Genomic DNA, 142,876 nt, shown 5'->3' with positions numbered 1-142,876 from the left:
GATGCTCTCCCTAGTGGGAAAACCATCACTGATGAGAATTGTTAAAAATTAAAAACACCAAAAAACAAAAACAACCATTCAGTCTCTGGAAATGGTACTGAGAGCATACAGCAATTGAAGACAATCTTCTAAATATTGGTAAAACCTGCAAGACTCTGTGTCCTGGCCCGTATCCTTCTCCTACGTCCCAGCTCAGTGTGAGGAAAACTCTACTCTGGGTGGGCACAGCCAAGAGGATGGGGCTCCCTTGTAACCCCAGCTCCCTGTCCAGGGCTACAGTTTCTACCCAGAAAATCAGGCTGTCAGTGTTTGTCATCAACCCCCCTTCCCCGCCCCAAGCAATGTGTTGCACAAGCTCTATTGCAGGCAAATATGACTGAGAGATTTCCTCTTCTAGAAGCCCCTACTCACAGGCTTGCAATTCTACCCCAGGCATGGCAGGCCAAGAATAATGGGCCCCAAACCCTCTCACCCTGGCTTCCTCATAGGGCTGAGTTTCTGCTCAAAGGGAGACAAGCCAAGAAGAGTAGGAGCTACTGCCCCTGTTCAGCACCCCATTCATAAAGCAGGGGTGTCTCTCTAAAAGAAGCAGGTTGTTGTTCCTGTATCCCTTTTCAGAGCAGTGGAATGGAGGTTCTGTTAAAGTGGGAGGCAGCCCATGGAACAGAGAACTCCATAGGTATCACTAAGGGAAATTGCTTTATTTGGAACAGAGTGTAGGGAAATTCAAGCCTAAGGGCACTGTCAAAAACAATGGACATTTAGGTAGTGAGCAAGTAGGAAGAGCTGGTTGCTCCATGATATCTATACACGAAAGGGTAGACCAGTTAGAAGTTTAAAAGAAGAACTATGGAAAGAAATGGCCGTGAAGAGCCATTGTGGGGTCAGAGAAGTGTCAAAGACTGGCCTCAAAGTTTACTCCTGTGAAAATTACCCTGCACTTTAACTGAATCAGACTGTGGAGCAATTTCTGACCCAAGGCATGTAGAAAACAGTCGACCATTCAGCTAGCAATTACTGGGTGTGGAGTGATATCAACAGAGACAGCAGACCAGACAGAAGCTTCACTGGGAGATCAGTGAGAGCAAAAGAGAACCCTGGTTTCACTGTCATCCTGGGTGAGAGAGGAAGAGGTCAAGGGGATTATGAGAATGCCCAAGGCTCTACTGGCTGAGGGCAACATTAAAGTCTGCGGAGGGAAATAGACTTTACTGAAATAGTTCATCCAAGTTGCTAAACAAATAAGCAGATAATCAAACAACAACAAAACCTGGAGGTAGGGGAAGGGGAGAATCAGTATCACGAATAACTACAAAGTTATTTAAAATGTCCAGTTTTTAACAACAATAATAAAAATGAGACTCTACGCAGTCTACAGAAGATACAGTTTTAGATTCAAAGATACAAGTAGATTGAATGTAAAAGGATTAAAAATGGTACACCATACAAGCAATATGGTAACAGAGCCAGAGTGGCTATACAAATAACAGACAAAATAAATGTGAAGATTGAAAAAAATGTTACTAGAGATAAAGAGGGGCATTTTATAAAAATAAAAAGGTCAATTCATCAAGAGGATATAGCAATTATAAACTTAACCTATATCAAGTGGGATTAATCCCAGGAATGCAAGTTGTTTTAACATACAAATGTCATTTAATATAATACATCATATCAATAAAGGACAAAACCACATGACCATCTCAATAGACTAGGCAAAGGCATTTGACAAAATCTAACACTGATTGTAAGAATACTCAACAAACTATGAATAAAAGGGAACTTCCTCAATATGATAAAGGGCATCTATAAAAAATCTGCAGCCAACATCATTCTTAATAATGAAGACCAAATGAATTCCTCATAAGATCAGAAACCAGATAAGAATGTCCAATCTTGTCACTTCTGTTCAACATTCTAGTAGAGGTTCTAGCCAGGGCAATGGACAAATGAAGGATGTCAAAATGGGAAAGGGAAAAGTAAAACTATCTTTATTTACATATGACATGACCTCTTATATAGAAAATCCTAAATAGTTGACTAAAATACTGTTAGATCTAATAAATAAGTTTAGCAAATTTGCAAGATATGACACATACAAAAGTAAATTGTATTTTACAGTAAAATGAACAAAACAAAATAAAATTGAAAAGGCAATGCTATTTACAATAACATCAAAAACTAAAATTATTAAGAATACTCTCAATAAAAGAGATGTAAAACTTGTATTCTGAAAAACAAAGTGTTGGAAGCAGTCAAAGAAGATTTAAATGTAGAAGTCTTCCTCATCTGTGGAAGATACATTCCAAGACCCCCATTGTATGCCTGAAACAGCCGATGGTACCTAACCCTATATATACTGCGTTTTTTTTTTGTTTTTTTAAAAATTATTTATTTATTTATTTATTTGGCTGTGTTGGGTCCTCATTTCTGTGCGAGGGCCCTCTCCAGTTGTGGCAAGCAGGGGCCACTCTTCATCGCGGTGCGCGGGCCTCTCACTATCGCGGCCTCTCTTGTTGCGGAGCACAGGCTCCAGACGCGCAGGCTCAGTAGTTGTGGCTCACGGGCCTAGTTGCTCCGCGGCATGTGGGATCTTCCCAGACCAGGGCTCGAACCCGTGTCCCCTGCATTGGCAGGCAGATTCTCAACCACTGCGCCAGCAGGGAAGCCCTATACTGCGTTTTTATCCTTACATACCTACTCATGATAAAGTTAAATTATAAATTAGGCACAGTAAGAGATTAACAACAATAACTAATAATAAAATAGAACAATTATAACAATATAATGTAATAAAAGTTATGTGAATGTGGTCTCTCTCAAAATATCTTAGTGTACAAATTTAATGCCTTTTCCCATCTTAACTAAGCACTTTTACAGTTTGAGGTGTGACAGCAAAACTAGGACAAATTTCTTTTTCCTTCTTCACAATTTCGCAGATAGAAGATTCATTTTTACTGTAGGTCTTAGCCAGCTCAGTATATGATTTTTTTCCCCCTTTCTTATTAAGCTGAGAACTTTCACCTTTTCACTTAAAGGAAGAACTTTACGGCTTCTCTTTAGCATATCTGAATTGCCAGCATCACTATTCTTGTGCTTTGGAGTCATTGTTAAGTAAAATAAGGGTTACCTGAGCACAGTCACTGTATGCAATACCAGGACGATCAATCCGATAACCTAGACAAGGCTACTTAGTGACCAACAGCAGGATATATATACTGGAAAAAAGGATGATTCACTTCCTGAGCTGGATGGAGCAGGACAACTCAAGATTTCCTCACGCTACTTACAACAGTGCTCAATTTAAAACTTATGAATTGTTTATTTCTGGAATTTTCCATTTAATATTTTTGGACCAAGGTTGACCAAGGGTAACAAAAAACCACAGAAAGGAAAACCACAGATAAGGAGAGAAAGACATCCTTGTTCATGGATCAAAAGACAATATTGTTAAGATGGCAATACTCCCCAAAATGATCTACAGATTCAACACAATCTCTATCAAAATCCTAGGTGTCTTTTTTTCTATTTTAGAAATTGACAAACTGGTCCTGAAATTCGTATGGAATGTGCCTATAAGAGCCAAAAAAATATTGAAACAAGAAAACAAAGTTGGAAGATTCATACTTCCCAATTTCAAAAACTTGCTACAAACAAAACTACAGTCATTAGAATAATGTGGCGCTTTCATCAGAAAGTACATATAGATAAATAGAACAGAATTGAGAAAGCAGAAATAAACCTTCATATTTATGGTCAATTGATTTCTGACAAGTGTTCTAAGAAAATTAATTTGATAGGTAAAAAAAAATGACTTTTTCAACAAATGGCACTGGAAAACTTGAATATGCACATATAAAAGAATAAAGATGTACTCCTTTTTACTACCATACACAAAAAATAATTTAAAATGGATCATGGGCTAAATGTAAGAGCTATACCCTAAAATTCATAGGAAAAAACCAGGAGTAAATTTTGATGATCTTGGATTAGACAGCACTTTCTTATATACACACCAAAACCCATAACCAACAAAAGAAAAAAGTAGATAAATTGGACTTCATCAAAATTTAAAAAAACCAAAAGCCAAAAAACACTGTACTACCAAGGGAGTGAAAAAAGACAACTCACAGAATGGGAAAAAAATACTTTCAAATCACATATTTGATAAGAGACTTGTATTCTGAATCTATTAATAACTCTTACAATTCAATAATAAAAAGATAAATAATCCAATTTAAAAATGGACAAAGGAACTGAAAAGACATCTCTCAAAAAAAGATATACAAATGACCAATAAGCACATGAAAAAAAGCTCAACATCATTAGTCATAAGGGAGATACATACAGAAATACACACAAATCAAAACCACAATGAGATATCGTTCACATTCACTAGAATACTGGGCAAAAAAAGCCAACCAACCAAACAAACAAACAGAAAACAGGTAATAACCAATGTTGTCAGTGCTGGCAAGGATCAAGGATGTGGTGGAAATAAGTGCTATTGGAAATCTAAAATGGTGTCGTTTGGCTGTTTCTCAAATGTTAAACACGGAGTTACCGTATGACCCAACAATTCCACTCATAAATATATACCCAAGAAAAATGAAAACATATATCCAATCAAAAACTTGTACATGAATATTTTTAGCAGCATCATTCACAACAGCCAAATAGTGGAAACAACCCAAATGCCTATCAAATGTTGAATGGATAAGTAAAATGTGGAATATCTCTGCAATGGAATGAAGTGCTGATATACGCTACCATGTGGATGATTTTGAAAAAATTATGGTAAATGAAAGAAGCCAGTCACAAAAGACCATAAGACTCTATTAATATGACATGTCCAAGACAGGCAAATCTGCAGAGACAGAAAGTAGATTAGTTGTTGCCTAGGGCTGAGGTGAGGGAAGTGGAGGAGGGGGATGGAGAGCGACTGTTCATGGTTGTGAAGTTTTCTTTGGGTTGATAAAATATTCTAAACTTGTGATGATGCTTCCACAGCTCTGCAAGTATACTGAAAACTATTTGAATTGTACACCTGAAATGGGTGCATGGTATAGATTGTGAACTATATCTCAATAAATCTCCTTTAAAAAACTAGGAAGTGGGACAGGGAAGGGGGTTCATTTGTTATTACTCAGCAGCCATAACTTCACAAGGAAACGCAGTTGGTGCCTTGGTCACATGGGGCATCTTCCAGAAAACCCTGTGGAATCACCATGCTTCAGAAAGTTCTACAGGAGATGCAGAGAAGAGAAAGGATTTATCCGGAGGATCCTTTCGATCTCCCATCTCTTAATGGTCCACCTTTGTCCCACAGGGCATTAACTCCATATATTCCGGATGTGTTTACGGAGTACCTGTGGAAGCCTGATCGTACACCTTGCAATGGGGGGGCTTCACATTGGCCTGGAAGCAGGAGGAGGAGCCATAGCCTCCTTGGGTCCAGCCAGGCTAAGACCATGGAGGACTTGATCCTGCAGGAGCCATTGATATGACCCACCCCACATATACATACAATACTGCAGCCCAAGGGGTCAGAACTGGAGGATGAGCTGCAGGTCTTGCATGAAGCAACATGATGCTGCTCGTCACTGGTCATGAAAAGTGACCTCAAAGCACATGGAGAAATCCTGGGCATTCTAGCTCCCTAAGACTACCGTCCATCTCTTGGGTGAGAAGCGAGTGTTCCAACAATAGCTACTGGTGCACTGGCTCAAAGGCATGTGCCCCAGAAGAACATTCTGTTGTGAGACCAGGTGAGCAAGCAAGCTTATAGCAGCCAGAGCAGGTGGTCAAGGCCCACGCAGGTGGAGCCCAGCAAATCCCAGGGGCAGGAGGAGGTGATAGCACATAAACCGGGTCTGGTAAAAAAAAAAAAAACAAAAAACGCCTCTCTGATCAATTCATCCCTTAGCATGATCTAAGGGTTTCTAATCCTTGATTACATCTCATGCTCCACTTACCCAAAACTACTTAAATTTCCTGGGAGAAGCCTTACCTCTCTTTTCAAACCTACATAATTGTAAATGTAGCTCCCTTAGACTGGAATAACCCAATTCTATCCCCCATCACTGCCTTAATCTGAATGTTTCTGCTCTTTAGGACCCAGGGCAGAAGCATCTCACTTCCTTCCACTCTGGGAGGGGGTTTCTGTTGGAAGTCCTTCCAGAAGATGGTGAACTCATCAAAGCAGGGTTGCCACGCTTACCTTCGAGTTTGCAGTGCCTGGCACAAAGGGCTGCACTTGATTGATAGATGCTGAAATCCATGTTGAAAGGAAAAATTTTTCACACCAGCCTCAGTTGTTCCACAGTGTGGAAAAATTAAACTCTTCCTTCAAAGTTTCAGAGCAAACTCATTTCCATCCAAGGGTCAAAATTAAGGTAGACTGCTAGCAAGTCTTGCTGGAAAATCTGTATCTTGAGAAAGCTTCTTCGTGAAGCAATGCCATGGGGTGTGGTTAAGGACACAGGTGCTAGAGCCAGATGATCTGGGCTCAAACCCCAGCTCTTCTATTTACTTGGCTGTGTGACCTTGGAAAAGTTACCCAGCCTTTCTGTGCCTTGGTTCCATCATTCGCAATGTAAGGAAAAGAATAAACATAAAAGTGTTCTGTGTATTCAATGACTTAATATTCACAAAGCTTAGAACTGTGCCTGGCACATAAAACGCACTAAGTATGAATGTAAAATAAAGGGGGAGAGGATGGAATGAAGGTGAGGAGGGCTTTCTTCACTGAACAGACATGAAGAATTGTTGTCGTATGTTCTGAGGATAAGAGGAAAGAAAAGGTGTTCTCTCAGGAAGAGAATGTGTTGTTTCAGGAACACGTTTTACGTGGTGCTGGTTTCCCTGATTAGAACCAAGAGGATGCAGACATTTGGGGGGAGTGGTCAGGGCAATTGATAAGAAGGTGCCTTTTAAATTCAATCCTCATAGTTGAATTGAAACAAGTACTTCCTGATGTGTCTACATGGTAATAAGATCCAAATGATAATTATTGGTTAACTTAATTCCTTGGGAAAGATCAATTCATGAGGCATCAGAGCACCACAGAACTGCTGACACTTCCCTGACTATAATTGCACATAGAAAAAGAGATTTGAAATATGAAGGAGGAAAAAGCTCAGCTTTTACTTGCAAAGCAGAGCATTAAAGGAATTATTCTGGAATTTCAGGTGAGCAACAAGGTACTGAATTATCTGAAGCTTTTGGTCTGATTATCCAGATAACTGTATTAGCAGTAGAAACCTTGCTTGCTCTGACCGTCTTTGGTGCCAGGTCCCAAGAACCCTTGGGATCCTTGTCATCTGCTCTTCTAAACCTGTCTACTGAGAGTCCAGTGGTGGGGAGGGAACGACACCCTCTCCCCAGTGGATCCCTTATAATTTAAGGGACCAAATCTGGTCCACCCTCATGAGACTAATTTAAGGGGTGATGCACCCAGCAGGGAATCACCTATCACCCAGGGCTTCAGCTGTGTACAGCTGGAAGCAGAGCTTTGGGAAGTTGATTTTCTTTCCTTTTTACCCTCAGTTTCCCAAAGCAACTTTTGTCTTAGAAAAGTTCCAAAACAAACAAGAGCAAAACTGACTATTCTGTGCCTTCCCATGGTGAAGTAGAAAATCATCTCCCTCCAAGAATAGTTTTAAACAAAATGATCAGCACATCTTTTCTTCCTTCCCATAGTATGCGGTATAATTGACCTTACTGGAAGGTACCTGCACAGCACTTCTGGAACTGAAGTATTTGTTGCTTGCCTCTGAGCTCTTGTTACTTTTTGGGGGCTCGAATTTTATTCTTTTTTTAGGAAGAAAGAAGAAGAAGAAGAAAAAAGCAGTGATAGAGAATTGGTCAGTGCTGTCCAGAAACATGACTTGCTTTCCAAGCCCACAGCTAGCAATTAAGCTGGATGACCTCAGATCAAGGTCTGGCACATCATACCCCTAAATTGAAAGCCTGCATCCTGAGCTGGAGCGAAGTCAAGAGCTTTGACCCTGTTTTCAGGACAGAAAAGCCGAGCTCTGTCTCTGCTTCCCAAAGTCAAACTTCTACTACTCAGCGGGTGCTGCAGAAGGGTGTAATCAACTCTGGGAGACTCTGCATTGCGAGGAGGGGAGGAGAGGCACCATGGTGGTGCAGGTGGAAGGGACTGGGCATGAAGGTGGGCTTTGAAATGGAACGGGTCTTCACTCCAGAGTATGGAGTAGTGTCATGGTCTTACAATTCTAATGTGATTGCTGCCCTAAGGGAATAGGGATTTTGTAGAGGAGAGAAACTTGAAGTTGTGTGATCCTGATTGTGTCCTAAACACCTCCAAGCTTCAGCTGCCTTATTGATGATAATGTTGATGGTGGTGGTAATGATGGTGATGATGGTGGTGATGATAGTGATGATGGTGGTGGTGGTGATGATGGTGATGATGGTGGTGGTGGTGGTGATGGTTGTGATGGTGGTGGTGGTGATGATGGTGGTGGTGATGGTGGTGATGATGATGGTGTGGTAATGATGGTGATGGTGGTGGTGATGATAGTGATGATGGTGGTGGTGGTGATGATGGTGATGGTGGTGGTGGTGGTGGTGATGGTGATGGTGGTGGTGATGGTGATGATGGTGATGGTGGTGGTGGTGGTGGTGATGGTGATGGTGGTGGTGATGGTGATGATGTTGGTGATGGTGGTGATGGTGGTGGTGGTGGTGGTGATGGTGATGATGGTGGTGGAGGTGGTGATGATGGTGGTGGTGGTGGTGATGGTGGTGATGATGGTGGTGATGGTGGTGATGGTGATGGTGGTGATGGTGGTGGTGGTGGTGGTGATGGTGATGATGGTGGTGATGGTGGTGATGATGGTGATGATGGTGGTGGTGGTGATGGTGATGATGATGAGTATCTTGAAGATGGTGTGACGATCAAGTGACATAACATATGACAGAGAGGGAAATGCTTAGTACATATTAGATACCAGATGAATTTTAGATTCATTTTATTTCAAAGAGATTATGAACTCTATATAGGCAGAAGCCTTCTATCCCTTTGTATTCACCATAGTTCCTAAGCAATTTCTTTTCTACAACATCCCCTAAATGAATGAACCGGATGACTGAAATAAGACAGCAGGTGATTAAAAATGAAATACTTCATCTTATTCTACCTACACACATTATCGCCAGTCACAGCTGTTCAGAAGACGAGTCATAACGTTAGTTGAACCCAGACTAATGTGTTGAGCTAGCATCTGTACTTTCCCCCCTCTTTCTTCTCTGTTTCAGGAGCGTCACCTCCCTTCCCAATGCACTGCCACCATCACTGGTACTAAGAATGCCTAGTAGGTCGGTTCTCCCTCTCTTCTTTCTGAAATTACACCTCCTTTCCTTTCTTTCCTCAATTCCCTTAGGGTGACTTTGACATTGGATGTCAAGGAGCACTGATTCTCTCGATGGTGGGTGGCACCATGTGTTGCCACTGGGGAGAGGCTGCCTTTGCTAGTCCAGGAGAATTGCTGGTGGGTATTCAGGCGTTTTGGTTAAGTGGAAGTGACAGATACAGGCTAGTGAGATGTGGTGATATCACGGGCCAGAGGAGGTTTCCAACCTTCTCCTCTGATTGGGCTTCAAGGACACAGATGGATGTGGAAAAAGCATAGCTGTGACTTTTTTCACAATTCATCTTCAAGGAACCCAGTTGCATGCCAGTAAACCACTGACGAATCCCATTTTCGTGACTCAATCCAAGTGAGAGAGCTCCAAGAGAATAACTCATAGCGATGGGACTTGTCTGCTGGCTGGGAAGACTGAAGGTTCCCAGAGCTGAAGATGTGTCATCCCAACAGCATCTGTGGGACTGGGATGTAGAGGATTAAAAAAAATTCTTTTTTTAAAATTAATTTTTATTGGAGTTTAGGAGCTTCCCTGGTGGCGCAGTGGTTAAGAATCCGCCTGCCAATGCAGGGGACACTGGTTCGAGCCCTGGTCTGGGAAGATCCCACATGCTGTGGAGCAATTAAGCCCTCGAGACACAACTATGGAGCCCGTGAGCCACAGCTACTGAAGCCCATGCGCCTAGAGCCTGTGCTCCGCAACAAGAGAAGCCACCGCAATGAGAAGCCCGCTCACTGCAATGAAGAGTAGACATGCTCGCCGCAACTAGAGAAAGCCCGTGCGTAGCAACAAAGACCCAATGCAGCCAAAAATTTAAAAAATTAAATTTAATTTAAAAAATTAAAAAAAATTGTTTTTATTGGAGTATAGTTGCTTTACAATGTTGTATTAGTTTCTACAGTACAGCAAAGTGAATCAGTTATACATATACGTATAACACCTCTTTTTTGGATTTCCTTCCCATGTAGGTCACCACAGAGCACTGAGTAGAGTTCCCTGTGCTATACAGCAGGTTCTCATTAGTTATCTATTTTATACATAGTAGTGTATGTATATCAATCCTAATCTCCCAATTCATCCCACCTCCCCCCAAAAATTCTTGGGAATTCATTTTTCCTTTGGAATTCAAAGATCAGACTGGTGCCTGACCCTCAGCAGGATATCACTGAAAGTAGGAGACCAGCTGGACCAGCTGGAGCGGAGGAGAAACAGTAGGTGCAGTGGTGGGAAAGTGGGCATCTGATTCCCCGTGAGGTGGGTGAGTCACAGTGGAAAAACTGACCATGAGGGGCTTCACTGCATGGAACAGGAGACGAGGGGTATCCAGAGAAGGCATGACCTGTGCCAGGTGCATCAGGAGCAGTGGAGGTGCTGGTGAGGTTTGGGGGTTGGGGGAGGGTGTCCAAAGAACCCACAAGAATGCCTCAGACAGAAGGAGCTAGACGTTTCGCATCACGTAGAAGAAAGGGCATTCCACCAGTAAGAGAGAATTTCAAAGAGCACCATCCGAGTTAAAGAAAAGTCTTCCCTCCTTCTCCTTTACTGTCTCCTCCCTCTAAACACAGTGAAGAAAAAGGCAGAAGCAGACAGGAGAAAACAGAACAGGAGGGAAAAATAGACCACACTCTCTGTCCCATTGCCGGTTGGACCTAAGCTGGGGTAAAAGGAGAAGTTTGAACTGGACTGGAGATTAAAGTTTTGATATTAGATTAAACTAGTCTTAAAAAATTTTTGTTTTAAAATGAACATAGAACAAAATCAGCCTTTTTGGTGTACAACTGTATGAATTTTAACACATATAGATTCACATCATCACCAAGAGAGGCAGGTTACTTTCTTGCACTCTCCTTTTGTGTGTCCCCTTTTCACACCTTCCTCCACCCCTAACCCCTGGAAACCACAGATCTCTTCTCTGCCACGGTTTTGGCTTCCTGCAAATGTCATATAAATGGAAAAATGTAACCTTTTGAAGTTAGATTTTTTTCACTCAGCCTTATGCTTTGAGATTCAGCCAAGCTGTTGTGTGTCTCAGTAGTACATTCTTTTTTATTTCTATGAAGTGTTTAATTTTTGCATGTACAACTATTGATTGATTGATGCACCCTGTGCCAGGTATCACTTGATTACCTCTCAGCCCCAAATTCACCATTCAGTATCTGCTCCATGGAATAGACTGGAGTTTTGAAGCATTTATCCCTTCCGGTGAGTACACCGTAGAGCTCCATCAGTGGAGGGAGTTGGAGGGGCCTTGCAGGAGGGCCTTCCTGGTTCCAGCTGCTGTGTTTTGTGTTATTCTTCCTGTTGCTGCACCATCAGTCAGCAGCATGGGTGTGTGACATCTGTTGGTGCCTGCCCAAGCTGTGCACACAGAGGAAATTACCTCTCAGGCACCTTGCAGTCCTGGCCTCTCAGGGACACTGCACGGTCCAAGCCTCCGGCCCACGTGGCCCTCCGCATCCCCCCCTGCACCCCTGCTGCAGCTTTGGCTCACCTGCACACCAAAACTTTGGTCCCTGAAGCTCCCACAATGCGGACCCGGGTGCTCCAGACCTCATGCCCACAGCCGTGCCCCCATTCATGCCGTGAGTCCGTCCACCAGCCATGGTTTGCTGTGTCCTGGGAGTCTGCTGGCTGCTTTGCAGCAACTGTGGACTAGCTCTGGCCCAGGAACTAAGAGAACTTTGCCGTTCAGTGGGCAATATCTCACCTTCTCTAACAATGTCTGAACCCCAGACCTGGTGGGGACTCCTTCCAAGTTTGTCTCCCTACTCTCCTTCAGCCCCAAGACACTCCGGAGTTCTACTGACATCTCTATACTCACTCTCTCATAGCCAAATAATTGTTTATATTAAAGATTCCCTTTAAAAATTACTGTGCGGTTTCTGTCTCCTGATTGGACCCAAACTGATACACACTAGTCGAAGGTCGTTGAGTTGTTTCCAGATAGTGTCGATTTTGACCAGCGCTGCTATAAACATTCATGTACAGAGTATGTGTATGTATGTGAACAGAATTTTCATTTCTCTGGGACTGATATCTAGGAATGGGATTTCTGGAATATATAGTAAGTGGATGCTTCACTTTGTAAGGAGTTGTTAAGCTGTTTTGTAGAATGGCTGGACCATTTGCTCTCCGTGAGAAGTATATGAGAGCTCCAGGTGTCCACATCATCATCTACATCTGGTATTGTCAGTTTTTTTCTTTTCTTTTTGGGGGGCTATTTTAATTTACATTTTCCTAATAGATATTGATGTTGCACATCTTTTTATGGGCTTATTTGCCATCTATGTATCCTTTTTAGTGAATTGTCTATTCAAATTTTTTGCTCCTTTTTTAAAATTGGGTAGTTTGCTTTTTATTATTGAATTTAGAGAGATTTTTACATATTCTAGATACAAATCCTTCATTGGATATGTGATTTTCAAATATTTTCTACATGTTTAAGGCTTGTTTTTTTCATTATTTTGACAGTATTTTTCTCATAACAAATGTTTTTAATTTTTTGAAATCCAATTTACTAATCTTTTTTCTTACAGGTCATGCTTTTGGTGTCATATCTAAGAACTCTGCCTAATCTCGGGTCATATTTTCTTCTAAAATTTTTATAGGTTTAGTTTTACATCTAAATCTATGGTCCATTTTGAGTTAATGTTTGTATAACGTTTCAAGTTCATCTTATTGCATATGACGGCCAATCCTATTGCATATGATGGCCCATTATTTAACACCCTTTGTTTAAAACTCTGTCCTTTCTTCATTGAATTACCTTTTACACTTTATCAAGACTCAACAGGCCATATCTGTATGGGTGTATTTTTGCACTCTTGATTTTGTTTTATTGATCTGTTACTTAGCCAGTATAGCATTGTCTTGATTGCTGTAACTTTATATTGATTTATAAAGTTGAGTAGTGTAATTCCTCCAACTTTATTTTCTTTTGCAAATTGCTTTGATAATTTTTTAAAAATTTATTTATTTGTTTTTATTTTTGGCTGTGTTGGGTCTTCGTTGCTGCGTGTGGGCTTTCTCTAGTTGTGGCGAGCGGGGGCTAGTCTTTGTTGCAGTGCATGGGCTTCTCACTGCGGTGGCTTCTCTTGTTGTGGAGCACGGGATCTAGGCGCGTGGGCTTCAGTAATTGTGGTATGCGGGCTTCAGTTGTTGTGGCACACGGGCTCAGTAGTTGTGGCTCGCAGGCTCTAGAATGGAGTCTCAGTAGTTGTGGCGCATAGGCTTAGTTGCTCCGCTGCATGTGGGATCTTCCTGGACCAGGGCTCGAACCCGTGTGCCCTGCATTGGCAGGCAGATTCTCAACCACTGCGCCACCAGGGGAGCCCCTGCTTTGATTATTTTAGGTTATTTACTTTCCATTAAAATTTTAGAATCAGTTTGCCTGGATCTACAAAAAATTCTTCTTGGATACTGAAGGAAATTATGTTAAACTTCTAAATCAATTTGGGGAGAATTTATTTGAGAATATGTTGTGGATTTGTCTATTTCTTCATTTAGTTCTGTCAGTTTTTGTTGCATGTATTTTGAAGCTCTGATGTTAGGTGCATACACATTGAAGACTGTTATGTCTTCTTGGCAAATTCATCTTTTTATCATCTTTATCCCTGGTAATTAATTTCCTTTTCTCTGAAGTCTCCTTAAGCTGATGTTAATATAAGCACTCCAACATTCCTTTAATTATTGTTTATAATATGTTTATATCTAACCTTTTACTTTCAACCTGCTTATATCATTATACTTGAAATGTGTTTATTGCAGAGGGATATAGTTTAAATACAATCATTTAAAAAAGTGTGTTCTAATAATCTTGGTCTTTTACTTACTATGTTTATACATTTGACATTTGATATAATTATTAATATATTTAGATTTATGTCTACCATTTTATTGTTTGATTTCTATTTATTTCCTCAGTTATTTGTTCCTCTATTTTCCTTTTCCTTTCTTCTTTTGGGTTATTTAAACACTTTTATCAGTCCATTTAAATTCATCTATTATGTTTTAACAATACTTGTTTTTCATTTGTTTGTTTGTTTTAGTGGTTGCTCAAGGGATTAAAGTATGCTTTCACTTTCTTCTTAGAATCAATACTTTACCATTTCAAGTAGGATGTAGTTACCTAACCACCACACAAGTTCCCCTACTCTGTCCCTTTTATGTTGTAGTTGACTTATATATTACACCTACCTACATCGAAAATTCCATCAGAAAAGGTTATAACATTTTGCTTTCAATGGATTGTATCCCGAATATTTAAAATATTATGTCATGCAACTCTGGATCTTGTTGAAATCCTATGTAGAATGCTATTTTTGTTTAAGCAGGCAACTGACCTAGTTGGATTCAAGCCCAAAATTCTAACCAGCCTTGTGGTTTCAATGTCAGTTCTATTTCACTGTCCTTCAGTTCTATTTAGACTTGTCCCTGGAACTCAGGAAGCAGTCTAGCCTATAGTTCAATTCTCAGAGTTTATGGTATTCTATTTAGGGTCAGACTCATGCATATGCAGCTTGGGGATGAACCTTGGAGTTTGTAATCAACTTTATCGGTTTGCTTTCCTGAGCTCCTCTCTGTCAGCACTCTGCACAGTACTTTCAGGTTCTATAGGTCTCTTGTCCTCCTCTCTGTAGTTCTCTGGCAAGAGTGCTGGTGCTTTAAGTACTCCACCCTGCGGTGCACTTCCCCCCACTGCTTCCACCTCCCCAGCCAAGTGGTAAGAGAGACAAAACAAAAAAAAATCAATAGAGATTTGCCACACCTTGAGACCACAGCTCCTTGTATCAAAATGGACAGTTCTCCCTCCTACAGAGATATAGGCTCTTGAGGACCCCTCTTGTCTCTGCTTTTGTTGATGTCACTGATGCCAACACAGGATTGCACAGGGGCTAGGAAGTAAGAGAACATAGAAAGGAAAACTATACGGGAGTGTTAGGAAACACCTCTCCCAGTCTTCAAGGTAGAACTAGAGGGCTTCTTCTGGAACTAGTGTTAACACTAATGTCCACTTCTGGGTTTTGGACTGTGTTGAGTCTAAACCAAGAGATATCGGAGGAAAATAAAATCGTGGAACTTTGAATTCTTGTCTTCTCCAATCTTCCTGCTTTGATGTACTTTTCAAAATCCTCAAACCGATTTGTATATGCACTTTATTCAGGTTTCATAGCTACAATGAGTGGGAAAGGTAGGGGGCTGTGTGCTTACTCCATCTTACCTGGAGCTGCAATCTGGAAATGATATAGATAGTAAATGTGGGTACTAAAACCCGAAAGAGACCAGGAAAGCTGTGAGATCGCCTGAGACATCATCCAGGGTCAGTAAGGACTACTCTACAATGTGCACTAGAGGTAAGATGACCACCATCCAAAGTAGGACACGTTTTCGGAGTAAGAAATTATACTTGGTCTATGAAAATTATACCTGGACAACCAGTGTAAAACCGGAAGCAGAATAGATGGACACCTTATTTAGAAGGTGTGGTGGGAATCCATTATTCCTTCTCATTGTATTCTACTGAGATCAAATGTTTAATTACCATCAGTCTTCTGTATATAGAAAACTTGTTTTGGTTGTCCACTTTGTTTTGACTGATTTACACGTAAGAAATTGTAAATAAACCCTTATCCTAAATGTTAATTTGTCATCCTTAACGTACCCACTCACCTGGAAGAGTGTATTCTGTAAATGATAGACCCAGATAGTTTCTTTTTTGTGTGTATGCATAAATCTGGGGATCATTTTGAGTTTTGGTTAAGCTAAGAACAACACTCTGGACCTCTGGATATATCAGTTACAGCCATCCTTATTTTAGAATAAAATAAATCTGGACAAACCGGCCAAAAGGGGTTTCTGAGTCTTAGATGTCTGAGAGTCATTGGCAGGAAAACCAGGGATTCTAGTCATCACCAGGACACAATGGCACAATGACAGTGTCAATCCTTCCCTTCTGAGACCCTACAATGAGCTTTCCCGCAAGAAAATTCCTCCAGGAATAATTTATACCCTTTAACTCATCTTTAACTTTATCACTGAAATTCCCAACAAGGATGTTGCTTGGTGCCAAAACCACAGTGGTTTTTGTGATGTGGGTGTCTCCGTGCAAAAAGACCTCAAAAGCCTTTCACATAGGCACCCAGCAGTGGCCAGATGGCAATGACTCTGAGCCCCTCCAAACCTGGATCACATTCATACAAGCATATGGGACACATTAAATGTGAATGAGTCCAGAAATTGCTTTTCTTTATTGCTCAAATAAATCGCGCCCTTCTATCGGGGAAGATGAAGCATGAGTGTTGTACCTTCATATGAGACTAGAACACCATTTTAACCGCACATTGAACTCTCATCAGGAAAACACACTGGTGAGAATGAAAGGAGTCTCATCTACGTGGAACAGCTACTTGGTCCTCTAGCCTAAGGCCCATCACTTAGGAGGAACTCAACGAGACCAGAGAGTCAGGAAGCACATGGGGACCACCAGCCTCGAGAGGTAAAGGCTCAGACTTAAGTGCTGTTCAAGCCCCAATCTTGCTGTCTTTTAACCAGTGTAGACATTTATTTCCCAGACTCTTGCCCTGGCTTCTGACTCCTGTCACTGCCTTTCTACTTTGCACATAACTGCAGGTCTGTTCCTTGTCTCCTCCAAATCATTTTGGCCTAATTGGTTCCTACTTCCTGTGGCCCAGAGTAAGGTTGTGTACTTCATGCCCTGCGCAAAGGCCAAGGCGACAAGGATGAGCTGAAATTAGCCCCACTCTTCTCCCCAAGCCCTGTGTCCTGGCTCAGGGCTACACGGGTCCCGAGGAAGGGGCTCTTCCTTCTAGTTCTCATGAGGACACAGTAGAGAGGAACCGTGGCCCTGTCTGCTCCTTGGCCCCTGGTCTCTGCCTTTCCTACTTGCTTTCTGTGCTCCAGTGAATGGGTGAACATGGAATAAGAATTGTCTCCTTCACAGAGATGGTTTAGGCAAAGTTTAAATCACTTGTTTCTAATAAAATAATATTTGTTTGACTGCAAAGATATATAAAGTGATGTGAACAATACATAGAAGACATGACAGTCCATAGCCACAAAGCCAAGTGGCTGTATCTGCTGATTCCGCTGAGACCACTAGGAAAATCTTAGGGGTCGTGTGGGCTGAATTCACTCTCCCTCTGTCCAGCCCAGGAAATCAGAGGCTCCCACCATAGTTTTCGTGTCATTCCAGTGCCTGCCACGTTTGCTCAGGGCTGGCCGGACGCTTCCCATTTTATATCAGCCTCATCCACGCCGTGTGTTCTATCCATCAGGCTCTCTCTCTACTCACCAGGGACAGGATGGGAGGGGTGTAGGAGGAGGCAGCTCAGGGCCCATTTCACCGTCCTTTAGGCTGGGAGCGCCTCCCAGTGGTTTCTGTTTTACTGAGTCTTTTCTAGAGAAAAAAATCCTTGGGATAATTCTGAGATGATTCCATGTGAATCCTTTAGAGCTTTTCACAGGCATGTGGTAGCGTATTTGGGTCCAGAATCTGGAATTGGGAGGAACTGATTTGAAGCCTCTCCAAGTGACAGTGGGCAAAACCCTGAGAGCTTTTTTCACTAGATGAGGTAGAGACTCCGGCTCTTGGAAGGAAGAGAACTTAATTAAAATCAATTTCAGTGTTTGATCCTCCAAGGCAATGTTCACCGCTGCTTGTAGTTCAAAGACACTGGGTCCGTTGACATAGCTGGGGCTCAAGATAAATATTCCTCTTCTACTTTTCTTAATAATGCTCACAATGTCTTCCGCATACACTGGAAATAAAGGATTTAATTATTTGACATTGTTATTGTTAAACCTGGAGTCACAATAACCCTGAATCTCCCAGATCCACCCAGCGGGTTCCTTGCAATGGGCTCTCTTAGGCAAAGAGGAAAGGAAGCCTGGTTTTCTTTATCACTTCTACTAAATCAACTCAATGGACAGTTGAAGATATGTTCCAGTGTCTAGTGACTGTCAGTTTCACATTCCTCCCTGTGTTCTGTCTCCTCAAATTGCCAATTCCTCTAGGAGCAAAGCTCGTTGGAACAAGGTTGGCTGGGATAAGAGAGGGGCATGGAATGTCCCAGGCTCCTGGGTGGGACATCTCAGGCAGAGGAGGTCAGCGGGACAGGATGAGGTCTGCACATCTGATCGTGCCCAGGACTGGGCCCGGGCCTGGGGATCCTGCTGGACCCAGTCCTGAGTTTGTGGCAGGCACAGTCCCAGAAAGCAGGGGGACCACCTGTTTGGGAGGACAGAGATAACTTCCTGCTGAGGAGCCAGAAAAGAGATCTTCATTCTGGAAGGCTCCCTGGGCTCCAATAATTTTTTTTCCTGAAGATGGATTATTTTCCCCCTGTGGCAATTTTTTAAATTTTTTAAATTTTTAAATTTTAATTTTATATTGGGGTATAGTTGATTTACAATGTTGTGTTAGTTTCAGGTGTATAGCAAAGTGGTTCAGTTAGACATATACATATATCCATTGAAGATGGATTTTTTTGATGATGGAGCATGTCTCTGAAACACACATTTTTCTGTGTTGTTGCCCCAGAAGTTCTAAGCTCATGAAACCTTCCAGAAGATAAATAGCCCAACAGAAAGAATGACAAGACAACGTAGAGAGTGCTTGCATGTAACTCTCCTTCTTGTGCTACGTTTTCTGTTGGCGTGCAGGACTTACCTCCTCCTGGGGCCACGTCTCTTTCAAGCAAACACAAGGTGTATCCGTATTTGTTTTCCAAAACTTCAGGGAATAGACTCAGAGCCAAATTTTCCTCACTCAGAGATGAAGTGGCCTCACTCTCAAAAGAGCTCCATTTCCCATAGGATATGAAAGCATCGAACTCCTTTTTATCTGAGGAAGAAGCACAATAAAGAATGCAAGCCATTGACAGATTTTTTACTCTCGTGGCATGCCTACATACGCTCGAACCATATGGTAAATGGATAAGAATTAAGTTTTGGGATCCTTACTGCACTGATTTATTAAATGAAAAGCAGCATCTGTGTTCATTTCAGAATCACACCGCTGAGGGGTATTGATTGTTCACCCAGAATCAGATTCTAATCGATGAGGCTCTCCTGCACCTTCACTGACGTCAGATCAAACGGCTGGGGCCTTCTCTGATTAAATCACATGTTCTCAGGAGTTCCTCTGAGCTTTTTCTGCATCTGCAGTGTTGCTGTCTCATTAGTTACACATCAAAGTGGAGTCTCCTCCATCAAAGCGTGATAATACCCAGTGAGCAAAGCACTGCAGAGACCCAGTGCATTAGCGAGCTGACAGCACATGTATCTGTGTTTGAATCCCCATATGTAAAATGAGATAATAATAACTCCCTGGCATGCTTCTGTCAGGGTTGCCTGGGATAACGTATAGGAAGGATTTGGTGACTGACTTATAGCAGGCACAAGATAATATTCATTCCTTTCCCTTTTAGATGGAAAACTATATTTTGGAACTTGTTTTAAGGTATTTTTAAGGTCTCATATGCCTCTGTTGACTCAACTATTATAAATGCACACAGACTCTGGGATGTGCTAAAGAACTAACTGGAAGCCATAGAAAATCTCAGAAGTTAACCCACGGGCTCTGGGGCTGGACACAGCTGGCTCGTCTTCCAGCACTTTGCACAATGCCTGACAAATAGTATTATTACAAAGTAGTAAACAGCAGTGCTGTTACTGATGCAGTTTGGCAGTTTGTTCAAATTGGACCTAAGAGGCTTTAGCTGACAGAAGTGTCAGCAACAGAAAAGGAAGAGGGAAACACAGGTGGTCTGGCGTCAAGAGAGGAGGATGCCGAAGAGCGACGAGGTCCTGGAGGTGCATCTAAGATGCTTCTCATTGGCCAGGTGGGGAGGCAGCGGCTCAGGGGGCGTGGCCAGCAGGTATATGCGGTGCAGTTCCTGTGTGACACACCATAGTCACCCTGATTTTTTCCACATCCCTGTGACACTCCAGCAAACTAGGATTTTTCTATAACCTGAAAATGTTTAATTTCTTTTGTAATAATATTAGAGAGTGGGAGAATTAGATGATCCCCACAATTCTGACATCCTATGTCTCTCTAAATTTTGGGATATTCACAGGAAACAGTCTTTTTGCTGAAAAATATTAGATTGGCCACAGAGTATAATGAATCACTGTGCTTGAAAACTGGGTTCTGCCTCCCTGTCAGATTACTAAAACGTTGCCTGTGCAAACGAGAGGGGACACATTTAAAATACTTCACAGTTTGGGATTAACATATACACACTGCTGTATATAAAACAGACAACCAACAAGGGCCTACTGTATAGCACAGGGAGCTATACTCAATATTCTGTAATAACTTATAATGGAAAAGAATCCATATATATATATTTAAAACTGAATCACTTTACTGTACACCTGAAACTAACACAACATTGTAAATCAACTATACTTCAATTAAAAAATAACGTAAAAAACATTCCTCCAAAAAATAAAAATAAGATGCTTCACAGTAGATTGAGTCTTCCGTACAAGCTGTAGAATCTTATGAAAAATAGCATTTTAGTAAAAAAAGTATGAAGTTGTCTAGGGGAACAATTAAGACAGTAATTAGATAATTTGTTCAATTCAAAAAAGCTAAAAATCTATTTAAAAAATAACCTCAAAATCCTCTTGGCGTTAAGGACTTCTAGTGTGTATGCTCAGTCACTGGTCTAAAGAAAAGTGTGATTGATGCATTTCTTTGCTGCCCCTTTTCCCAGTGATCTGCCAGCTCTTCAATGAGTTCCTAGTGTGGGGAAACCACTGGTGTGTGTGTAAAGGGGCATCCCAATCAGGTAAGTATTTAATTGTCCCTGGAATCCAGCAGAAGGGATTCTGCTCTTTCCAAGCAATAGAATCATTCACTAAAACTGCCAACGTTCTAACCTTTGAGCCTTCCGGGACTAGAAAAACACGCCAGCAGCTCTTCTAGTCTAAAGAAGCAAATGTTAATAAACGCTATTAACCTGTCTCATGGGAAAACTGACAGAGACTTCATGGATAGTGCTAGTGCTAGTATTTTACAGAACTTCACTCTTTTAGGGACATTTCCACATCTCCAAGCCCCTCACTTTACAGAAGGAGTTAACTGAGGCAATAGCTAATGGGGGCTCTAAACCAAACTGCCTGGATTCCATCCCAACCTCTAACATCTCCTAGCAGTTCCACTGGGGGCACAGACTTCACGCCTCTGCCTGGCTTGTAGGATTTCAGTGGCGATTACCGCAGCTGATACATAAGCCTGGCGTGCACTCAGTCCTCAAGAGGTAATGAGAGCTGGAGCTGGCATCACTGAGTGCTTGCTATGTGCTACATGCTGTTTAAATGCTAAATACGTCTTAACTCAAAGAGCCCACATTGCATTCATTGTGATTGTGATGACAACCCTACTTTACAGAAGAGAAAACTAAGGCATGGAGATGGTAAGTCATCCGCCATCTTGCTTCAGGTTGGTGAGTGGAGAGTTATTTTCAAGTCCAATGTGCCCTACAATAACATCGTTGGCGAGATTCCTAGTAACTGGGATGAAGAGAATTTGTTTCTCCCCTGGGCTCCCAGCCCTTCCCAGGTGTGAAGCCACCAGACCTGCAGGAGGGTCTCAGAGCCTGAGGGTCATGACTTCCTCCATCATGGGACATCCATTTCTCAAGCCCCTCCCTCTAAGTCAGTTCTGAGGCGAGTTGGGTCATCTTACCCCCGAGGGTCTCATCCTTGTTTTGGTAGGTTCGGTACAGCAGCACTATTTCAATCCAGTACATGTAGAAGAGCGCACCTGCGGTCAGCACACCTGCCAGGGCCATGACGGTGCCGAGGAGGATGTAGAGGAACACCACTGCAGAGACGCGGCCGCCGTGAGCAGGTACAGGGGCTGCGTCCCCTCCAACACCCGCCTCCCCTGTAAGGCCACATTCGGGCCTGCCCAGCACCTTTTCCAGCCCTATTATTTTTTATCAAAATCTACTGGAAGCATTTCTCTTGAATCTGGACCCATCTTAAATCACATCTTGAGGGAATTACCATAAAATGAACTCAAGAAAACCCAGGGTAATGCGTCGTTTCTGATTGGGGTGGCCGGGAAACTGACAAAAACTACTTTCTAAAATTTTTTTCTCCTATAAGCTTCCACAGAACCCATATGTGTCCCTCTTATTGCATACTGTAAATTATTTTCACGTGCTATCGACCCTACTAAAGTCTAAACTCCCTGAAGCCCAGAGCCACATCTGACTTACTTTCTCACCTCCACCGTACCTAACATGTGGCACCTTTGACCCACCTCTGTGGAGCATCCACCAGGAGCACCAAATGTGTCTTATGTGAGCCTCACCAGCACTCAAAACCTGCTTGTTCTCTCATCTCTATTAACTGAATGAATGAATGATATCACCTCCATCTCTGAGCATCTTCTTAAAGAAATTTAAAAGCTATTCCTTACCAGGAATTTCCTCTCTAGCTTTAAAAGGCTATGATCTGTGATAGACACATATCGCCCCTAAACTGAACAAGAATACTCTTTCTCCCCTCTTTTTCTCCTTCACTCTCTGATACCAGACCATCACATTCTCTGGATCTGGAAGCCAGGGGAGGAAAATAGGAAAGGGAGCTAGGTCCTAGTATGATACCTGCCACATAGGGCATGCTCTGTAGGTCTTTGTAGAATGAATGAATGAGTAAGTGAATGAACTAAGGAGTGAATGAATGAATGAATGAATGATAGGCTTTTCCAACACAGCTCCCGTATGCAGAATATTAGTAAGAGGACCAGCTCTGGATCACCAATGTGAAACTTACTAGTTGTGTGGCCTCGGTCAAGGTACTGATTGAATCAGCACGAGCATATTGCTTACTTAGAATGTCGTCTGGCATCTAGAGCATGTTAGTGGCTATCATCACTGTGGCTACTTCCTTAGGAAAGTTCCTCTCCTCCCAGGTGAAAGCAGTTGCATGCATTCTGCAGCCACCTTCAGGCTCACCTCCTTTCTTTTCTTTCAGTTGGATGGACTGGGTAGTGTTCCCAATGGAGTTCTGGGCAAAGCAAATGAACTTCCTGCGAAGATCATTCTGAGTAACTTCTTTCAGGAAGACAACACGCTCGATGACTTCATCCTTTAAGGTGGATTTAACACTAGGAAAGGAGGGGAAATACCACACCCCTTTAGTGACACAGATTGACACCCATTTGCAGTTTTTGGAACACGTATAAATAGATAACCGTTTGGCTTTCAGAAGAGCTGTGGGATCAGATAGTACAAGGCGATGCCGGAAAGACAGAGGATGCTCAGAGGTGGCTCTTTTTTAATTAAATGATTGAATCAGCTAAGCGTCACTCTAAGCATTTACACTAGACTATAATTACTTGCGAGGCTCATCTGATCTTCCTTACTCTAAGATTTCCCCTTGAGCATAGATACAACAATTTAAGAATAATGTTAGAAATGACTAGCTTCTACTGAGGGCTGTGTGTATCAGACGGTCCTCTGGTCCCCTGAGCGCTAAATGTGGAGGAGAGGATCAAATCTCCTCCATGGCTCCCCTCACAGGAGCCCCACCAGGTAATGGTGTGATCATCCTGACTTGAGCAGCTCAGAACAGGCAAGCAGGTGGGTGACAATCCAAGGTCACACCGCTGGGAAGTGGCAGCGTGATTCCTGGGCCTGTGTCATTCTGCCCTGTCCAGGAAGTGTGAATCTCGGCACTGATTCACAGTTTGGATTCTCTAAAGTGGCCCGTCTGCAGTCTGTCTTCACATTAAAGAATATTGTCTCTGTGGATGATGTTTCAGGCTGTTTTGTTTGGAGCCTACAATACCCACTCTTATTCACTGGATGCTTCCTGCCTGCCAGAGACTGTGATAAGCATATCACCTCTACCGTATTTGCTCCTTACAGGGACCTTGCAAAGTGAAGTTTGCTATCCATAGATGATAGATGGCATGGTGGAGGCTCGCAGAGGTTAAGGTGCACGTTGCTAAATGGGTGGAAAACAGAGATTCAAACCCAAGAACATATAAAGTCAGTGCATACTCCCTTTACCATGCTTGACTACCTTCAAGTTTGAGGCAGTATCAGCTTAATATGGGACCCAATGAGTTCCCTTGTCTTAGAAGTTCTTTCTAAATTTGATTACTGTTACCAAAACCCATCCTTTAATTTTTAAATGATGTATACTCTTCAAAGTGATATTACATTAGTCTGTTGAAATGTTTTAAAAACCAGGAGGAAGTGCTTAATACAGAGGCTATTACTTTGGAACAGATGTTGGAAAAATGAGGGACACTAGTTCCAAATGTCTAGAGTTTTACTTTCCATTGAGCCAAACTGTCTTCCCAGTAAATTCTTCCCACTAATCTGGGTTGCAAACTAAGTCTAGTTTCTCATAAAACTTAATGGCTTCAAAGTACTTCAAGGCAGAGATCCCACATTACAACAGTAATCGGACCTACGGGAAAGAACGAGGGTGACTGTAATTGGCAAATGTCTGGGTAAATATAAGACTATTTTTTCTTTCTTTAATTTCTTTAAAAGTTATAGTTTAACATATGCAGACAACAATAAAATGATACCTCAGTTATCAATATCCTGCCATTTTTGTATCATTTAAGCCTTCACTAATTCCCTACACCTACTCCATTGTCATTATATGGTTCTTTTTGGTAATATTTACCTACATTGAAGTGCACAATGTCTAGGTGTATACTTGTTTTTCCCCTCATGCATGGCATGAGGGATCTTAGTTCCCCGACGAGGGATAGAACCTGTGCCCCTGCAGTGGAAGGCAGAGTCTTAACCACTGGGCCACCAGGGAAGTCCCTAGCTGTATACTTTTGACAAATGGTTATTAGGGTATAGAACATTTTCAACTTCCCAGAAAGTTCCCTTGTATCCCTTTCCAGCCAATGCCTAGCCTACCAGAAGGAATAACTCTTCTGATATTTTTCACCTTAGATTAGTTTTTCCTTCTCTAGTTAGTTTGTTCTTTTTATTGCTGAATAATAATCCACTGTATGAATGAATGTAACCGTGTTTTAATTTTTGACTATTGTAAATAAAGCTGCTGTAGATATGCCTAAAAAAAACCAAAAACAAACAAACAAAAAAAGACAGCTATCTCACCTCTGGGTCTCCTTTTCCAGGTTGGATTGCATCATCTATTCCTCATTTCTCATATTTTCTGTCAGATCGCTTATTATTGTGCCATTTTCTCTGCATACGCTCTGGACTGTTAAGGACCCCAGTATTGGGGCTCTGACTCACCCCACTCTGGATGGATGGCACAGAGGGGAATGGAGAGTGGCTGACTGGGGTGCAGAATCCTTTCCCATTTGTTCCATGTGCCAAGGCTATTCAAGCAGCATGGGTTGTTATGCCTGCTTGTTAGTTTGGTGGGCAAAGCAGCCGCATCAAATTGTTACTACAAATTGAACTTTAAAACAACTGATAAAAAAATAAAATAAAAAGATTACTTTAGAAAAAGGTGGGGGGAATTTCGCGGTGGTCCAGTGGTTAAGACTCGGCACTTTCACTGACTAGGACCTGGGTTCAATCCCTGTTCGGGGAAGTAAGATCCCACAAGCCGTGTGGCCAAAAATAAAAAATAAAATAAAAAATAACAATAAAAAAAAAACAACGGAAATATTTCATTCTATGGCCCTCTCTGAAACCGCATTTGGCCCCCAAGTTTAAAATTAACTCACACTTTGCATTTCTATACTTTTATTTGCACCACTAGTTGGCGCTAGTGGCCACGCCAACTCCATGTGTTTCTTCAGCTCTGTGTGTACATTTCACGGGGTTCTAAAGGTGAAAGTTTTTAGTGTGAGTTGCAAAGAATAAGTTCGCTAATTTCTTTCTTACCTTCTCCCCTCGGGTGTTGGGACTTCCCACTCCTGGTCAGAATCTTGGACGTACCATCTTATCACAGGCTTAAAGTTTATTTCAAAGCCAAATCGGGCCGTGCAGTTAAGAGTTAAAGGCTTTCCTGAAAAAAGGGGCCACAGAACACAGGAAGGAAGCCGTGAGAACACTTTGTCCTGTGCAGGAGAAAGACACCATCTGGAAACTCTTCCCTGAGGCAGTCAGGTTCGCAGGTAAAACAGGTGTGCCAGACAAAGCCAAACGTCTACCTGTCTCTCATTGGGAAACAGGTAAAACCAGGGATGTTTGTCTCTACTGGGCAACTCTTAGATCTCAAACCTGTGACTACATTTCTGCAGATGAAGATTGGCATGGTCACAGCACTACGGGTTCTGATGTGGTTTAAGGATAAACACCAGGAAAATGAGCAGTTTCAGGGACCAGCTCTGTCTTCCGACGCTGCTGTTGAAGTAGTACAAGGGTGCCAGTAAAGAAATACTAACTAGTATTTGCATATTAAATGAAAATCCTGGGGTTTTGGTGGCATGTAGTTTAAAGAAGAAAGTATTTAGATATTCAGCTGTATTTTGAACGATGCACTGTGGACGGACATGCATGTTACTACGCTACCCTCTTTCTGCCCATTTTCTCTGTAAGGGGTGTCCAGATGTGCTCTGCCTCAAACTCAATATTTTAACCATGAAATGTTTAGGGACTCCATTTGAAAACTCACCTTTGCACCTTAATAATGCTTTCCCCACAGTAATACTTTAAAATTCATTGGTACCTTGTGTAACTTGGCTATTTTTGAATTAATTAATGTTTTCCCTGCTTCTTTCCTCCTTCCTTTCATTCTTGTGATTTTGCCCGTACTGTTATTTCTATTTCATAATCAGGATACACCGCTACCGCCACCTAGTGGTGATTTGCCATAATATCTATTTTTATATTTCTTTCTATAATGATAAATATCTTATTAGCATTTAAAAGAAACCGCCACCCAGTGGTCTTTTACCATAATATCTACTTTTACCTTTCTTTCAACAACGATAAACATCTTATTAGCACTTAAAAGAACACTTATTTTATTGAAACAACCAGCACTTGGTTTTGAAGAGAACAGTTCTTATTTGGCTGTGTGGGAAGATGTAGATGTAATTGAAGCTGACAAAATCAAAGGGGACCACAGGAAGTCACTTTCCCCCTCTACCCCAAAGAAGACACTACTTTGGAATACAACTTATTTGAGCAAGGGTTGTAGTATTCTCCTACAATTTATCTTAAAGGCTAGACCGAACACTGTATTCGTAAAGGTTAATGCTACCTAAGTTGGTAAACTGGTTAAATTTATAGATTTAATCAATGAACCTAACCAATCTGTGTAACCCACTGTTCCTGGGTGGAGTAAGGAAGAATCTTAAAAAAAAAAAAAAAATCTATTGATCATGCCTAACATACAAGTCACCTAATATATCAATACATCATCCCATATTTCTCATTGCAACCTTGTGAGGTCAGTTTTATTTTGTCTAGTTCCAGATTTATAACCTGAGGCTTCAAAAGATTAAATAACTGTATAAGATCACAAACCTAGTCAGTGGCCGAGTCTAGATTCACCCCCAATTCTGTTTAATTTGAAATACGGATGCTCTTCCTTGTAACACGCTTAGACCTGCTCCCAGAAGCAAAATATCATTCAAGGGTGATGACACCACCCACCTTACCAAGTTCTACTTCCAGGGTGTCCTTGATGGGATCCAGAATATCCGGTTTGAGATTAGTGTTTTTCACTAAAAGATGAAAATAAAAATTATTATTTGCACTGGGAAATCTGAAGGCCTGCTTCCTGAAGATTTGAATGCACGGTCACACTTTGATCTAAATGTTTTGGAACTTCCTTTTCAAATTTCATCCATAATGTACAAGGCTAGAGACTCAAGTTTCTGCGTGAAAATCACGCCTCCAGAAATGACTGTGACATCAGGTTGCAGGTGCTAGCAAAACGTGAGTCCTTGATAAATCCGTACCCGCCCGGGGGGAACCTTCTTCCAGGCCAGCCCCGCGGGCCCATCGCAGACGTGAAACCCCACCCCATCTTCTCCTCCAAGATTGTTTTTTGGTGCATCCAGCTGAGTAATCCAACAGGAAGGAGGACGCACCTGAGAGAATGCACAGGTCAGCCAGATCGAAGCCCACCCCTCCCTCCATCCTCAAATTCATGGTTTGTTTCAAAATAAAGGTGAGCTCAGCCCTTCATGAATCATTTTATCCCTCAACTTCCTGCCACAAACTTTCACATATGCCTCCACTGTCAAACTCCCTCCTGAAGATGTCCCATCTCCTAAGAAAGGAAACTTCATCACCTCTGTTCTGGAATTGTCCTCTCTTAATTCTCAGGGACCTCCTTCCCTCAATTACATCATCTTCCTCCTGTATCTTTGACTCTCTCTCTCTCTCTCCTTCCCATCAGCATTAATCCATGCTCAGTCTCTCCATCTTAAAAAAAGAGAAAAAACCCTTCACCTTACACCCCCGCCCCATTCATTCTCCTTCGTTTGCAGCCAAGTCGTTGAAAGAGTGCTGTGTGCTCCTTTCCTCCCTCCCTTCCCCTCCCCTGCAGTCTGATTTCTGCCCCCATCACTCCACTGAAACCGCTTTGGCCAAAGTCACCAATGACCTCCTTGCACCTAAATCCCCTGGGCACGGCTGAGTTTTTAATCTGCTTTCCCTCTCTGTAGCATTGGATGCTGCTGGGCGTGCTCTCCTCTCCTCTTCGGGGTGCACGTTTCTGTGCTCTGATGTTCGCCTTCCCCCTCTCTGCTCACTCCCCTGAGTGTTACGGGCTCCTCCTCCTCTGTGCCTCTTGTGAGTATCACTTCTCCCCGGGCTCTCCTTGTGGTCTTCATTCCACCTACTCTCCTTGTGGGGCAGCTCACGCTCCAGGCCTCTTCCCTTTGAAAGTTCTTGGCCCTCAAAATGCTCTCTCGCCTACGTCATCAATTTCACTTCCTTTACTGCTCCCTCCCCACCTTTCCACTGATACCCTCTTGCTGATGTAAATCAAGACCTCCCTCTTCCCAAATCCAAGGATCAGTTTCCAGGCTTCACCATATGAGGCCGTGCATCACTCCCTCTTTCTTGGGACACTTTATCGCTGAGCCCTGGGATAGTTATTCTCTGTTCTCACACCACTTCTCCATCTCCCGTGGGGATGCTTCTCCTCCCCCGTGCCTCCCAGTGCTGGATGTTCTAGGCTCTCTCCTCTCTATACTCAATCCCCACGTGACCCCACTCTCCCTCGGCTTTAGATATTGTGCCGGCGGCCACCCTCACATTCACATCTCCCGATGTAGTAGCCTGTATCCCAGACTGGTTTATCCGAATACCCACTTGTCATGGTGACTTGATGAATCAAAGTCCTTTCAAGCCTAACACTGAATTTCTTCCTCAGACCTGCTTCTCTTTCAGTATTTTTTCTGTCTCATTACATGGTGCCACTGTTTACCAACTCATCATGCCAGAAAAGTAATCCGTCATTGATTTCCCTCTTTCATCTTGCACATAAACTCCATCAACATGTTCTGTTGACACACACATAGAGCCATTTCTAATCACCTCGGCTAAGTCTACTCAAAGAGTGACCAGAGACATCTTTTTAGAACATGATTCAAACCTGCTGCTCCCCCCACCCGTGCCTTACACCAGCCCTTATGTATCCCATCCTACCCCTTCCACTTCCATCCCATCCCATCTTATAACACCCCTTCCCATCCAATCCCATCCCACCCTTATGTATCCCATCCTACCCCTTCCACTTCCATCCCATCACATCCCACCCCTTCCCATCCAATCCCATCCCATCCCACCCCTTCCCATCCCATCCCATCACATCTCATCCCATCCCATCCAACCCCATCCCATCCCATCCCATCCCACCCCTTCCCATCACATCCCATCCCATCCCATCCAACTCCATCCCACCCCATCCCACCCCTTCCTATCCCATCCCATCCCATCCCATCCTATTCCACCCCTTCCCATCCAACCCCTTCCCATCCAATCCCATCCCATCCCATCCCACCCCTTCCCATCCAATCCCATCCCATCCCACCCCTTCCCATCCAACCCCATCCCATCACATCCCATCCCATCCCATCCCATCCCATCTTCTCTCAATATGTTATAGAAAGTCCACCTCGTTGCCCAGCATAAAACCTGGCTCTCATACTGGACCCCTCCTTTTCCCTCTTTTCACTCCCAATTCCCAAACCCTTTCATGTGTAACTTCCTAAGTATTTCTGGAGTTTGCTCTCTTCTCTCCATCCCTACTGCCCCTCCTAGTTCAGGCCACCATCAGCGTTGCCTGCTTGACCCACAGCAGCCTCCTAATTCTTCTCTCTGTCTCCCTTGTTGCCCCACCAAACCCATGTTCTACGTAATAAGCAGAGCGATCTATCTCAAATCCAGATCTATTCATGACACTCTCCCACATAGAACCCTCAATGGCTCCCCATTTTTCCTTGGATGAAGTCCAAACTTACTAGAACAGTGTGATGTCTGTTCTGCTTCCAGATACCCTCAACTGACCTTCTCTTTCTCCCTGGAAAGCACCATGCTGTCTCTCATCTCCTGGATGTTAACTATGCCGCTCCCTCTGCCTGGAACGGCATCTTTTCCGCCTTCACTGGGCTAGTTTGTCCTCACCCCTCAGTTCTCACCCAGCCTCGGGGTACCCATGTCTGGGTTTGTGTGTCCCCCACATGCCCTGCTGCTTCCCTTTCTCTCCATTCATCACACTGAACTGTAGTAGCCTGTTTCCTCTCTGTCTGCCCCACGAGACGGTAAGTTCTGGGAGGCCAGAGAAAGCGTCCAGGCACTCATTCTTACAACCTTAGCACCAGGGCCAGTGCCTGACACATATCACATGTTCCACAAATACTGGTGTAAGAATGAATAAATGAAAGAATGAATGAGTAAATGAGGAAGACAAGAATGATGTCAGAGAAGACTTAAAAAGATGTGACAGAGGTTGCAAAGCATCCTCTGGGAGAGAGAAAAGCAGATTCTGCCACTGAAAATTTGATGGGCGAGTTATCATGCCCGAGGGAAAGAGCAACCACGCTTGGAGGGGCAAGTGGTCCAAGTTGGGTATTTGCCTTCTAACCCCTCATCCAAGCAACAACCTAATATAAATTTAAATCGATGAGGTCTAAAGTACTGCAGAGTGCAAGGGCCAGGAAGTAAGCAGGGGAGTTTGACTTGGTCTCAGGATGCTCCATGTGGTTTGTATCTTGCAATGAAAGAAGAGGAAGTAAAATTGATTACTGTATTTACTAAGAGCAAAGTCAACCATTCTGTATGGTTATGTTTTGATATAGGCCATGCTTAAATTGATTACGTCATACAGTTTATCCATGCTTTACCCTTGTAAATCTAATAAGAATGACCCAGGGGAAAGCCTGGGCCAAAAACAGACAAGTCACAGAAGAATAAGCTCAATGGGCCAATAAACAAATGGCAAGATATTCAACTTCATTAGTAGTCAGGGAAACGTAAATTAGTATGAAAAAAAGAGAGTCCACTTGACACCAAAGTCTGAAACCACCAAATATTACTTGGGAATAATGGGAATCTGTTCATTGCTGATGTGGGTATAAATTAGCAAAACAATGTCTATGAACAATACCATGTGTTTATAACACAAAACAATATTCTGTTTTATTAATGGATACATACATATGTAGAAAAAGCATCAAACATAAATGGAAAGGATTATAAGCTAAGAGTGGGCTACATCTGCAAAGAGAGGAAGTGGGAAGGCCTCAAGTTGTATCTGTATTGTTTTGTTTCGACAAAGAAACCGTGAGATGGAAAAACCATTATTAAAGCTGGTGATAGGTACATGAGTGTCACTTATTTCTGGGTGTGAAATATTTAACATTGTTTTTTAATTTATTATCTCTTATGTGTGAAATCTTTAATCTTGTTTATTTCTTTACATGAAGCTTTAATATTGTTTTTTAATTTATCACAAAACAAACCAGAATCAATGCATAGAAAACCCAACTTGTGACAACTTGAATATGACTCAGAACTAGGCCTTCCTTGGAGGATGGAATCTAGGTTAATGGAAAATTGATGTTCACCAACATTCCAGGCTTTACATGACTGTAGGCTATGACTGTCTCCTTCCTCACCACAAAAAAAGGAAAAATATCACTAAGCCAAAGAAGATAACTTAAACTGGGTAATTGGGGTTGAAATCTCAAATATTGAAACCAAAAACCTCACTTACCAATGGTTTTCACTTGAACAACAGCTCTGACTGTCCATAAACTTGAGTTATCTGACTGAGTGTAATCACACACGTATGTGCCTTGGTGATAGTCATAAACTTCATCCACTTCAATTGGGTTGCTCCTTTCTTCAGAGAGTAGTTTTCCATTCTAATCCAAGAGACAAGAAAATTAAATAATTTAACCAGAGAATTACTATTAATATTAAGCTCACCTATAGCGAAACTTCACAAATTTGAACCAAGGAAGGGGAAGGTCAGTCTGATATAAGGACATTGCAGAACATAATACCCCCAAGCTATAAAAGATTCTGCTCAAAACTATATTCGTAAGATTCTTACTTGAAACAAGAAGCATTTTCAAAGACAATTACATGTGGAGATCAAGACAGCCCAGCAAGAGCTGTTTAACCTGGTAAAGCCCAAAGCGTGATTCAGGCCCCTAGACTCTAGAAAACTCATAGTGGTCTAAGTGGTCGATACCTAAATGAATTTTTTAAAAACACGTATATTTATATTTCTGGAAATTGATATAGATTTTCTGTGTATTGGGCTTACATAAAGTTTCTTCTTTAAATAAATTTCACTTGAATAAAAGAAAAAAATGTTAAATTGAAAACATTAAGCAAATAACTAAACAGATGTATCTAAATTTGACAAAGAAGGACTGGGATTCAGGAACAATTATTTAACTCCTAGTGGACTCAAAGTTGAGTGAGAACTAAAATTCAATTATGAACATTTCTCTCTCCTACTTAGAATCTCTCATTGACACTCCTTTGCCTTGAGGGTGAAGTCTAAAATTCTTTACAGCCTGATCTTGCCATTCCTTCCCCAACTCATTTCCTGCTTCTGCCCCTCTACCCACCTGTCATTCCCTACATAACCACGTTCTTTCTCAATCAACGTGTCTCCCACCACCTTTCCCCACTGGGAAGGCTGTTGCTCAGTCTTCAAATCCAACTCAAGGGGTGGCTCTCACGGAGGGAAGTTATCAAGTCTCCCCGAGCACGATCAGTGACTTCTGCCCCATCATCACGATAGCCCTTTTATAGTAATGATGCATTGGGGTGTCTCCTCCTGTGAGTTGTCGAGGGCAGCCTTTGTGCCAAGGCATTTAGCTGGTCCTGGACACACTGGGAGGACTGAACACAGATCCCTTCTCTGAGCGAGCTCTCAGCCTAAGGATGCACTTCTGAGCAGTAAGCCAGAGTATGGCACACTCAGGTGGCTCTGCCTCATAGGAAAAGTAGGCACTCTTCCCCCAGTCTAATCCAAGACTTGAAGGATATGCAGGAATCAGTCAATACCAACAAGGACCTACTGCATAGCACAGGGACCTCTGCTGAATATTATGTGGCAACCTAAATGGGAAAAGAATTTGAAAAAGGAAAAAAAAAAAGAAGAAAGTAATTGACATTTTACGAACACTTGAAGCAAAGCCTGTATGTAGGAAACAAGGCCAAGGTGAAAGGGCTGATGCAAGCAGATGTGTTTGATCTTTGTATCTCCGGGATACAGCAAGCAGGCCAGCAAGAATAAGGTCTTTGTAAATAAGGGGTGAATAAATGCAAGTCAGTTGGAAGAAAGGTTTGGAAGCATAAGAGTCACATGATCAGACATTTTTAGAAAAATGACTGGCAGCTCTTTTTTGACTGTGGAAACTCTTGTAAATTTAAGCAAAGACTATCATAATCACCCTTGTATCTTTAGGGTCTAGGAAGTGGTAGGGGCACAGTAGTATTTATTGAATGATGGGGTATCAGTGTATCATTAATCTTATAATCATTAATCCTCTAACCTCCGTATAGCACCTGGCTTTCCAATTTCCTACTAAGAGTACTAGTGGTATATCTTTCACCACTGCAGTCAAAAGAAAAGAGATAAACAACAAAAGTAACAAAATATCAATAGTAAGAACTCATTACCTATGTAGACTACAAAGTTATTTCTCATGTGTATCTCGTATGAACATTCAAAGGATTCTCTGACTTGGTTTGCACAGATTCTATGTCTTCCATTTTATAGATGGGAAAACCAAGGTTCTGAAGTTTGTGTTTTGTTCTATACCATATAGCTCGTGAGAAGCCTGTGAATCTATCTACGTTTTTCTGATTCTGAGTTTCATGTTCTGATTGAGGAATTTCCCTTCCCCTTTGCCTGATGACTCGTAGAAGCAGAAATTCCCCTCCCCCAAGTCTCTGGTGTGGTTCCTGTGGCCCAAGAAAGAATTTCCAGTAGGTTGGCAGGGAGCTGAGAAGAGGGTCAGAACTGGTCAGAGCTGGGCAGCTGCAGGTAGGAAGTAAAACAAGGCCAAGAGGTGGGACTGACAAGGTTAAACATCTATCAAGAACATTTTAAAAGGAAGCTTCAGGGCACGGGGTAAAATTCAGAGATGAAACTTCTAGAGGACATGGTAATAACATACAAAGAACAGAAATTGGAGTGGAGGTGTGTCATAAATCACATGAGAAATTAACACAGAGGAAGGGATGCAGAGTTGGAACCAGACCGCAGCTGGGCCATAGGGAGGATGCGTAATTACAAAGTGGGCCTGACTTTTTTTAATAAAAAGATAAATATGGCTTAGTGTGTATCACCAAGACTTTATGGGATGGAACTCAAACAAAACATCAAAGAGATAAGGGGCAAGAAATTTGTGTCAAGAATGATGGGGGGTTTCCCTGGTGGCGCAGCAGTTGAGAATCTGCCTGCCAATGCAGGGGACACGGGTTCGAGCCCTGGTCTGGGAACATCCCACATGCCGCGGAGCAACTAGGCCCGTGTGCCACAACTACTGAGCCTGCGCGTCTGGAGCCTGTGCTCCACAACAAGAGAGGCCGCGATAGTGAGAGGCCCGCACACCGTGATGAAGAGTGGCCCCCACTTGCCGCAACTGGAGAAAGCCCTCGCACAGAAATGAAGACCCATCACAGCTATAAATTAAAAAAAAAAAAAAAAAAAGTAAAGAAGAAAAAGAATGGTGGGAAGCTGATCTAATAACATAATCACAAATGATCCTAGTAGGAAAGAGAAGTGCCAGTGAGGCCACACAGGAAATTCTTTGTTTTGCTCGGATGTGAAACAGTCAAGAACAAAATACAGAAGGAGGAGCATCAATAAGTCCCAGAGAGAACTGACACATGTGACAACCTGCGGATTGTAGCATTGTACACACCGTAGGAAGTTGCCCAGGATTCTGAAATTTCACAGCGAGAACAATCGAATGGGCCAATGTATGGACCTTGGAAACAGCTTCCAAAAAATCGAATCTAAATGACCTTTACCTCTTCCCTACCAGGAACTGCATCAACCTTTGGTCTGGCAAGTCTCACCATACTCACCAGCTCTCCATGTCCCTGGGCTCGCAGGATGCCACCAGGTGCCAGGGACAAGGAAAACAAGGCCAAAGGAAATGAGAAGTGGCAGGTCTATGTGCGAAAATTCCATGGAACTCAGGGTTCAGAGATGACCCAGCAGTCACGTCAGCATTGTGGCGTGTGAATGAGGTTGACTTAAACCACCAGTGGAAAAGTCATTCAGGCACAGTCTTACTGCCAGGACGTCACAGCCATGTCACAGGCACCCATGTCTCGGTGCCCCAGGCCCTTGCAGAAGAGCCTCTCCCACTGCCCTGTGTTATAATTCTGCCTGGTGTCAAAGATTTGTTTAGCTAAAGAACCAAAAATGCCCTCCCATTAATGTAATATCATCTAAGACGAAGTCTGCTTATGCCAAAGCTATTTTTCATTATATTTTTATTTTAATTAATTAATTAATTAATTAATTAATTTATTTATTTTTGGCTGCGCTGCGGGATCTTAGTTCCCTGACCAGGGATGGAACCCATGCCCCCTGCAGTGGAAGCGCAGAGTCTTAACCACTGGACCACCAGGGAATTCCCATTATATTTTTATGAATTAGGAAAATATTATTAGAATGAAGAACAGATAATTCCCTTTATTCTGACTTCTTCATCGTTCAATATTTCAGTTAAGAATCTCCAAGTCTATTTCTGTTTGAATTAAAAAAAAAAAAATCCCACAAGAATTCAGAGGCAAAGACTATACAAATCAATTTTCACTGCAAAGTAAAGGAGCTGTTACAGTGGAGGATTACTGGACTGAATGTCAATATTATGACATAGTATGAGTGTGTTTCGTGTTTGGTAATTGCAATCATTGTTGCTTTTGTTGTGGTCATCCATGTACAATGCTTGGTGTCAGTCTATTTATCTCTTGTAAAAATAAAATACAGTGTGTGTGTGTGAAAAAAAAAAAAAAAGAATCTCCAAGTCTAAATTTTTTGAGGTGTCTATTAAAAATATTTTGGAACCCCCCAGAGACTACAGCACATGGATTTATTTCGCTTGGTTGTTCTATACAACCGGCAGGTTCATCCCTGGTCAGCAGTTTCACGTGCATTCAGTACCACCGTGTTTTCATCCTCTCAGCCAGTGTTAGTGTTGTCGGTTTTGAGATAATCTTAAGTGTGAGCCACCCTCCACTTGAGTACCTGTGGTTTAGCATGAAGAAAAGGAACACTGGGTATTATTTCCTGCCTAATGTCATCACTTTTAGTGATATGCTACTTCCATGGGGTCTGTGACTTTCCAGGATACTGTCTGTGTGTGTGTGCATGTGTGTGTGTAAGCACATGTACACACACATGCAATTCATGCATTTCATGCAATTCATGAAACATAACCTAAATAACGACCTGTCCAAATCTCCGTCAGAAGATAACAATTTTAACAACAGCCATCGTTTGCCTACTTTTAAGACAGATGCCTAGTCACCATTAAACACATCCTGACATTTGCAGTCAAGGCCCCAGAGAAGAGAAATAAAGCTTCCTTTTGTGAATGTCATACAACATTAGGGTTTAGTTCATAAGGGCAGTATATGCAGAAATCTGGCAACTACCGTGTGGCTTGTGCTTACCAGAAACTGAAAATAGCTTTCATTTCAGGGATACAATCATTGAAAATTCAAATGCATTTTCATTTTAAGTAACAGGGCAAGCCTGGTTTGGGAACAGCCTACCTTGACGTAGTAAGACATCTGTCATCCCAGATTACAAATACTTTTTGAACCATGGGAAGTTTTGTTCTTAAGAGTGAACTGAAAATAATGAACAGAACCATCGGCTATTCTTACCAACCTCATTTTAGAGGTTATGAAATTAACGTGTTTCTTTTTTTTTTAATTGAAGTATGTTGACTTACTATGTTGTGTTAGTTTCTACTATACAGCACAATGATTCACTTTACATATATATATGTTCTTTTTCATTTTCTTTTCCATCATAGTTTATTACAGGATATTGAATATAGTTCCCTATGCTATACAGTAGGATCTTGTCGTCTATCTATTTTATGTATAGTAGTTTGTATCTGCTAATCCCAAACTCCTAATTTATCCCTCCCCTCTTTTCCCCTTTGGTAGTCATAAGTTTGTTTTCTATGTCTGCGAGTCTGTTTCTTTTTTGTAAATAAGTTCATTTTTGTCATATTTTAGCTTCCACATATAAGTGATATCATATGATATTTGTCTTTGTCTGACTTACTTCACTTAGTATGAATAATCTCTAGGTCCATCCATGTTGCTGCAAATGACAATATTTCATTCTTTTTATGGCTCGGTAATATTCCGTTGTGTATATATATACCACACCTTCTTTATCCATTCATCTGTTGATGGACATTTAGGTTGCTCCCATATCTTGGCTATTGTAAATAGTGCTGCAATGAACATTGGGGTGCATGTATCTTTTCAAATTAGAGGTTTTTCTGACTTTCCCAAGCGTGGGATTGCTGGATCATATGGCAACTCTATTTTTAGTTTTTTAAGGAACCTCCATACTGTTCTCCATAGTTGCTGCACCAATTTACATTCCCATTCACAGTGTGGAGGGTTCCCTTTTCTCCACACCCTCTCCAGCATTTGTTATTTGTAGACATTTTTATGATGGCCATTCTGACCAGTGTGAGGTGGTATCTCATTGTAGTTTTGATTGCACTTCTCTAATAATTAGTAAGGTGCTTCTTAAATTAGGATTTTATTGAGGGCAGCACATTTTCAGTGTCATTTTAAAATATAAAATTGAGACCTTAAGCACACACTCAACCTCCCTGTACACTTCTTTCTACAAGGGACATAATAACACCAGTTGTCACTGAATCTCAAGAGAATCAAGTGAGGAAATATTGTCTCACCCATTGGTAATTTTACCTCCAGGAGACTCTGATTGCTAAGTTTTGAGGTACAAAAAGCCAACAGATAAACATGGGCCACTTTCTGGACTTTGATCAGGGGCAATTTAAAATGATATTTTTATATTAACAGATATCTTTGGAAGTCAAATTTAAAGTTTTGCATGATTTCTTAAAGCAAAGTACTGAACTTCAAACAATTATCATAGGGACTTCCTTGGTGGCGCAGTGGTTAAGACTCCATCCTCCTAATACAGGAGGCCTGGGTTCGATCCCTGGTCCAGGAACTAGATCCTACATGCATGTTGCAACTAAGAGTTCACATGCCACAACTAAGGAGGGGGTGAGCCGCAACTGAGGAGCCCGTAAGCCGCAACTAAGGAGCCTGCCTGCCGCAACTAAGACCTGACACTACCAAAAAAATAAATAAATATTTAAAAAGCCAATTATTACAAATGTAGGAGGCGATTTAAATTCTATTCCCAGATTCCACCACCCTGGGTCAACTGACGTTCCCAGACTTTGGAACAGATGCTTACGTGGCATTTATATATCTGTTGGGACTTAGAAAAACTATAAAATACAATGGAAATGTGAAATGTTTTTGTTATGAAGTTTACTCACATGTGGTTCATAACTCAGAATCATTCTGAAACTTGTCTTTTCCTGATTCCTGTTCCCTTTTTCTCTTAGCACTGCCCTCCCTCCCCACTGACTCACCTGTGCAAGGCACGTGTCACCCAGGCCACCAGGTGCTTGCCTTAACTGTCTTTCCAGAGGTGTCCTCTTTGGAAAGTATTCCAGTCTCATACTTCTTTCAGAAACCCTTCAAGACATGCTTGTTGGGTGTTCCTTTCACCCTAGCAATGCCCTTTGCTTTCCAAAGGCAGTAAAATTGAACAAATCTGGTCTTCTGCATGAGTGGGTGTTCATAAGTTTATGTCTTAACCTCACATGTAATGTACTTGAATTTTAGAAATTTTTCTGGCACTGATCAAAAGGATGGTTCTAATAATTGGAACATCAGACTCTGTGGCTACCTAGGGGAAAGCTGCTTTAGAAAGTCAGGTCTTCTCTGCAAGCGTGAGGCCAGTCTTTGGGAAACTCTAGAGCTCAGATTCAGACTCACATTTCTATAAATTACATAAGGAGATGCTACCATAAAAACTAAATTCTGGCATCAGTTTCAGTGAAGTCATTCTTACCTGATACCAGGTCACCTCTGGACTTTGTGTATCACTTTGGGGGCTGAGACCGGGACAATAAATGGAACCCATGCTACCAAGAAGAAGGAGTTGTTCATGTGATATGGAGCTCCCACAGGACATATTTGTCTTGGGTTTAACTTCTAAGATCATCTTGACACAGCAGGCCTCATCCTGGGGGCTCCTAGGAAAGTTAACAAGGTCCTGTGAACACAGATGTTATATCCAGATAGTAAAGGATTTGGTAATGTTTTCAGATAAAAATGTACTTGGGACTTACCTAATCCTAGGTCTACAAATATATGACCCAGCATTATTCATCTCTGTGGTCAAAAAATGAAGGATGTTCTTGTCCTGGATGACGTGAGGATAGTTTTGAGTAATTTCTACTAGCGGATCTCCGTTTTGAGGTTGTAGGTACCATTGGACATCAGATAGGTTCTTACTACCACTGCAGGGCAGGTGTTCAGAGCTTTGGGTTGGTGAGAGTTGACTTCTGTGGTAGAAATGGGATTTCTGTGGCTCTGGAAAATCACAAAATAAGACAAACTCCTCCCCACACCTTGCAGAGTATGTCCTAAGAAGTTTTCCAGTGGAGCAATCTGAAAACCACAATAAACAAAGGAACACAGAAACACATTAGATGAATTCTAACATATTTACAAAGAGTACTTGGTTTCACAAGGGATTAAGCTCCCTTGGGTGTCTTTCTCCTTCACGGTTCCCATTCTGTGGGGAAAAGAAGTTCATGTTCTAATTCCGTCCCACTGGTCTTCAGCATCACCAGTAGCAATGGAGGTTTCCTGTTAAACATGCCAACCCACCTTTAATTCCTCTTCAGCTGCTTCCACTGAACACCCAGATATAGTACCTGAGTTCCACATTGTTGCGTGGTATCAACTGAAAGCTGTTCACCCCAATAATTTCTCCTCCTACCCCCATCTTAAAAGTAGAAAGGCAATGTTCTATATTATTATGCCATGCTGCCTATGTATCACAGAATACCTGTCACTTTAAACTTGGACCATAAAACTCACAAGGTTAGCATGAAAAGTGAAAAACCCCTACCTGAAGTATTAAATCCTTTAATTTTCCCTCCTGCGATAAGCCAAAGAAATATCCAGCTCAAATAAAGCATTGTTCTCTCTGGGTCTTGTCATTGCATCAGGACATTTGTTCTGTTGCCAGAGTGGAGGACATTGTAATTCAGGGCTCCACCCTGAGAATCATCTTCATTTCTGTAAATCAAGAAATGGGAAATGAAGAAATCGGAACCAGTGATCAAAACGCAAGTCACACAGGAAGCTTTGAAAGGGCAGGTCCTACCCAATAAACCTTCACATGCCCACACTTGAGTCGTATTTTCAACAGCGTGTGGCAGGTCCTGCATATGTCACTTCTTATACAACTAAAAGAGGAAGGACATCTCAGACTCACGGTACTGCTTGCATCTACCCTCCGTACGGTGTGATCTTTTGATGCCATTTCTTCATGGAATCCTTTTTTTCTTTTCCCAAGGTTCTGACCTAGTACGTATATTTTCATGGGTAATTTGCAAAGAGTTAAGTGAAAGTTTTCCTGAAAAGATCATCCAAGTTGAATGAAAATGTCAGGTCCCCCCCAGTTAGGGAAACTAGTGCTGTAGCTCATGTGTAAACTTGAGAATGTCTGCACGTTGCTAATTTGTAGTAACTGTTAGAGAATAGAGGATGCTTGACTCTTTGTGCCCCGAACAAGACAGGAAAAGTTGTCACTGGATGGTATTTCTACCAATTCTCTGAAGTAGAAAAGGGAGGGAAGGTCACCCTGGGCTGTGTTCATGGTGGTTCTGTCCCTCTTGTTGACAGGGTGGCTGTTGGAACTTTCAAACTATTTACAAGAGAGGAGAGATAAGGTTGCTGGGTGGGTGTCCTAGTCCATTCAGGTTGCCATAACAGAAAACCAAAGACTGGATGGTTTATATCCAACAGAAATGTATTTCTCAAAGTTCTGGGGTCTAGGAAGCCCAAGATAAAGGCACCAGCATGGTTGCCTTCTGGTGAGGGCTCTTTTCCTGGTTCATAACTGGCACCTTCTCACTGTGTCCTCACCTGGGGGAATGAGCTACCCATCTCACTGGGGTCTGTTTTATAAGGCCCTAAATCCCATTCGTGAGGGCTCTTCCCTCAAGACCTAAGCAGCCCCTAAATGTCCCACCTCTCAATGCCATTCTCTTTGGGGTTAGATTCTCAGCATATAAATCTGGGGAGAGAGTCCTTTGGTAAAATATGACATCACCAGACTGACTTACACTTTGTCGTGCAATTTCATGTGCATGACAGTTTAACTTTTTACTCAATGCTGTATGGGAAAACATGATCATTAGTGGGCTAAAGAAAAAAAAAGGTCTAGAGCTGGGTATGGACGCTACAAACCATATTGGTTTTTACCAGAAGCTTTAAACACAGCTAGACTATTCTGCCTGTGTTTAAAAATTTTAAACTATAACTTCTAAAATCAGAATCTTGAATTGCAAAGATAGGAAGGCTATTTCTGCAGTTTACCAGTGTCTTGGAATATTTTCTTTCGTTAATGAAAAGACAACTTATAAACATGTTTTAAAATGCAAATTTATTGCTGTTGGTTACAGTACTACAGCAATTTAATATAATCTGAGGTCTGTAATTACCATGATTTGTTGTTAACATAGGTAAGTTTTGTCACAAACTATGAATGTCCAAAATATTTTATTTCACTCAAATGTCATTGTAAATAGCTGGAGGGGAAGCACCTGTGGGGTAAAGTTTAGAAATCTGAACTATTTCAAATGGAATTAAATAAAATTTCTGGATGGTAAAAAAAAAAAATCTGGGGAAAACACAAACATTCAAGCCATAGCAGTGGGTGATATTTAATTATTACATAATTTTGTTTTGAGCAGAAAATACAAATAATTTCACTATAGAACAGCCTTATCTGTGCCTCTTAGAGTTCTGAACTTTTATCACTGTCATAAAAATAGCCTGGGTATTATTCTTGGGGTTGTAGAAATAAAGTAATTTAACCCCTGAACTTTAAACAAATTTCTCCTAAAACACCCCCATACTGTCTTAAGTCCTTTAAGTGGGATGGGTGGGTAGGGGACAAAATAAATGGTATAGTCTCTGTCCTCAAGGGTCTGACACAGTGTGGAGAACAATGTTAAAGAAAAAATTATTCTAACATCTGTTAAAACAGTAAGAAATATTTTGTTCAAGACTATTGCAATAAGGGAGAAAGATCAAGCTCAACTCAGAATACAACAAGGACAGGTGAGGATTTAAAGCTAAGGAGGAGGGTGAGGGATCAGGGGGTGGAAATGTACTAAGAGAAGCCATCAAGGGGAGGGGAATTCTTACCAAAATGACCAACAAGATTCTTGCTAAAGGTGGATTAAGGGCTTAGATATCAAACCTGGGAGATGAGGAACTTAATCAGATATCAAGGATGGGAGGATGACTTTAGCAGAATTCTTTGCTAAGACTGAGCTGGGCAGGCTGATGGCAGGATGGGGACCAAGGTTGAGGCCCATTTGAGAGGAGGTCTCAAGGAGCCTGAGTAAAATTTGGTGAAGTAAAAAGTCTTTGCCAATAGAAACATGCAAATAAACAGTGACAGGAAAATACGACAAAGAAACAAATGCAGTGATAACAGAAAAGAAAAAATTAAAGAGGGAAAGTAAGGAAAAAAGAGAAAGAGAGGGAGGGACGGAGAAGGAAAGGAAGGGAAAGAAAGAAAGAAAGAAAGAAAGAAAGAAAGAAAGAAAGAAAGAAAGAAAGAAAGAAAGAAAGAAAGAAAGAAAGAAAGAAAGAAAGAAAGAAAGAAAGAAAGAGAAAGAAAGAAAGAAAGAAAGAAAGAAAGAGAAAAAGAGAGAAAGAAAGAAAGAAAGAAAAAGAAAGAAAGAAAGAAAGAAATTTTACTAAGTGTCATATGGTCCCTCTGAACGTTCTCCTTAAAAGTCTTCTTCCCAGAACATCTCTGTTTCTTGGGCAGCTGACAAAAATCAATCTCTCTCTCTCTCTATCTCTCCCTCTCTCTCTCTCAACCTCTGTCTCTGTCTCTCTGTCTCTGTCTGCCTGTCTCTCTCTCTCTCTCAACTCCCACACACACACATCTAACCATCATGCACATTCCTCTCTTCACTGCCCCCTGTGCTCACTGGCCATTCCTGCAACCACTCCTTCTACCCAGACTTTCCCAGGACCATTCTCTTCAGGAACCTCCATCTTTTATCACAAATAAATACTTTACTTTCCTCAACTTATAAAATTCTTCATTTCCAAACATTTTTACACACACACACAGCACCCCATGTCTCCAACATCTTCAGATGCAGAAAGGAGTAATTTTAATATTTATAAATGACCAACAATTATGTTTCTCTAACAGAAACACTGAGCTTGAGGTGCCTTTGGGGATCCACAGGGGAGAGTTCCAGCGAGAAAAGTCAGGAGGCTGTGAGGAGAGAGCAGATAGACTTCCCGGAGGAACACCAGCCTGGAAAAGTGAGTCAGGGCCAAGGGAAAATTTAAAAGGATAAACCCAAAGGGAAGAGGAGAAACAGAACAGAGAGACCACCCTGACACTAAGCAGAGAAGTCAGGCAAGAAGGACTTAGTTTCCATCAGGTCTGGCCACTGATAGATCAGATCAGCACGTGCAGAGGGTTTAAGGTGATGGAGATGAGGGATTCGGGAAGGAAGGTGGGGAGTGGGGACGAGCCATGCCCTCCCCAGGCTACACTGCACACGGAAGACAAGACGGGGAGGTGTTTCCTCCTGTGCTGACTTGATTCCACCGTGAGGGGAATGAGCTGGCAGGGTAGCAGGCCAAATGCAAGTGAGAGTGAGAAGAGCATGTGTGGACCAACTTCTCTGAGGAGGCAGGAAAAGACAAACCCCGAAAACCACAGAGACATTGTCTTGGACGGAGGCGGACAGAGTCATACACTCTGGGAGGTCTCTCCAGACCGGTGTACCCAGGTGGGACCAGAAGTACAGGATGTTTCCACTTGGCTGCTGACCCGCTGAGAGGAGGGTGTGCTCAGCCAAGAAAGGGCTTCATGAGATGGTGGAGGACCTAGAGTGCCACGGACTGGGACCAGAGTCACTGCATCACTTATTCCCATTGGTGACAATGGGTAGCTCTTCTTTCCAAGACTGTGGTCTAGGAACAAGGACCTAGGATAAGCAACTGCCTTTCAGATGTGGTCTACCTCCCCCCACCCCCTGCTTTCCCCTTCCTTTGCCCACAAAGCCCCTGAAGGGACAATCTCCCCATCTCCGGCCACTGGAAGCATCTTCCTAAAAATCAAGCCTGAGGATGTCATTTCCGTGCTGATAACCTCACCAGCCCCACTGCCCACTAGATAAAGAGTCCATTCCAAAGCATCAGATGCAAAACCCCGTATGACTCGATATGGCTCTCTCATGATTTATCTTGTGTTTCATCCCCAGAGACACCTCCACTGACCATGTGCATAATGACATTCCTCCTCTCTATTCACCACTGCACCAGCCAACAAGCATCTCTCTTATTACTCATGTTATATTACTTTGTCTTAGCACACACTACTGTCTGGAAAATATCTTGTTTTTTTTTTTTTTTTAATTTTATTTATTTATTTATATTTGGCTGTGTTGGGTCTTCGTTTCTGCGCGAGGGCTTTCTCCAGCTGCGGCAAGTGGGGGCCACTCTTCATTGTGGTGCGCAGGCCTCTCACTATCGCGGCCTCTCTTGTTGCGGAGCACAGGCTCCAGACGCGCAGGCTCAGCAATTGTGGCTCACGGGCCTAGTCGCTCCGCGGCATGTGGGATCTTCCCAGACCAGGGCTCGAACCCGTGTCCCCTGCATGGGCAGGCAGACTCTCAACCACTGTGCCACCAGGGAAGCCCAAAATATCTTGTTTTATAAACTTCTCCTCTAACTAGAACCAAAGCTCCATGCCAGCAGAACTGAGCCTGTCTTGCAGCCTGCACACTCTCTCAAGGAATAGGGCGTGACTCACACAGGAGTTCAGTAAGTCCTTGTTCAGAATTTATCCACACCATAGTGAAATTGTTATTTCATATACCATGTCCTCTCACTAGGTTGGGAGCTCCTTAAGAGAAGGGATCCTGTTTCAGAAATCTTATCTCCAAATCCTAGGAAAAGCTTCATGCATAAATTGTATCAATTCTGTTGTCCAAATAAACACAAAAGAATTCAGGAGAAGTCAAAATAAATGCATATCAACCTAAGTTTAACCATTAACTTGCTGTGTGACTCTAGTTAGCCTCTCTCTGCACTTCAGTTTTTTTATTTGCAAAATAAATTATTTGGACTGTTATCAGTTGTTCCTCCACCTTAGGGCTAGGGGGTCCTAACTTCTGGGGATTAAACTGGAAAATCTGCATTTTTTTTTTAAATTCCCTGACTTGAGAATCATGGGACTTTATTATTTCTAAGATCATCTCAGCTCTAACATTCTGTGATTCCATGTTTGAATTACCAAGCCTATAGAAAATTTTTTACTGTGACACCCAGAAGTCTCCAGACCTCAGGAATTCCTGTCCCAACCTTGAGTGGTCAGATGTTCTGTCCATGATACCCTCACACACTGGCGTAGGACCTCAGGCTGCCTGGGGCTGTTTCTAGGCTACAGCTTTGTCTCTGGGATTGTGTTTCTCAAATTATCTCCATTACAAGAATCACCTGGAATGCTTTTTATAAATTCAGATATCTGGGCTCTCCAAGTCATATTAAATCAGATTCTCAAGGAGAAGAACACTGGACTCTATATTATAAACAAGTGTCAGGGAAATCACTGTGATTCAGGGATCATCCCTGGGAAGTCCTGCTCAGGGACAAGAATAGACCTTGGGGAGATGGGTCTGTGCTAAGTTATAGCAGTTATTACCAACACTGTTGGCAACTGAGCAACACAAGAGCAAGCCCATTCTGGAAACCCCATCGATGTGGGATAACACAACTGATATTGTTTGTCAACATCTACCTCTTTAAGATCTTTTGATGTCTGTGTGATGCCTTTCATTCCACCATCACCAAAACACTTCCAAGAACCATAAGGAATCACACAAGGTGCATTTATCGAGCAGTTTTCAAGCACTGGGCAACTTAACCAAACCAGGCTGCAGGTCTGTTCTTGGCAGTAAATCAATGGGCAGGTGGCACTGAATATAATGGTGTCCTGCTCTCTTACATACTTTCTGTCACACTCGGGAAGATGGTTGTTGTTCTTGTTTCACTGATGGACCACCAAGGCTCACATTGCTTGAAGAGTGGTCCCCACTATTAATGATAATTGCACATCTTATAAGTATTAGAAGAGGAATTCATGTCCATATGAAAAGGGTCTCAGAGACTCTGATTTTCCTATCAGCATATGCCGTCACCTCACAAAAGGAGATAAGAGCTCAAAAGGGTGACTTCAAGGATCTGAAGGGTCTCTTCTCCAAAACAGCATCCATACCTGCTTTTTGAGAGCCATATTTTTTTTGTTAGAGGTTGAAGATTCCCCCAATCAGTTGGTCAAGACTACACCTTCAACTATCTTTGGTTGATGATGAACTAAAATTTTTCCTGACCAAAGCTTTTGGTGGGAGGAGAAAAAGAGGAAAGGCAGGTGGAGAAGGCAGGTGTCAACAGGGAATCTGAGGCTCAGGTAGGAGAATCCCACAGTTAAAGACAATTTCCCATGGGATCAGCAATGACTATACCCAGGGAACACATGTACATGTAGACATTTGGTCTGGTGTAACAGCAACTATTTAATTCAACTAATATTATTATGGTTCTCACATGATCCATGGTAGCTTTATATCCCATTGTCTAGGAATTACAGAAAATCAAGAGTGTAGCTCCTGCTCTCAAAGATTTTACAGTCAAGTCAAGACGAGCATTTAAATTCGGCAAAAACTTTTTTTTTTTTTTTTGGTGAAGTAAATTGTCCAAAGTCATGCATTTAAAAAATGATGATGCTGGAATACAGATACAAATAGCTTAACAAAACCCAATCTAAACTAAATTGCCAATCTTGGTCATACACATTTGTACAACAATTATTTGCTGAATTCTTGTTATGTGGCAAACTCTATGCTAGATATTATAGGTACTATCTATGCCCTTTTTTTGTTTGCTTTTTTGTTTTTTGTTTCTTAAATCTTTATTGGAGTATAGTTTCTTTACAATATTGTGTTAGTGTCTACTGTACAGCAAAGTGAATCAACCATACGTATACACATATCCTCTCTTTTTTGGATTTCCTTCTCATTTAGGTCACCGCAGAGCACTGAGTAGAGTTCCCTGTGCTCTACAGCAGGTTCTCATTAGTTATTTATTTTATACATAGTATCAATAGTGTATATATGTGAATCCCAATCTCCCAATTCACCCCACCACCCCACCTTTTCCCCTTGGTATCCATATGTTTGTTCTCTATGTCTGTGTCTCTATTTCTGCTTTGTAAATAAGATCATCTATACCATTTTTTTTTCATATTCCACATATATGCATTAATATACGATATTTGTTTTTCTCTTTTTGACTTACTTCACTCTGTATTACAGCCTCTATGTCCATCCACGTCTCTACAAATGACCCAATTTTGTTTCTCTTTATGGCTGAGTCAGCAAACATTTTGAACCCGTCTGCTCTTCACCTTTCCCACAAAATGCTCAAAGCATTGTAGATAGGTTTATTTCATAACCACCAGGTTTTGTTTTTTTATAAAGTCTCCATATATGTGGAGATGTAAAATTTGCTAATTAGGTAGCAAATTTATTAGTACAAAATAGTTTATGAAAAAGAATAGTGTTAGCAATCCATTATGAAAATGATTTAAGTTCTTTTCTCAACTTATATTTGCTGGTTAGGAAATCTAGTGGAAAAAAAATATATACCATTGTCTTACCTGTATTTCCTGTCCTTAAGACATTGAAAAAGAGAAAGGAACTTCAAGTCTTTCTTTCAGTGACTGCCGGCTTTTCTATCTGAAGATGAGCATGTGAGAATATCCATTTTCAAAGAGGTCTACAATATCTCTTCCTAGCCAGAGAGATAAATGGAGAAAGTACATGTAACTCACACAAGTTTGTAAATAATGAGCTAAACCTGGAGAAAAAAAAAAGGAGAACCTTTAGTATTTTGTAAATGACCATTGACATTGTCAAATTCATGGTCATACAGAGGAAAATCAATTTAACGACCTCTATAAGTAGAAGGAAATGACCTGAAGATGAAGCATCTAAAACTCTCCCCAGACCAACCTCCTTGACTAGTTAAGGTTTGTGGTTAGGTTTAGTTGAAAGAGTGAGTAATCCTACTTCCTTTACAGGAATTTCCTGTAAAGATTATTAGCACTCAACAGTTTCTCAACTGTGGGTTTTGGGGTTTTTTTTGTTTTTTTTTCGTTTTGTAAAACTAACTCCCAAAAATGTAACCTTTATGATATAACCTAAAGCTTTTCTTGTGATTAACTTTTTTTTAATTCTGAAAAAGAAAAAAACATCTCTCTAACACCATTTATTTGAAACAATAATTTACTGATACAGACAGGGAAATAAATTTAAACTCTGAAATCACCAAGATTTTTTGGTACCTCTTTATTAAAACAAAGATTCAAAATATAACATATAATTAAGAACCCCACTGTTCCTTTGATAGAACAAATAAAATCACTTAATAAGAACCCTAGGACACTCTGAGACCACACTGGTCAGAAAGAGCTTTATCTAGAAAGCAACTTGGTTAAGCCTAGATATCACCCATCCTCAAGAGGCTGATATTCTAACAAAGATAAAGCTGACTCATCTGAGCATATGAATGCTCCAGGGCTGCTTCTACACATAACTAGAGGATAACATAAAATACAAAAGAAGACTACATTTGCTTTGGGATGAAGGCAAAATGAGTGTTTCCCTGAGGTGGAAGAGAGCATTTATAACTAGGAATGAACCAAAAAAATATATCTGCCCCGGGTCACGAATCTGCCTAGGATTCCAAGAGCATATGAGGTTTTTTACAGGCCTATTTCAACACAGGTCATAGGGAGCAGCTGAACGATATTCCAGGCACATGAAGGTCCAGGCTTATGGAGTCACGTGAGAGCAACACAGTGATAAGAATAAAGGCAGGATAAAGTCATACTAAGTTCACAGACACCCCAAAACACACCACCGGCTGCGTCCTGCCCACCAGAAGGACAAGATCCAGCCCCACCCTCCCAGAACACAGGCACCCTTCCCCTCCACCAGGAAGCCTACAAAAGCTACTTAACCAACCTCACCCACTGGGTGTCTGTGACAGGGGCAGACACTTAAAATAATGGGAACTCTAAACCTGCAGCCTGGGAAAAGGAGACCCCAAACACAATAAATTAAACAAAATGAGAAGACAGAGAAACATGCAGCAGATGAAGGAGCAAGGTAAAAACCCACCAGACCAAACAAATGAAGAGGAAATAGGTAGTCTATCTGGAAAAGAATTCAGAGTAATGACAGTAAAGATGATCCAAAATCACAGAAATAGAATGGAGAAAATACAAGAAACATTTAACAGGGACCTAGAAAAACTAAAGAGCAAACAATGGTGAAGAACACAATAAGTGAAATTAAAAATTCTCTAGAAGGAATCAATAGCAGAATAATTGAGGCAGAAGACAGATAAGTGACCTGGAAAATAAAATAGTGGAAATAACTGCTGCAGACCAGACTAAAGAAAAAGAATGAAAAGAATTGAGGACAGTCTCAGAGACCTCTGGGACAACATTAAATTCACCAACATTCGAATTATAGGGGTCCCAGAAGAAGAAGAGAAAAAGAAAGGGTCTGAGAAAATATTTGAAAAGATTATAGTCAAAAATTTCCCTAACATGGGAAAGGAAATAGTCAATCAAGTCCAGGAAGTGCAGAGAGTCCCATACAGGATAAATCCAAGGAGAAACACACCAAGACACATATTAATCAAACTATCAAAAATTAAATACAAAGAAAAAGTACTAAAAGCAGCAAGGGAAAAGCAACAAATAAAATACAAGGGAATCCCCATAAAGTTAAGAGCCGATCTTTCAACAGAAACTCTGCAAGCGAGAAGGGAGTGACAGGATATATTTAAAGTGATGAAAGGGGAAAACCTACAATAAAGATTACTCTACCCAGCAAGGATCTCATTCAGATTCAATGGAGAAATTAAAAGCTTTACAGACAAGCAAATTTAAGAGAATTCAGCACCACAAAACCAGCTTTACAACAAATGCTAAAGAAACTTCTCTAGGCAGGAAACACAAGAGAAGGAAAAGACCTACAAAAACAAACCCAAAACAATTAAGAAAATGGTAATAGGAACATACATATCGATACTTACCTTAAATGTAAATGGATTAAATGCTCCAACCAAAAGACACAGACTGGTTGAATGGATACAAAAACAAGACCTGTATATACGTTGTCTACAAGAGACCCACTTCAGACCTAGGGGCACATACAGACTGAAAGTGAGGGAATGGAAAAAGATATTCCATGCAAATGGAAATCAAAAGAAAGATGAAGTAGCAATACTCATATCAGACAAAATAGACTTCAAAATAAAGACTATTACAAGAGAAAAAGAAGGACACTACATAATGATAAAGGGATCAATCCAAGAAGAAGATATAACAATTGTAAATATTTATGCACCTAACATAGGAGCACTTCAATACGTAAGGCAAATGCTAACAGCCATAAAAGGGGAAATCGACAGTAACAAGATAATAGTCTTTAACACCCCACTTTCACCAATGGACAGATCATCCAAAATGAAAATAAATAAGGGAACTCAAGCTTTAAATGACACATTAAACTAGATGGACTTAACTGATGTTTATAGGACATTCCATCCAAAGACAACAGAATACACTTTCTTCTCAAGTGCTCATGGAACATTCTCCAGGATAGCTCATATCTTGGGTCACAAATCAAGCTGTAGTAAATTTAAGAAAATTGAAATCGTACCAAGTATCTTTTCTGACCACAACACTATGAGACTAGATATCAATTACAGGAAAAAACTGTAAAAAATACAAGCACATGGAGGCTAAACAATATGCTACTAAATAACCAAGAGATCACTGAAGAAATCAAAGAGGAAATCAAAAAATACCTAGAAACAAAAGACAATGGAGACATGACGACCCAAAACCTATGGGACGCAGCAAAAGCAGTGCTGAGGGAAGTTTATAGCAATACAAGCCTACCTCAAGAAACAGGAAACATCTCGAATAAACAACCTAACCTTGCACCTGAAGCAATTAGAGAAAGAAGAAGAACAACAAAAAGCCTCCAAAGTTAGCAGAAGGAAACAAATCATAAAGACCAGGTCAGAAATAAATGAACAAGAAATGAAGGAAACAATAGCAAAGATCAATAAAACTAAAAGCTGGTTCTTTGAGAAGATAAACAAAGTTGAAAATCCATTAGCCAGACTCATCAAGAAAAAAAGGGAGAAGACTCAAATCAACAGAATTAGAAATGAAAAAGAAGTAACAACACTGCAGAAATACAAAGGATCATGAGAGATTACTATAAGCAACTATATGCCAATAAAATGGACAACCTGGAAGAAATGGACACACTCTTAGAAAAGCACAACCTACCGAGACTGAACCAGGAAGAAACAGAAAATATAAACAGACCAATCACAAACACTGAAATTGAAACTGTGATTAAAAATCTTCCAACAAACAAAACCCCAAGACCAGATGGCTTCACAGGTGAATCCTATCAAATATTTAGAAAAGAGCTAACACCTCTCCTTCTCAAACTCTTCCAAAATATAGCAGAGGGAGGAACACTCCCAAACTCATTCTATGAGGCCACCATCACAATGATACCAAAACCAGACAAAGATGTCACAAAAAAGAAAACTACAGGCCAATATCACTGATGAACATAGATGCAAAAATCCTCAACAAAATACTAGCAAACAGAATCCAACAGCGTATTAAAAGGATCATACACCATGATCAAGTGAGGTTTATCCCAGGAATACAAGGATTCTTCAATACACACAAGTCAATCAATGTGATACATCATGTTAACAAACTGAAGGATAAAAATCATATGATAATCTCAATAGATGCAGAAAAAGCTTTCAACAAAATTCAACATCCATTTATGATAAAAACTTTCCAGAAAGTGGGCATAGAGGGAACCTACCTCAACATATTAAAGGCCATATATGAGAAACCCACAGCCAACATCGTTCTCAATGGTGAAAAACTGAAAACATTTCCGGTATGATCAGGAACAAGACAAGGGTGCCCACTCTCACTGCTGTTATTCAACATAGTTTTGGCCATGGCAATCAGAGAAGAAAAAGAAATAAAAGGAATCCAAATCGGAAAAGAAGAAGTAAAGCTGTCACTGTTTGCAGATGACATGATACTATACATAGAGAATCCTAAAGATGCTATCAGAAAACTACTAGAGCTAATCAATGAATTTGGTAAAGTAGCAGTATACAAAATTAATGCACAGAAATCTCTTGCATTCCTATACACGAACGATGAAAAATCTGAAAGAGAAATTAAGGAAACACTCGCATTTACCATTGCAACAAAAAGAATAAAATACCTAGGAATAAACCTACCTAAGGAGGCGAAAGATCTGTATGCAGAAAACTGTAAGACATTGATGAAAGAAAAGACGATACAAACAGATGGAGAGATATACCATGTTCTTGGATTGGAAGAATCAACATTGTGAAAATGACTCTACTACCCAAAGCAATCTACAGATTCAGTGCAATCTCTATCAAATTACCAATGGCATTTTTCACAGAACTAGAACAAAAAATTTCACAATTTGTATGGCAACACAAAAGACCCCGAATAAGAAAAGCAATCTTGGGAAAAAAAAACGGAGCTGGAGAAATCAGGCTCCCGGACTTCAGACTATACTACAAAACTACAGTAATCAAGACAGTATGGTACTGGCACAAAAACAGAAACATAGATCAATGGAACAGGTTAGAAAGCCCAGAGATAAACCCATGCACATATAGTCACCTTATCTTTGATAAAGGAGGCAAGAATATACAATGGAGAAAAGACAGCCTCTTCAATAAGTGGTGCTGGGAAAACTGCACAGCTACATGTAAAAGAATGAAATTAGAAGACTCCCTAACACCATACACAAAAATAAGCTCAAAATGGATTACAGACTTAAATGTAAGACCAGACACTATCAAACTCTTGGAGGAAAACATAAGCAGAACACTCCATGACATAAATAACAGCAAGATCCTTTTTGACCCACCTCCTAGAGAAATGGAAATAAAAACAAAAATAAACAAATGGGACCTACTGCAACTTAAAAGCTTTTGCACAGCAAAGGAAAACATAAACAAAACAAAAAGAAAACCCTCAGAATGGGAGAATATATTTGCAAATGAAGCAACTGACAAAGGATTAATCTCCAAAATTTACAAGCACCACATGCAGCTCAATATCAAAAAAACAAACAACCCAATCCAAAAATGGGCAGAAGACCTAAACAGACATTTCTCCAAAGAAGATATACAGATTGCCAACAAACACATGAAAGGATGCTCAACTTCACTAATCATTAGAGATATGAAAATCAAAACTACAGTGAGATATCATCTCACACTGGTCAGAATGGCCATCATCAAAAAATCTACAAACAATAAATGCTGGAGAGGGTGTGGAGAAAAGGGAACCCTCTTGCACTGTTGGTGGGAATGTAAGTGGATACAGCCACTATGGAGAACAGTATGGAGATTCTTTAAAAAACTAAAATAGAACTACCATAGGACAGAACAATCCCACTACTGGGCATATACCTTGAGAAAACCATAATTTAAAAAGAGTCATGTACCGCAATGTTCACTGAAGCTCTATTTACAATAGCCAGGACATGGAAGCAACCTAAGTGTCCATCAACAGATGAATGGATAAAGAAGATGTGGCACATATATACAATGGAATATTACTCAGCTATAAAAAGAAACAAAATTATTCATAGTGAGGTGGGTGGACCTAGAGTCTGTCATACAGAGTGAAGTAAGTCAGAAAGAGAAAAACAAATACCGTATGCTAACACATATATATGGAATCTAAAAAAAAAAAAGGTTCTGAAGAACCTAGGGGCAGGACAGGAATAAAGACACAGACGTAGAGAATGGACTTGAGGACATGGGGAGGGGGAAGTGTAAGCTGGGACGAAGTGAGGGAGTAGCACTGACATATATACACTACCAAATGTAAAATAGATAGCTAGTGGGAAGCAGCTGCATAGCACAGGGAAATCAGTTCGGTGCTTTGTGACCACCTAGAGGGGTGGGATACGGAGGGTGGGAGGGAGATGCAAGTGGGGGGCATATGGGGATATACATATGCATATAGCTGATTCACTTTGTTATACAGCAGAAACTAACACAACATTGTAAAGCAACTATACTCCATAAAGATGTTTAAAAAATAAATAAATAAAATCCATGGAAGATGAATGGTAAAAAAAAAAAGAATAAAGGCAAGAGACCTGGGAAGAGATGTGGCTAAGATGGAAGGAAAAGGCTAAATGTAAGGGGTTGTCTATGACTGGTATTCAATACCTATTGAATTGAACTGGATTCAAGTGAGTTGGGGTGTGGGAGCTATCCTTCTGAAGCTTCAGAGATCCTGATGCAGACCTTGAAGTTGAGTCTAAAGTTATTTAGAGAGGTGATTCCTAAAGCCAGTTTGATCACTTTAATTGAGTTTGCATAGGGTTTGCAGGAGACAGAATACCCTCCTACAGGCATTGTGGGGATAGTCTCCAAAAATGGCTGTCATCAGTTCCTCTGGTCCTTCATGTGCATTCTTCATGTCCAGAGGTGGAGTCTATTGTTCCTGTTCTTGAATCTAGGTTGAATTTGTGACTTGCTTTGACCAACAAAATGCAGTGGAAGTGCCCATCTGGATCTAGTTTTCTAAAGGTCTTCAGCTTTCTCTTGGAGGCCAGATACAATATTTCTTGTCCAAATGTTCTGAGATCACCTTGCTGTAAGGAAGCTCAAGTAGCTGTAAAAGCTAGTTGTAAAAACATGAGGAGAGAGAGAGAGTGAGCTGTCTGGTCATACTCCAGTTGCTCCAACCATCTTAGTCTACACATGTGAGTGAAGAATATATTAGATGTTCCAGCCCCAGCAGACACCACATGGAGCAGAAAAATGGTCCAATGGAGCCCAACCTAGATTGCAGAATTGTGAGAAATAACAAACTGTCAATGTTTAAGCAACTAAGTTTTGGGGTGATTTGTTAGATAGCAATAAATAACTGAAACATATAATATTACCGTTGGATAAATGAATTCTATTTCACTTGGAGTAAATTGTTGGGAGAAATAAAAATGAATCTATTCTGTGCATTCATGGTTCCAAGCATTTTATGTGTGTCTATTATTGTATCAGAGACGTGATACAAGGATAAATAAAATACACACGCCCTACCCTCAAAGAGCTCATATTTGGAGGGAAAGGTAAATAATTACAGTGCACAGTAATAAGTCCAATCTAACAAACATTTGCTAACCATCTACTATAGGCAAGATCTTTTGCTGGTAACTGTGAACAGTTAGGCTGGTCAAAGAGGGACTGGACCTCTGAAGATCATTTCTTAGATGGTAAATGCTAAATAGAGGTATGCACAGTGGACCATAGGAGACGGGCTCTTAGCCAAACCGCAGACTTGGGGATGTCTCCCAGAGGGATTTCTCTGAATTTTAATTAATTTTTTTCTAACCTCATTTGTAGATGGTTAAATTGATCATTTGTCATATCTTCAAACTCTTCCCTGGACTTTCTTACCCCTTTCTCACTGTTGCTATTTGATTCTCTCCCAAGGACATTGTTTCCCTAACAGCCCACTTAAATTCTGGTTGTTTTCTCTCCCAGACCCCTTGAGCCACTGATTTCCAGCCATTATACTCCCTCCTCCCTAAAAATCCCCAGCTTTGAATAGCATGTCCTCACCCTGTAATATCACCCATTACTCACCTTGTTGAGGTTGTCCCCAAACCCCTGGTCACACTACTGCATTTGTTACTGAACAGAACTTGGGTCTACATGCAGCAAACCAGTCTACTTATACCAGGTTGTGGTGAAGGAAAGAACAGCATTCATTGCAGGGTACCAAGCAAGGAGAACAGGCAGCTTGTGCTCCAAAGACCTGAATTCCCTGGTGGCTATCAGGGAAGGGTTTTTAAGGACAAAGTGAAGGGAGAGAGTCTCAGGGTATGAGATCAGCTCATGTACAATTCTCTGATTGGCTGACGGTGAGGTAACAGGGTCATGTTTTGGAAACCTCAATCGTCAACCTTCTGGTTCCAAAGTGTCTGAGGTCCACATGCTGGTGGTCAGCTTGCAGTTAACTTTCTCCACCTGGTGGGGGCTTTAGTATCTGCAAAATAACTAGCCCTTGAGGAGGAACTAAAAGTCCTTGACTTAATTTTATGGCTAAACTATTATTATTTTGTCTTGCTTGACTGCTTTCCTTTGTTTTTGCTTCTCTGATTAAATTTGTTCTTTGGAACTCAGGGAAAGCCTAGGAAGCTAAAGCTCTACAAACAAGAGGCGGAGGACACAGGAGTCTGTTCCTGGGAAAGCCCTGCAGGGCTCCTCTCAGTTTCACATTCTCTGAAGAGTTTAACCCCCCACTTATTCTTATGCTCACCATAACCCTCCCTGTTTTGATTCTTGGTAATTTTAGTATTCACATAGATGATCCATGGAACACCCTGGTCTCTCGATTCTTTAACTTCCTCTCTTCCAAATGTCTTGACTTCCATGCCTACCTCAGGCATTTATTCCTACACCTGCCATTACTAGTATTTGACATGCCTCAATAATCTCCGTTTCAAGCATCCTATCATCTTACTCCCTGAAACACTCCGATATCAATTCATTTGTGACAATCATGTGGTCACAGAAGAATCTTATATTGCTCTTACCAAATCTTCAATGACACCCTCTATACACGCATTTTCCAACTTAAGTTTTATTGTCGTGCATTATTATCAGTCGCTTACCTATACCTTTAGTTCACTTGACGCTCTCTTATTTTATCGCATTAGCTTAAAAATTACTAACTCTCTTCCTTAGTTGAACATACACAACTGAACATGGCTGGAGGAAACACGCAGGCATGCTGACTGGTCTCCATAACCTGAGGGAGACTTTAATACTTGTTAGCAGCCATGTTATATTTCTCTACTTCATTCACTATCTTATTTTCCTAGAAAACAACTTCATATTTCTTCCTTTCTTCTAAAGTTTCCTCCCTCATCCTCATTCTCAGCTGACTGAGAAAACTGCAGTAAACAGAACAGCAAACAGAAAAGAACCTCTTTAAGCTCTGTCAAAAGCATCTACTCACCTATTTTTGCAGGCGTTAGTAAGGGACATATGTAAGGCAGCTGCTAAGGAGCTATTATAGAGAACACAGGTCCAGGGTAGAACTTCCTGACTGAATATGAAACATGGGAGAAAGAGAATTAATATAGGTGACCCTCAGCTTCCTGCTTGGAAGAAAATGGTAGAAAATGGTTCTACCATTTTCATCAGGTAGAAAATGGGTTCGTAAAACCAAAACAGAGGTACAGGCTTTGGGAAACTAGAATCAATTCAGTATAAATAGTTGAGTTTTAGATGTTATGTACGTTTCTAGATAAAGTTACCCAAGGTAGAGCTGAATGTGTGATTCTAGAGCTCAGAAAACAGACCACAGATGGGAAGAGGGATTTTTTCTCTTTAGGTTTGCTAAAGCAATGGGCAAGGATAATATGCAGCATGAGAAGGAAAGAAGATTCCAGAAAGGGACCCTGGAAAATTTTAAGGGAGGAGTGGCATGGAACAGAGAAAGAGAAACCACCAAACAGTATGAAAAGGGAATATGAAAATGGGGCTATGAAAACCAGGAGGGAATCTTTTCACAAATCCAAGGAGGTTTCAGAAGAAAACTGGGGTGACTAGTTTTGACTACAAGAGAGAAGTCAAGTGGGGTTGAAGAGTTTCCATTAGAGCTGGGGATCCAGAGCCTGCAGACGTCCTGGACTGCAGAGTATGGGAGATATTGCAGCAAATGGACCAGGGATTAATGAGAAAGCAAAGCATAGCCTGCTTTTCTAAGAACCTTGACTTTGAACAAAGTTTTAGATATAATCTGTTGACTTCCTGACAATGAAAGGTGTGATTTACCTCCCAACACCCCCACTACCACAAACACATTTTCCCTCCTATCCTGCCTCCAAATATAGTTATACCATAATTTTAGTTAAATAAATGTTGAATATTTACACCATTGTTACAGGTAAATACTATTTATGGCTGAGCCATATAATGCTGTTTGACTACATCTCTTTTCATATACCAACGTTTGTTTCACTAGAAGCTAATAATTATTTTTCTTCATTTGATTAAATTTCTCTATATTTATCATTAACTCATTCCTCAACTTTCCACTAGAAATGTAAATGACCTCTCAATGCATTAAACACACTGGGAAATCTGTCTTCTTCCTGAAAATGGTCTATCTGGAACTTGCTCTCAATTGCCATCCTGGGATTTCCATTTACCATCAGCCTGGAGACACTTTTTACCACTCTCCTAAGTTGGATCCCTTATTTCTGAGCCTTCTTAGAGGATGTTCTCTTTTTTGGAGAAGCACCTCTTCCAGTAGACCTCAGACACAAGGTACATGGGAGGTAAATATCTTGAGGGCTTATATGTCTGAAAACCTCTATTTTGTCCTCATATTGGAGAATAATTGTTTGAGTATTAGACTGTAGGGAGCACATCACTTTTCCTTCCAAGTTTGGAAGTGATTCTCTATTCGTTTTTCTGGAAAATTGGTAACCCTTTCAATCTAGAAATTCATGTCCTTCAAGTTTGAGATATTTTCTTTACTTATTTGTAAAAAAATTCCTTTTATTTCTCTATTCTCATGGTATAGGGTGTTTGCTTATTCTCATTTTATAGATATTCTATTACATTAATTTAGGCCAATATTCTAATTCTTTTTTCTCCTCTATTTTCAATTTAATTAGCTTTTTTTTTTTTACATTCTGGGTGGCACCTCACCACCCTCTAACCTGGATATTGTGTTTTCCACTTCAGTTATCTCATTTTTAATTTCCAACTCCATTTTGTTGTGCTCTGATGTAACATCTTTCTTTGTTTCTCTGAGAATATTAAAGTTTGTTTGTAAGTATGTTTTTCCTTGGCTTATCTCCAAGCTCTGTTTTGTTGTTAACCTTGACCTTTCATAGTAAAAATCTTTCTCAAATATTTAATGAGTTTTCACTGTTTGTTAATATTAAGACTACTTAAAGATTGTATACTTCTTTAAGATTGAATACTTAAACACACACACACCCACACACAACTACAGCTCAATCTTGCTTAGAAGCAAATATGCAAATTCCTAAATAAAGTATTAGTGAACAAAATACATAGCTTGTTTTAAAAAAAATCTTAGGATGAAGTGAAATTTACTCCAAAATGCAAGAATGGTATGATATTATGAAAACATTAATATTCTCTAAGGATAAAAATCATATAATGACTTTTGTATAATAGTTGCATAAAAAAGCATTGGACAAAAGTCAATACCCATTTATGTGTAAAAAAAATCAGGATAAAATTGGAACTAACGGAGCTGTGCTTAATTTAATTAACTATATAGTATATATACGGTATAGGTATGTAAAATAGTGTCATACTCAGTGGGGAAACACTAGGGGCTTCCCACTGAAGTCAGAGAGAGACAAGAATATCCACATCCACTATTATTAACATTACACTGGAGGCTTAATTACTAATGCAATTAAGCAAGAAAAAGCAATTAGAAGCATTGGAATTGGAAGAGAAGAGGGAAAAATCCCCAATCTCTTTTTGCAGATGATATGAATCAATTAAATAACTGCTACAAGCAATAAGAATATAATAAAGTAGCAGATGATAAAATCAACAGAAAAATCAATTGCCTTAGTGTATATAAATAAAAACAAATTAGAAGATCACCAAAGAGAAGACACCATTTTAATAGCAAAATAGCCCAAACTTAACATGAAATATCCAAAATCTCTATGAGTAAAACTATAAAACAATCCTGAATGAACCAAATGCGTATTTGAACAAGTGAAGAGACATCCTATGTTCTTGGCTAGGAAGACGCAATCTCAAAAATAAGTTGATCCTCCCTATATTAATTTAAAAATTTAATGTGAACTCAATAAAATGTCACCAGTTTTTTTTTCCTGGAGTTAAGCATACTAATTATAAAGTTCATTTGGAAGAAAAAAACATGCACGAAAAGTCAGGAAATCACTGAAAAATAGGAGCTTTGGGGTGAGGTTGGGGACATAGCCCCTACAAGATATTAAAATATGTTTTAAAATCTCTGCAATTGAAACAGTGTGGTATTACCACATGAATAGCAAGTTGACCAACAGAATAGACTAGATAGTCCAGAAATAGATCTAATAGGAAATGGAAATTGAGTATAAGTTAGAAGGGGCATCCCAAATCAGTGGGTAAAAGTAAAAAAGTAGTATTGTGCTAACTGGACTGTCATCTGAAAAATGATTCAATGGATTCATTCCTTGCACTGCACACCAGTACAAATTCCAAATGGATTGAAGATTTAGATTTTAAAAATTAATCTATATGAGTATTGGAAGTATGGGTGAATTCCTCTATAATCAGGGAATGGGTAAATACCAAAAGCAAAGTTAAAAACACAAGGGACAAAGTGGGAAAGAAAAATATTTGCAACTTACATCACAATGTCATTTGTAATATGTAAAGACCTTTCAACAACAGGGATGAAAAAGATCAACATCGCTACAGTAGAATTGACAAAAGCTAAGGGGCTAGTGCTCCTTACATTGCTGATGGGAACGGAAAATGATATTACCCCTATGAAAAGGAATATGGCAATATCCAGCAAAATTACATACACATTGCCCTCTGACCCATGTATTCTACATTTGGAATCTATCCCCAAAATAATCTTGAAAAATGTGAAAAGATGCATGCATAAGGGGACTTCCCTGGCGGTCCAGTGGTTAAGACTCTGCACTTCCATTGCAGGGAGCACAGGTTTGATCACTGGTCAGGGAAATAAGATCCCACATGCCCGCGGTGTGGCCAAAAAAAAAAAAAGAAAGAAAGAAAAAAAAAAGATGCATGCATAAGACAATTCTTTACAACATAATTTGTAATAGCAAAAGACTGGAAACATCTGAGATTGGCTGAATAAACTATAGTATAACCAAGCCACACAACGGTGTACCATGTAACTGTAAGAATGAGAAATAACTCCATATACAGTTAGGGAGTGATCTCTGGAATATATTGAGTGGGAAAAGCAAGGTGGAAAAACTGTAGTTAATACACTACCATTTATCTGTAAGACGTGGGGGGATTAAATATGTATGCCTATTTAACTATATTACAAAACAGAAGGGTGAATCAACATCACTTTTAGAAAGGTTTACCTGTGGGGAAGGACAGAAGATGGACTTCTCTGCATATACCTTATTTTGCAGATTTGCTCTTAGAAGGATGTAAGTATTTTGCATTATTATGAAACAAAATAAAATTTAAGCAGCAATTCCTAAAAAATCACAATAAAAGAAATAAATCTAACTGTATACTGAGTCAACAAAACTACATCAAGAGGAATCATTTCAAATGACTTTAGAACACACCAACTTGACTTTACATTCTAATGGGAGGTTCTCAAGGGATAAAACCGTCCCCCCAAAATCTTGAACTGTTTTTAGTCAACAAAGTATTGATAGCATTGTTAGTATTATCATCATTCTGAGGCTATTGTGTATATTGTGGGATAAAGCAAATTCATAACTAAGTTACTCCTGGTGGACTCAGTTGGGTGAACAGAAGCAGTTGTTTTTTTTAGCTCTCAGCAGCTCCACAGCCAGCCTGCAGGATGGTTCTGAGCTGGCATCTGCAGTAGAATCTTCATGATTCCAGAGATTTCTTCCTGTCTGTGGCAGGATCAACAGCTCTTGGCAGCCCAGTGTTTCTGTGGGTGACTTTGGACTATACCTTTAGAAGAATAGCCTAGAGTCTATTTCTTCCCCTTTCTAAACAATTCCATAACCATTTCTGTTTAAACTAGCCAGGGAGGATTACGTTCATTACATCTAAACCATGGCCTATTCAGAGGTGTTTGATTTTGCCAAATAAAATTGTTATGGTGGAATCTCAACATAAAAATGGGTAAAAGCAGCACTACTCCTGTTGAAGTACTGATATTTGGAAGGAGTGGGAGGTAGGCAGAGGGCAGGGGCCAGGCACACACACGCCCACTGCCCAGGATGGTCGTTAAGGCACCTCTGAAGAGACCTGGGACTCCTGAATCCCCGTTTGAAAGTCGATTTTAACATGCCCACCATGAATTATGAAACTTGCACATCAAGTTGTAGCAATTATTTACATGGGGTATCACGTTCCCCGGATGGTATGTGCAACCACAAGGTAGGCTGTAAAGAGATGAAAGCTGGTTTTCACAAGCCTCTCGCAGAAAAGTAGGTGTTGGTCTCAGCACCCCCAGCCTGCACTGCGATGGCTACCAGTGCGGCCCGCAGGTGGGGTGAAGCACTCAGTGTCCTGCCCGCAGCGCACACGGCCCATTTCCGGTTAGAGTTGTGGCCTGGCCACCACTTCTTGGCTCCTGATACCATTTCTCAGAGTAGCTTCTGCTCAGAAAGATGGCTTCCCCCAAACCCTGGCTCTCCTCCCTCAGAGATGCACTCGTGCCAGGTTGATGAGCTATTTTCTCTGAGTATTTAAAGCTATGATTCAACTCGGTTTTGCCAGCGTCCCCGGTTCAGACAAGCATGTTGATGGCTGCAAGGAGGTGCACCCGCTCTGTGCCTTGCTGACAGTCCTCCGCAGCCAGCTGGTCAACCACTCAGCATCAACTCAGGATGAGCTCCTAGTACCTCTCAGGGGTCTTAACGCCCCTTACCTCAGCGGATGCCACAGTCACGTGTACACTTCCATCCTGTGGAGGATTTGAGTGCTATTCTCCCTCCATCCTTACCCTAGTAGCCTAGAAGAGCCCTTGTACTCTTTTAACCTCCTCCGAGCCAGTCCTAAGCAGCCCTGCTTCCTCTCTGCAAGACTGTTCTAGACCCTCCTAGTACAAGGTGCCTCCCCAGGAAAGCTCCTACAGCCTCCCAAAACTTACCTCATCTCCCTGCAACAGGCAATTCCAGAGAGGAGACGGTACCCCTCTCTGCCCCAGCCTGGTCACACTAGCTAATTGCATACCCAGGTCAAGTCCCTGGACTGACCGTGTCTCAGGTTCCTGGGTTTAGAATATGTGGGTAATAAGGTCTCTCTCTGCTTTACGAGAGTATAACTCGAATTTAATAAATCTTTCCAGCATATAATAGACATACATGGGTTGTTTCTTTATACATCTTAGACAGCTGGTTGTTCACTGATTCTCTGAAATGGACTCCACAGTGTAAGGACATTTGAAGTCATAGAAGAGAATGACATTATTCTATCAATAAAAGTTAGGTACTGGTCCTGATTGGAAATGCTTGGCACTTAAATTTTAAAATATGCACATGAGTTAACTGGCACGTGAAGACCTAATATTTGTGCTGGACATTGGGTGGCCTTGTGAGAGGGAATGGAATTCTTCTTTTGCTCCTGGATGGATTTTAAAGAAGGTAGGTACAAAGTAATTTGACATAAAAAAAGATAGATCTAAGCATTCATTTTGAATGACCCATATCTCATTTAAAAAGGTGGGAATCTATGTTGAGACTGAGGGATTGAAATTTTAAACTAAGTGAAAAAGATGTCGAGATTTTTCAAAAATAAAGGCACGAGACCAATGGTTCATTAATGTATTTTAAAGCATATATTTACTGTACACATTTAACACATTTAATACAAAATACATTTAATGTATTTAAAGCATACATAATAAAAAAGAAAAGCAAATCATTCTATGTATTAGAGACTATGATGATAGCAATAAAATTTCTCACGACCATATATTTTCACACATAAATCTTCTTAGTGATTAAATTCCTTTACTTTTTTTAGCCATCCAACTAGCACGCAAAATTGTAAGTGCTACAAAAATTAGACCACTTTCTTATACTGAAAATCTGATGAAAATCTCATTTTTCTTTGATTTTCAGTAGTATCTACCACAGCTGTTTTATTATTTAAGTTGCCTGATTTTATTTTTTTATTTAATTTTTTATTTTATATTGGAGTATAGTTGATTTACAATGTTGTGTTAGTTTCAGGTGTACAGCAAAGTGATTGATTCACCTGATCCATTCTTTTTTAGACTCTTTTCCCCCATAGCTTATTACAGAACATTCAGTAGAGTTCCCTGTGCTATACGGTAGGTCCTTGTTGATTACCTACTTTATATATAGTAGTACCACAGCTGTTTTACAGTCTCTGCTTTAAATTTTTCTGGAACATTCATGCCGCACCCATATCTTCTAACCAGCCTTCCAAACTTACCCAGCTCTTTCCTTTCTCTGTAAGGCTGCTATTTATCACTCACTCAGTGATTTTCATGAACAGACCTCTGAGGCCATCAAGAAGGCCCAGTACTAAGGAGACAGATATATGTCCTCCAATGTGAAAAGTTGCAGACGTCCAATGCAGATATGCTGATGTGCTGCTCCTCTATGCTTCTCTGTAAGAATGAATCGCCTCAAGTCAAAACTGCCTTCCTTTCCAGATCTTGTTCTCTTTCCACCGCTAAATACCTGACCTAGGTAATAATTAATAACAATAACAAAAGTAGCAATACCAACGCTTATTGAGTGTTAAGTTTGTGTCAAGAACTGTTGTAAGAGCTTCATTTCTATTTATTCACTTAGTCCCCCTGTACAGGTCTTATATATTCTAATGTTACAGATGAGGAGACCGCATCACAGATGAGTTAGAAGAGTTTCCGGAGATCACAGAGGAGGCGGTAAACCCGGGATTTGAGCTCAAGTGTCTTGGCTGCCATGCTGCCTCCGCCCAAAGGGCATTTAAAATCTGTCATCTTTTAAAAATCAAGCAAGTGACCATCCTTTTTTGGCTGCTGAATAACTCATCTGATCCGGCACCCATCCTGTGTCTCAACATTTATGCAAAATCAACAAATGTTTTAGACCATTTTTTTTGAAAGACCCAGAAAATTATTTGAATTAAAATTTGTGTCTGGCATGAAAGATTAAAAAGTTGTTTTGAGTTCCTTTTAAGAACTTCCCACAAATAGGTCCAATTAAGCAAGCCCTCTGCAGCATCTTAGTGGGGTCTCAAGAACTGTAGGCCTGCAGCTGTAGCCAGGATACATTAATGCACGTGCTCTGAGGCCGAGGCCCTGTTACAGCAGCTCACACCTCACACCCTGCTCTGCTCGCAGCGCTGTCGGTTCTCCCAGACCCCCGCCCTGCACCCCGCATCCCAGGCACTGTCAGAGGTGTTTAGAGGTAGGGAGCTATTGTGGGGTCGTGAAGGCACCGTTCCAGTTCCTGTGTCACCTACTGGCTCACAGAGAAATGCCACTTTGTGAACTTAAAATCCTTCAGTTCAATTGTTAGCACTAAAAATCTCTTAAAGACATATCCTTATTTTAAGGCATAAGTTATTCTGCACCGTGTGCAGTCTCCCAGTTGCTGAATATGGGATTGAGCAGAGTGCCTGCATCCAGTTATGGAAGAGGGAGAAACAGGACACCCATTTCTATTGAATTCCAGGGTCTCCTGAGAGCCCACGACTATAGCTCAATGTTTAGTCATATCCCCGGCAACCTAATGACAAGTTTCATCTTCAGAATGTGACTAGGACATTCACAGAGTAGAGTTAAATATTTGAATAATGCCCTTCGTTATCAACAGGCTCATACACTCAGTCCCCAGAGTGTCAAGAGTTCTTTCTTCCGCTCAGCTTTTCTGAAGATCAGGGCTGCGAAAAAACAGGCAAGACTTCTGCTTCGTCTCTACATGGTTTGAGTGCTTTTGCGGGCATCAGATAAAGAAGATTCTTCCAGAACCTTGAGTTATAAGACAGAGATTTATCGGCCTGCCACTTCAGAACTCTGTGGGATTTCAAAAGCTTCAGTGATTGAGGCAAGAATGTGAAGTCGCTGACTGGTGTAAATTCAATTAAGATGATTTTAATTTTCCTTTCCACTAGTGCTTCATGGAGTCCACTTTCAAGTTCATACCTGACTTCATTAGACATATAACTTTTACTCAAGACAATGATCAGTCTTCGGCTTTTCTCTATCAATGAATGGATTTCATCAACAACAGCTGAAAATACAAGAGGTGGCAGATTAATTTAAGAAAACTGAAAGGGTGGGCATGAGATTAAAATCATTTCGCACAGTCCTATTTTGTATTAACTCAAATTCACTAGTAAGTTTTTCTTTGAGATTAACCATTAATTCTCAACTTTATATGCCTATTAAAAAAGCAATCATCTACACAATGATATAATGAATACCTACTTGGCACTTTCTCTGTGCCATACCTTCTTCTAAATATTTTATGTATATTAACTCATTTAATCATCATAATGACCCTATGAAGAAAGTATTGTGATCACCCCCATTTTACAGACGAAGAAGCCAAAGCAGAGTGGTTAAGTAACTTGCCCAGAGTCACATGGCTAGTAAATGGCAGAACCAGAATCTGAACACGAGTGGTCTGGTTCTGGAGTGTATGTTCCTAACCATTCCACTATCTTTCCTCTTTACATGGATGGTGGAACATGTTAAAATTTGAATTAAAGGATTTAAAAAAAAATCCTGCCATTATTCTAGACCGCAGGTTGATAATTTTTTTCCTGTAAAGGGGCCAGGTGGTAAATATTTTAGCCTTTGCGGGTCATACGGTCTTTGTCACAGCTACTCAACTCTGCTGTTGTAACTCAAAAGCAGCCACAGACCACACATGAACATATGTGAGTGGCTGTTTCAATAAGAGTGGCAGGCTGGACCTGACCTGTGGGTGGAAGACTGCCAACCTCTGTTCTAGACCTCTAGCCCTCCTCAGATAGAGTTCTTAGCCAAATCTAATCACAATCGAATATACAAACATTCTTTATTTTTATTTAAGAACTAAGAAGAAATCTGTTTTTAAAATGACTCCTAGAAAAATAATAGAAATATTGGGTTGGCCCAAAAGTTCTTTTAGCTTTTTCTGTAACATCTTATGGAAAAACCCAAACGAACTTTTGGGCCAACCCCAATATAATAAAATTGATGTAAAGTCAAGCAGAAATATTTTGTACGTGACAGAATGTCTTCTTAGATACAAAGAGTGACGCACAAAAATATCACAGTGTTGAATGCATCTGACAATTTGGCATATTATTCCTTTTGAGAAGTTATCTATTACTAAAAAGTATTCTCTATTTCTGATTTGTAGTATTTTCCGTTCTTAATTTGTAACCCAGGAGGGAACAAAAATCCCACAGCTGTTTCTTATTTCCTACTCTGTCCTAAATGCCCAGCTTAGAATTTGGCACAAGGATGGTGCTCAGTAAATGTTGGATGAATGAATGAGTGATGGTAACTATGAAGACATTTGTATCGCATCATTTGTGATGCGCCAGCATCCAAAATAATTTGACACCAGATTCCAAATCTCTGGAAGACTTCAAAGCTCTGGAAGACTTCCAGAGAAAACACGGAAATGTTACTAAATTTCTTTGATTTTAACTGTAATATACTTCAATATATGTGTTACAGCCATTTGTGTTCACAGATTAATTAAAAAATAAAATTTCACAACTAAATTATGCTAGGAACCACCAATCTCCTTTTATTTATCCTTTGCCATCAGTCCTAATTTCTACTTCAATTTTCTCACCAATGTTAACGCGATAAAGAAGAAACATTTTCTGGTAAGAATTAACCTGTTTTATAGTCCAAAGGATCACATATTAAATTAAGAACTGGTTCTGCTGTACAAAATATCATCAAAAGAGGTATTCTTACTGTGGGGTATTTCTAGATAAATGGCTCATGATAATGATTCTGGACCTGCTTCTGAGAATGGAATGCTCACTTCCTTTCTCCAAAGACTCAGAGAACTGTGAAGCCAGGTGAAGAGACCAGGTCCCCAAGAGGCCATTTTTGGAAACAGTGCAATTTTCTCATCTTCTCACTACTGCTTGTATTGATTTAGCTGGTTATTTCTGGTTTAGAGGACTACTTCATTTGTTTGTTTTTAAGCAAGCAGAATAGCCTTCTGTAAGGCTAAGCTCTTCATCTTCTAAAAGTAAAGATGAAGTTAAAGATGAAAACTCCTCTAGTTTTCTATCGGATATTTCCTTTCTTACCTGTTCCAGGCACCACATCCCGTTCAAATATGCATAACTTATACCCAAAATGTTTCTCCAACACCCCGGGCAAAATCTCCACAGCAAAGGTGTGCTCCTCTCCGTTCTCGGGCCGACATTCTTTTAGGTAAGACACAAAAGCATCGTACGTTTTCCCATCTAGGAGATAAGGTTGACTCTTTTAATTAGTGTGAAAATAAGGGTTTATTTAAGTACAAATTTGAGCGAAAGTTCTGAAAAATGGGAACAGAATCATTGAAAAAGAAAAGTTAAATATAGCATCCTCACCTCCAAATGCATCAGTGCACATTAAATACGTACAGTTCTTTATATATTGATCATACCTCAGTGACGCTCTTAAATAAAATAAAATATTTTTCATAGAAAACAAATAATTCTATAACTTAATGACAAATTTAGCTCAAAGCAAAGTGAATTAACTTCTTTATTTTTATATTAGTAAATTAGAAGTTGTAAATGTGAATAATGAATCTATAAAAACTCAAAGGAAAAATATGAAAATTATTTTATGACTTTGAGGGGTTCAAGACTTCATGGGAGAAGTAACTGTAGCTATGATGGAAACAGCAAGAGAACTAGAATTAGAAGTGGAGCCTGAAGATGTGACTTAATTGCACGATGAAACTTCCAATGGATGAGCAAAGAAAATGTTTTCCTGAGATGGAATCTACTCCTGGTGAAGATACTGTGAAGATTGTTGACATGACAAAAAAGGACTTAGAATATTACATAAAGTTAGTTGATAAAGCAGCAGGTTCGAGAGGACTGACTCCAGTTTTGGAAGAAGGTCTACCGTGGGAAAAATGCTATCACACAGCATCCCACGCTACAGAGAAATCATTTGTGAAAGGAAGAGTCAATCAATGCAGCAAATTTCACTGTTGTCTTATTTTTAAAAATTCCCACAGCCACTCCAACCTTCAGAGGCCACCACCCTGATTAGTCAGCAGCCATCAACATCGAGGCCAGACCCTCGAAAAAAGACCCAACAAAAAGATTATGACTTGCTGAAGGTTCAAATAATGTCTAGCATTTTTTTAGCAACAAAGTATTTTTAAGTTATGGTATATACATTGTTTTTTAGGCATAATTCTATTTTACACTTGATACACTACCTTATGGTGTAAACATATTTTTTATATGCACTGGGAAACCAAAAATTTTGTGTTACTAAATTTATTGCGATATTAGCTTTATTGCAGTGGTCTGGAACTGAACCCGCAGTATCTACAAGGTATGCCTGCACATTAAAAAGTCTTCCATGTAGCACACCACTATCAAGAAAGTCAAAAGCAAACCACTATCAACAACCTGGGAATAATATTTGCATTTTATATTATAGACAATAGGCTAACCTCCCTAAAATGTAAATAGCTGCTAAAAATGAGCAAGCAAAAAAAAAAAGTCAACAACCCAGTAGAAGCATGGGCAAAGAATATGAATGGGTACTTTGAGAAAGGAAATACAAATGAGTCTTAAACACATGAGAAGTTGCTCATACTTTTGCACAGTAAGCAAAATGCAAGTGAAAACTATACTTCGATACCCCTCAGATTTTTATCTATCAGATTGGCAAATATCCAAAAGGTTGTGGGTAAGGCTATGAGAAAAAAATGTACTCCTGTCCTTTGAAGGTGGTAGGCAGTAGAGAAATATGGAACACAAATTGGTAATATCAATCAAAATAACAACTGTATCCACCTCTGCACTTCTAGGAATTCTACTTTAGGGAATTTTTCCTTCAGTTACACTGCACACATATGAAACAGTAACTGTACAAATGTTATCCACCACATCATTTCTGCAATAACAAAAGGTCTTCAGCAACCCAAATGTCCATCACACGGTGACTAAATAAACAATAATACATCCACAGAAATAAAACACTGTGCAACCCTAAAAAATGAGAGATTTTATAAACTAATATGGAAGGGTATCCAAGGTATAGTACAGCAAAGTTCAGAATAGGGCACATAGCATGCCAAGATTTGTCTTTTAAACAGGAGTGAAATAAGATTCTCTATTCATATTCATTTGGATATACTATCAATGTGGGATGGGGTGGGAAACAGGCATGGGACAAGTATACATGTATAATTTCTAAGACTTTTGGTGTTTGAACTACGTATGTCCTACACACACACACACACACACACACACTCACTCACGGAAACAAAAGCAAGTGCAATGGATTAGATTGATTTTTTAAAATTTGGTAGCTATTTTGAATCTTGAGGACTTCTAGTCACCTGCAAAAATAGAGAAACTGAGACAGTCACCAGATAGAAGCTGGAGTAGATGAAAAGTGGCAGATCTAGGGGACCGGAACTCAGGTCATTTGGTGTGCACTTCAAGGTTCTTGCAAGTACATCATGCAGCCTCCTTTGTCAGGTTAAAATAATGAACCATAATACAATTCTTTGTTTTTTGGCCTTGCCGCGTGGCACATGGGATCTTTGTTCCCTGACCAGGGATTGAACCCGTGCCCCTGCATTGGAAGCACAAGAGTCTTAACCACTGGACAGCCAGGGAATTCCCAATTCAATTCAATTTAAATGACCTTTATTGAGTGTGAACTTTGTAAAGGCACCAGATGGCAAAAAGTGTGAGCAATGACATTCAGACACACAGTCCCTGGGCCTAACCATCTCACAGGGCATTTAGAAGGACACGACACACATGCATGAAACAATTAGAGAACAATTTTTGGCAACAGATAAGTAAGCACAAGAAAAAGTGGCCCAGACAACATTCATAACGGACGATTCGTTCAGATCAATTTTTCTTATGGAAAACTTCTACCGCCAATATGTCTACAATATAATCAAAATGAGGTGAAGATTAATGTTTATTTATATAGCTTCTGAATAAAACTGTAAAATAAGAAATCCCAGCATGACGACATTCGTTACCTGTTAAGGTTTCATCTCTTCCCAAGAAATGTCTATAAAATAGAACCAAGTCAACTCTATAAATGGCACCCACGGTCACTAGGCACACAATGACCACTGAGATCAAAACAGTTACGATCATTCCTCTAGTGAAGATGTGGCCTGGGATGTCAACTGGGTCTTCTAGAAAGAAAAAGAAAATGGGAAAAATTAGAGAAATTTCACCAGCATCTTCCGCCATCACTCTGCGGTGGCCAGCTTTTACCTTTAACACAAATCTACTTGTCTAGCCAACACATTCCATTGAGTTACTCTGCAGTCCTGCCTTTAGTCTCCAGTGGTGACCTCTCTGCTCCATAAAAATGTGTACAAGGGTATTCAGAGACGTGAACTGAAAGCATTACAATGTAGTCTGTCCACACTTTTGGAAGTTGGATCTCTAGGATGATAAGACACTAGGATGAAATTCAGAGGGACCCACACCTAAACGTCAGCTAGCGGCTTGGGAACATATATGGAGGCGCAGGACCTTGAGAGAGCAAGCACTGAGCTGAGTCTGTGTGGGCTCCAGCCTGGCTCCATCATCTACTTTGTATCCTAGGGAAAGTCGCTGACGCCCTAACTCTTAGTATTTCATCTGTATACATAATACAGCTATGAAGCTAGTAATATTTTCTCCTTCACTTATAGGGTTGCTGTTTTGGAGGAGGGTTAAATATTACACGTAAGTAGTTAACACAGTGCCTGGCACTCCGCTCTGAGAATTTTTGTATCTTTTTATATGAAAGTGTCCTTTGAGAAAAAAATCACGTTTCCTAGATTGATTCAGTTTATGCTTATTATGGACAACATGAGATAACACAGAGGAGTATAAAGGATAGAATAATTATTTAATAACCATCCCACAGTGTGGCAACGGCCACTGCCAACATGCTAGTACATTTCCTTCCAGGTTTTGTTTTTTCCCTGAAAACATTTACTTAGTTGGAACCAGGTGGTGATCACTCTTTATTTCTTAACATTATATTATAAGCATTTCTCTAGGTCTTTAAAATTATAATTCATACTATCTCAATATTTAGATTGACTGTAATTTTTCATAAATATACATAATGCTGCAATGAACATAGGCATAAACCCTTATCTATGTTTCTGATTATTTTCCTAGAGTAGATTCTAATGGAGGTGGGATTTCTAGGTCAAAAAGAGTAAGCATACATAAAACTCTTGCCATCTTGACACAATTTTAGGGATTATCTTTCCAGTAAAATTAATTATCAGGATGTAAGTAAGCAATCATCGTTGCTTAGTAAGTGAACTCTGAATAAAGCCAGCCCCTGGGGTTCCTGCATCTCTGAAAGGCCTACGTATCTATGACCGTGCCACACAAATACACACACTCTCACGTTGGCCCACACACTCCTCCAGGGATAATGGTGGAGGCAAAGACCCTATTCCCCACACGACATTTGTGAGCCCAGCAGAAGGGAAAAATGATCAGGGTAGAAACATCTATGGCAGAGATAGCACAGCCATGCATTGATCTAGGACAGTTTACAGAACTACTTCCGAGCAGCTCCTGAGCCTGTGGCCCTCGGTTGGACTGTTTTGGTGGAGGATGGAAGTTGGACCGTTTCGGTGGAGGATGCCCTCCATCAGGCAGGCACTGAAGAACTCTGAGTCCAGTGACCAGAGCCATCCACTAACTGTCCACTTGCCAAGTCCAGGGACTAGCCCAAGAGAGGGAAGCCTAAGTTAGTCTTTGTTGAATGAAAGACCACACCCAAGGGCCCCTGTGCCCAGGGCCCAGCTAAGGTAGGGTGGAGGCGGCAATTACTCCTGGACCACTGGCCGCATCCTACACCAAGCTGCAAACTTTCCTCCTGTTGTCCAGAGTGTACCAGAGCTGCCCGGACCACCTCCCCTGTGACTCTCACCCACCAGCATCTCCAACCCTGAGCTCTACCTACCTCCCCGCTCTGGGCCCCTGGTTGCTACACAGGATTGGAATATGAGTGAGAGCAAAAGAACACACTTGAGGTTTTCATTCTCTGCTTGGAATCGGGGCACAGGGGATCGCAGCGAGGGCTGAGCACCAGCTCTGCCACTGAACGCCTGTGACACAGGGCGAACCCTTCACCTCTCAGGAGCTTGGTTCCTGGTGTGTAAGATGAGGAAGTGATGAGCTATGACAGGTCTCTCAGCTGCAACATTCTAGGTTTCCACAAACTGCCAAAGATAAAATTTCTCACACCTTTTTTCAATAAGATGAAGCTTTTGGTGTCTATGCCTCCCTCGCTGGCTGCAGTGCAATTATATGAAAAGTTTAGATTGTTTTCATTAACATTCTCAATTCTCAGTATTTTTGAAGCAAGCCGTTTGCCTTCTGAAGTCCTGTAAGAGAGGAAAATGGTTTAGCAATAGGCTTTGTGTCATTGCCAACGTTACCCACGAGAGAGGAATTTGTATGTGCAAATACATCTGCACAAAGACAGGGCTCTGTGGACTCCAGGGAATCGTCCCCTTCTGGTGGGTTCTCTTCAAGTGTGAGCCCCCTGCTCCCCGGGGGTCTCAGACTTCCTGAGACCACCTGGGGACGGCGCTGTAAACTGTCTAGAATTAAAATGCCTGGGAGGTAACGATGCTCAGTTGAAAACACAAGAAAATATTCTCTCTCAATTACAGGCACACTTCATTTTACTGAGTTTTGCTTTATTATGCTTCGTAGATACTGCACTTTTTACAGATTGAATGTTTGTGGCAACAGGGTATCAAGCGAGTCTTTTGGTGCCATTTTCCCAAGAGCATTTGCTCCCTTTATGTTTCTGTGTCACATTTTGGTAATTCTCAAACTTTCACATTTTTTCATTATCATTATATTTGTTAAGGGGATCTGTGATCAGTGATCTTTGATGCTACTATCATAATGGTTTGGGCATTTATTTTAGCAATGAAGTATTTTTAATTAAGGTATGTACATCATTTTTTAAGATGTGATGCTATTGCACACTTAATAATTGACTACAGTATAGTGTAAACATAACTTTTATATGCATTGGGAAATCAAAACATTCATGTGACTTGCTTTATTGTGATATTTGCTTTATCGTGGTGGTCCGGAACTGAACCCTCAATATCTCCCAGGTGTGTCTGCGTTTTCCCCTGTTCCTCCTGTCCTGACTACTCAGCATTCCTCCCACTGTGAAGTCTCCACCAGCCGTGACAATGCTGCGGATCGTTAATACAGACGCAGATTCCTATCAAGTTTGTCCTTGCAGTCCTAACGATCACTCTTCTTTTGTTCAGCATTTAAAATAAATTAAAACCACTATTCTTAGACACCCCCAAGCACATGAGAAATGCCAATTAAGCTGTTCAGTGAGTGTCAGAAAATGACCGGAGACCGCCCGGAGCAGCCAGCTCTCTTTCTCTACTAAAAGGACTCAAGACATCCTGTCCTTGATGCAAGGCAAATGCTCTTAACATCTGCCTCCTGCTAGTGGCAGGCTCTGAAGGTGTGCGGTCAGCCAGCACTCCCAGGTGTAGTCACTCACCCGCCAGGCCCCTCGCAGCTGGGATGTGGTACCCACTGTAGCCTCTAACTGTCTCAAATGCATTTTAGAAGAGAAGTCATAATTCTGTACAGAAGTCACCAACCCAGAAATATCAACCATCTAACATCAATGTAAAATCCACAAAGAAAGCACCAAAAAAAACCCACCGAGAAGCCAAACTAGATGACGTAAGTTCATGCACCCAGTATACAGAAAGATTTAGCCTCGCTTAAGCCCTTAGTTTAGCTTAAGCTCCGTTTCTAATAAGTTTGGTGAATTGGTCTTCTATGCCTCCAGAGATTAACAATGGATCATGAGAAGGAGGAAATGCAGGAATCCGGTGGGGGACAGATGCTGAGGACAAGATAAAGTGGCAGGACAGCCACACAATCCAGCTGAGCCAACACTCCATGAGCACCTGGTTCTGGGCGAGGGTATAAAAAAAACCCTCAAAAGTGCAGCTAAGGTGACAGACACCCTAGGACCACTACTCACTAGAACCTGAGTGTATAGTTACCTTAATAATGACAGTAATGACCCAAAGCCATTCAGAAACATTGTAATGGCCATAGGCTTAGCATGTTTTGTTTTAATAAGTATAACCATTCCTTAATATAGGCTATTTAAACTAGATGGCATTTGGAAATTTTTGCACCAACTCTGCCTCCTAGATATTTATATCTAACCATTGCCCTGTTTGCTTTTTCTAGCTGTTCTTAGTGTGTTTCTAATGTCCATTAATGAACTCTGACAGGAGAGTGCTGCCATAATTATGATCAGTGTCAATGGACCAACAACGATGTCACAGGGCAGGAGGCTGGTCATTTAAATTAGTATTTTCTTGGGTCATCACTTACATCTGACAATCTTTGGGGACCCCTCTGGACTTGAGAAAATTCCTCACTTCTCACCTTTAAGAAAGATAATCCCTGCAAGGAATGTTCTAAAAAGAAGCTCTGAACTATCTCTAAAGAGCAGGAAGCAGTGTCTGTGTCAGCATATCTCACGCCCAGCAAAGAAATCCACCCACCCCACTCCCCCTGCCACACACACAAAGCTGTCTTCAGAGGGCTATTTCTCTCTTTGTGATTTCTGGTCGTTCTCAAGTATCTTATAATGAATTATTTTCAACAATCAGAACAAAGAAAGGTGTGTGTGTAAGCCAAGTACAGGGCGTAGATCTGGACAGGTAGCCATAGATGGGTGGCCTGCCTGTGTCCAGGGCTGCCCCCAGGGTCCTCAGGGAAAGGTACTGATGATGTGCTTTGTCACCTATGGATACCCAGCGGGCCCCATGGTGACACGTGGGCAATACAACTAGGCACGCCTACTGCACACAAGGGGCCCAGAATAACTTGTACATGTCCCAGGCTCCTGACCTGGTCTTTCCTCTGGTACACTAGTAAAAACAAAGCATTTAACACAATTTTCAAAATTCAAATGACAGTGGCCTAGGTAATCACTCTTTTATAAGATGCTTAGGTAAAGTCCCCATCCCCATCAGATCCTGACTGACCAAAAGCTACTTCTGTAAGGCGATGCTAAAAAGCTTCATTGACCTTCTTTTTCTAACTTAGGTCTCAGCAATAAATTTCTGCGTAATGCATCAGCCTAGAGCATGCGAATTATAAAATATGTAAGTTATAATTATAAGTTAAACTCATCTCAAGTATCCTATCAGCCATTCAGGAGTCTGGTGTTTTTATCTCATATATATATGATACTGTATGATTTTTGTATATCATGATATGTATTATATATATCACATATTCATACCTAATTCTTGTCCCTTCCTCTTCATGTACATTAGGATCCTTTCCATTTTTTTTCCAGATGTTCCAGTAAATCACATCTTTTTCATTCAGCAAAGCAGAGCAGTTGAGCTGTACCTCTTTTCCTAGGTAAAAGTTGACAACCGATGTTCAGATTTTAGAAACTCAGGTTTCTCAAAGGTTGAAATTAATACAGCCAATGTATATTAACCTAATATACAGTGATAATATAGAGCTGCATCTAAGAAAAGACATGCCTTGTTTTTCAATTAAAAAAAATTATAAATCAGAGAAATTAGGTTGCAATTACAAGTCATCACCAAACTACGAATTGGCTTCTCTTCAAATGTTTATGTCTAAATCAATTATTAAAACTTAGGATGGCCGGTGGACTTTCTTTGCAACCTATAGTCTAATAGGTAGTGTCAGGCCTACATACCCACTGCAACTTCTGGAAAAACAAAATGGATACAAAACAGAACAAAAAATTAAATTAGCTAAAAATTAAAGACATCAAAGTGCAGGGAAAACAAAGAGAAACAGATGAACTGAAGTTACAGTCAGGAACAAAGTCCTTCCAGGGCGAGCTGAGATGGCCACCATTTTATTCCTTGAAGGAATTTGCTTTGGTTTGTACAAAATAGAGGGAATCTCATGGAGAAAAGAGAGTCCAGTGGAGATGCTGACAGCCACATGGGCTCACAGGATTATTGCTAAGGGCTTGGGCGGCATAGGAGGCTGGAAAGGCTTAATGATTTCTCCTGCAGTCTCATGGTACTTAGCAGAGTAAGTCCCACTGGAGGACAACACACACGGGACTGGAGTCTCCCCCCAGCCATAAGAGATGAAAAGCAGGTTAAATCCGACAAACCTGCATCCTAGCTACTGCTCAGCTCCATTCCTGACTGGATTGGGATGATCAAACCCTCACATTATCTGCCTAACAAAGAAAAGGCAAACACTCTTAGGGAAAAGTAATACAAACTTCATTCACCTTGGTTGTTTTAGATACAGAAAGATCAACAACAACAAACAACAACAACAGAGACATACAAAAGGGCAAAAAAAGGGGACAATAATCAATAGAAAAAATAGGTAATAAAACGTAAAATAGATAGCTAGTGGGAAGCAACCACATAGCACAGGGAGATCAGCTCTGTGCTTTGTGACCACCTAGAGGGGTGGGATAGGGAGGGTGGGAGGGAGGGAGATGCAAGAGGGAGGAGATATGGGAACATATGTATATGTATAACTGATTCACTTTGTTATAAAGCAGAAACACACCATTGTAAAGCAATTATACTCCAATAAAGATGTTAAAAAAAAAAATACAGGATATCCATTACGTACAAATACTTCCACACAAGATACAACAAGTGTGAATGTAAGCACTTGGGGAAAAAAAAAAAATAGGTAATAGAAGTTGACCCAAAGATGATCCAAACGCCTGACTTGGCAGATAAAGAGTATGAAATAACTAATATAAATAGGTTAAAGAAAACAGAGGAAAAGATGGATAAGTAGATGAAAAGATGGATGTTTTCAACAAAGAAGAGTAACCTATTTTAAAAGAATCAAATGAGCAGTTGATAACTGAAAAAAACATGAATTTAAGAACTCACAATGGTTTTAACAGAGACTGAGCATAAAAGAAGTCAGGATTGCTAAGGCTGAATACAGGCCAAGATCAAAACTAAAGTACAGAAGGGAAAATAATAAAAATAACAGAACAAGAGCATAAGAAACAAGAGCATAATACATGTAATTGGAGATCCAGAAGGAGAGGAGAGAAGAAAGGGGCAGAAGAAATATTCAGACATAATGGCAGAGGATTTCTCCCAAATTAATTAAATACATCCTTTGCAGACTCAAGAAGCTCAGAGGAACCCAAAGCAGGATAAATGCAAAGAACACCACACCCGGACGCATCAAAATCAAAGAGAAAGAGAAAATTTTGAAAGCAGCCAGAAGAAGAAGACACATCAAAGTACCAACAATAAGACTAAAGGCCAGTCTTTCAGCAGAAACTATGGAAATAAATGAACAACAGAAGGGCATCTTTAAAGTGCAGGAAAAAACTGCCAACCTAGAATTATTGAAATTATTGAAAAAAATCTTCAAAATTGGAGGTAAATAGAGATATTTTCAAGTAAATAACAGCCAAAAGAATTTATTGCCAGAAATACCAAAGGAAATTTTTCACTCTCAAAGAAAAATTATCCCAGATGAAAGCAAGGACATACATTAAGAAATGAACAGTGCAATAAAGGACAAACATTTGGGTAAATACAAAATAATTTTGGTGCTTAAAGCAATAATAATGCCAAATTCTTGTGAGTTTTATAACATATGCAGGAGAGAAATACATAAAATAGTAGCTTAAAGTGAGATAAGAGGATGAATGAAATGAACTGTTGCAAGGTTCTCATGTGTTTGCGAAATTGTCAACGTACTAATATGTGCATTTGTCTGATTGTAGTAAGAGGATATATATTGTAATCTCTAGGAGAACTACTAATGAAGAATATAAAATGGTATAACTAAGAGGAAACCAAAACAGATTAAATAAAAAAAATATTAATCTGAAAGGAAAGGAGAATAAATGGAAGAAATAACACATAGGACAACTGGAAAACAGCAAGATGAGAGGTCTCAAACCAACTGTATTAGTAAGTCATTAAATGTAAATGCACTAAACACCATACAGACTGGATTTCAACAAAGATCCAAATATATGCAGTTTACGTGAGACATATTTTGTGTATAAAGACAATGAAATGTTAAAAGTAAAAGGATGTGAAAAAAGATAAAACATGCCACCCCAAACAAAAGAAAACTGGTGTGTCTATCTAACGTGAGAGAGAGTAGGGATTGGGAAAAGATGCAGTATGATAGATAAAGAGAGAAATTTCATAATGTTAAAGTGTCAATTCAAGAGGCATCAATTTGTATGCGCCCATAAGATAACCTCAACATACATAAAGCAAAAATAGACAGAACTAAAGGATATATAGACAACTTGACCATCATAGCTGGAGATATTAACATCTCTCTTGGCAACAGATAGAGAGAGCACACAAACAATTAGTAAGGATATTGATGATTTGAAGAGTACCATTCACCAACTTCACCTAATTGATATTTATAGAAGGACTAAACCAAAATCTGCAGAATACACATTTGTTTCAAGTGCACTTAGAACATTCTGGTCCAAGTAAGTTACTACAAATTTTAAGATTTAAATGATACAATGTATACTCTTGGTCCATAATGGAACTAAACTGGACATCAATAACAGAAAAATAACTAGAAAATCCTCCAAATATTTGGAAATGAAGAAACATAAGTAATCCATAGATGAAAGAAATATCACAAGGAAAAATTTTAAAAATAGTTAAAACTTTCAACTGAATAGTTATGAAAATATGGCATATCAAAATTGTTGGAAACAGCTAAACAGTGATTAGAGGGAAATGTAGAGCTTAAAATATACATACTACAGGAGAGGAGAAATGAAATTAATTCTCTAACTCTCCACGTGTACAAAGGAAAAGTGAGGTGCAAATTAAGCCTAAAATGAGAAGAAAAAATAATAAAGTTCAGAAATCAATAAAACTAGAAAGCAGGCAAGCCACAAACACAAATGGCAAAGTATCTGAGCTACATTGGGCATATGTGGTCATTTACATGACTGTGGCCAGCTGTAGTCCAAAGGTGTGTGCTTCGGAAACAATCAACAGGATCAAATGACAATCAACAACAAACATACAATGTAAGAAACTTGAATCCCAGCTCTGCCCCTTTCCTGGGGTTTAACTTCAGACAAATTACTTAACCTTTCTGAACTTTGGTCATTTAATCCAAAGCTTCAAGGGGAACAATACCCTTCGGAGTTGCTTTGAGGATTTAATACAATAACATATTTCAGTTACCTAATACAGTACTCAGTTTAGCATACGTGAATTTATTCTTTTCCTTCCTTCCTTTCTCTTTTGAAAGAAATTACTCAACTGGACATATCGATTCATCAAGACCTGTCTAAACAAACCCTAAATGTAGAGTCGAGTCCATTGATTCAAAGTGAACCCATTAATCAAATATTCAAACCACACAATAAGTTTGAATCATTTCTCGAGTATTCTCATTGAGTTTTCATATTTAAAAATGATCATAGATATTATTAGAGAAAAGCCACATACAAAGTGACTAAAACCACAGGTCTGCAAACCACAGGCACTTCCATAATCTTTTAAACAGACTGTTAACTGTAATTATGGCTAAAAAGGGCAACATTCAAACAATGACAAGGTTTTCCTGCTTTTGCAATATTCTTCAGTAAACATGGTATGTGTTATGAACACAATGTTGATCAATAAGGAACCAGATTTAGCCTTGGAAGACTATTATGACCCCCGTTCACAAATCCAAAATATATGTATGTCAAAATATACCTAATTCCACTTTAACATGCGTAAGCTTTGGTCCAAGAAGAGCTGGAATTATATTACTGTTGTCTGAAAGTGAAAAAAGAAAAGAAACATGCATTAGTGTTACAAGGAGTTTTGCTAAGAGAGACATTTGTTGTAATACACTTATTATTGCAGGTAACCAAGATTCTAACAGTCATCACTTTATATTTATTATTTAATGAATGTATTTTCATTAAATAAGGGTTGCAGGGAATACCGGTCGTTGTTTCACTTTCCATCAACTCAAAGCTCACCTCGCTGGAGAAAGCACACTGAATTTAGTCTCCCCTCAATTCCAGCCTCTGGCTTTTGCCACTGCAGCTAAAAGCCAGAAGAAGATGCTCATCCAGGGAGACAATGAAACGTTTAGGACTTAGAAGATGCAAAGTCACTGGGACGTGTCTTTCTGCTCTGCCTTTCTTCCTTCCACCTGCTCTCAACTCCTCAAGATCGATTTATTGGGGGCAAGGTCAAGACTCAGGTAGGGGAGGCAAGGCACTTACTCTCAGAAGCCTCCCGAGACCCTCCCCTGGCAGGACAGTGAGAGGAGTGCCCCTGGATGCCTCACTTGCCTCACCTTAGTCCCGGCCCTGCTGGGGTGTCCACCTCTGGAAACTCAGTTCTACTTCTGTTCCTTAGTGACCTCTGACCCAGACTGGAGGTACATAGGTATTCTCCATCTCAGCCTCACTGAGTAACACTTAGGAAGGAAGCAATCCCCCAGCAACCTCCCACTGAGGACTATCCCACAACCTAGGATGCTAATAACTGCAGAGCACGGACAGCCCTGTGGTCCCGCATTCACATGGCTATGTAGTTCAGTCCTTGCTTCTCCTATTATCAGCATCGGCAACTTTCTTCATGACCTGGACTCCCACTTCTAAGTACTTCCGGTGCTTCTGGGGCATTTACAAGTAATGTCCAGCGCATCCCTCATGGGGGCTCCCAGGCGCCCAGCAGCTGTGCTTGCTCATGAGGACTAAAGGGGACTCAGGTGCTCTCCTGCAGCACCCACGCCCTCCTAGGCTCTCCCAGGAAGCACGCGCTACAGAGTGAAGAGCAAAGAAGGGAAAGGAGGAGCATGTGGGCAAGGATACAGAAAGAATCTAGTGCAGCAAAACCCCGGGGTAAGGGACTTCCCTGGAGGTCCAGTGGTTAAGACTCCGTGCTTCCACTGCAGGGGTCACGGGTTCGATCCCTGATCGGGGAACTAAGATCCCTCAAGCTGTGCGGTGCAGCCAAAAATAAATAGATAAATAAAAATTTAAAATAAAATAGTTAAAATACGGAGATCTTCAACTACCTTCTTAATAAGCTGAGAGGTAGATCATAGATAATTAAAAAAAAAACAAAAACCCAGGGTAAGAATCTCTTCTGGGATTCAGCCTCTGGGCAAGACTAGCATTCACGTCGGCAGGAGAAGCTGGAGGAGCTGCAGCCAGACGAGGAACTAACCCTCAGGTTTGAGAGCCCTGAGGAACATACGTTGCTTCAAGCACAGAGGGGCAGGAGGTGGTTTTGAGTATCGGAGAAAATTGCTACTGATTATTTTTCTCTTCATTGATCTTCTTTTCTCAGGAATTTGGTGGGAGTCCTGGGAAGAGGAGGTGTAAAGGACATCTCTACGGAAGGACATCTTTGAGAAAGGATGCCATCTACTAGAACTCGAAGTATATCATGGAGAACCCAGAGCAGCACTGGGTTTGTAAAACTGGTATAAAGTGAAGGGTACAATCCTACTGAAGGTAACAGAAGGAATAAGACACTTCAGTGTGTGCCCCTGGCATGTCTAGTCTACCTATGAAGTTACTATCCCTGGATCAAAATGGCACAGAGGTTGTCAGCTGCAGGAGGAGAGACGTCAGCAAGTGTGAGATGAAGACAAACGGCAGAGGCCAGGTGGGTTGAGTAGAGTGTGATCCGGAGCAGGGAGGTTCCCCACGTGACAGCTCAGAGATCTACAGCCGTGACCACAGGTGAGCACAGACAAGGTAGGCGCTCAGTCCCGCCGTCCTCAGCAGAGGCCATGATACCTCCTGATCATCAACTTCAACTCTAAGCTCTACATTTTAAAAGAATGGTGGCAAACTTCACCACATCCAAAGGAAAATGGCCAGGAATGGTGAAGAGTCCTGACTTCCTGCTGAATGAGGCACAACTGAAGAAACTGTTCCTATCTCAGTACAGAACGACCTTGGAGGTATTGCGGGTTCTGTCCAGACCACCACAATAAAATGAATATGACAGTAAAGCGAGTCACACAACTCTTTTGGTTTCCCAGCACATATAAAAGTTATGTTTACACTATACTATAGTCTATTAAGTGTGCAATAGCATTATGTCTAAAAAACAATGTACATATTTTAATTTAAAAATAATGCTGTTGGAAAAATGGCGCTGATACACTTGCTCAATGCTGGGTTTCCACAAACCTTCAATTTGTAAAAAAAAAAAAAAAAAGCAGTATCTGCAAAACGCAATAAAATGAGGTATGCCTGTAATTCACTCAACAGACATGTAATGAGCACATGTAGAAAGGGCCAGCTGTAAGTATAGGAGAGACCAACATGAGGAATAGAACACAGGTTAATCCCTTCTTTCCAGGAGCTTCTCATTCTAGTGACAGAAACAGACATGTCATCCGATTCTGACAGCAGCCAGCAATAAGAACAAGAGGCCATGAGAGCACGGAGGAGGACGGACATTTAGCTGAGTCCTGAAAGACACAGGTGGCGTTCTCCAAGAAGACAAGGAAAACAAGATGGGCGGTTAAGACAGAAGAATAGCACGTGGGGCAGTGTGGGGATATGGGGGTGAGGAGACGGGAGACGGTAATACTAAGATAGTAATAACAGAGCTTTCCATGTCCCTGGCACCACTATCAAGGCTCTACACCCTCACTCACTCGGTCCTCAAGGCAACCCTATGAGGGATGACTCAACTCATTACTGTCCCATGTCACTAGTGAGGAATGAGAGGCGGAGGAAAAACTCAGTCATTTAACTCACCCAAGGTCACAAGCTCACAGGGTTCAATGAAAGTATCTGGCACAATCCCTGGTCTTGTGCATGCTCTTTTGATAATGGATATTCTTACTGCTCCTTCCAAGAAGGAAGGAAAGAGGAGCTGATGGGCAGAAAGCAGAGATGGATGGAGGGAGGGAGTTGGTGGTGGAAGTGTCAAGGGACCAGAGATGTAGGATTTACATGATATTAAAGAAAGTCAAACTGAAGAATTTAAGGTAGAGAAATAGAACTTAATGAGTTTAAGAATTTAGTTATGGGATACCCAGGATATGGGGCGTGACAAGCAGGATAATGCCCCCCACCAAAGGTGTTCACATCCTAACCCCCAGATGCTGAATATCATACCTTACACGGCAAAAGGGACTTTGCAATATGATTTAATTTAGGATTTTCGGATACAGAGGGTGTTCTGGATTAGCCAGGTGGGCCCAGTGTAATCACAAGCATCCTCATAAGCAGGAAGCAGACGGTCAGAGTCAGAAAAGGAGATGATGAGATGAAGGAAGAGGTGAGAGAGATCTGAAGATGCTGCACTGTGGGCTCTGAGGATGGAGGAGGTGGTGTGCACCAAGGATGCAAGGCGCCTCCAGAAGCTGCAAAAGGCAAGGAATTGATTCTCCTCCAGAACCTCCAGAAGGAATGCAATCCTACCAAAACCTTGATTTTAGCCCAGTGAACCCGCTTCAGACTTCTGACCTCCAGAACTGTAAGATAACGTGTTTGTGCGGTTTGAAGACAGGAAGTTTGTGGTACTTTGTCCATTCGCAATGCATGGGGTACAGCTATATAAGTGGACGGCTGGAGAGAAGAGGGAAAACGCTGCTAAAGTCAACGAGCTCTAGTAACTGTGAACCCACAACGTTGTTGAATGAGTCATCCCAGGAGTTTACAGCTTCCTGGATGATGGGAAAGAACGTGAAGGGTGGATAAGCCACCTGTCTTCAGACACTCGAAGGAGCTGTCATTTTCAGAAGGGACCAGACAATCTGTGGGGTTACTCAAGGCAAACACAAACAGTGAGTGGAAGCTACAAGAAGGAGTAATTGGACTCAATGAGAACAAAAGACTTCTCTACAATCAAGCATTAAAATCTGGACCCAGGGCTTCCCTGGTGGCGCAGTGGTTAAGAATCGCCTGCCAATGCAGGGGACACGGGTTCGAGCCCTGGTCAGGGAAGATCCCACATGCTGCGGAGCAATTAAGCCCATGCACCACAACTACTGAGCTTGTGCTCTAGAGCCCGCGAGCCACAACTACCGAGCCCGCGTGCTGCAACAACTGAAGTCCGCGTGCCTAGAGCCCATGCTCCGCAACAAGAGAAGCCACCACAATGAGAAGCCCGCGCACCGCAATGAAGAGTAGCCCCCGCTCGCCACAACTAGAGAAAGCCCATGCACAGCAATGAGATTCAACGCAGCCAAAAGTGAATTAATTAATTAATTAAAAAAAAATCTGGACCCAGCTGCTGTGAGATTTGGTAATTTCCACGGTAGCTCCTGAATGATCTATTATTGGCTGAGTCATATGAAGGATATCTTCACTGGATAGGGTTTAATTAAGTTACTTCTAGGGTCTCTGTCACCCTAAAATTCCAGGCTTCAGTTTTTCCATTATATATGGTCTGGGTTCATGAGAAACCAGACTAGTAGCCATCATCCCAAAATGTACAGCCCTTTTCTACAGCCACGCCTGTGCTCCTTACACGTTTTTATCCCAGCCCATCCCCAGCAGGTCCTTCTGTCCCTCCATCACGCGCAGCCTCTAAGAACCAGCTCAAACAGAGCCTCCGGCATCTGTTCTACCTCTGGACTCTCTCTGCACCCCTAACACCTCACAGATGACTCCAATTTCATATTCTACGGTGCTTCTATGTGGCTTATCACCTCGATACTGAGCAGGACCCTGTGGGGCTCCTGGGCGCAAAAGCCTTTCTGTGTCCCCCATTTCTGGAATACAGGAAATAGGCTTCATTCAGCCTCCAGGACCTTCCCTGAGTTCCAAGGGCAGGTTCAAACAGTTGTTAATCAGGGAAGGGAGGGGATGCAGAGACAAAGGAGGAGCAGTCAGGAAACAACAGTGCAGCCTTGGGGCAGGCTCCTGGTTCCGCCTCAAGGGATGCACACAACAATATCTTTGAGCTGTTTTGCAGATACTGAAACCCCCTCCAGGTGGGAGAAGTTAATGGTGATAAATGGAATATTGCCTGCCATATCAGTAAACAAAGATGTCACAGTCAGCTGCGATTGCAGCCCTCCAAGTGAGCTGGTGAGCCCTGAGGAAACTCAGGAAGGAAAGAATACCTACCATCTAGCAGCCATCAGACTGCCGCCACTCCTTAGGGTGCCCTGAAGAAACTCAGGGTGTGAAAACACAGGATACTGGCCCCAGATAGCTGAGGTGCACATCAAAGGAATGATGCCAGAGAGCCCAGACTCTTGCGTCTTCCCGTACATAGAAAAGCGATAAATTCCTTAACTTGGGATATCTGGCTTTCTTTAATTAACAATAATCTTTTGACATTCAGACTACCTGCCCTTTGTTGCAAAACTTCTATATAACCTGGCTTCCCCCCTTGCCTCCTCAGAGCAGTTCTCTCAGGGTTACTTGAGATGCTGCCTCCCAGGTTTGAAGTCCTAAAAATTCCCGCCGAATAAAACATAACTTTCAGCTTTTAGGTTGTGCATATTTTTTAAGTCAACAACAGTAAGCACATAGATCCTGGACCGGTTGGAACCAGAAGGTTGATGATGCCGACTCCCGATTTCCTCACCACCAGCCAATCAGAAGAGTGTCCACGAGCTGATCACACCCTCTGAACCATCGCTACAAGACTCCTCACTACCCTCTCCAGGGTGGGACACACAGTTCTGAGGGCATGAGCCCGCTGTGGCCCCCTTTGCCTGGCAAAGCAATAAAGCTATTCTTTTCTACTTCACCCACAACTCTGTCTCAGAGATTTAATTCGGTGTCGGGGTACAGAGGCCAGGTTCGGCTTCAACCTCTCCTGACTATAATCAAATTCCTGAGAATCGTACATTATTCACTTCATTTTGTATTTCCATGCTTCCCTAACCTCCCAATACTCATTACAGTTTATTGAATATAGACACCCATCAATAAATATTTACTGAGTGCAAGCAGATGCTTAATAACAAAAGATTCCACAATTTAGTCAAATACCAAGTAAGAGAACTGACACATCAGAGGTTCACCTATATAAACTTTCATTACTATCCCCCCCCCCAAATTTTTCAGCATGGCAGGTGATGCCAAAATGATTTTCACCCTTATATTTGAACTAGTGATGTGGTCACAACTCCAACTAAGTTTGCCTCTGGCTTCCCGTACGGCTTTAGAAAAAAAGAAAATATTCCATTTTACTAAGATACATTTGTTTTTTCCCGATTCTAAGATTTCTCTTACCTCCAACTATTGTTATATTGAAGGTTTTGGTGACGTTAAATAGTTTGCCATTATGAAGAAGGAAAAACATGCAGGTATAATATCCCTGATCTTTAAACTCTGCATTCTTCTTCAAAAATGGGTTTTGATTGTTCTCTATCTTTTCACAGTTCTGTTATTAAAAAAAGCAAGTTAAAATATTTTAAGTAAGAGTGGTATCATATGACAAGAATTCAAAATTTTAAAGTTAAAGATCTTTAGAGAAAGAGGGAAATAGAATGAAAACTAGCAATTTCTGAGCAAATGTCTCAGTGATTTGGCACCGCCTCTACTGGAACAATGAAATAGAGTCCCATTCCTGGTATTATCATTATTATTAATACATGCTGGGAAATAGAGTATAGGGGGCACTGTAGCTGCTTTCCTCATTTTCCTTTAATCTCTCTCTTTACACACAAAGAGAGGGAAGAGGAGGAAGAGGAGAAAGGAAAAAAAACTCACTACAACAAAAAAATCCCTGCTTGGGTCAAAACTTTCCGCGCAATTCTATTTCTTAATGCTTTTAGCCGTTAGCCGAATTCCATGTATTCAGGACTACCCATCCTTGGGATGCGTAGTGGTGGTGGGAGCAGAATTACTCAGAGAACCAGGTACCTAGCAGACTACCCACACCCGTTGATGCCCTCCACCAGAAGACAGTGGACTGATTAGAAATGCATGAAAAATATTCCAATGTATAGGCACACACAAACATGTCTCTCTATCACAAATTTCCGTATGTTGTAGGAATTAATAATAACAAAAAAGCCACCTTTTTCAATCCAGCCATCAGGTACCCATAAATAGGTTCTGAAGCAATCTAAGAATGAGATGGGGAAAATGGAAACTAAATTGCTAACCTTCAGTATGTGACACTGTTCCTGTAAATACCAACCAAGGAGCAGCTACTGCCCACAGACTCTTCTCAAAGCTGCCAAAGCTGGTAGCAAGCGGAGCTAGACCCAGAGGGCGCTTAGAATGGGCTTGTGAAGCACCCACATGTGTATCTCACATCAGTGAATTGTTTCTGCATACACCAAATTTTTATAAACCCAAACTTATTTTTTCTAAGGCATATTAAAATATCAATTCCAAGGCATATAAAAATATCTTTATTTTTTTTTCCAATCGTTTACTGATTTAGCTTCCTTGTTCCCCTCCCCTCAATGTTCTAGCTAAAAACATTCTCAATATGTCTATTTTCTAAATTCAAATACCTGCATAGAGGGATTTCTTAAAACCCAGTGCACTGATCCCCCAAAATTTATATATACTGTAAAAACATTTGTACATGTGACAGGAAATAGAGTCAAGTCAACTCAGGGCTGATACAGATATTTGGAAAACATTTTGGATAAGAGCTTCCCTTGAAAAATCACAAGTAAACAGTGTTCAAGCAAAAGGTACAAACAAACGTTTCTAAGGAATCAGTAGCTTGAACTTTCTCAAGGTCGTCTCTTCAGACCACCCTCTCTCACAGCTCTTCAAAGTTTCCATGACAGAGTTACACTTTTCAGGTTTGTTCCTCTATAGAAATAATATAATTTGTGTTGTGTGTGTGCATATTATGTACGTACATGTGACTGCATATATACTTGTGTATACAATTTCCATAGTATTGTCTAAAGGAGCTCTTACAACTCAACAAGTAAAAGGTACATCAACTGAAGAAAATAGTTCACAAGAGAAGTAATATTAAGATGCAATAAATACATAAAAATGTTTAATTTGTTATTAAGGAAAGAAATGGGGGAAAGATACTAAGAGTTAACGGAAGTTTTGCACGTCAGATTTTTAAATGTTCTTAAAGTATTCATTCCCATGTGGTAGTGGTATGAGAAAAAGAGGGTTTTAAACTGGTGTAACTCCCTGGAGAGCAGCTTGATAATTTAAATCAAAAGCCATAAACATGCTCATAGCCTTTGATCCAGTTATTCTACTTTTAGGGATTTAGTTAAAGAATAAAATCATAATACACCTTCTGAGTTATGGGAATGATATTCATTTTAGCCTTATAAATAATAGCGAAAAGTAGGAAATTAACAAATGTCCAATAACAGGGGCTTAGATACAAGTGTATACACAATGGAATCCATGTTTGGGAAAATGTTTAAAGATGTGGGGAAATCATCACAATATAATTTTTAGTGGATCAAGGAAAATACCATTTTTTAAAAGTAGACGTTTACATGGAGAAAAACCCCATTCTCTGGCTGATGGGATTATGAATGATCTCTGCTATCTTCATCATTCATTTTTTCCATCTTCCAATTTTGTAAACGCATATATTCAGAACAAACATATACAACAGAATTTAAAATTTTAAGTATATGCAGCAGAAGAAAATGACCTTGCATTCCTAAAAATTAATTTTTTTGAAAGAAAAGGAAAATTAAGGAAGGGAGAGGAAGCCGTTATCATTTCTTGAATGCCTAACATGGGGCAGGAACCACTTGCGTTACATGTAGGAGCTCAGACAGGCCACCTGAGCTTTGTGGACTCACAGTTTGTATGTTACAAGACCAAAATGCTTCACAGCCATCAGACCCTCACTTTGGAATTTTGTCTCTTCTGTCAACTTTTAAGTTAAAATATTTTAAAAGCGTTACCTTATACAATAACGTTCTGTTGACCAGTTTTTGATAGTAACCATGTTCACAGGCTACCTGCAAAGATTTTTTAACTTCCACAGATTTACTCATTATTTGTTTCTCAGTAAAACAGCTGTGTTTAGGTCTTCTGATGACATTTAATTTCCAGTCATGAGTATCATTTCTAGGAAATAAAGGGTTAGACATATTTTATCATTAGTACAGAGACTTTGCAAATACCACCTTTTAGTAACCAATCCAGCAAAAATTTTCCCTTATTTTTGTATAAAGAGACTCATTCATTGATGCCCAAATCCTGCTCTGTCTCTTTTCGGTTCAGTGCAGCAAGAAATTTAATAACTGCCATGGGAGGGGGGGAGGGGGTAGTAAATGAGATAAACCCGAGATGTCCTAAACACACACACACACACACACACACACACACTCACACACACAAACCTACATCAGACCATATGTATTATGGATGTCAGGACAGAAATGTTTAAAACGTCAATGATCTTTAGAGACGGACAGGTTCAAAGATTCTTAACCCAGGATGGGAGAGTGGAGGTGGTTTCATGAGGACTGTAATGTTTTCTGAAGGTCTGTATATACGCACTGCGTTTTATATTTCTCAGGGCACTTTGTTCCTATCCTCTTCTCTTACTGTTGAGTAAACCATGTCTGGAGTGGCAGCTCTCCATGTAGTTATATTAGCACTTGAAGTACCTTACTAAGCAAAAATTAGTTTGAATAGATGTCAGTGTTGTTCCTCCTGGTTATAAGTTAGGAATGCAGAGGAGGAAAAAATTTTAACGGCATTTTTGGAAACAATCTTTTTTTAAACTTTTTATTTTATATTGGAGTATAGTTGCTTAACAATGTCGTGTTAGTCTCAGGTGTACAGCAAAGCGATTCAGTTATACATATACATGTATCTATTTTTTTCAAATTCTTTTTCCATTTAGGTTGTTACATAATATTGAGCAGAGTTCCCTGTGCTGTACAGTAGGTCACTGTTGGTTATCCATTTTAAATATCGTAGTGGAAATGATCTTTTAAAACAGAAAATGTTTGCAATCTCATGTTTGCTTGAACTGCACGTTATACAGAGATCCATATACTAAATACTACACGAGGTTACGTTGTCCTGTGTGCCTGACACATTTGTACTCGCCCCCCAGAGGCTCTTCCAGCTCTCCTTTGAGTCAACAATCGGATGGACAGAAAACCGGCACTCACAGAGTTCCAGGTATTGTACCACGTGTGTGCACTGAGATGACTCTTTTCCTTACGTTAGATGAGAAACCTAACCTTCAGGCAAGGTTAAATAACTTGCCCAAGGTCACACACCTGGTACACAATAGGGCCAAGATGCAAATGCACATCAGTTTGGCCCTCAAGGCCAGGAGTGCTTTGTACAATACTATACTCTCACAAAACTTTGATCAGACAATGGGATTTTTGCTGCAGGATTAAAGTATCAGTCTCCGGAGACATTTATTAGTAGAGGACTCCTGAAAAATTAAAGGAGGATTCCAGGAGTAGGGTCTGGTCATTGATGACTCCCACACAAAACTACAAAGACTCACTCACCCAAATGACGTACACACACACATACATGCACACATACACACATGCATACACACACACACACACACCTCTGTGCAAAAACAGAATACTGTTCACCAGTTGCACTATATTTGAAAAAGTTTCTATCTTCAAGGCTCCCAGGTGTTCAAAACCACCTTCTCCTGTGTAGGGTCCCATTTATTTTCAAAACCACTGTCAAGGCTGCTGCTCCCACCATCGCTTTAGTCTCGTGTTATTCATCAGCCTCCAACACCTCCAAAGCTTATCACACAGCACTCTGAGACCCCACCCTCCCTGTCCTCTTCCTGGCCCCTCCATGCCTCTCTGACCTCCTGCCTCCACCCGATGAGTCCATTTCCTCTTCCCACCCCAGGCTGTGTTCTCCACCTTTCACACCAGAAAGACAGTTCATGCCCCCGTCCCTCCCTGTCTCCAAGTGACCTTCGTAGATGACTGACTCTCCCCATCAGTTTGTCCTTTCTGCCTTGTCCAGAATAGTTTGTGCATTTAAATCACGCCTTTCTTCAACAGGATTAGGGAGATGTTCTTCTTCCTCTGCCCCTATTGTGAGCATACATTCTACCTTAGTTTGAAAAGACCCAGTTGTGACCCACTTCTGGAATCGTCCCTCTTAAAAGGTCACATAAAATTCATTGGTTAAAAAGAGTTTTTGAACTTCTTTCTAACTCCTGGGCGTTCCTATATATAAAAACAAACCAAAATGACCTCTTTTTGTGCAAAACCACAGGAGGGCTATCAAGATTTCACCGTGATATCTCACTCTGCTTTCAAAGGCACTGTTGATAATGATCAGAACTCACCCCAGAGGCACTCGTGAAAGAAATCGACTACATCTGGCAGCACACCCTCCCTCACCCCTCACCTGGCCCTGAGCTAGTTTCTACAGGTCAGTCTCAAATCTCGATAAAAATACACACATACAGGCTTCCCTGGTGGCGCAGTGGTTGAGAGTCTGCCTGCCAATGCAGGGGACACGGGTTCGAGCCCTGGTCTGGGAAGATCCCACATGCCGCGGAGCAACTAGGCCCGTGAGCCACAACTACTGAGCCTGCGTGTCTGGAGCCTGTGCTCCGCAACAAGAGAGGCCGCGATAGTGAGAGGCCCGCGCACGGCGATGAAGAGTGGCCCCCGCTTGCCGCAACTAGAGAAAGCCCTCGCACAGAAACGAAGACCCAACACAGCCATAAATAAATAAATAAAATTAAAAAAAAATACACACATACATACACACATACATAAGTACAGACACAACATCACAAATGTACTGGATAAACACTATGCCATCAATGTTCTCACTAACGGTTCATCACATAGAAGATTTCTTGCCCCAGTTACTCCTTCCCCATCTCACCAAATAAAGTATAAAGAGAACCAAGTTCAGTAATAATCATGGACACATTCAGTGGGTTGCCGTCATTTCACAGAATTTAGGATTCTTGACTACGAATATCCTGGAAGACTCTAGGGTTAGCCTGAGAAGCCTGTGCAAAGCCCTTTCGGTGCCCCCTCTCTCACTGTCCCTGGCTATAAATTTGTGATTGGCTGACACACACGTCTTTCACCAGTACCGCCACCTGGCTCTGAACAAACCCCTGAAAACTGGATTAGGATGTGTCTACGCCAATTCCAACCCATCTCCCCAGCTTGAGGTTACCACCCAGGAAGCTGACACTGCCCTCCTTCATTACCTGCTCCTAACACTACGAAGCCCTCGCCATTTATTTCCTTTGACCGGCAGCTCTAGGCAACAGAAGCAGCTGAATTTAAAAATGAATTTCATTCAGTCCTCACTTATCTTTGGCAAGGATCACCTAAAAGTAAATCATATTAAGGTCATCTCCTTTCATTATGATTACTAAGAAAATAAACACAGGGCAGTATTTAATTTAATTTTTCAAGAATGAAGTATTTATTTCATGTTGTAGGAAGAGTAGGGAGAAGAAAATGGATGGATTATCTGACCTTCCCGATTACTGTATATTTGATTTGCTGAACAAAGTCCAAGAGTGCTATGAAATACGTCAACACAAAGAGAAGGTATACTCACCCCATTCGGATAGAGTAAGATCCGCTGTCATTCAAATGAACTGGCCAAAACTCCAAAACATAATCGAGCAAAATAATTCTGGGTGAACTACTCAAGCTCAGCTCAAGGGGTCCATGCGATTCATTTTTGTACCATTTTATGGTGGCTGTTTTATTCTCACGCTCAGATGAAGATGAGCAATACTTCAGATAGAAAGGTTCCCCTTCAACTGCAGTAATGTGAAGACGTGAGGTACAAGTTTCTTCTAAAGATTAGCAAAGTAAAAGAAAAAAATAAAAACAGAATGACAAAGGTAAATTTTTTTCCCTAATGCATTAGGTGAAGAAGCGGGGCTAGTAACATCCTGAAAAATCTCAATGTCTCATTTTTGTGGATTCTTTTATTTTAGGGTCAATCTTTCCAACACTAAGAAACAGGAGGTCAATCTTTCGAACACTAAGGCACTTTCAGAATATAAACGAAGACAGAATAACCTTCCAACAGCTTCTCCCAAACAGGAAGATACCAGAACTTAACGTACCAAAGCTAGAAGACACATAAATGCACTGTAATCTTTTAAAAGAAATGTTACACATTACAACTTCCTCTTAAGGAAAGCCACCAAAGTCACAGTGTCGCCACACCTACCCCAAAACATCCCTAGCTGAGGAATCTCCAAGGAAAATAAAAATAGAAACCTAGAGACCTCAGAGTTTTCCACTTGTATCGTCAGAGGTCTCACCGGTCTTGTTCTCAACCACTCTACCTAACCATTCCCCGGGCAGACGTGGGGATGGTTAAAGGTGCGCCTATGTGTGTATAAATCCATTACCTCTCTAGGTTACCATGTGGATACTCAATACATGATGCATACAATTCATACTGATAATTAATTCATATTGACTCACTCCAAATCTGGGTATCTGTCACTTCCTCTTTCTGAGATCTCTCTCTCTCTCTCTCTCTTCTTCCCTCTTTCTCAACTAACCCAGATACTCTGGCTTTAGAAATTTATCTGATCCTTTGTGTTGTACAGGGTCGTCATTCCCCTCCTTCTTCACTTCCAACAGTTCAAAGTCAGTGTGAATGGACCTTCCCTGTATCCTGTCTTCCGGCAACAACCTTTGACTGTATTTTGAGAATAAGAACTCTTAAACTGAACAGAGCAATTCTCTGAGGCCACAGAGAACATGCTTTCTCTATAGTCAGGGTTTATTTCTCAAAGCAACTGTCTGGTTTTAACCACAAGGTTGTTAACCACAAGGTAGAGAGGAAGTGGCTCTAATGGCAAAAACACTCTTTGAAAACATGGCTGTCAAACCTACCTGGAAGCACAACATTTAATGAACATCAGCCTTGCATCTGGTGGTTGTTATTAAATCTTTACCTTACAATTCAGGACTTCAGCTTAGAAGGTGTGATGCATGTGTAAATGTGGGTGTTAGTTTTAATTGACATCTAAAAGGATGTTAGGTCATTAACAGCTTGATTTATTTTCTAGTTTTAGAGATATAATCTACATATAGCAAAGTGCAAAAATCATACATTATGTGCTCTATTGTGTCTGGACTTTTCGTACACCATTATGTCTATGATGGGCAATCATATTGCTGCAGGTAGTGATGATTTGTTCTTTTTTCCATGGTTATGTAGTATCTCATTGTGTTAGTATTTGACAATTTATTTATCCATTCTATTGGTGTTGAACATTTGGGTGATTTCGAGGTTTTGGTCAATCATGAAAAAGCTTCTATGAGAGCTACGATATGATCCAGCAATCCCACTCCTGGGCATATATCTGGAGAAAACCATAAGTCAAAAGGATACATGCACCCCAGTGTTCACTGCAGCACTACTTACAATAGCCAGGACATGGAAGCAACCTAAATGTCCATCAATGGAGGAATGGATAAAGAAGATGTGGTACATATATACAGTGGAATATTACTCAGCCATAAAAAAGAACAAAATAATGCCATTTGCAGCGACATGGATGGGCCTAGAGATAGTCATACTGAGTGAAGTAAGTCAGACACAGAAAGAAAAATCTCAGATGATATAGCTTATATGTGGAATCTAAAAAAAATGGTACAAATGAACATATTTAAGAAAAAAAAATAGAAATAGAGTCACAGGTGTAGAAAACAAACATGATTACCAAAGGGGAAAGGTGGGGGCGAGGGATAAATTGGGAGACTGGGTTTGACATACTAACACTACTATATATAAAATAGATAACTAATAAGAACCTACTGTATAGCACAGTGAACTCTACTCAGTACTCTGTAATGACCTATATGGGAATAGAATCCAAAAATGAGTGGATATATGTATATGTATAACTGATTCACTTTGCTGTACAGCAGAAACTAACACAACATTGTAAATCAACTATACTCCAATAAAAATCCATGAAAAAAAAAAGCTTCTATGAATCCCTGTGCCTGTGTTTGTACAGACATAGGCACTTATTCCTCTTTGGGGACAGTTATCACTTAAAGAAACCTAGCCTGGAATTCATACTCTCCAGGGTGCATGGTTGGCAGTTGAAAGTTCATATTCCCCAGGCAGCTAATGGCTTCAGAGATTTAATCTTACATTTAACATTGCAGGCTTTGTTGATTTGAAATGGCTTTTGATTGGAGAAATGAGTGGAGTTCAAGGTGTATGGATGGCCCAGAACACCCTCCCCATCTTACATGAATGGAGCACCAGAATCCAGTAGGGTCAAGAGCCTATAGCCTCTGCAATGGTGTCTGGGTTTGGAATTGTCTTGAGTTTGGGCAATAACAGGATGTCATCTAACTTCAGCTAAATGAATCTGACACGTAAAATATTGTCATGTCTGCCTAGAGAGACCCCTTCACAAAAGGTGCTCTTCAAATACCTCAAAGGACAGAGAGCTGGGACCTTAGCATCCTTACAGCAAAGGCTACATGGCTGTTTGGAGCCTGCAGCATGTTTTCATTATAACCTGGGAGCAAGTTTATCAGCCTATGTCTATAGGGGCCTTTAGAGCAAGGGGCCTTTTCATATGATGCACACTTTCCTACACCTTGGTCACTCTCACCTGTTCTGACAGGTCCTTCCATATCAACAAGAAGAGGTCTGTCTCCTTCCTTTAACACCTGGGTAGTGTTGCATTGTATGGATCTCAACGATACATAGATCCTCTTAAGTAAATATACCCAGATATTGGACCTGAATTATTTGAAAGTATCAATAACCAAACTGTAATCTCTTCATTAGTAATTCTCAAAGTAGGGGACATGCGCTCATGTCTCCCTTCCCCCAGATACCGGATCAAGGCAAATCAACAATTGTGCCCCTTCTTTCTTCTCCAAAGCCTTTGGAGAACCTCGTTAATCAATCACGGAACTCTTCTTCAGAGAACCCCGCTGAGGTCTCAGAACCTTCTCAGCGAGAGTCTCCAAGCAGTGACTGCTAATAAATTAAAATCGGTACCTGACACCGGACACAAAGCCTACCTGCCTTCCTGGTCCGAGCAGACTCTTTCTTATGTATTCCTTCTAACTCTAATATTTTCTGTAAGATCTGTAAGGTATTCCCACTCACTTTCCTCACTACCCAGATAATGAGATGAATTTTTGCCTTCCTTTCGGGGAGGAAACAATGTGTTAAAACTTTGTAAAAATCAGTAACAAGGATGGCTGTGATCGCTTCAGTTTCAAATAACGTGAAGCTAAGCAAATTTTCATCTCAGACAAATGTATTTCAGGATAAAAGTTTTCACTTCCTGCTCTCTCTACATAAACTCACAGGGCTGAATCCTTTCTTTATTGGTAACTCCACATGAGTCTCTACTTGATGCCAGTCCTATGAATCTTTTATTCTCTATTCCAGGCATACCAAACGGTTGGCAACTTTCTAAAGTAAAATTTTAAACCACAAAGTTTAATAAATCCAACATCTTCAGTAACCACCTCTAGATAAATAAGCCAAACTTTGATATTCCTTCTAGACGACCAATGAAGTATGTTTGTGGTTGATTATAATTACTTACCTGAAGTGCTTATAAACATAAGCACCAAAAGTGTCAGGGGTATTTCTCTATCATGCATGTTTATGACTCTGCTTCAAATGGTTTCTCTGGAAAACAGAATAAGACAGGTTCAGCCAAGACTTTCAAACAAAAGCATACCTGTCTCATGAAGGAGGTATTAAAAAGTCTTCTGGCATACAGACTTTAAAAAAATCAGCCCAGCAAATTTTCATATCCCTTCATAGAGTCACCAGTTTTCCTCAGAACTTCCAGCCATGTAGAATTAATAAAATTTCAAGGCATAAATTTGGGCACCCAGGGGAAATCCCTAATAATGCAAATTTCTAAGACAAGAGAGCCTGCTGTATTTTAGGTCTGGTCTACTAAATCTTACCTCCAAAGTCAAAGTTGAGGACAACAGTATTTCCAGAAAATCTACCACCCTATGAATGGACAGTCTGCCCATGCAGGTGTGTGTGTGTGTGTGTGTGTGTGTGTTCTAGCCGCTTTTTTTTCCTCTCACCCCACCAAAATGTTCATCACAATCTTCACTTATGGGCTGAATTTTTAAATATTGATCTTTCTTCAGAACTAAGTTAGGAACTAAGTCTGTTTTGTTCATCACTGTATCACTAAAATCAACGCCTCCTGCAAAGTAAGCACTGATTAATTCTTGTTAAGAGGAAAAGGTGTGTGCGTGTGTGTGCATGTGTCTACACTCACATGCCCCTAGTGTTTATTTTAGGAAATGAAGACACAAATCTGGGAGTTTCCTACACTCCAGATGCCTAATCCACATCCACTCAATGAACGCAAATCTGTGTTGAATTTTGAACCTACTGCAACCTATCTCTGGTTCTACTAATTACAAGTTGAGAGAGTAGAGGAAGGGTGCACTGGGGCTCATACACCAAGTCTGACTATTTCATAAACAAACACATGCTCCTTGTGTACCACACACCTAGCCCCACTGGGTGGAGGAAGCACAGCACGACGGAAAGAGCTTGGATTCTGGGGCACACACAACTGGACTGGCGTTCCTGCTTGAGTCTTGACAAGCTGTGCAACGTTGGGCAAGTTACTTAGAAGTCACAGAGCCTGTTTGCTCATTACCAAAATGGGGTTGATAAGAACGCCCATCTGCCAAAAGTACTGAAGTAAGTATTTATGAAGCCTTCCTGGGTGCATGGTAGCCACTCAACCCCAAATAATTCTTTCACCAACTGTCACTCACCGCCCCCCCATACTAAACAAGAGTACTGTTAATGCCCAAATTGTTGGTGAAGTTTAATGGCTAAACTGCCAAACCATTCACATCAAGCCTTATGAATAACATCGCCAAGCCTTTGATGTAATTTCTGAGAGGTAATAATCAATAATGTAAAGACAGAGGGATAGTATGTATGGAAAGTGCCAACTATTCATAACCAAATTAGAATATGGCTATGGTTTGAAATCAGCCCTCCACCCCACACACGCGCACTTTATTATTAACTCTCTCCATCCTCTTATCTCAGGTAGAATGAAAAGTGTTGTTTCCTCTGCTTTAGGTCGACACAGACTTGCAAAGGGCACTGCTGGGTTTTTTTGTTTGATTTTTTTTAATTATCAAGGTTTACTAAGAGATAAAGTTATTACGAGATTATTCAGCATTCTGATGAGTTAACTCTGAGTTTCAATATGAAACATGTTAAGATCCCAGTATGCAAATTAGCTGATACTTGCCCTACTCTCTGTATGTGTATATATAAAATTTTTAATGTACTTATCGTGGATTTAAAAGATTAAGATATTAAATAATGGAACTCATTTCCAAAAGAAAAATCTGTCATAGATATCCTAGTAAGTATTAATAAAATATATGTAGGAGGATATAAATATTACATTCTTGCGTATGGGAATTTTTGGGGTTTTTTTAGTGTTATATTTGATGATGGTACCATTTTTTGGCCTTTTCATAATTTTTAAATTTCTTCTTCTCTTTCTTTTGTTCTTCCTTTCTTTAAAAAATTTTTTTTTGATTTCTAAAGTAACATATTCCCATTATAGGACACTTATAACATGAAAATAGAAAAGAAGAAAATAATCTCAACATGCATAATACTTTAGCATTGTCTTATACTTTTTCTATATATTTTCAAATAATTAAGATTTTAAATAATCTCATATCCTGCTGTTCCTACTTAATAAAACAGCATTTTCCTGTGTCAAAAAATACTGTTATCATTTTAATTGCCACACAATATTCCTTCTTGAGGATATATTATAATTTATAAGATGTATTTTACTATAAAATAACCCCATGACCATCTTCTCGTGTAAGGCAGTACAGATCAGTTTTTGGAGCATGACCTCTGGCACCAGACTGGTGACTTCTACTCTTTACCAGCTGAATAACATTGGGCTGGTCACTTACCATCTCTGTTCCTCAAACACTTTATCCGTAAAAGGGAATAACAATACTATCTCCCAGAGCTGATGTGAAGGTTACATGAGTTACTATGGCAAATAGTAACTGGTGAATAATAAATATCACTAAGCTATTATTACTTATCTACATTTCTTATTATTTTCTTGGTGCTACTTCATGGCAGTATAGTCTATGAGTCAAAGGGTACATTTTAAACATGATAAATGCATACCACCAAACCGCACCCAGAAATGTAATCATTCATACCCCTCAACAGTGAAAGATAATATCCCTCCCCTATACCCACAGAAGCATTTGAGCACTCTCATTCTTTAAATCTAAGTAGGTATTTAAATTGGTAAAATGGTATCTCGTGGTTTATTAATCTGCATTTCTATTGGTATAAATGAGGCAAAATATTAATCATGTATTTTTTAGCTATTTTATTTCCATTTTTTTACGCTTTTTTGTCCAGTTCTTAAATTTTTAGTGTTTTTTTTCAACTTGTTGCATAGTTTTCCTTTTCAATTCCTCTTCTGATGTCTTAACATATGGACAATTTTATATTTATGCACTCAAACCTATCATTCTTTTGTTTTGTGACTTTTCCATAACTTTAACATTTAGAACATTCCTTTGCTCTCAGTAGTCAGATAGATACCTACCTGTATTTTCTTCATTTTTATGGCTTAATGGGGTCTTTTTGCATTTAATTTTTTACCCTTTAACAATTAACTTTGTTGTCTGGTATGAAGATAGGGTCTCACTTAATTTATTTTTCCCAAATGGCTACTAATTACTAATCTATCATTAGTTAAAAATCCTGTCTTTCCTTTAGAGTTGGTTGATACTGCAGTTATATTGTACAGGGCCTCCCTGAGCAATCTATGGAAAATGTAACATAGAAAATCTAACATCTGCTTCAGAGCAAATACACACAAGCATGTGAGCGAGTGCACGACACGCGCAAGCACGTACGCGCACACACACACACACCTCTCTCTGTCTTTGCTCTCCCACTTTGTTTTGTTCTTTTATTCCTAGCACTTATCACCAACTGACATACTATCATCTTATGTTTGTTTGCTTGTTTGTTTGCTGAATTAATGAATGCATCAAATTCATAAAATATGTACAGTTTGGACTCTTACGTGATTATCTGATCCATTGTTAAAAGATTAAGATAATCTTCTACCTGTGACATGCTTCTTAAATCATAACATCTTGCAAAGTATGTTTTAACGACTGATGTTAAGTCTAGGGCAATCATTCTTGCTTGGTGCTTGAAAAAAAAAAATTGATGCCTGGGTTTCACCTAGATGTCTGGAATACAGTCTGGGCATACCGATTTGTAAAAATCCTCCAGATGATTCTAATATGTAGCCAAGGTAAGGAGACACTGATCCAGGGGACTTACTTCTATACTTAAAAGTAAATTTAAAATATCTTAAACATATATTTAATAAGAATACCTAATAATTAAGATATAAGTATATGTGCATGTATATGTATGAATACGTGTATGTGTGCACATGTAGGTATGTATGTGCATGCACACACACACCCCCCAAGAAAACTCACAAACGTTCCCTAAATCACCCGATGGCATGAAGTTTTCTCTAAATGAAAAAGGCTCTCTTCCAAAAATTGTGTGACCCTGGGTGAGGGTCAGATACAAGCTGACCACTCCCTCTGCCCCGAAGGCTACACAGTCAAAGGCGCCTCCAGAGCATCCGAATGGTCATCTCCTGAGCCCCTCGTTCTGCCCAACTGCCCTGTTTATAGACCCCATTCTGAGCAAAGCGACGGTTCTCTAGAAAAAATAATGCACAGAAACTTAAGAGTTGTTAGGCCACTTCAGAGCTCTTTCTCTCAAGGAACCTGAGACTAGACCGGGTGAAATGATCAAACAGTGTTTGTTCACTCATCTTTTGAGATGACAAAACAATCAAATGCCAAGCAGAGAAAATGATCTTGGACATCACGCACACGTACAAGCGTGTATATGCGTGCACACACTTCCGCTCTAAGGAAGAATTTATGTCGAAATAGGTTTCTCTTGGGGAGGCCAGGAGAATCATTCCCGTCCCGCAGTCCTGGCCACACAAATGTCTGCTGTTGCTACCCTTACGCTTCCCCAGCCTCCTCCACCCATGGCTGTGCTGGTCCTGCCGCTGGGGTCACCCTCGCACTTCCAGCTGCACACTCCCTGCAGTCCTAGCAGTTTGGCCCAGTGGCTGCCTGCTCACGGAAGCTCTCCAACTAGCCCAGAACCTGCACAAACCCAGTTTCCTCCAAATTTACCCCCTCCCGGCCCATCCAAGGCCCTCAGATTGGAAAGTGGGCCCCAGAGCCCAGCACTGCACGGCACCAAATGGGTGTTATGTAATACAGCAAGCTCAGGTGCCTGTACCTGAAGGGGCTGCCCAGTCATCTGTTGGTCTGCTAACCGCAGTACAGCTGCCGGCCTTCTAACTCCTGGAGGCACCTAGGATGGAGACGAAGGTTTTGAAATCACGAAAATCTGGGCGTGAATCTGGGATCTGTTACTCAGTAGCTGGATGCCCTTGGGTAAACTACTGAACCTCTCTGGGCTCGGTTCCCCTCCTCTTAAGAAGCATACTGCATTTGGCCTGTAGGAGGCTTAAGCGAAAATCATGCATCTAAAAGTGTCAGACACAAGTAACTACTTAATAAATGAAAACTATCACTTCTTTTAGCTGTTCTCACCTTTCTAGAAAAAAATTGGGACTGGTTTAACCACTAAAACTACACTATTAGGGAAAGTTGATGATGCTGAATCACCAATTATTCGTGTGGGTACACACATATGTATGCATATATGCTAATTATTTAAAATAATATATATTATATATAATAGCTATACGTATATGCATGTATATTTCACCGATTTTTCAGAATCCCTGCCCCTGAGGCTGGGTCGCCCCTTGCCCCCAGCCAGCAGCAGAGGGCAGTGGAAGGGGCCGCAGGTGGCAGAGGCAGGTCTGTCCTTACCTTCAGAAGGCGTCCCGAGGCTGGGGAGGGGGCGGCTGTCCCCCTTGACACCCGATGGCGAGGCAGGTGAGAAAGAGCGAAACCGGAAAGGAGAGGAGCCGCAAGCGTAATGCAACAGATAAGGCAACCAGAGAAAGCTGAAAAAGAAAAAAGAGGAACAGAAAGTCTGAAGAAAGAAAAAGCGTCTGGCAAAACTCTGCTGGCCGAGGCCGCGGGTGCGCCGCTGCTCCCGGCCCCGCGGCCTGGGCTGTGTCCTGGGTCTGGGACGCTCCTTGACGGGGTTTGTTCTCGGTCGGGGTCCTCCCACTCCGGCTCCTCCGTGGGGGCGCTCCGGCCCCGGAGTGCTTCCGGTCTGGGGGTGCCACGGATCCGGCCCGCTCCCAGGCTAAGGATGCTCCTCCGCGGGGGCGTTCCTGGTCCTGGGTGTTTCGGGTCCCGGGCGCTCCGGGGCGGCGTGCGCGCTCCTCGCGGCGCTCCGGGTACCCAGGCCGGGGATGCTCCTCAATGGGGGCGCTCCGGGCCGGCGTGCGCGCTCCTCGCGGCGCTCCTGGTACTGGCGTCTCCGGCTGGGCGCGCCGCCCGTGCGTTCCGGGAGCGGCTCGCTCGCGGGGGCGAAGGCGCGCAGCTGGAAAACCCGGCACCTTGCCGGGGGCCGAGGAGGCTGCGGCCGGGGGCGGCGCGCCTGGGTCCTGGGAGCTGGCGGGTCGTGGGCGGTGGCCGGGCGACCCGCGGGGCCAGGAGGGGGCGCTCCTGGGCGGCTCCTACGCAACCCCCGGGCGGCGGGGCAGCCGGGACCAGAGCCAGGTGAGGAGGTTGTCAGCCCCGGCCTGGCGGAGGGACAGCATCTGCGCTTGGGGGAAGGGGCTGGGGCCGGCTGGGGACACGACGGAGGCCGAGGAGTCGTCCCAACTCCACCGGGCGGCCCCCCCGAGGCCAACCAAAGGTGCGGAGGACTTGTGGCTCCAGCCCTGGGGTCCTGGCTCCGTCCTAAGGCCTTCTGCTTAGCCTGAGGGGTGGGTGGTTCGCCATTGGGAAGTAGAAGAGGGGCGCAGAGGTGTTAAATTGAGATTTTAAATTGGTTAGAAGAAAAGGAGGCCAGTGGAGAAAGCGTGTTCCTAAGTTTTTATGGTGTGGTGGAACTCAGGATACATTTTTAGGCCGGTCTGTGATTGGACCTTTCAAACAAAAATGAAAAATGAAACCCACAGCAGACAGCGAAAAGGTTTAATGAGAGTGAATTTCATTCTTTTTATCCAATCAAAGTCATTCACCACATAATAAAAGAGAAAAATCGTATAAGTATCTCAATAAATGCAATTAAAAAGCATCTTGCACTCGTCAACACCCTTTCTTGATTAATAACACCTGAGAAACTGAGACTAGAAGGGGCCATTCTTTTTTTTAACATCTTTATTGGAGTGTAATTGCTTTACAATGTTGTGTTAGTCTCTGCTGTATAACAAAGTGAATCAGCTATACATACACATATATCCCCATATCTCCTCCTTCTTGCATCTCCCTCCCACCCTCCCTATCCCACCCCTCTAGGTGGTCACAAAGCACCGAGCTGATCTCCCTGTGCTATGCGGCTGCTTCCCACTAGCTATCTATTTTACCTTTGGTAGTGTATATATGTCCATGCCACTCTCTCACTTCGTCCCAGCTTACCCTTCCCCCTCCCCGTGTCCTCAAGTCCATTCTCTAGTAAGTCTGCGTCTTTATTCCTGTCCTGCCCCTAGGTTCTTCATGACCTTTTTTTTTTTTTTTGGTAGATTCCATATATATGTGTTAGCATATGGTATTTGCTTTTCTCTTTCTGACTTACTTCACTCTGTATGACAGACTCTAGGTCCATCCACCTCACTACAAATAACTCAATTTCGTTTCTTTTTATGGCTGACTAATATTCCATTGTATATATGTGCCACATCTTCTTTATCCATTCATCCGATGATGGACACTTAGGTTGCTTCCATGTCCTGGCTATTGTAAACAGAGCTGCAATGAACATTTTGGTATATGACTCTTTTTGAATTATGGTTTTCTCAGGGTGTATGCCCAGTAGTGGGATTGTTGGGTCGTATGGTAGTTCTATTTTTAGTTTTTTAAGGAACCTCCATACTGTTCTCCGTAGTGGCTGTATCAATTTACATTCCCACCAACAGTGCAAGAGGCTTCCCTTTTCTCCACACCCTCTCCAGCATTTACTGTTTGTAGATTTTTTGATGATGGCCATTCTGACTGGTGTGAGGTGATACCTCACTGTAGTTTTGATTTGCATTTCTCTAATGATTAGTGATGTTGAGCATCCTTTCATGTGTTTGTTGGCAATCTGTATATCTCCTTTGGAGAAATGTCTATTTAGGTCTTCTGCCCATTTTTGGATTGGGTTGTTTATTTTTTTGATATTGAGCTGCATGAGCTGCTTGTATATTTTGGAGATTAATCCTTTGTCAGTTGTTTCATTTGCAAATATTTTCTCCCATTCTGAGGGTTGTCTTTTCATCTTGTTTATGGTTTCCTTTGCTGTGCAAAAGCTTTTAAGTTTCATTAGCTCCCATTTGTTTTTATTTCCATTTCTCTAGGAGGTGGGTCAAAAAGGATCTTGCTGTGATTTTGTGTCATAGAGTGTTCTGCCTATGGTTTCCTCTAAGAATTTGATAGTGTCTAACCTTACATTTAGGTCTCTAATCCATTTTGAGCTTATTTTTGTGTATGGTGTTAGGGAGTCTTCTAATTTCATTCTTTTACATGTACCTGTCCAGTTTTCCCAGCACCACTTATTGAAGAGGCTGTCTTTTCTCCACTGTATATTCTTGCCTCCTTTATCAAAGATAAGGTGACCATATGTGTGTGGGTTTATCTCTGGGCTTTCTATCCTGTTCCATTGATCTATATTTCTGTTTTTGTGCCAGTACCATACTGTCTTGATTACTGTAGCTTTGTAGTATAGTCTGAAGCCAGGGAGCCTGATTCCTCCAGCCTCGTTTTTCTTTCTCAAGATTGCTTTGGCTATTCGGGGTCTTTTGTGTTTAGAAGGGACCATTCTTAATCTGATAAAGAGCACCTATAAGAAAGCTACAAGTAACTTCATAATAAATAGTGAAACACTTGGCATTTTCCTAGGACAGGGCACAAGATGAGGATGTCAGCTCTCACCTAGGACACTCATTTTGTAATTGAAATCGTTTTGAAATAAAAATACAAGGCATAAATATTGGAAAGGAAGAAATAAAACTACTGGTTTTGACAGAGGGCATAATTTTATGTAGATCACCCTTTGAAATCTACAAATAAAGCCTGTTGGAAACAATAACAGAGTTTAGCAAGACCATGGAATACAAGGTAAATATACAGAAATCAGTTGTAATTCCATATACTAGTAATAGAAATATGAAAAAATGAGCTTTGTTTTAAAAAAACCCACTTACAATAGCATAAAAAAATCAAATACCAAAGGAGAAATTTTTTGAAAGATGTACAAGGTATCTACTATGAAATCTACAAGATATTACTGGGAGAGATGAAAGACCTCAGTGAATGGAGGGCTATACCTTGTTCATGAATTGGGAAACTCATTGTTAAGATATCTATTCTCCACAAACTGGAGAGTTTATAGAGTCTATACATTTTTAGACTCTGTAGGTTATAAAGTGTATATATTCATACAGTCTCAATCCAAATCACAGGAGGAATTTTCAAAGAAATTGAGAAACAGTTTCCAAAATTTATATGAAATTGCAAATGATCTACAATAGTCAGAGCAATCTTGAAAAACAAAGAACAAAGTTAGAGGAATTACACTGACTTGGTTTATAATAAGGCAATAGTAATCTGGGCAGTGTGATATTTGCATGAGCATATAAGTGGAAAATAAAAGAGAGAAGAATAATAGACCCATATATATATAGTCTATAGATATTTGACCAAGGCACCATGTGAGTTCAATAGGGAATGAAAAGCCTTTCACAAATGTCACTGAAATAACTGTGTATCTCTATGGGGAAAAAAGAAAAGAGCCTTGACCTTTACCTCATCCTATATACAAATATTAATTCACAATGGACTATAGACTTAAACATAAAAGCTGGAACCATAAGCAGTTTATAAAAATACATAGGAGAATATCTCCATGACCTTGGAACAAGCAAAAAAAAATTTTAGGGCACAGAAAGCACTGACCTTGTAAGAAAATTTGATAAATTGGATGTCATCAAAATTTTAAATGTCTGCCAATCAGTAATACCATTGAAAAATGAATAAGTAAAAGCCTAGGAAATTCTCACCTTACATCTCTCTGAAAAGGAACTTGTATCCAGAATATAGAAATAATTTCCACACATCAACAACGAAGGGAAACAACACCAATTAAAAAATGTACAAAAGGTTTTACCTTCCCTGAATGATACATGAATGCTATGTTGTGTGGAAGTAATGCTGGCTGACTTTATTGATATGAATTCCAAGATCGGACGAAACGAATCCACGGAGATAGAAATCAGAACATTGTTTGCCTTTGAGGAAAGAGAGGGATTGACTGAGAAATGGCAGGAGGAATCTTTCTGGGGTGAAGGAAATATTTCTATCTTGTTTGGGGTGATAACTACACAGGTAGGTATGAATGTCACAACTCATCAAACTTAGGAGCCGCATTTTATCGTACACACGTTTGACTGAATTCAAAATAATTCCTTGTGATTTTTATAATTCACGGGAATTTTCACCATGATCATATGGTAGACACTCAACAAGTTTGACTGAATTCATTTTATTCACAGGATCTTGTGTGGAAGGTGAAGCATCTATTGCTCTCACTGTACAGATGAAGCACAGACTTAGAAAAGAAACTTATGGTTACCAAGGGGAAAGGTGCAGGGGATAAATTGGGAGTTTTGGATTGACATATACATAGCACTATATTTAAAATAGACAACCAACAGGGACCTACAGTATAGCACAGGGAGCTCTGCTAAATATTCTGTAATAACCTAAATGGGAAAAGAATTTGAAAAAGAATAGATACATGTATATATATAACTGAATCGCTTTGCTGTACACCTGAAACTAACACAACGTTGTTAATCAACTATTCTCCAATATAAAATAACAATTTTAAAAAGATTTAAAAATAAAAAAATAAAATAGGTCAACAATTGTTTAAAAAAAAGAAGAAGAAACTAAGAGAGGTTAGTGGCACTGCTGGTATGAGAAGCCAGGTCTTCTGGCAGTTCCCCAACCTCTCTGTGAGTGTAGGGCTTGGAACCCTGGGCTATCGGAGCTGAGAAAGCCCTCACAGCTCTTCTTCTCCATCCTCCCACTTTTCAGTTGCAGAAACTGAGGCCCAGGGAGCTCAACTGGCTTGGGAGGTGGAGGGTAAGTTTAGGACTAGGAGTGAGGGGGAAATGTCAGAGTTCTTCCCGAGGCCAGCGCTGTGTGCATTTTCTGAAGGGCTTCCTCTTCCTTCCGAGTTCACACAGTGGGCTCCAAACCTCGTAGGTAAATAAGGAGCTGCCTTGCTCACCTGTGTAGCTCCCTCCCCAGTCCTTCCTCTCCCCACCCCTCCCAAAGTGATACTCAACACACATCCAGAAAATGTAGGTATTTGTTGAATACTTGCAAAGGAGCTAATACTATTGACAATTAAAATATATTTTAAAAAGAAATATGGGGCAAATTGAAAACAAAGTTATTACGGAGGCAGGGAAAAGATTATTATAAATTCCCTGTTATAATATCCCATATACTAGCTGTAGAAAGAGCCCAGATTTGCCTCTATGCTTTTAAGTAGCTAATGTAAAGAAGGAAATAAAATCAGTTCCAAAATGTCCCGTGTTCATAAATCAAAAATATCTCTGTCATTCTAAGTGGTAGTGAATCTGGAGAGAATGTATTCCTTAGAGGCCCAGACTGAGAGAGAACATGGAATATAATATAGATTACAAGAAAGTGTCTTAACAACTGTAGACAATTATTAAATTTATTAAATTTTATTTCCCATTTGATTAGCACAGAAATAAAGGATTTTGATATGATTATTCTCATTTTACCTAAGGTGACTAAGTTTTTGAGACGTTAAGTAACTTGCTCATGGTCACGTAGCTAGCAAAGGATGACTGTTGATTCTGAATTCTATGATGTTAATCAATCAACTCTACAGCCTCTTTTTCATTGGCTAATTTTTACTAATTCAACAAAATCAGATATCACCACATAAAAGCACAATAATACTACCAGAGTAGGGTAACCAGACTTAGCATATAAAAATACAAGACCCCCAGCTAAATTTGGATTTCAGATCCTTTTCAGATGAGATTTCATTCTCTGAATTCAACTTTAACTGATGTCTTATATTTTATCTGGCAACCCTAATCCAAGCTGTACAAATTTAGATTATAGGGTACCTAGAGGGATGGGTAACTACAGACCCTTTAGACAGCCTTACAGAAATATGACTTCTTTTCAGGCAAGATTCTGTAAGGTATTAAATAACAGGGAGTTCAAGATTACACTCCCTGTCAAAAGTCTGTAGTTCAGTTTTCTTGTTCAGTTAAATATAAAATCATACACTTTACTAAGCAGCTCAGTTGAGGATAGGACCTCCATCCACTTGCAAAATCTGAGCTCTGACAGGACTCCCAGTCTGAGGGTCCCTCAGCCTTAGCTCTGGTGGGCTCTGAGGGCCCCGAGGGTGTGCGAACTCCAAGGAACTGATGGGAGTGGCCTTGACTGTGCAAATTAACTTCAGTTTTACTAAAACACTTCTGCCAAAATGCCCTACTTATTTCATGGAAATGTTACAACAAATTTAATTTGTTTCTCAAATTAAAAAACATTTTAAAAAATTAAATTTAAAAAAGTTTCTCAAATTAAAAAAAAATTGTTTCAATTGGAAGATATAAAGTATAATGATATGGCCACTGCAGAATTACTTATAATGATGACTATTTAAATTGGACACAACTTAAATATCCAACAATAAGTAATCAGGTGTGTCACCTGTAGCACAACCATGAGGGGGAACACTATGAATATTTTAAAACGTTAAAATTTAAATGACTTGTCAAATGCTCTTATTATGATTTTAAGTAGATAAAAATGTAAAAACTACATGCTGTGTAATCTCAGCTATATAAATGGTATATCTAAGTATAAATTAAAATTTCTTAAAATGCAAATTTACCAAAATGTTTGAAAGTCATCATCTTAGGATGATGGATTTATGAATAATTTCTGTTATTTTTTCTTTCATACTTTCTGTTCTTTTATAACTTGTACCATGAGAAAAGATATTTCTAAAGAGAATAAAAATATATGAAAGAAATTTTAGAATTAAAAAAACTTAAATATAATGATAATTGGGTAATTGGGTAAGGTACTCCAACCAAATGGACAGTATTGATATGATAAAACTTAAGCATCTGATCAAATAAAATCTAACACATTCTGGCATTGGGAACAAGATTTAGTACCAGCGTTCTGCTTGAAGGGATCTGAGTGTTCAAGATCACATGAAAATTTAACTCTAAAACTTTCAGTTTGATGTTCAAAATGTAGAATATCGACAAGGAATAAGGAGAGAGAGAACGAGAGAGAGAGGGGAAGAGTAGTAAGAAGATGCTGGGCCACGATTGAGAAAGACCAGCCACGGGAGACGAGGGAGGGGATGTGAGGTGGAGACAGGGAGCTTGAGGATGAAAATCTCAGGGTATTTTGCATCCAGCCAGAACCAGGGAAATGGAAGTAAAGTCAGTGCATGAAATCTGAGGTCTGAATACCCTCGATACTCCTATTTCTGGAGCCTCAGCCCCCAGCGTCTGGTACAGCTGCGTGACCCAGCTGGGAGGGATTTGGATCCCCCAAACGCAGTGCGTTAGCCATCAAAGCAAGCACTGCTGCCCCTGGGCGCTCGAGGATGCCGAGCAGGGAGTCTTTCTTGGAAGTTTGCTTGGCACCGGCATGTGGTACCTTATGTGCTTCCAGAACTTGGAATTCAGGGACTGTTTGTTGGCCACGAGGTCCTCCCTCCACTTGATGGTCCCCTGCACTTCGACGAGATGCTTGAGGGAGTCCTGAAGCTCCCCGAACTGCAGTCCGCTGGGCGGGCACAGAGCCTCCATTTCAATAAGGATGGCCTTGGAGTCGTTCTGGATGAGGGTGTTGTGCAAGGCAATCTCCCACTCGTAGGTGAACTCCTTGCTGTGCGTGACCTCAGGAGTCAGGATGAAGATGTGCCGCCTGCTCTTCTGGATGCTGGTTTCCACTGTGGTGGCTACATCTAGTGATAAAAGACACAGCGGAAGGGGTAAGAACACACACAACCCTTTCACGGTGAGAGTATCAGCCCCAAGCCCTCTTCTCTCCCAGGCAGAGCAGTCCAGAGTCCTTCAGTTCAATGGGAACGTAGAGATATGTAGCAGGAGACTTCGAATTCAGGTTCACTAGCTAGCGATACATATTATCTTCTTAGAATATTAGCTTACATGTTGTAAAGGGACTAAGAATTTTAACTCTCTTATTACAGAACATTCCATGCAAATGCAGGAGAACACACGTTCTTCTCAACACACATGGTACATTCTCAAGGTTAGATTATGTGTTGGGACACAAAACAAGTCTCAATAAATTTAAGATTTATTAAGATTTATTTATTTATTTATTATTTATTAAGATTTATTATTTATTTATTATTTATTAAGATTTATTAAGAAATCCTATCAAGCATCTTTTCCAATCACAATTGTATGAAATTAGAAATCAACTACCAGAAGAAAGCAGGAAAAATCACAAATATATGGTGGAGAGCATGCTGTGAACACCCACTGGGTCAATGAGCAGAGCAGTGGTTACCAGAGGGGGAGGTGCAGGGAGGGCAAAATGAGTAAAGGGAGCCAAATGTATGGTGATGGATGGAAACTAAAGTTTTGGTGGTGAGCACGCTGTAGGTTGTCCAGAAGTAGAAATACGTTGTACCTATGAAACTTACATTAAACGAATGTTACCTCAAGAAAAATAAATCTTAAATAAATAAAAAGGGACGGTGGGGAAAAAAACTAGAGTGCAAACTCAGGAACCTTTGCTTCTCTGAACTGACTAAAGTCTCTAGGGAGTCCTGGATCCACCTCATCCCCTAATAGTCCCTGTTTTAGAAGCTGATGTGATCCAGACTAGGGAAATCTTAAGGAAGATCAGATCCCCTTATCAAGTCAGTGTTTATGGATCATCAACTCCATGGTGATTTCACTTAACTTCTGGGTGGACTTAGAACATGTAAAACACCCAGCTCTCACGGCAAGGAGGGAACAGCATGATTAAGGAAGCACAACCATGAACAAAACAACTCAAGACATTCTTAGGCAGTGGAGGCTAAAGACTGCCGGTCCACATGGTCTGAAACAGGAAATGAATGTCGAATAGTGCCCGACAGAGACCTTGTGTCAGTCAGGATCCTAACAAAAAGCTCGGCAGTCTCAAAAGCACTGACTAAAGAGAGTCTAATGAAAGGCCAGTTTATAAAAGATGTGGGCAGAGCCAAAGGAAATCAACAAGAGATGGTGCAGAGCCCCACAGCAGGTGATGTCAGGGAGCCACAACTGCCTTCCAGGTGTGAAGGGAGGGGAGCGGTCATGGAGCCCAAAGCAGGTACGTGTCTGAGGACGGCCAGCTGACGGGAGCCAGTGCTCCAGCAGAGGGGGGCACAGCTACCCAGGGGACCCCACCCAGAGGGAAGAGGGATGCACCCTGCCCTCCGAGCACCTGCCAGTACCTCCCATTGACCAAGCCCAGCATGGAGCAGAGAGCAAGGGGGTGATGGCTTCCATAAGGATCAGCCACCAGGCCACTGGATGGAGGAGGGTGCAGAATGAATTTGAAGGAGCAAATGGAGAGTAATTGTCATGGGAAGAAATACACTGCATGGGCCAGTTATGAACTTTTTCTAAGGGAAGAGTGAAGTTTGGTGTTGTTTTGTTGGATTTTGTTTTACTTTGGTTGAGGTAAGGTCAGAGGACATACTTGAGAGAGGGGGGAGGTGGGAAACTTTTCCAAATGAAAAACAGCACGATAAAGGCCACAAAAGCTTGAGCACCAGTGAGCTGGCACTCACGTTTGGCTGGGGAGAGATGTAACTAGAAATGAGGTTGGCGGACCTAAGAAAGAAGAGATGGAGAGCATGTAGCACCTGGTGTGACATCACAAACAACTGGAGTCCCTGCAGCCTCATAAGCAGATGTGTAACAGGCAATGAGCATCTGAACACCATGACATTGCTCTCGACTTGCAGGGGTAGCCAGTGGGGAGAGCTGAAGGAAGAAGAGAGCCTCGGGAGAGACGTGGGTTACATTTTCCTGAATTGCACTCTATACATGTCTCCCAAGCTGCTACTAGGCCATTAACATTATCCAAATATGGCAGGATAAACCAGATTCACCTGTCGTGTGTACGTTTAATTCCATAGACACTTGAATCCCTCTTTGCGGTAGGAATGCCAGTTTAAACTCACAGTCTATTAAACATTGACTTTAGAGGACTTACACTCATGATGTCCCTGCCTTATTCATATTCCACACACTTCCTGGTCCCTGAGGAATTTGAGAAGGGCTAGAGGAAGGGTTCCTAGATACTTGACATAAATATGGAAGGAAAGGAGAATGACTACTGAAATGCCGGAATTGTGACCCAACTGTCAAAATCACATGAAATCAACTAGGAATATTAAGAAACAGAAGACACAATTCTATCTGTTCTTGTGAGGATATAAATTTGCAAATGTTTCACCAATATAAGGAAAATCATAAAGACTTTGAGTCCTTTCAAATATTTTAGCCAGTGCCTCTGGATAGTAGAACAAAATTCCTTGGATTTCAAGCCCTCCTTCAAATCTTCTAGAGGGACTTCAGAGATGTCAGTTATCCTAGTGGTGGACATGGGGAGTGAAGTAGGGGCTGGACCCTGCTAAATCCACAAGCAAGGATGCCTTATCCTGTCTTCATATCACTGACACGACTGTGAAGACCTCAGGATCAGGGTGGTGATGGGGGCAGGAGAAGCAAAGAGTAAGTACCTCCTTCTTCTGGAGAAATATTTAAAAGCTCTAGTCTTATGGCCTGGAATAATGATTGCAGCTCCTGATGAAGGCAGGGATAAGACCACCTATTACTTACTTAGCCTTCTGATGAATGTGAATTTCTGTCCCTGATGGTTGTTGATAGTTTTACCTTCTCCAGGGAGCAGATCTCTCCCGTAAATGTATAAGTCGTAGCCACATTTATTTTCAAGAACGTCAGGCAGAATCTGGTGAACAAAGTACTCCACAGAGCTGGCCCCCTCTGGACTGTTTTTGCAGTTCCGTGGATAGATCACGTAAGCATCATAGATCTTCCCATCTGAAGATGAGAACAAGGAACACAATGTTATTACTTGGTCCTCAAAAATTCTCATTTGACTCTTAGTAGACATCCTTCAGGGAGTTTTATGGCTGTTGGTGAATGTATCTCATCCCCCCAAATACTCTAGAATCCAGAGACGATGACAACAATCTACTGCCACAAAATGTCATCAGGAAACCAATCTTAGTCCCAAAGTTCTCCTTTTTACTGTCTCAGACTGAATGATAGAAAACAGGCAAGAGCCTGACCAGTTTAGTTCAAACCATATTGTCAAGTTCGATTAATAATCTATTAATAAGTATTTATACTCATGGCTAAGGGGCTTTCTGCTGTGCTGAGCAGATCTCAATTTTAGCTTTTGTTTTTCCCATGGGGAAGTGAAAATGCTAAAGGGTAATTAATGGTGGCAAAAGAGTAGAAGTTCTTAAGGGATCTGAATTTCCCACAAATCAAATAATTAGCTCTAGTTGAGTGACCCATATGGAAAATCTAAATTTTATCTGCCTCCAAATGCAAGAGTGGTGTTCATATTTAGCAGGCAGCACTGTCTTCTTTCATGGGTATACATATGTAGATAGGTAAGACTCTTTATGGAACAGGGTTTCTGGTAAAACACACTGCATTCTGATAGACCTTTCTAACCTGTTCACATCTGGAAAACAGGAACAATTTTGTTAATGTTTTGACTTCCATAAAGTTTTCCCATTTTCCAAAATGCCCTTTCTGGGCTTGGAGCAGATTCTGCTACTGGGGATTTAGTAAGAACAGCAATTCTACAGGGGAGAAAATTGGAGCTGTTGAGATGAATCTCAGAACCACGAGGAGTGACAAGGCAGGATGGAGAATGTCCTCTGAGTGGACTCAAAACGATTTACTGATAATATGCTAGCAAGCAAAAGGGAATCTGTGTTAAGTAGCATAACTATTAAGAGATTATTCGATAAACAACCAACAGCCATTATAGAACCTTTTCTTTTGAAGAGAACTTGAAACTTGCCACTTACCGTTCCTAGTTTTGTGAGGTCTAGCTATGTCTCTCCAGAGCAGAATAATCTCAATCCAGAATGCTTTTAGAATTATCACCAAGACATTGATTAGCAAGAATAATATGCTAAATCCTGCAAGCACGTAGTAGGTGCTTTGTTGATCCGCTATTCAAAAGATAGGGGGAGGAGAAAAATGATCATTATTATTCCTAAAACAGGAGAAAATAAACAAATACACGGATGCTGGCTTCCACTGAGAGTATGAGAGATTTATACAAGGGATGCCTACATGGCATTTTCATGGCTGTTTTAAGAATCAGTAAATTAATGTTTAGTGAGCCCCTACTCTGTGCAAGGCACCAGGCTAGGCATTGTAGGGGATTTTCAAAGCATAAGAGAAAGACAGACACATGTAAACTTAGCTAAGATTGGAAGTGAAAGCATTAGTTTTAGCTAGCAGAGGTTTTAGGAAGGTGTGCTCACTCCATGATGGATTGGGCAGTGAAGCCTTCTTGTAGAATAAGGTCCCTGGAGGATGAGTAAGATTTAGATAGCTGCAAAAAAAAAAAAAAAAGTACTCCTGGCAAGAGAGGATGCTGTGAGCCCATGGGCAGAGATGGGAGTGTGTTTTCTGAGGAAGGGGGATGATCCAGTTTGGGGAATTACTGGAACATATGATTGGAATCGTGGGTCTAGGGCTAGGCTCTGATCAGATTTGAGGCTCCAGCTAAAGCATTTTGTCTCTCTTCTGGTCATGAGAGCCATTGAAGAGTTTTGAGTGGTTCGTTAACAGTGAAAGTGGTTTTCAAGCAAGATTAATCTGATGGTAGTAGAAGTTTTGTTTCCATGACCCACAGGTCCTTGGAGTAGAATGGGATGAGAAGTTTCTGCAGTATGGGGGGTGAGAGATGAGGAGGGGCCAGATTCACGTAATAATGAGAGAGGAACGGACAAACCTGGCATTGGCGGCATTAAGGAGAAAGAATCAACAGGTCTTGGGGACTTATTGCATCTGGGGTTGGTGGCATAGGAAAGCAGGGAAGAAACAAGAGCTATCTAAGTCTCTAATGTGTATTTGATGAAGTCAAATGACTGGGTTTTAGGTCCTAAATATGCCCTGTATTTCCCTTCTGGTGAACATTATTTAGCCATCACTGAACTTTTATCCTTACTCATTGCTTCATAACGCATATATACATGCAAGATGGTCCCCGTATTTATTGAATCAGATATATACAAACTGAATGTAAGAACTGTGCTCATCAATAGTATTTTTGGCTGTTTTAAGTTTACTTCCCTCCTTAGAATCGTTAGCTATCCCATCTTACAAATAGTCCCACTTAAAGATAAATGTGAAAAGACTCTCAAATGAGATTTGGCTAGACAGCTCCCTTTTCATTTTCATCTGATCTCAAAACACAGGCTCCCAGTTTTGCCATAGAAAATCCCTGGTCTGTATTTGCAAATTCCTTCATTAGTTCATCAGCTCCCTGAGTATCCACACTATGAAATCAAGAATGACCAAGGTGGGGACTTCCCTGGCAGTCCAGAGGTTAGGACTCCGAGCTTCCATTGCAGGGGGTGCGGGTTAGATTTCTGGTTGGGGAACTAAGATCCCACGTGCTGCATGGCATGGTCAAAAATTTTTTTAAATAAAAAAAAAATTAAAAAAGGAATGACCAAGGTGAACCTATCCAAAACTGAAAATTGTGAGTGAGCCTAGTGTCTGCTAGGCACACTAGCGTCTGTACAGCGTCTGCACTGTCATCAGTTTAAATGATAAATACTCCCTAAGTGAATTATTTCAACAGGATTCCTTTCCAGGTCACTCTTTCTAAAAATCCTATCTGGATGCATGCCGGGAATCCCTATTTCTTGTGAAGTAGTTATGCGTGTGACTGGCTAACTAGAAGAAAGAAGTTAATCCAAGACATTAAGGTGAGTTGAAGTTCAGTATCTTCCTAAATGTTAGTTATTTTATAAATGTATAAGTAATCCTTGTACGTGTTGACTATACACTGAATACTTTCTGTAAGCGCTTATAAACAGGAAACACTGCTTGCCTTTGAATCCTGGCTCTGTAACTGTAGCCTGGCCAATTATTCAACCTCTCTTGGCCTCAGTTTCCTCAACTATAAAACTAGATGATGGTAATAGTCTCTTCAGCGTGGATTTTTGATAAAATAAATGAAAAATTATATGGGAAATAATGACAGGTCCTGGTACCTAGGGAACAATGAATAAATGTGTACTACTGTTATTAATAGTAGTAGTATCAAATGTTTAATGATATTTAATAATATGGGGACACAGGCTTTTTAGTTTTTGTTTTTAAAATTCAGGACAATGTGTAATTTCTTTTATTGTATGATTAGAAATAAAGGAATTCATTGTGACCATTGAGAGCAGTTGTAACAATTTTTGTTTAATTGATATAGTTGTCGAGACAGAGTATAATTGTGTTGCTTTGAAGAAACACAGGTGAAAAGTAGCATATACAGATGAATTAGAAAGAACAAAATCACCAAGTACATGTAACATGAAAACAATTCCCATACACAGGTACCCGGAGAACGTTCATATAATGACAACGTGAGAAAAGCATGGGGATAAGGACACCATGGCAGTGCTAGGGGTGGAGGTGGCTTCCTCTTTCCTACGGGATCTTCCGTGCCCACCAGAACCACAAATGTCACCCTAAAATGACATCTCAACAGGGTCTACATGTCCTGGGGTGACACAGTTATAACTGGCAGAATCCCGACGACCCATGAAACATGATAGCATTTTAAATCATCTACAGTAGTCATGATTCCGCTTGTTTTATAAAAACTTGCAAATCGGTGGTTAAAGTTGAATTCAAACAAGAAAAATCCCCTCGGGCAGAGACTAAAAGACCCTATCTGATTGGTGGTCTGTTTTCTCATCTCTCCCAATCATGTGTGCCTTTGTGGGTTTATCCAAATTAATCTGGACTATACCCCACTTAGGGGTATAAACTAGGAGCTTACCTCTCCCTATGACTATGTGACAAACACATTAAATAATTTCTACATAGTGGTACATGGAGTGACAAGTAAAAATATCAAAATTTTCTCCCCACCCTTTATTCCACCGGATTGAATGCTACATCTAACCAACGGGGTGTCTTTATCTGGACATGCAAACAAGTGAGGGAATTGACAGGTGGTCAGGAAGGAAATGTTTGTAAAACTACTTTTCTGCCATCGTTGTGCGCGCAGTGATATACGCAGGGAGTGGAAGGGAGATGCCTTTGCGCCCGAGAGGAGGGGCGCGTCCTCACGGACTTGTTTAACGCTGTCTGGACGTGCTGAGGATGCAAAGCACAGTGAATGTGGCGTGGCTTCGTTTTTGTCTTGAATTCTCTACACACAATGTGTCCTCCTGTTGCCTACACCCAAGACAGATCTTTTCTCCACCTGCCTCCAGTTTATGAGATGGACCACTCTGTCTTGATGGATTCCCCTGGAGCCACACTCCAATACACTGTTCTCTAAGAATATGATTCAGCTTACAGTTGTTAACAGCAAACTCAGGCGACCAAAGTCTCAGAAACACGCCTTACTTGGATTTTTCCTCCTCAGTCTTACGGTGTGCATGATCAGGCCACGGAAATTCATGGCCAGACAGTCGTACTTCAGTGATAAATCCTCTTCTTTTACATCCGCTATTCTTAACACGGCGTTTAGGCACGTCAGCTCACTGCGAGAACTAGGAAGACAACCTGTTACTTTCAGTGCTTATTTTGCAGTTGCAAACCGTGTGGGAAGGGAAGGGGATGCTTTAACTGAGACTGAAAAATACCTTTGATTTTGCTCTTGCAACACTTGTATTCTTGCTTCACCGAAGTTCTCAACGTTGCTTCTGTTAACCTGCCACAGGATGTCAGCCATGATCTGAGAGCCTTTCCCAAAGCAAGCAGAGCACCTTAGGTCTGCTGGTTTTCCTAGATGAGAAGGAAGGAGATTCACCAATAAAATTCAGTGCTGCAGAGAGGATTTAATTTCATTTCATGTGAAAAGAAGTCATTGAACGTCTAGTGTGTGTCATGAATGGATTCCCATTTCCTTTCCTCATCTTCAGCACCTTCCTCCTTCTCTGCCCTCGCTTTGCCACCTCCTCCGTCTCCCATCATTTTCATTCCACTCAGTTCAGGCTGAAGCTCAGCCCCCTCTCCCCTCTCCCCTCTCCCCTCTCCCCTGCAGTGGAAACTATAGAGGCTTCACCAATGCCACGTTATAATCTAAGATTTCCCCTTACTACGCATTGCCATTTCTTTTCCTTTTTTTTTTTAATTGGAGTATAGTTGCTTTACAATGTTGTGTTAGTTTCTGCTGTACAGCAAAGTGAATCAGCCACATGTATATATGTATATCCCCTCTTCCTTGGATTTCCTTCCCATTTAATGGCTGTCTTCCACTCCTTTCTTCTCCTATGGAATTCCCTTCATCTCTCTGTAAGCTACCTTTGTCGGTAAAACCGTTTCACCTGAATCAGCCACAATCCCACTGCTTAATCGTCCAACAAGAGCCTCTCCGCTCCCACTCCTGTTAATTTGAGACTTCCTCCTTTCAGAACTAAAAGCTTAAGGGCTGATTCCTGCCTTGGGTTGGGCACTCAGCCGTCCTTTACTGAGTTCTTAGTCCCTGTGTCAAGAATTAAGCATCTGAAGAGGAATGAGCTTAGAGTCTCCAAGGAGGTGACAATGGTATAAGCAAACGATCAGAACACACGGTATTCTAGTGTTTTAATAGAAAGATAGACAAGTGGCATGGGAATACAGAGGGAGACATCAGGGCAGGGAGCAGGGCTGGTGCTGGTGGCCCTGGACTTGACCAGATGCTGGCTCTCATCGTGCTCCCTGGCAGGTAAGGAGGCTGGCAGGGGGATTTCACAGAGGAGGGGATACTTGAGCTTCGTGTCGAGGGATGGGAAGGAGGGCATGGGCGAAAGCAGGGAGGAACGTGGAAACCCTGCAAATCAGTAGAGCAGCTCTGAGGCAGTCAGTGTGGTTTTGCTTTACGTGCTAAGAACTTTGATTCGGACCCCATTCTCTCAGGGAACCAGGAAAAGCAGAGACGGACAGAGGCATACAACCTGGGTTCTCCTCCTTCTGTCAGCATTTATTCACGCCACATCCTTGGGTATGTCATTGAGCCTCTCTAAGCCTAAGCAGCCACAAGCATAAAGTGGGGACGATATCTACCTCCTTGGATAGTTGGATAGAAGTGAGAGGGAAATGAGGCAGCACACATGAAAGCACCAAAATAAATAAATAAAATAGAGCAAAGTGCAGTACAAATGTAAGTGCTGTACGTTGTTGTGACCACATATTCCTAATATTAGCAAGGGCCCAAGGTGGGTGTTTCCAAATATGCATCTCATTTAAACCTCAAGATCCGCTATGGTAATAGCCTGACCCCTGCTTGGGGAATTCAGAACAGGGGTCATATGGAAAGATTTTCCAGATGAAACATTTACAGTACTCTTAAAGTTTTCTTACCAATTTCCACTTCCTTTGTTTCATTCTGTGGAGGGGCTATAATTACTGGAAGCAAAGAAAAGCTTCGCTTATCTGAAATCAAAGACAAAAAAGAGAATATAAATATTAGGCAAGCATTGGGTGATCATCAATATAAAGCTTATATTTTCATATTTCTGTCCTTTTTCACAGTGATGTTTCTTGGATTTTTCTGATTGTGATCCATGGCAACAAATATACGTGCATACACACACACACACACACACACACACGAAACAAAAACATTCAAGCAATACATTCTCTTACTACCTATGATGTTTTCTGATATTTTCTATTCTCTTTTTATCATTAAAACAAATGCCAACCAAAGCATTAAATTAATTGCACGGCGTAGCAATTGTCAGAAAACCACGATTCTATAAGATAAGCATAACGAACGCTACAGGGAAGAGTTCAAACGACTCCTGAAAGTGATGAACACATAAGTCCACACTTCTGCTCACAGCTTTCCACCAATGTGGCCCACCCTATCAGGAAGTTCAAATTCCTGTGGCACTGACGCCTAGACAATGTGAATGCACGGCTGCATTCCTGCACCCCTTGATTCTCATTTATTTCGGGATGGTGTGATTAAGGACCCCTGCAGGTTTTGATGTTGAACACTGAGAGGTACTAACACAAATGTGGTCCAGCGATGCTTATTTTACAGCGATGGGGCACTGGAAAACTACAAACAAAAACTCTTCTCCACTACTGCTCTGCCCTGAGAAATCTGCCAGACATACAGGTCCTGCTTCATCTACACCCATAGATCAAGCTCTGCTAAGGAGAACCCAACTCTTTGTAGATTTAACAGGCTTGACTGTGAAGTCTCACCCCTGATGGACTTTTATAGAATTTAAAGTAATTTTGAAAAAAAAAAGTAGAATTAAATGACCTACTTAAGGTCCTGGATGATGATGAAAGCATTGCAAATCAAGATTGAAAATCAGCCAAGAATATCTATGTATCTCTTTATAAAGCTTCTCACTCAACTTCTAATCCGGCTAGTTATGTTAGAGAGGAAATAGATTTTCCTCTATTTACAGAACCTCTGACGACAAATTGGGAGAAAAATAGTTAATCTTGCTCTCCAAATAGTTGTATTGCCATTCAAAAAAATGTTAGGTTAGCATTCAGATCACATTATCTTTGAAAAATTAAGCCATAGAGGAGAGAACAGATGTGGCTTTGGATTAGCAGCGTTATTTCCCTCCAAAATGTCTTAGATCTTGATAGTGCATTTAGAAAATCTCTTTGCATCACATTTGAGAATACACGTAAGATAAGATGAGTCAGGAGGAAGTTTGGGGAGGAGCATGAAGTACCGGCAAATCAACAAGAAGGACACAATTTCTGTCACATTATCTTTTTTTCAAGTATTGCATTTTGTTAAATTCAGTAGCTTACCAATAACTGTGAATGACCTGGTTGCAGTCACAGTATAATTGACTCCATTTTCATTGTGCATAAATTTGCATGTATAATCACCAGCGTCCTTGCTATTTGCATTGTCAATCTGCAAAAATGACTTGTGTGCTCGGTACCTGGATCCTTGAAGAACTTCACAATTCTGAAATGAAAAGTCCCAGTCTACATTCAGTAATTCTTTACTTCCACCTATTTTGATGGTGTAATTTTCATCTATTTCCCGCACGTTTCCTTTTACCTTAAACCACTCCACAGGTGCTGTCCAATTGTAGAGGTCAATTGTAGGACAATATATTCTGGAATTTTTTTCTGATCCAGATGTTGTTGAATATATCAGAAAGTCTGGAATATCACAGCCTGGTTGTTTTTTATAAATGGTGACATTCACATATCCAGTCTTATTGGAGGTAGGACTATTAAAATAAATCAAACAATTTTTAAAAAGTCACTTAGCATTATGAAATAACTTAACCCAGCTCTAACTTTTACTTAATATTGCTTTTCTTCCTAAAACAATTGACAGATAGTGGTTCTTCTTTTAAAATAATCATTAAAATCTAGAGTTTTAAATGCTTTTTGTCACATTTTAGGTAAAACACAACCCCTACAGTAGCCTTTAAAATGACTCCCTCGGGGCTTCCCTGGTGGCGCAGTGGTTGAGAATCTGCCTGCCAATGCAGGGGACACGGGTTCGAGCCCTAGTCTGGGAAGATCCCACATGCCGCGGAGCAACTAGGCCCGTGAGCCACAATTACTGAGCCTGCGCATCTGGAGCCTGTGCTCCGCAACAAGAGAGGCCACGGTAGTGAGAGGCCCGCGCACCGCGATGAAGAGTGGCCCCCACTTGCCGCAACTAGAGAAAGCCGTCGCGCAGAAACGAAGACCCAACACAGCCATAAATAAATAAATAAATAAATAAACCCAAAGTTAAAAAAAAAAAAACTCTTTCCATTTAAAAAAAAAAAAAAAAGACTCCCTCACCATTTCTGTGTACACTGTATGTGCTGTAACACCGAGACCTGATATAATAAAGATAATTAGTATTTTTTAAGAGTTTACTGTGTATCATTCATTCTATTCTCACAACTACACTCTGAAGTGGGTTCTACTATCACGTGTATTTTACAGATGAGGAAACAAAGATGGAGAAGTAACTTACCAGCAATGAACAGCTAACTAGTGACACACCGTGACTTTGAAACTAATGCTGTCTGACCTCAGAACCTAGGCACCTAACTGTACCCATCTTGCCTTTTGACTTAGCTCATCTGACATCTTGTACGTACCAAACAGGCACAAAATCATAAGAGCTGGCAATTTACGTGTAGAGTAAGGGACTTGTGGGCCCCCAGTCTCAGGTAAACTTCTTGGGCTTGCCCCTCACGTGGGAGGCACAGATGACCCCCCTTTTACACCCATCGTAAGCCTCCTGATGCCCCACATCTAGGCTGTTGATTTGTTCTGATTTGGAGCCCAACGTGAGCGATTGCTCTCAGTTTTCCTGGTCACTAGAAAAGCTAGGTCTTTTTCTAATTGGGCTACAAATTAAGCCCTGTCATTATACATCCAGAGAGTTCACCGTCACCTAAAGCCCAACCTGATGGTGTTCCTCGGGGGCTCTTTTATTCCAATCACTTTATAAATTCAACTGCTGCAGAGAGGTCTGCAAAGAGACCTGAAAGAGAAGGGAAGTGAGGCAGCTCAGACTATCAACTCTTAAAGACAAAGGAGGAGGACTGGATAATACCTTCTGATAATGCAAGTATAAAATCCGGAATCGTTGACTTTGGCTGGGAGAAACTTAAGACGTTCCCCTGAGGCAACTACACGACTTCTTCTCTGGGTGGTAATACGTTTGTTGGTTTTTGAGTAATACCAGACCACAGGGTATCGAGATTTTTCTTGTCTGGGACATCTCACAATTAAAGCCTCATTTTCCAGGCCCCAAGATGATTTGCCTGCAAATAAAAAATATATATAAATATCATCCTGAAGTGATCATATAAAAAGGATTACAATTTCTATATTCTAAATATCCCCTTCTAGGACTAAATTTAGAAACTGGTCACACTTTGAGAAAGAATAAGTAAATGATCTAAGATCTTTTAGGAAATATTCTAATGGATACACAGATTAGTGATTTAATTTGGAGCTAGATCCTTCACATTGCTCCAAAGGAAAGCAGCCATGTCATCTACACAAAGCATGTTGTCAGTCAACAAATGCTGTCAGTACCTTCTACGTGCAGGCACTGTATTAAATTTTGACATATTTGAATATGTAAAATTAAAATTATGCTATATTTGTTATGAAGAATTTGTCCTGATAGATTGGTGATGAAGAATGACTGTAGAACATAAATGAATTTTCTAGGTTACCATTCAGCTAGAGCAATTGGAAGCAAGCAATTTAAAACTAGGCAAATGTTCTTGGAATTACTTAATTAAAAAAATTTTAAATGTCAGTTCAAAAGCAATACTTACTAAATGTAGCTGATGTGGAAGGTATGAGAATTGTTAGAATTACCAAGACCCAAAGTCTCATTCTCAGTTTCTCAATCTAGAGCAAGTGTTGGTAACCGATTCTCAAGATGATTCAAGTCAAATCTGTGACATACGATGGTGAAGCTCCCCTCTAGGTGGTTGATGGTATTCCCTAAGATTTATAGTTGGAAAGAGTTGTCAGTATCTCTGACAAAAAGATACCAAAAAATAAGTCATACAAAATCACAAGCAAAATATTTACAGCCATGACTTTTACTTGCTCAATACCTCCCAGGAAAATTATTCATGAACAGATCTTTAATATGTATAAATATGTATAGGAGCAGACTTCAGACATGCATCATTACATTTATTCCTACTGCACTTTTGGACCACGCAGGGCTTATGACAGCCATGCTATATCACTGTCTCGTGAGAATGTACTGAAGCTAAATTAAGAGGAAAGAAAATGGGTTTCTATTTTTGAAAAAAAAGAAAATTATAAAATTCAACAGACCTTAGAAAATACAATATTATAAATGCAGATATGAAACCCAGATATCCACACAGGCTGGCAGCTGTGTGTACACACACATGACTCCAGCCTGCCCTCAAGCACACAGGCAAACAGTCATCCCAAAGCAACTAAGGAATATAGGAAAGAGATGGGTAAAACAGTCATCAAATAGTTGCCCTAGACACTATACCAAACCCTCAGAAATGTGTCCCTGACCCTGCTTATCCCCAAGACTCACCAAAAGCTTTCTAAGAAGAGTTGAAGGTCTGTGAAAAATAATGACATACTTTTTCTTTCAGCAAAAGGATAACTTAACTATATCATTTTTTTCTTAAAAAGTCAGGTGAGGGATGGAACCAATACAGAAACTGACAAGTATAGAATGAATACAACAACCCTTAATATATTTTAAGAAAGCACATTTCCTCTAAACATGAACTGTTGATACTTTCCTTATTACATGTCTGGAAAAGTTTTTACTACAAATTTTAGATAAGTAATTGATGCTTACCCAAACTGAAGGGCAGGAGGAATGAATTTCAAGTGAATGACCGAGCTGTGAATAGTTTCCAGCTCTTGTAGCTCCTTCCTTGCAGACTACTCACATGTACTCTCTCTTTTATTTTAAAGGGGAGATACTCAAAGACGTCCTTCAACTCACCACTCCACCCACCCTGAAATTTGATTTCTAGCCAAAATTCATGACTTGTTCAAAAGTGCTGGTGCATCATGTACCAAGAACTCTGACCTTGGTACATAAATATTTAAATGTAAGGACAACATTGAATAATCCTTTAGAAAAAGTAATCAAATCATCTCCCTGTTTTAGCATCAGTTACTCTAGCTAGTGCTTGTTGTTTATCGCACTGATATTATTACACTGAGCTCCAAATGATCTGGAAATCTTGGGGCCTTGAGACTGCTCTTCCAGATACTCCTTGACACTTCATTTGGCAGACACTAGTTAGGAAGGCGCGGCCAGTTACAGCAGCTTTGGTGCAGAGAGTTTCAAAAGCAAAATGGGGGCAAGCAATGAGAAGTAAACAGGACTTTATGGGATTTTGCAAATGTCCTGTTTAGGGTCCAGAATTGACACAGTCTCATCCAAAAACAGATTCCAGATCCTCAGATTTAAGTCCCTACAGGGCTCTTGGATGGGAAAAAGAAGTTTTTCTAAGGACTTCAGAGAAATAGAGGGAAGTTTTGAGTACGAAGGCTGCCTTAAGGGGAATGACAAGGAAAATCATAACCCTCAACTCCTGGGCTCCGTGTAAAACAAATGCTAACCGCAAGATTTGCTTTTAGCTCTGAATAACTGGTATGACTCAATCATGGGTAAATTCGACTTACTTTTAAAACTCACCACATCCCAGAAGGATTCAGGGACTAATTCCAGACCCGTACAATAATATAACAACAAAAGCTAAGCCTTCTCTGGAACTCACTCTATGCCAGAAACAGTTCTAAATGACTTCCATGTATTAACTCCTTTATTCCCATAACCACCGAATGAAGCAGGCGCTACCATTATTATGGCCATTTTACAGACAAGGACACTGAGACACGGAGAGGGTAAGCAAACCACACAAGTCATGTTACGCTAAGAGGAGGAACCAGAACTTGAACCCAAGCAGGTTGGCTCCAAAGGCTAGATTTCTAACCACTAAATCATCCTGCCACCAGGTGAAGAAGGTTAAGAGGGGGGAGCAGCCAAAGAATAGTTCTAGTAGGATTTTGGAACCAGTTGACCATACCATCCCACTCCCCCCACTCCCCTGTGGCTGGCAATGTTCTTGAACAGGCATCTCTATCTGCAGGGACACCAGTCATGTGCTCTCAGAGGAAGAGATGCAAAGTCTTGTCACTGCTGGGAGATTCACCACCATGTTTGGCGTCACTTCAAGGAATTAGATCTGTTCATTGCTATTCTTGACTCACTTGTCAAGATCATGAGTTTTGGCACTGAGACCACAGAGTCAGGAGCAGGCAAGAATGGAACAGTGCCCAGGGCACTGTAAGCTCTAGATAACACTTTTTTAATTAATTTTTTTGGAGTACAGTTGCTTTACAATGTTCTGTTAATTTCTACTATACAGCAAAGTGAACCAGCTACACGTATACATATACTCCCTCTGTTTTGGATTTCCTTCCCATTTAGGTCACCACAGAGCATTGAGTAGAGTTCCCTGTGCTATGCAGTAGGTTCTCATTAGTTATCTATTTAATACATAGTATTAATAGTGTATATATGTCAATCCCCATCTCCCAATTCATCCCACCCCGCCCTTTCCCCTTTGGTATCCATATGTTTGTTCTCTATGTCTGTGTCTCTATTTCTGCTTTGCAAATAAGATCATCTGTACCATTTTTCTAGATTCCACATATATGCGTTAATATACGGTATTTGTTTTTCTCTTTCTAAATAAAATGATACCAACTTGAACATTCTTACACTTGAATACGAACTTATATTTTGTACCCTAAAACATCTTAAAATTTTTAAATTAAATTTAGACATTTATTCATTTAGATGAGGCCATAGTTACCTTGATTTCTTAGTTTTAAATAAGGTTTCAGTTAGTTTTAATATCATAATCATGACATCTTGCAGAAGCATTTAATAAAGTCTAGCTATTATGATAAATAAAAGCTATTGTTTTAATTCAGTCCATTATTCAACAATGAAGTCCTTTCATTCAAAGTAAAATACTGCATGGTACTTACCATCAGCATCATTCAAAGTTTACAGATTAAAATAAAAACCCAAGGATGAGACTGGTTAAATAATTTGACCAAGCTCACCCAGTTGTGGCTGGGTTTGAAACCAGACTTGCTGAACCTCAAAGACAAGGCTTTTTTTTCTAATATCAACTAAAAAGAGAGAGAGAGATTAGAGTGGTAAAGCTTTCCTTCTTATGATTGTGACTGGGAGAGTAAACAAAATAAGCAGCTCTAATTTCCTGTAAGCCTCTTTTCTGTAAAGAACCAGACAATTCTGGCTTCTAACCACTATGACACCATCCAGCGTAAAAGTATAAGTTTATAATAACTTAGCAAGACAAGGGCTTCTAATAACTAACTAAATCCAAGATCTTGAGCAGCCATGAATTCTGACAAGTTAAGCAGAAATCTTCCAGTGCCTGCTGGTTTCATTGGCAGATATCGTCTTTTTAAGACTCCTCAGAATTACTCTTCACTTTCACAATTAATCTAACCTAATTTGGCTGTAAATTTTTTTCTGGTTTTGGGGTTACAGTTTTGAAATCTTGCATGTCCTCACATATAATCTAATTCTCTGACATTTCCACTTACAAACAAAACCTTTATTTGCCAGAGGAACATCTAGCTGCTTGCACCCAAGTATTTCATAACTTAGAAGATATCCTGTGAGGCTTATTCATTTGTTTTGGCCGGTGTCATAGCTAAATGGAGATATGATGTCTTAACATACTGCAGAGCTTGGCCATCAGTAGCCTGGTCTTACCGTAAACATGTGAAAACCAGGAAATATTTGTCCTATTAAACTTTCGTGTATTTAAGTGGGTCAGGTTCTCACTCAATAATTCTGACGATAAGCAAAGGGATTTTTTCCCCCCTCATTTCATTAGAGAGCATTTTAGACACCACTTTCCTTCTGTCTTTCCTGATGAAAATGTGCATAAAGCCTGTGATAGATGGGGGCAGATCCTGTGTAGTGTTAGGTGGTCTGCCCTGCATCTCCAGAAAAGGCTCTGGGCCCGGTCTACCCACTGTGTCTCCTTTGGTTACACTTTTATCTCTTTGCTGCTTCTTTGCCACACTCCAAACTCTTGGGGCACTCAGCATTTATCTCCTTCCCTCCATGCTTCTTTTGGCCTCAGCCAATTCTCCCCTTCAAAAACTAGAAGCAACTGGTATATATTCAAAGACAAACTGGAATTAACAGAGACTTTATATCTCCAGAACTAAACTGGAGATATAACCCTCCAGCCCTCCTCCGCTCCCTCGCCCCTAAGAAAAACTTCTCCCACAATCTTCCTTGTCTCAGTGATGGCAACTCCATCTTCCCCCTTGAGAGTTGCTCAAGCCAAAACTCTCCATATATGATTGGCTCTCCTCTTCCTCATGTATCAGGACATCCTAACAGTTCCATCCTCAAAGTACATCCTACCTACAATGACATCCCCCATCCCCCCAGCCCCACCTCCACGGTCACCTCCTCATCCGAGCCACCATTATCTCTCACCTGGATTTTAACAATAGCTTCTAACTGTTCTCTCTGCTTCCACAAGTGCCCCTCTTCAGACTATTCCTGATACAGAGGCTCCGGAGATCCTGTTAAAACCTAAGTCAAATCATGTGCGCCTCCACTTCACCCAGAGGAAAAGCCAACACCTTTACAGCAGCTATGGTGCCCACATTATCTGAGGCCACCTGGGTCCTCCTTTCCAATCCTGGCTCCTGGGTCCTCCTTGAATGTACAGCCAGTACTCTGCACTCACTCTTCCTTCTGTCTGGATGCCTCCTTCCAATTACCTACAAGGCTAACTTTCTCACCTCCTCAAAGTCAGTGCTCCTACGGCACCTTCTCAATAAGACTTAGCCTGACTATTCAATTTTCTTTTCTTTCTTTCTTTTTTTTTTTTTGCTGCTGAATAATTTTTTTTATTGATGTTAAATTCACATAACAAAAAATTCATCATTTTAAACTGACAATTCAGTGACATTTGGTACATTGACAATGTTGTGCAACCAACACCTCTATCTAGTTCTAAAACAATTTCATCACCCCAAATACCACGCAGAACAAAGGAAGACAGGAATACCTGCCCATGTGGAATTTTCAGTCTAGTGGAGAAGGAGGATGATATTTATATAAATAAGTAAAAGTATTTATAAAAGGTTTTACATGGTGATACATTCAGGGAGAAAAAGAAAGCAGAGGAGGGAAGTAAGGAGGATTGGAGAAGTGTGCAGTTTTAGGTAGGGTGACCTGGAAGGCCAACTAGGAAGGTGGCATTTGACAAACAGCCGAAGAACAGCCAGGCAGAAGCACGCCTGGTGTGTCCGAGGAGCAGCAGGGAGCCCTGTGACTCGAGTGGAGAAAGACGGCAGGGAAGTAAGAGCAGGTCGGAGAGGTCCGGTGACCAAATCGTGCACGGCCTCGTGAGTCAACGTAAGCACTTTGGTTCTTGCTCAGTGAGATGGGAACCACAGGAGGGCACAAGCCAAGGAATGGCAGGACCTGACGTGGGTTTTAGCAAGAAGGCTCTGGGTGCTGAGAATAGCCTTCAGGAGGGCAAGGGATGAGGAAGAAAGCAAGTTAGGAGGCTTTGTGATGGCCCAGATGAGAGAGATGGTGGCTTGGACCAGGCTGTGGAAGTGTAGGTTGTGAGACAAGGTTGGATTTTGGCTGTATGTTGAGGTTTGCTGACAGAATTTCTTGATGAACAAGATATAGGGTAGGAGAGAAAGACAGTGGGCAAAGACGACTTCAAGACTTTTGCCTGAGCAACGGGGCATAGGGGGTTGCTATTTACTGAGGTGGGGGACTGGACGCAGAACAGGTTTTGGAATGAGAGTCAAGCAGTTTTGGACATATTCAGCTTGGCATATCTCTTAGACATACAACTGGAGATGTCAAGTCACCAGTGGGCTGTTTGCTTCTGAAGTTCAGGAGACACATTTGGGCTAGAGATATATCATCCAGATATATATAAATTTGGAATATGTCAGTGTATAGATAAAATTAAACCCACCAGATTAGATGAGATCTTCAAGAGTGAAAGTATATAGATAGATCATGAGGTTACAAAAGAGCAACTGCTTATTTTCACTGGAAAGCTTCCCTGGGGAGAGATAGTCATCTTTCCCAAACAGATAAATTTGCATCTCTGTGTGTAAATCACTGCGGAAGTGCTGAGAATTTAGCATAAGTTAAAATAAGTTTCTATTAGAATCCTTTCTTTCTTTGTTTCTCTTTCTCATTTTGTTTTGTTTGTTTGCTTGCTTTGCAAGTAACCTTATAGAATCTGAACCCACTTTGGAAAAACTGCATTGCTTCTTTCTTTAAATTTCAATTCTGCTAATAACTAGTTAGGATTGTAATGACATCCTGCCGTTGTCAATGCCACCAATTACCTCCACGTAATTGCTAAAACCACTGTGTGTCCTTAGTCTTCATCTTGCCTTGAGCTCTGAGCAGCCTCTGTCCCAGTGGAACAGTTTCTTCCCGTCTTTCTTCAGGACACCACTGACTGCTCTTCACATCTCCTCTTCTCCCCACCGCTGCATGGCTCAGTCCTTGAATCTCTTTTCTTCTCTGTCTACATTCATTCCCCATGTGATGTCATCCACTTTCCTGGTTGTAGACTTCATCTATATGCGGATTATACTCTCAAAGTTAAACCTGCTGTCCAGACTATCCCCTTGAACTTCAGACTCAGATATGCACCTGCTGACTTGACCCTCCACTTATCTGTATCCTAGACATCTCAAAATTAACCTGTCAAGACTTATTCCTGTTCTTCACACCAAAATCTGCCCTTCCAACAGCCCTTATCATCTTGGTTGATGGCAACTCCATCGTTACAGCTGCTCAGATCAAAATCCATGACGGTTTCTTTATGCCTCTGTCTCCAACACATCTCATCAAAACCATCAGCAAGTCCCACTGGATCTACTTTCCAAGTATATTCAGAGCTCAACCACATGACCACTGCTCATGACACTCACTGGTGGTCCAGGCTACCACCATCTCTTGCCTGGATTATTGCAATAGCCTCTGAATTAGTCTCTTTGGTCCTTCCCTTGCCCCCTTAGAATCTATTTTCAAAGCAGAAACCAGCATGATCCTTTTAACCACTCCTCTCCTCAAACCTCTCCTTTTATTCAGTGAAAACCAAAGTCTCTGTAATGGACTAAAAGGCCCTCCATGGTCTGCCGCCCTTCACACTTCTCTGATTCAGGTCTTCTACGTGTCCCACCCTCATTCCACACTTTTCTCCTTCCTCTTCCCCCAACATCCCAAGCTTGCCCCTACCTCAGAGCTGGTATTGGTATCCCTTGGATACCCCTTGGATATCAATGTTACCCAAATCTCTGGAGATCCTCTCCTTTGCACTTTTCTGTCTCTGCATTCACAGAAAACTGGGAAGTGTGGAGGGGCGAGCAGAGAAATATAGACCCTCATAATCATAAGACAAACATTTTGAAGGACATATATGAAGAGTTCTCCTGCTGGAAAAGCAGGAATCTGAAAACCAAAGACATCCCAGATCTGTTTGAGCTATTCGTCCACATCTTCAAACATAGAGGGAGCAACGTCCTCATCTACACAACCTGTTCAAGAGCAGAGACAACCCAATGTCCTGCTGGGGATTCTGTAATTCAAATCAGCAGCCACGGCATGCTGCCAGCAGGGCACAGAGATGAAGGTTCCCAGAGCAGGAAAGGTAAAAAATAATGACGATGGCTGACATTATTAAGCGTTTGCTGACAGCTAGGTGTGGTGCTGTTACTTTACATCCATTTAACCTTTAGAAACCACCCTCTGAGCTTGGTATTAGTACTAAGATGCTGGTTTTATAGGTAAAGAATACAAGAATTAAAGAGGTCAGATGAGTGGCCTAGAGTCATCAGTAAGTCATCCGCAGGGATTAAATGCAGTTCTGTGTAAGTCAGAGCTTTCTCTCACATACTGTACATAGAATAGCAGAAAGGGGATTACAAGGTCCATATTGAGATTTTGGGGGCAATGACACATGAATATTTTTGGCCTCAAGAACTGCCGCAAAAAAAGAAAAAAAAGGGGTCTTCCCTGGTAGTCCAGTGGTTAAGAAGCCACGCTTCCACTGCAGGGGTCGTAGGTTCAATCCCTGGTTGGGAAACTAAGATCCCGCATGCCACATGGGGTGGCCAAAAAAAAAAAAAAAAAAAGAGAGAGAGAACTGTTGCAGCCAGAGGAAGCACACCTCCCACTTCTCTGTCCCTGACACTCAGGGGTACGGCTTTGGGGGCCAGCTCTGCCACATCTGACTCTACATGCTTTGTTGGGAGACTTCAGAGAGGAAAGAAATGGAGCTGTCAACTGGAGGTGCCAATGCCAAGCGTGGACTTAAATCAGTTATTCCTCCCTACCCACCACTCCCCCAGAAAGATGGGCCCTCAGCAGCCCTGCCCCTCATACCCATCACTCTCGTTTTTCATCCTGTATCTTCTTCTCCCTGAGGGTCTGACTTCTCTTCCGCATACCACATACCCTTTGCCCCGCAGCTCCTTGCTTGCTAAGCACTTTTCCCTTCGCCACTGTCTGAGCAGATTCCACTTCTGGACTTTAGTGGATTCCAGCAAGAATAATTCTGGCATATGAGCACTTTGTATGTACTGTATACTGCAAGGCCCCCTCCCAAGTCCATCCTCTCCCATTTATTTTCCATTACATGAGGCCGAAGTTCCATATCATACAAACAAGACTTCACGGGACTTCATCAGTCTATAACTTAGGTTTCCCATGGGTAATACAACCTTTTTCATAAACAGAAAATTGAGAGCAATGATTAAGTTTAACCCACACTTTTGTTTTAAAATTCCATTCCCTTTGCAATAAATGTATTTTTGAAAAACGCCCCAAGGAAAGACACTTACCATCAGTCTGATGCACGCTTTCTTCCTCAAATTCCTACCAACGGAGTTTGTTAACTCTAAAAACCAATTTCTCTAACAGCTCTGTGCTAAATATGACAGCCACCTTTCTTTTAAAACCTCCCATTTTCCTTATCAGTTAAGACACAGGAACCAGCTTACTGATAAGCTAAAACTGATTCACTGTACTGTTAACAAAGACCAACTTCAGTCTGCATCACATTCTCTATTCTGATGAAGCTGCACTTCCAGTTGTAACATTATCTCCATAGATGGTCACATTTCCTCTTAATTCTATTTTACCTCCCTTGTGGGTGACTTCCTCAGCAAAACCTCCCGACTCCATGTAGGTGGCAGATCACTCAGTGCCCTTACAGTGTGAGATGGCAGCTATAATGTTCCAAAAGCTGCAGCTCTAAGAACAACAGCGCACTTTTCTGTAGGAAGTTTTACTGTTGATGCTTCAACGTCAATGTTTTGAAAACATCTGATACGATTGGGTGCGTTAAGTGTACACCAGGCTCTGCGTGCAGAGACTTTTGCACACGGTGACACTTCCATTCCTCAGAGGCTTACCGGAGGCTCAGAGAGGCAGATTAACTACCTTACTCAAGGCAAGAGCCAGTACAAGGTAAAGCCAGAATCCAAAGCCTCCATAACTGGACTCTTTCCATGTGTCTCCAGATGGCCTGTCTCGGATGGTTGTAATACAGATTTGTGGACTCATGTTGCACCTGTTAGAATTCTGAATAAACCAACTTTAGTCATCTATGTGATTTTCTTTTTCAGACTGTTGGTGACTTCCAAATGATTAGGATGTGCCAGCTGCCAAAGAACTCTCTAATATAGTAGAAAGAGCGGGAGCTTTAGATACAGCTGGTTTTCCTCTCACTGACAGTGTAGCTTGGGTCAAATTCTCCATCCTCTTTAAATCTCTTGTGCAAAGGGTATGGTTATCAATATTAAATGAATAATCTATGTAAGGGATCAGCCATATTAATGAACACTGGTGGCTTTCTGTCCTATCATATACTCAATCCACCAAAATTGTGCTAAAAAAAAAACTTCAAAATTTATTTTCTTTCATATTTGCTTCCAGACCCCAGTCTCACCAAGGGAACCAAATCTCCTTTTCTCCTTACCTATGGTCACTGTACATAAAAGATGAAAATCTACAGCACAATCCAATTATTTACTACACAATCTTTTTATGGAGCCTACTTTTACACGGGGTCATCTATCACTTCTTCTCCACAGCTACAGAATTAAAGAAAATGCACTTGGACAATAAACCAAGCAGTATTTATTGATGTATCCAACGTTGTGTTGGGCGTTATGAGAGGTGTAAAGTAAGTTTGAGACTCATTACTGATCTCAAGGAACTTACGCTTTACCAAAAAAAGGATGGGAGGGGACTGTAACATTTTACAAATCTGAATATTTTGAGTTTAAATTAGAAACCTGCAACAATCTGAATATTTTTAAAAAGTAGAGTAGGTTATCAAGAAACTATAAAGTAGTCTTTGTTCAAGAGTGGAATTTTTCAAATCTTTCTGGCATGGTTGAATTATGGCTCTACCCTAAATCTAGATCTCTTGATGTGCGTATTAAGACAGCAGGACAGTGCTTAGAAACTTGGGCCAACTCTGCTGTGGAATCTGCCTTTCAAAGAGTTTGTCAGCACTGGCACTTACGTACTTGACTGTTACCAAGATGACTAACAGCATCTTCAATGTTTCCATTGACTGTTCAAGACATTTCGTGAAGTCCAGGGAGGCCAGCATCTATCAAGACCTATGAGGTTTTGTAATAGAGAAGGGAACATTTGATGTAAGATAGAGGGGCCTCAGTAGCCATGGGCTGCTTCAGGAAGTTCCTCTTTATCCTTCTGTCTTCAAGGGCTCTGCAAAATGTAGAATCCAGAGATTCTTGCTGATGCATCCAACTGGCAGGGAGAGGCTGGGTGAGCCTGGGAGGGGACACAGCCTGCTCCCTTGAGGATGTCTCTCCAGGCCCGAAGATCTGACATTGCACCCCACGTATAATTTGCTCTCAGGCCACACCCACTAAAAATGACTGTACCCCTTGGAAGTGACGCTCCTAAACAAAAGTGACCCAGAACCGATGGAAGGCAATGCTTCTCTATGGGGGCACAGAACATCTGTGACAACTCACCATTCAATGACATGAAAGGAAAGATCAAAATTGGCCATACTTGTTTGTCTGAAATGAGAACAGATTGGTGCAGCTGGAAGAGCAGAAACGTGTTTGGTGTGTGTGTGTGTGCGTGCACACACGTGTACAACAGCTTATTTGTGTTTGCATGTGGGTTTTGTCCACGTGGAGAGGACATCTTAGCTCTGTACCCAAACCAAAAGGAGCTTTTAAATGTCAAAAACCTCACTGACCTGCCAAAACAGAAAAGTTGGCTGGGCTTCCTTGCGCCTTGGAGAAGTAGGAATAATTAGTTCAGACCCACTTCCAATTCCACAACCATATAACAGCCCAGAGTCTTCCCTATGAGGTCTACTAATTCTGGGGGCTCCTGATCTCGAGGTGTCTCTGCCTCAGGCTTCTGTGCCCAGGAGTCCCGTCTCTGTTCTGCTCAGCAACAGCCCGGGACTCGCCCTTTCTCCAACTTGCACAAGAAATCCATGTACACCAACAGTTCTGAAATGTGGGGCACCAAGCTAACGATGTGTACATCACCTGGAGTATCTCACAGTCTCCTATCCTTCCTCCCCTCTTGCACCTGCTCTTCACCACCCCTTCCCTCCCAGAAGTGCTCAGAAGCCTCTCACTTCTCCTCAGTGTCTGTCCCCAGATGTGCACACCCCAAATCCCCCGCGGTGCTAGGCAGCTATGAAAGCTGCTCCCTTTTAGAAAGAAGCTGAGGCTACAGATTGCAAATTCATTTTTCTGTCACATCTGCCTTTGCTCTCCTCCCCTCCCCATGAGAGCTTTTCCCCTTCTAGCACCTTCTCTCCTCTTACCTGGTTACTACAACTCACCAAATATGTTCACCAGTAAGACTTGTTGCTTCACTCCCCCAAGGAGGAAAGAGTTTCTTGAAGAGCAGAAAAATCTTATAAATACAGGTGTCCAAATAGCTTATAAAGGAATCTCAGCACCTATGAAAAAGAGAAAATTGTAGGATTAATGTTTTACCCCAGAAAACTAGAATCAAGTCTAATACATAACCAGAAACATTCCCTCCTTGTAAGACTAACCCTGTATGTCTCTGCCTCGCCCTTCAACCTGGGTCAGTGTCCTCCTCGTCATATTTAACAGGAAATAAAAACTCGACCATATTTCATAGTCACACTATAGAAAGTTCTTTCAGATCTTTTATGATCACATAAAGAAGTAACAAGCTTTCTATTTTCAGGAGTTTCTATATTCTTGACTTTCTGAAGCAATTGTCTTCAATAATTGGCTTCTACTCATCCTAGTTTGTCTGTATAAGTCAAAGATTTTGGCTTGCAGTACTCTCTCTCTCTGTCTCTTTTTGAGAAATTAAAACTTAAAACCAAGCACAAAAGCTAGTATTTTGTCCCTTCCTTCTTACTCCTATCCCATAGTTCCAAAAAAAAAAAAGTCTGTGTTTAGCTGAGAGTTCACAGAGGTGCTTGCTTTGGGAATTGAAGAATAGGAGTTATGCTGAAGCCATATGTCAATTGGAAGAAAAAATAATTTTGATCTGAAAAATCAGATTTTTTTTACATTCTCTCTTTCTTTCTCTCCCTCTTCCTCTCCCTCTCCCTTTCCTTCCCCCCCATCTCTGTCTCTCTCTCCCACATACACACATACACACACACGTCTCCTCCTCCAAAACAACAACAACAACAACAAAGAATGGAAAATGTTTAGTCAATGGCTTTTATAAAATATGTTTAGCTCCCTCAGTGTTTTAACAAGGTTCAATGTTCATGTGTTCCCTGCCAGACCTGAGTAGTTTAAACAAAAGGATGAGCAACTGACTCTCTAGAAATTGTGAGGTCCCAATAAAAAGCACCTTTAGCAAGTGTGGCGGCCAGGCTCCAGGATGGCCCCCAATAATCCCTGCTTCCTGTTGTTCACACCTTTGCAGGGTCCTCTCCACTCTGTACCAGGGAGGTCGACGTGACCAGTAAATCATGGAGTAAGTAATCACATGCCACCTCCAAGATGAGGTTATAAAAGGCATGTGGCTGCCATCTAGGGCTCTCTCTCTAGAATCACTCTGTCTCAGAGAAGTCATGTGTCGAGCTGCCCCGTGAGTGCTCCACATGGAGAGGTACCAGAGCTTTCTGACAACAACCCACACGAGTGAGCTTGGAGGGAGGTCTTCCAGTTGCATTCAAGTCTTCAGAGATGACAACTTCTAGCCAACATGTTGACCACAACTTTATGAAAGACCCTGAAGTAGAACCACCCAGGTAAGTCACTCTCAGATCCCTGACCATCAAAAATATGTGTGAGATAAGAAGTGTTTACAGTTTAGGCTACCAAATTTTAGTCATTTATTATACAGCAATAGGTTACTAATAGTTGATAATAATGTGTCTATCACCATTTTCCTTGTGAATCTATTGACAGGAGGTAGAAGTCAGGGGTCCTTGTTAGCATGAAATGGCTTTCATTCAAAAATACAGCTTCTAGTCCTACTTAAGAGGCCTTTTGCTATCTGTGTTGTCAGGAAGCTGCTTCACTGTATCTCTTGGGTTTCCCTTATCAGAGGCAACTTCCTATGTTAGAGATTGTTCCACTGTTCTTAAAAACACTCCTTCCCTAGTCTAATCAGATAAAGTTTCTGCTCTGCTACATGCTCACTCTATATATTCAACAGATCATTGACGGTGTATCAGAAGGAAGCAAACAGTGTTTTATCACAGGAAGCAACATTTCATCATGCTGCCCTTGAAATACTGGTCAGCAGGGGCATCTGAGAGGACTCATGAGGACAGGTCTCTGTGGGCAGTGAGATGACCCACATGTGGGTATCAGGAGCACAGCAAACAGGCAGCAGATGTCGCAGAAGGAAAGTCAAGGGTTCTGAAGAGCAGAGGTCAGGGGCTGTGGCTCGGGCAGGGAGTCCATGACTTTGGATAGACAGTCTTTGCCTTGATCAGAAATGTTCTCATCTTGATATGATGTCTCCTCTAGCAGCCTTTGCTCCCTGGAATCTCACACAAATGCTTTAGCTTCTAACACAGTGAGAGCGTGAGAGGACATCTGATATGTAGGTTATGGTCTCAATACTCCCCTGTGTGCTGGCCTTTCTTCTCTGGGGTCTCAGTTACAGCCCCTGCCTTCTAACTCTGTAAGAACCTAAGAGGAAAGGCCCAACTGTAAGTCCTGTTCTCATTCATTCCTCCTGCTTAAATAAATGTCGACATTTTCTTTCATGGCCCTACGTCTTCTAAAACCTAGAAATCTAGAAGCTTCCATCTGGGGTTGGTAAAAATTTAAATGTGTTTATCATTTGCTGAAATTCTCCAATCCTGTAAATACTTGTTCTCAGATTATCTTCTGAGATCAAGTCCAGATATTCTGAAGCATTCCAAGAAAATTTAGACTTAGGAAGGAAAGAGTATTAGGATTAGCATTAGGATTATGGAGGGAAAAAAAGGTAATTTCACAGAAACCACAGTCATGCATTTTCAGGAAGTCCCTTTAATCATCCGCTTAAAATTGTTTTCTCAATGTCCTATACAATTCTCGTGAAATCAACTTCCCTAATTGATAACACATTTAAAAAAACAATTTGCCAATATACTTGTGCATTACATAGCACATAATATGTAACAGGTACTGCACTTTTGTCTGAAGCACAAAGCAATAGAATATTGGGGTGCCAGACTAATTTAAAAATCATGTATTTCTGACTATTATGAGTAATATTCAGTGAAGAAATTTTGAGTATTTCTGAGTATTATCCATAATACTTAGGATAATCATTTTAAACATGCTCACATATTTCCTGTCAGCCCTATTTCTAAGAATGTGTATGTGAATACAATTGTGCAAGGTATATATAATCATGAATAAATATTTTATGTATATATACACATATACACATACAACAAAAAGATGTAAAAGAGACATAAAACAAGTAAAAGGAGAATCCTATGATGTTTCTAGAGAAGACTCAATAATAAAAATCTTAATTATTTTGGACTTTGACAAAATAATTCTAAAATTAAAATTAAAAAGAAATAAAAATAGCAAAACTAACTTTTTATGCAATGCTCATGTGTGCTAGGCACTGGTTCCATCTGCCATAATAATCATCATCATAATAAACTAATAAGGTAAGGACTATGATTACCCACACTCTCAAGGTAAGGAAACTGTGCCACAGAGAAGTGAGTGTATTTGCTGGGCCACCTGCTAGTCAGCTGGGGACCTGGGATTTGAACCTGAATGCTATGAAAGTGAAGCCTGCTCTCTACCTGATGTCTGCATGGCTTCTCGACTTTCCAGGAAAGTTTGAGACCAGCCACTGAAATGTTAAAAAGCAGTAAAAAGTTAAGGGAATGGGTGATTTATCCTTCCACATGTTTTCTCTTGGGCCTACTGTTGTCCAATTAAGTTTCAGTAATTAAAATAATATGGAAAAAAGAAAAAGAAAAACAAATTAAAAGCAAAACAAAATAATATGGAACAGCCACAGGAGGAGAGAGCTTAATAGAACAGAATGGAAAATCTAGAAACAAATCTAAATATTCCTAAGAATTTATCATAAGATGATAAAAAAACACAGCATATCAAATCTGGGGGAAAGAATAGATTCTAAATAAATGGTGTTAAGACCATTTTAGATTTATTTAAGCATTGTAAATGTTTTAATATAAGCATTATAAAATATATTACAAGCAATAGAAAAATCAAGTTCAACTGATGAAAAAATTAAATTCCAGATGGATTAGAGATTACACAGTAAAAAATTGAAAGCTGTAAACAAATAGAATATAATATTTATTTGATTATGAAGTGGGAGTAATATTGGCTTTCTAAGCACAATAATACATATAGAAACCATAACAGCAGGGATCAAATCAATTTCATTACATCTGAATATATTATAAATAGACAGCAAGCAAAAGGCTGGGAAAATAGTTGAAAATTTGAAAATTTCTATATAGCTTATATATATAGCATATATACATATATACACACTCTAATATATACATTCTATACAAGTATATTTTATAAATCACTAACAGGAAAGAAAACAACTTAATTTTTAAGATAGGCAAATGTATGAACAGGCAGTTCAAAAAAGAGGGTATAGGAGTTTTCAATAAGCTTTAATAGAATATAATGCATCAAAAAGTAATTGAGAAATTCAAATTAAAATCAATAAATACCATTTTCACTCATCAAATTTGTAAAAACATTACAAAATTATAATATCCAATACTGACAAAAAGTGTGGGGAGATTACGGATGTATAAACTGGTATAAGTTTTCCAGAGGATAATTTGGAAATTTATATCAAAATACTTTAACTTGGTAGTTTGTCTTCTATTAATATATTTGAAAAAATCATGGATGTTCAAAAATATTTAGCCTCTCATTGGCAGTGTTGTGGACAATAATGGGAAAAAAACTAAATATACAAATTGAACAATTGATTAAATAATCTATGGTACTTCTAAACAATAAAATACTTTGCAGTCATCAGAAATGATGTAGGCTAATCAT

At 40.8% G+C, this 142,876-nt stretch overlaps 3 protein-coding genes across 6 annotated transcripts; all 3 read right to left on the bottom strand.

Annotated features, from left to right (window-relative positions):
* Positions 1-17,749: 17,749 nt before the first annotated feature.
* IL18RAP (interleukin 18 receptor accessory protein) lies at positions 17,750-41,119 on the bottom strand. The gene is given in 11 exon segments (XM_061210913.1): positions 17,750-17,815; positions 17,818-18,167; positions 19,079-19,252; positions 22,109-22,246; positions 23,388-23,539; positions 26,268-26,391; positions 27,992-28,057; positions 32,563-32,713; positions 39,982-40,165; positions 40,262-40,583; positions 41,050-41,119. Coding segments are annotated over 11 exon segments (1,797 nt in total).
* Positions 41,120-66,921: 25,802 nt separating this feature from the next.
* Positions 66,922-98,876, bottom strand: IL18R1 (interleukin 18 receptor 1). 4 transcript variants are annotated; one of them, XM_061211226.1, is made up of 11 exons: positions 98,819-98,876; positions 94,816-95,059; positions 91,173-91,338; positions 88,546-88,696; positions 85,819-85,920; positions 82,079-82,141; positions 77,632-77,752; positions 74,556-74,695; positions 72,323-72,484; positions 69,390-69,548; positions 66,922-67,354 (listed from the first exon to the last, which is right to left on the bottom strand). In XM_061211226.1, exons 1-11 carry the CDS (start codon positions 98,874-98,876, stop codon positions 66,999-67,001), a joined length of 1,722 nt encoding a protein of 573 aa, XP_061067209.1. In that variant the 3' UTR covers positions 66,922-66,998. The 4 variants fall into 4 exon arrangements, with proteins under 4 accessions (XP_061067209.1, XP_061067210.1, XP_061067211.1 ...); XM_061211227.1 differs by lacking the exon at positions 85,819-85,920; XM_061211228.1 differs by lacking the exon at positions 85,819-85,920 and having other exon boundaries at positions 94,816-95,056.
* Positions 98,877-120,161: 21,285 nt separating this feature from the next.
* IL1RL1 (interleukin 1 receptor like 1) lies at positions 120,162-126,109 on the bottom strand. The gene is made up of 7 exons (XM_061211276.1): positions 126,049-126,109; positions 125,313-125,523; positions 123,804-123,978; positions 123,545-123,707; positions 122,117-122,188; positions 120,418-120,559; positions 120,162-120,324 (listed from the first exon to the last, which is right to left on the bottom strand). The coding sequence occupies exons 1-7, from the start codon at positions 126,107-126,109 to the stop codon at positions 120,162-120,164; spliced, it is 987 nt and encodes a 328-aa protein (XP_061067259.1).
* Positions 126,110-142,876: the final 16,767 nt, after the last annotated feature.

This window comes from Eubalaena glacialis, chromosome 14 (genome assembly GCF_028564815.1).
Source record: "Eubalaena glacialis isolate mEubGla1 chromosome 14, mEubGla1.1.hap2.+ XY, whole genome shotgun sequence".
Taxonomy (NCBI): Eukaryota; Metazoa; Chordata; class Mammalia; order Artiodactyla; family Balaenidae; genus Eubalaena; species Eubalaena glacialis.
The sequence above is the reverse complement of the archived record's forward strand: the minus strand, read 5'-3'. Positions and strand labels throughout refer to the sequence as shown.

Excerpts from the sequence above, each read along its gene's own strand:
- IL18R1 (XM_061211226.1), bottom strand. The coding sequence starts at position 98,876 with ATGCATGATAGAGAAATACCCCTGACACTTTTGGTGCTTATGTTTATA. Across the intron at positions 85,921-88,545 it reads CAATATAACAATAGTTGGAG|CCGTCCACTTATATAGCTGT; the intron begins GTAAGAGAAATC and ends TCTTCTCTCCAG. Across the intron at positions 67,355-69,389 it reads GGATGTGGTGCCTGGAACAG|CTGTTGTTGATGAAATCCAT; the intron begins GTAAGAAAGGAA and ends TTGTATTTTCAG.
- IL1RL1 (XM_061211276.1), bottom strand. The coding sequence starts at position 126,109 with ATGAGACTTTGGGTCTTGGTAATTCTAACAATTCTCATACCTTCCACA. Across the intron at positions 123,708-123,803 it reads CACCTGTGGAGTGGTTTAAG|AATTGTGAAGTTCTTCAAGG; the intron begins GTAAAAGGAAAC and ends TTTTCATTTCAG. Across the intron at positions 120,325-120,417 it reads TTGCAAGAGCAAAATCAAAG|TTCTCGCAGTGAGCTGACGT; the intron begins GTATTTTTCAGT and ends TTGTCTTCCTAG.